The sequence below is a fragment of the Amblyomma mixtum genome, chromosome 9 (genome assembly GCF_055824585.1).
Source record: "Amblyomma mixtum isolate Tamu chromosome 9, ASM5582458v1, whole genome shotgun sequence".
Classification (NCBI taxonomy): domain Eukaryota; kingdom Metazoa; phylum Arthropoda; class Arachnida; order Ixodida; family Ixodidae; genus Amblyomma; species Amblyomma mixtum.
In genome coordinates this window covers 62,041,882-62,186,060 of record NC_143020.1, presented here as the reverse complement: position 1 = coordinate 62,186,060, position 144,179 = coordinate 62,041,882, and the positions used below count along the sequence as shown (strand labels likewise).

At 45.6% G+C, this 144,179-nt stretch overlaps 3 protein-coding genes and 1 pseudogene across 6 annotated transcripts; 2 read left to right on the top strand and 2 right to left on the bottom strand.

Annotated features, from left to right (window-relative positions):
- Positions 1 to 30,897: 30,897 nt before the first annotated feature.
- On the bottom strand, positions 30,898 to 83,051 carry LOC149329297 (uncharacterized). The gene is made up of 13 exons (XM_089559223.1): positions 82,767 to 83,051; positions 81,758 to 81,783; positions 60,605 to 60,699; positions 54,852 to 54,884; positions 53,236 to 53,268; positions 51,708 to 51,773; positions 49,439 to 49,664; positions 45,871 to 46,027; positions 44,212 to 44,324; positions 43,544 to 43,670; positions 40,396 to 40,596; positions 36,576 to 36,695; positions 30,898 to 31,181 (listed from the first exon to the last, which is right to left on the bottom strand). Exons 1-13 carry the CDS (start codon positions 83,049 to 83,051, stop codon positions 30,978 to 30,980), a joined length of 1,686 nt encoding a protein of 561 aa, XP_089415349.1. The 3' UTR covers positions 30,898 to 30,977.
- Positions 83,052 to 85,050: 1,999 nt separating this feature from the next.
- LOC149329296 (uncharacterized) lies at positions 85,051 to 94,026 on the top strand. Its single transcript, XM_089559222.1, has 7 exons — positions 85,051 to 85,058; positions 86,193 to 86,349; positions 87,676 to 87,788; positions 88,865 to 88,991; positions 89,583 to 89,774; positions 93,420 to 93,548; positions 94,021 to 94,026. The coding sequence occupies exons 1-7, from the start codon at positions 85,051 to 85,053 to the stop codon at positions 94,024 to 94,026; spliced, it is 732 nt and encodes a 243-aa protein (XP_089415348.1).
- A 1,600-nt stretch (positions 94,027 to 95,626) lies between these two features.
- On the bottom strand, positions 95,627 to 124,683 carry LOC149329295 (TNF receptor-associated factor 6-like). 3 transcript variants are annotated; one of them, XM_089561864.1, is made up of 5 exons: positions 124,572 to 124,683; positions 118,933 to 119,189; positions 112,412 to 112,494; positions 102,323 to 102,626; positions 95,627 to 99,878 (listed from the first exon to the last, which is right to left on the bottom strand). In XM_089561864.1, the coding sequence occupies exons 3-5, from the start codon at positions 112,427 to 112,429 to the stop codon at positions 99,763 to 99,765; spliced, it is 438 nt and encodes a 145-aa protein (XP_089417990.1). In that variant the 5' UTR covers positions 112,430 to 112,494; positions 118,933 to 119,189; positions 124,572 to 124,683; the 3' UTR covers positions 95,627 to 99,762. The 3 variants fall into 3 exon arrangements, with proteins under 3 accessions (XP_089417990.1, XP_089417993.1, XP_089417989.1); XM_089561867.1 differs by lacking the exon at positions 118,933 to 119,189 and having other exon boundaries at positions 124,572 to 124,663; XM_089561863.1 differs by lacking the exon at positions 124,572 to 124,683 and having other exon boundaries at positions 118,933 to 122,201.
- Positions 124,684 to 124,840: 157 nt separating this feature from the next.
- LOC149329294 (tenascin-N-like) lies at positions 124,841 to 142,387 on the top strand (annotated as a pseudogene). The gene is made up of 7 exons (XR_016285560.1): positions 124,841 to 125,025; positions 127,002 to 127,084; positions 129,995 to 130,221; positions 132,880 to 133,185; positions 135,727 to 137,014; positions 139,298 to 140,338; positions 141,240 to 142,387. The product of XR_016285560.1 is annotated as a tenascin-N-like (transcript).
- The last annotated feature ends 1,792 nt before the right edge of the window (positions 142,388 to 144,179 follow it).

The window sequence follows — 144,179 nt, the reverse complement described above, 5'->3', positions numbered from 1 at the left end:
GCTGTCCCATATCTTCGACCAAAGACCTTGATGCCAGCTACTCCACTCTAGTGGCAATCAATTGCAACAGTTATAGCTAGAAAAGCCTTGCATTCCCGCTAAACGACGATCCGAACACATGCACAGGCAATTTATAGGAGAGTCTGCGGCCATAGCCGTAGCCTCTCCGTAGTGGAGAGGGTACGGCTATGGCCAATAGGCCGAAGGCAACGAAAGGCAAGCTGATATAAAGAATCACTGTTGACGCCCACATCGCTGTTTGTTCTGAGCAAAAGCCAATGAGCTCATCAGAATTTTTGAATCAAACTAACAAAAATGAAAAAGTACCGCCAGAAACGTTTTCTCGCACTCCAGGCAAAAATGACACTGAGATATTTATATATTTACTACTTACACATACTGCAGACCCTCCTGGGACGTATGCTGGAAGAGATACATAGGTTGGTAATGCAAATTGTGCGCTCAACAAGGGTAGCAGGTTGAGGCATATATATTGTTACGTGATAGCTGTAGGCAGCAGAGGTAATCTGCCAGGCAAAGGATGGACGGCTTGGAACAGTCGCACAGCATAGCAGCACGCACCTCAGCGTCGTCTTCGTCCCCAAAAACACTTCGTCGTCTTCCCAGCGTCCGTGGCATGACCCCTCTCCCCTTGGGGCTTGGGTGGGCCACCAAGAGAACAGGACGTCCTTCTTGAGGAGTGTGGAAAGAGGGAGGGCTATTTCCGCAAAGTTCGGGATGATCCGGCGGAAAGGCTTTGGAATGTGGACGAGTCACATCATCCAAGTAACATAGGCAGGTCGTCCATTTAAAGCCTCGCAGGAGGGAGTCCATCTTACACTCGAAGGTCGCAGGGGCATTGCAGAGGAGGAAAGGCATTACTTTAAATTGATACAGGCCGTCCTGGGTGACAAATGCGGCTTTCTCACGATCCCTTTCATCGGCAGCGATCTGCCAGTATCCTGAGCGAAGATGCATGGAGGAAAAATAGGTGGCGCCGTGCAAGCAATCGAGCGCGTCGCCAGGTCGAGGCAGAGGCTAGACATCTTTCTTTGTCACGGTATTCAGATGGCGGTAATCGACGCAGAATCGCCAGGTTTGATCTTTCTTTTTAACAAGCATGACAGGGGACGCCCAAGGACTCGATGATGTTGGAGGCCCACATCTTGTCCACCTCCGCTTGAATGACACGGCGCTCAGAGAGAGAGACCCTGTAGGGCCTTCTGTGAATAGGACGGGCCTGGCCAGTGTCAATGCGGTGGGCAAAAACTGAGGTTTGACGCAAGGGACGGTCTCGTAAGTCAAAAATATCGCTGTAGGAGGACAAGAGGCTGTGAAGAGCTGCAGAATCAGCAGGGCGCAGATCGGTCGCGATCATCCTGTATATAGGATCCGTACGTGAAGGCTGCGATGCAGGGACGTTGGAGATGGCTGTCGTTGGGCCAGGAGCGAGATCAGGAACTGTGCAATCGGTCAATGGGGACAGGTCAGCAAGTGAAATGCCGGCGGGCAGTACCTGACGAGTTAGGCTGAAGTTGACAGGGAGGCTGGTGCAGTTGTTGGTGATGTGGACCACGGTGTGGGGAAAGACCACCTGACGATGCAGAATCAAAGCGGTGATAGGGCAAGCGACATAGCTTCCATCAGGGACGGGAGTGTAGACGGGGGGCAGGGAGCATATACATGGTCTGTTCTGAAAGTAGTAGGACTCATTTTTTGAAACAAAATTTATTCGACAGAATAGTACAAACGATTACAATTTTTCAAGGTAGCACACTTCCGCACCTGCACGCTGCTGCCAATGAGTTTTACAGTTTTCGTACGCCTCCAGGAGCGCTTGGACCGGAATGCTGTTTGGCTCCCTCGTCACGGCCTGTTGAACCACCTCTACCGATCCGTGATGTTTCCCCTCGAGCGTCGATTTTATTCTCGGGGATAGAAAAAAGTCTGGCGGGGCCAAGTCGAGGCTGTAGGGGTGCTGAGGCAGCATTGCCGCCTTGTTCTGGGCAAAAAATCGGGGTCCTCATTCACATGACGAAGAAGATCCTACCGGTTGGCCTTTTCCTCCTCTGACAACACTCCCGGCACCAACTTCGCGCAGGCTTTCCTCATGGATAAGTTTTCTGTCACGATCTCAAAAACTTGGTTTGGAGGAATGCTCAAGTCATCAGAAATCATTCTGATACTCATTCTACGATCACTGTTAAGTAAATGTTTTACTCGCTACACATTTTCGTTGGTCTTGCTAGTCGAAGGGCGTCTGGAGCGGTTGTCTTACTCCACTCTTTCCTTACCTTCTCGGAAAAGCTTGTGCCTCTCAAAAAACACCTGATCTACCCATGGAACTGTCACCGTAGGCCTCCTTAATCATGTTGTGAGTCTCTTTGCCCGTTTTACCAAGATTTACACAAAATTTGATCGCGTATCGCTGATCCAGTAAACGCTCGATGATTCTGCGTGTCGAGACGTTTCGACAGGGGTTCACAGTACAAGCGACCTCCTCTCTTCAACGGCCGAGAGCCTACTGCCGATTTTCCCCAGCATTCCCAATATCCCCCTTCAACGATCCTGCACGCGCAGACAGCTTCTCGTCCGCCCGTTCGCCTAGGAAAAAACCAGTCCTACTATTTTCAGAACAGACCCCGTATATTACGCCGAAGAAATTGGGAAAAAATGAGCACGTTCCCGGAGCTTGCAAAGCCTCGTGAATAGATATGTTCAGAAATGTTCTGTCGCAAATCGCGTGAAGTGGCGCGAGTGCGCTTTGCATGATTCGTATTTAGGGCTTTAAGTCAGACTCGAATAAGAAGCTCATCAGCCGTTATTGTACTCTAGATCCGCAAGTTTTTCTGTAGTTCATCCCCGTTTGCGTCGCGTAAGGAGATGCATGAAGTTAGGATAAAACCACTTTTCGGTTTTTAATCGTTTTACGGCCGAGTAAAAAGGGCTATGCTGTGCGGCAAATTTTAATCCTGCGAATGTTTTAGAGCTTTCTATTTAAACTGTTGAGTTTGCCCTCTGGATAAGGCACTGTGTTCTTCTGTCTGCCATCATGGAATCGTAACCTGGCCTAGGGAGCTGTTTTTTGCCGGAAGCGAAATGAGAGGGCAATCTTCGACCGCATGAGTGAAATGCTTAATTAAAATTTGATACGGTCTAAAATAACGTCCATTCTCAAAAATGCAATGTATTTCAAAGCCCAGGCACATTTTCAACCATGTTTATTACACAAGCTCCCAACCAAGTAGCCTCATTCGCTACATCGTTGTTCTCTCGTGTATTTCACGGAAGTTCATTTCACGTCCCTCTCTTCGCAATCTGCGCTTCTGCAACGTTTTATGAGAACACTGTGTTTAATGCATAATGTAAGTTGCATATATTCAATCGCGCTTGCAGTGCTCCGTGGAGAAGAACAACAGTCCAGCGTGTGGCACTCCTGTTGCATCCGCCTGCTGATCACATTGCTCCTATTGCTGTTCGTGCTGTTCGTGATCGGCACGATGGCTGCGCGGGCCGCCCTGGCGGCAAGACTCGCAGGGAACGGCACCAGCTTTTCGACGGTCACAGTGTCGAGGCCACCAGAGAGCACCCAATCCGAATATCCCACTCTTTCTACTACAACCAGTGCCGGCACAACCAGTCCAACTACGACATCTACTACTCCCACTACGACTGCAACCAGTACAACTACCACATCTACTACACCCACTACGACTGCAACCACGACAACTACCACATCTACTACACCCACTACGACTGCAACCACGACAACTACCACACCTGCTACACCCACTACTACAACCAGCACAACTACCACCACTACCACTACATCTACAACTACCACAACAACCACCACTACCACAACATCTACAACTACCACAACTACTACAACCACTACCAGAAAAACAAGCACAACTACAAGCAAACCAAAAAGGCCGGTGAGTAAAGCGAAACGTGTGTTACGTGCGTGGCTGATAATAGCGATTGTGTTAAGCAGTCCAGATATTATATATATATATATATATATATATATGTTGCGAAAGCGTGAAGTACTAGACTGCTTATAAGAATATATAGCGAAGTATAAGAAGATCGGTCTTCCGATCGAAACGTCGAGTTTAATAAATATGTTTCCTTTAACGAAGCGTATACTTCGATATATATATATATATATATATATATATATATATATATATATATATATATATATAAAGAGAGAGAGAGAGAGAGAGAGCAATTTTTGGCATATTAATCCTTAGTGAAAATAGGTTTCGAATATACAGCTGGGATATTTATTTTGTTTTATACATCTTTTGTATTCGTCAAAGCACTAAAGATATGCCGAAAATAGGGTCTTGAAATTTCGTGCTTGGTATCTTAAATTCTTAAAATTTGTCAAACACCTATTCTAAAGCATTCTTCGAGCCCATTTCAAATACATGAAAAAATATATACGTGATTTAGCATCTTAATAATGTACTCAGGGTACTCTCCTAATAATCCTAAAATTGTAAAAAATTGGCTGTCCTCTAATCTTATTTGCAATTCTGGCTGCTGTAAAACACTCTAACATTGAAAAACGTATTTCGAGATATCGCATTTGCATATTGGAGATGTATTAAAGTGTACTTTTGTAAATATGAAATTAATTCAACAAAAAACTTAGTTCTAACAATCGGACAGTCCTCTAAAATATATGGAGCACACTGCAAGCCACCTTGTAAAAATTTACTTGCAAAAATCATTAACGCTGTAAAAAATTGCTGCGCTGATACCGTGGGTAAACGGTTTTCACTGCTCGAAACAAAATATAAGAAAGGGGTACAAGTATATTTTGTTGATATTTTGATCAGGACATTAAAATAACATTACCGGTACATTTGATTCCTATCCATTTGCTTGTGTGTCAGGACCTTTCGTTAAATACGAGAACTTTGCAGTTAAACATGCTCTCCTTTGAAAGATGAACCAGTGAGTTATATATACCAGATGTTTCAGGAAGGATTTCAAGCAGTTTTCAAGATTAGGTGCTTGGGGTAAACATTTTGCTTTTTAGCATAGTATTATCAGTGTTGCCTGAGACTAGAAAATCGCTGAATCCCTTTGAGTATTAAGCTGGTTGACTATTTTTAATATTCAACATTTTATTTATTATACCGTATTGTGCGTTTTTATTGTAAAGACTTTCAAAATTTTTCTTACCTCAACCGCTGGCTCGTTCGCGGTGAAACTGCACACAGAGCTTGCGTATTATGGTAACTTTTGTATCGTAGCAAGTTTTACAACGGTACTTACTTAGTTCAGCCGTGCATGATGCAAAAGCGCAATCGTGTGCATCGAGATCGGCGTACCGAAGCCCAAAACGCCGTTTTTTTGCTGAAGGGCGGCAGTAGCGCCATCTGTCGTCTGCAGTGAAAAGCGTCACAAGGCGAGCGTTGCAAAGAGCGCTGGGGCCTTTTCAACTGCTTCAACTGAAGCGCTTCGAACATTTTCGGCCAACTGAGCGGAAAAAATGCCAGAATCAACTATTTTAACGATGCTTTGCCATTAAAAGAATATTGTTTGACGTCTTTTTTTCGTCCAATGATTTTATTCAATTCAGCTTATATCCTCTGCTTTCGTGGCTCTCCTAAAGCGTCGGAGGACGACGTCGCGTAGTCCTGAGCTGTGTTCTCCTTGTTTAATTTCGTTGTGGAAGACAGATGGCGCTACTGCCGCCCTTCAGCAAAAACTCGGTGTTTTGGGCTTCGGTACGCCGATCTCGACGCACACGATTGCGCTTTTGCATCATGCACGGCTCAACTAAGTAAGTACCGTTGTAAAACTTGCTACGATACAAACGTTACCATAATACGCAAGCTCTGTGTGCAGTTTCACCGCAAAGGAGCCAGCGGTTGAGGTAAGAAAAATTTTGAAAGTCTTTACGATAAAAACGCACAATACGGTAGTTCGGGACACAGATGCAGTTAAAGATTTGTAGCCAATCGTTAGTAGTAGCCATATCAATTTTCAGAATTCCGAAAACGCGTTTATTCTCGGCGCGGTATGTCGACAAAATTTGGCTAAATTGTGCCAAAATTAATGCGCTTTCGAAAACCATGCACGCAAAGCAACTTTTAAGTGCATGTAACTAGCCAAAAAAAGTCAAATTTTGTCTAGCCACAGCGCTGAAAGTAATCGCTTTTGCTACATTCTAAAAATTGATGTGGCTATTTATAACGACCGGCAACAAATCTTTGAATCCAACTAGGTGCCTAAGTCTAACGGTCAAAAAGTTAATTAAGTATTAAGAATTAGGTTTGCTTTATGCACGTTAAGGATCCCCAGGTGGTCGAAATTATTCCGGAGACCTCCACTAGGGCATCTCTTTCTCTTTTGTTTCACTCCCACCTTCCTCCCGTCCCTTACGGCGCGGTTCAGGTGTCCGCCGAGATAATTGAGGCCGATACTGCGCCATTTCTTTCCTCAATAAACCAATTTATCATTGTATGAGAGACCCATTATTAAGATTTAGTTAGCCAGCTTACGAATTAAAACGATTGACGGGCTTTCAAGTGTCCACCAACACTGGTACTACTATGCTTAAAACCATATTTTTGCCTCATAAATCCTATTTTTGAGAATTTAAGTCTTCTCTGAAACATCTGGTATTTGTTGGGCTCTAAGGTAGCGTGCGTCATCCTTTCGCGTCTTGCACATCGCAGAGTGCCCATTGAAGTTGTGGCGGATCGCATGTGGCATATCTACTCTTGCGTCATTGCTATAAAACTTTATCGCTAGCTCCATACAGTCTCTGTAAATTGACCATTGGGGCGGGGAGAGATTATCGAAAAAACAAAATGGCAACGTCGAAATAAATGACACTAGGAAGTACGCAAAATAAACAGCCCCTATCTGCAAGCAGAGCCTCTCAATTTCTTCATGTCTATAACATAACCATTTCAAGAATGCAAACAAGCATATGCTAAACAGAGCGACACTTTGCTTTGAACCGGTGTTCCAACAATATCGGCGACAAGCCAGATTTTTTTTTCCATTTCAGCGAACTCGCCTTCAGCGTGTTCCGATATTAAGTATGATCACATTTAGCGTATTAAACAAGCATTGTACCTACAAAGTTGCTGCTGGATTCGGCGCAGCAAGAAAAGTGTATTTTGGCTCCCATCGTCTACGCTCTAGTTGCAGCTACCAAGAATGCTCGCTTGCTTCCCCGCAGTGCCGGCCTGTGGACGAGCCCTTCCACTACTGCGAGAAGAGCAACGTCGGGTACATCTACCACCTCACGAAAATGAAGTGTGTCTCGACGCACGAGGACGAGCACTTCGTGTGCTACGCCAACGGCAATCGGTTCCCCAGCCTCGACCAGTGCCAGCTACACTGTGCACCTATTCCACGGCATCAGCACATATGCACAGTGAATCGACTATTTGCGCCCTGCAAGAGTACTTTCTTCTTCAAGAAGTGGTGGTTCGTCAACAGGGAGACGTAAGTAGTCGCCCTAAAAGGTGATTTCTCGCGTGAAGGTGGTTCCAGGTGGTTGTTCTCAAGGAAGGAGCATCAAAACACAGGATAAGGATACAAAGACTGGAATCACTTTTTCGGGCTTTTCCTTTCCTTATGTCCTGCTTTTGTTGACTTTTCGCTTGTAGTCCTGCCAATTTGCTCATTTCCCATTCCAACGAGATGGCACTGGAGGTGGTGAACTTATTTACATGCTTCACGCTTCATTTTGTTCAGTGCCATATTTGGTATACACTGCGCATTAGAACCTTGTCAGAACAAGAACTGGAATATATCATAACAGCTTCTGTTGAACTCTGTTGGCACGCAACGTTTCGGTACCCCATACCGTTATGAATAGGGATGAGTGTACAGCTCCATCAAGAGGCATGCCAGTTTCCTGGTTTCATTACGGGCAGGCTTGAATTTTGTCTTTCGGAGCAGAAATTCTAGCGACATAAAGTATCCGAGCATGGCAGCGTGTTAATGTTCACTCTTCCTTCGTTTCTTGGCGTTCCAGCACCAAATGCGAGGAGTGGGACTTCAGGAACAGCACATGCCCCAGCAACCCGGGCGGGCATCACCAGAACCGGGATGAGAACGAGTGCATCGCAAATTGCGTGAACCGCCCCACACCCTTGCCGGGATGCTTTCCAGAAGGGCCCGGCGAAGTCTGTCCTCACGATATCTTCAACGAACCCTACTTCGTGCACCTCCATTCTGACGGAGTGAGGCGGTGCCACAAGTCGGAGTTCCAGCATCTCAAGGAGCACCGTTGCGTCAACGAAAGCAAAAGGCAAGTTCATATCGCGGCTACACAGAGAGCTGCTGTACGCCAAAAAGGATATCTATTCTTTAAAGCGCATAAACGCATTTTTGATATCTATTTATTTATTTATTACAGATACCTGCAGCGCCCAAGGGCATTATTGCAGGGAGGGAAACACAATAACGTCTGCTCATTTGGCCGAAAGATACACGTAATAACAGAAATATAATCACACAACTAATAGATGAGGAAAAACATGCACTGAAGGAAGACAACCACGCTCCAGAAATAAAATAACACTAATGAAATGAAAAAGACACGCGCAAGACAACTGCGCGCCACGTCACACATCAGATAAAAATGCGCGGAATTGACCTTCCGTGCAGCACTCAGTGACGCCGGCTGGTAGCGTGTTCCACTCATTGATCGTTCGTGGAGAGAACGAGGTTTTATAAACATCTGTGCGACACTTAATCTCTCGGATCTTCCACTGATGATCAACTCGTCTAGAAAAAAAAATGAGGTTGAAGAATATACCGGTCTTTGTCAATGCTCAGCTTTCCAAAATAGATGCGATGCATGATTTGTAATCTCAAATGTTTCCTACGGTTAGATAAAGATCCCCAGCCAAGGTGGTTTTTAAGAGACGTGACACTAGTTGAGAAGCTGTAATTATTGGACACAAATCTCGCAGCATTATTTTGGACGCGCTCGAGCATATCACATAAGTAAGCAAACTGGGGGTCCCATACAGGACAGGCGTATTCAAGAATTGGTCGCAGTGAACGGAGGAGTATTACGCAATAGCGTATACAGGTCGTTAGGTCGAAACGCCGTCGGCGCAGTTGTAGTCGGCACCGCGGTCCGGAAACAACCAAGAACTGCGTGAAAAAAATTTCACCGTGGCAATTTGTGGTCCTAATGATTGATGACCGATTGCTGTGTGATAGAGAATGAGGAGTTAATGAAATATTTGTAACTGAATAATTAAAGAAAGAAACAAGAAAAATGGAAACAGGGGGTTCAAAGATCTCAGAATGCTTACAACTGATGATGCTAATGAGAAAAATTTGGAGGGTGTAATTGAGCAATTAGTTATTTGAATCAAATTAAACAGAAAAAAAGATGCCCAGGCTTAGCTTGGTTAAGCCAAGATTGCGTTGCATATTGCGCTGTCTTTTTGCGCGAGGTATTGCTAGGCGGCACTCGATTTTCTCAGCAGCTTTTCCTCCGTGACGTATGGATGGATGGATAGGAGCGCCCCCTTTGGAACGGGGCGGTGGCAACCGCCACCATGCTCAGCCGTTCTTTTTTTTTTCCTTTCTTTCTTTTTTATTTTTTAGAGTAGTTTGGTGACATCACGTCACCAAACCACGTGACGTCACGTCATGTGGTTTGGTGGCTGCCCGGCCGCGCCCAAGGGCTGAACTGATTTATTGCAATATGCCACGCATAAAAATAGCTTCAAAGATGTCAAACTGCTAGGAATGGAAAGCCTAACCCATTACGCTATCGAGTCATGCCCTTAAGGCGGAGCTCAAGTGTCCTATCCAATCTTTTATTCAGTTTATCTGGAAACTTGGTGTTTCTAAATCAGGCCAAACGAAATTCGAGTTAACATTTCCTTTCCGTTCGCCACGAGTTTCTCTGAATTTCAAAAATGAGCACGCAAGTTGGGGAAATTTTTACGCCCAAAATCATTTCCCGCTGTCGATTATCATCATCCGGGGCAAGGTGCTGAGGAAGCAACAAGTGGAGGAAATGGGGACAATGCCGGTATTGACGGCAGCTCAGACACGACTTCCTTACTGTCGACTTCGCGCCTTCCCAGAGCGCGACGGCCAGAGCCAGTGGCATCTAGGTATTGTTTACCGCGCCGATTATTTTTTCGAGAGCCGCTAAAAAGATTTCAAAGATCGGACTGATGAGGCGAACTGCGCTCAGCTCCACTGTGCTCCTACGGCGTCGATAGCGCGTTAGCGCTATAAATGCTCAGGTATTCGACTTTGCAGCCGTTAGTTTGCAGCGTTTACAGCACCATTGACGCTGAGGATATTAAGGTTGTCCGCCGAACTTTATTACAATGAAAAGAAGATATAGAAAGACGGTGTCTTGTTCGTTTTTTTCGTGTGATCCTAAAATCTTTTGGTTTGCGCGCACTTGGGCTCGACGCTTCTTCATCGCTGTCTACCAGGACCTGTATATACCACTGTCCCAGCATAGCTATGCCCAATACGCTGCGGGATAAGATTTTGGAAGCTCATACTTTCCTTGTCCGCCCCATATAACATTCGAGCCTGTAATGATTGCAAGCCTCGCTGGTTGGTTAGCATGTTTGAGTGGTTTACAGCGTCAGGAGAACAAATAAAAATGGAGGGAACACAGGACGAGTGATGCTTGATGTATTTTGCTCATAAAGTAAGGGTGTCTGCGTAAAGACTCATGGACTAATTAAGTTGGAAACACGGCAGCCGTTTCGAGCGGACACTAGAATTACTGACTGAGCTAGAATTGCTGACTGAGCTAGAATTACTGACGCGTCAAGAGTAGTACTTCGTCGTGACGAACATGCAACCTCTGGGTATGCTTGCAAAACTTCAGCAGCACAAATCTATAATGGCTTTTTTCGCAGTTTCTCTCAAGCAGATATCGTCCACATAAACGTGGCTTATAGTAGACCGATAGCCATATAACAGCTCAAGTCGTTAAGAGCGGTTAGTGAAACATAACAATTACTTCTGGTTTGCATGTTGGGTTCACTGTTCTCGCGAAACGTCAAACATTGCACATCATCGGGCAAAGTGCATTTCTATCCATGCGTTTTTTTTCCTGATTCCGTCACCCTCGAGATCACCTTTAATCTTTTCACCACCCCTTTCCTCACTCAAGAAATCACCTCCCACTATTCCTCCACCGTTGCCTATCACCCACTTTCACCGTCCAGCAGTTGCCTGCCACCACAAACCAACCTGTTCCCATTCAGCGGAAGCGTTATCACCTATGATCACCTACCTCCACTCACCAGAAGCACCTATCCACCCACCATCTACCCACTTTTACCCGGCAGACACACCCACGTACGAGAAAACCCCACAATACTAGGACGTAGAAGCATCGGCGAAGTTAAATTTAAAGCCGCAACGGCAAACGCAGTGGCTGTATATTTCTGACGCCATTTTATCTGAAGCTGACACGCCCTCATCTTATCCTGGCTTGACAGAGTAGGGAACGAGTGGCGTGATGTTGCTTAAGATCGTTGCAAACAATAAAATAGAAAAAAAAACGCGTTACAGAATGATGGTATTTTGATTCTGTGCCCGGAAATACTCACTACCTGCGGGCTTTATTTGCACGTGTGTATTTTTAGACTTTCGCGCAGCACTCACTGTAGCGCCTGCTGTTGGTGTTGCACGCATTAAATGCAGATTCGACACTATGGAAGAGTGCGTGGACGTCTGCGAGAGCAAGGTGAAGCATCGACGTCGCCTGACTGAGCAGCCAATGAGGCTGCATTACAACATCACAGAAACGCCAACTGACTTCAAGAAGGACGCAGCAGCTCTCCAAACAGAGACAGCTGAACACCAGACTAGGTGGCACTTGGTGAACGCCACGAGAAGCTGGACTGACTTCACCAGTGCCTCCCAAACTCCCAGGGCTGAGGCTTCTAAGAACCCGCGTAGCCGGACTTACGCGAACGCCACCTCAAGTCAGACCAATTTCAAGTCGACCGCGAGAGATGAATATTGATGTGGGGGTTTTTTTATGCGGCGCGGCGTTCCCTTTCCTTGCGTATGTATCAATTAAGACTATCAAGCAGGAAAGAGGAGGGGGGGGGGGGGGGGGGGGGGGTGGAGGGTTTGCAGCGCACTCTGAATTTTGGCGTCGGGTATTTTTTAGGTGCTACTGATTGAACTCCATCGATGCGCAATGACCCAACACAAGAAGACAGCGCCCACAGGCAACAATTTTATACAATCGGTGTAAACAGACTATCAGTACGTTCGCAAGGAAAACATTTCACATGAAACCGAGCTAAAGGGCAGCTATTGTCGCATTACATTGACAATGTTAATCAACGACGTTATTCATTAACGAATATTATAGTGTTGAATATTTCTTAGATAGCTAGATAGAAACAACAATTAAAGTGCGTATTAGGAAAGGGTTCTAATCTTTATCGCCTATAGACTAGCGCCCGTGCATTGATATGCTGCACATTGGCCTTTGAACGGGGCCCTAATTACGCCTGCAAGAATTCTGTCTTAGAGGAGCTAGCCTGAAAGTTCTGGCGCTTTATTTATCATTGTCAAATGATGCTGTTTTCACCACATTTTTGCTATTTTTTACCGTAACGTATTAAAATGGATCCGCCCCATCCCTAGGAAGAAGAATTGCCATAAGTTTTAGCAGTGATGCTGTTTAAGCCGGAGGTTGTTTCGTTGTGCGCAGCGGTGGCTGTGTTCGCAGCAGCTAGGTCACCCACGGACGCCTGACGCCCCCTGTGGGAGCGGACGACAAATATTGTATTGTCGTCTGCTCCGACAGAGGGCGACAGGCATCCGTGAGTGGTACTGAAATAAAAACTTGTATGTGCTGATGACTGAGCGTTCGTTGATCTTAACCCCCCCCCCCCCCCCCCCCATATTAAGGACCATAAGAGGTTTAAACGATGAGTATAATGACGGTTAACTTAGGTGAACCAAACTCAGACAGCATCGCTGTTTCGTCACTCTCACACGAGAGAGTTATCTGCGCTGAAATTTTTTTTACAAAAATGTGTGTATCGGTCTGTCTGCTTTGAGAGGTTGATACCAATTGAAGGATACCCTCGCCTCGCGGTCTAAAAGTCCTATTTCAGTTCACGGCACCATCGGAAGAAATTCTATTTTTCTTTGTTGCCACGTTGGCGCCAAATGGAAATTTGGAACCTGTGTTCCTGGTCAACGCCAACGCCGGGTTTCGTAGTCGTTGAGCCATATAAGGCTTCTGCGTTAAAATTAATACCATTTTATAGTGGCTGGGAGCACACATGCTGTATCAGTGCACTATGTATAATCCGCATAAGTGCATGTACTATCTGACCGAAAGTAAGTGACCCACCCTTTCTAAGTTCTGCACCATGCCGCATGAGGCGCCACGTGACGATGGCCTCCTGGTACATGGTTAACTTTGGTGTCGAGACAGGAGCAGTGCACCGTTCTCAAAAAAATTAAAGAAGCAAAATGGAATCTGCTCTGCCGGCAGGCTTTTACTCTGGTAAAGCTTGATTTGTCTGGATTATGGGTGATTTGTACAGGGCGAATATCTATAATAACGTTTCCGCAACCTTATTTTGTAGTGTTGGATGAAATGGAGTAAACACCGTTAATTTGATATCGGTCTTGGTACGTCCTCCTCTGGGCCCTATTCACTTTTGGTGCATCGCTCTGCAGCTCATATTTGTTACACCATGCACATGCAGCTCGTTTGCAGTGAGCTTCCGTAATGATAGCGCGTGAGATATTTGGTTTCCCGTGAATTTATGTTTTGGAAGGGTTACATATTATTTCCGCATTTTACACCCATCCACTGGGGTATTCTGATGAGAACGTTCACAGCATTATGAATCAGCCATCAAATGAAGGCGGTCCAAAATCACCGCAGCTGCCCTTTAGGGCCTACACCTTAGTTTATACTAATTATCTTTAACCGCCAGATTCTTTGCGCAACTCTCATTTATCCCGCTTTTCTTGACCTGCGATCATCTGGTTAGAATTGTTTTTCTTCTTTCTCATCGAGTGCCCCTGTGGTCGTGGCATGCCACGAGCCAAGGATAAGAAGAAAGAAGAACGCGCTGCCCGCAGGCGCCATTGTCAGTCTTGTCAGTCGCCGCCCGTCTCTTGGCGAATCCCCGGCACTGAGTACGCGGCATCATCTTCTCGAGGACACCAACCATCCATTGTACCCCGCTGCTCTACGCTTCCTTCCTAGCGTTGTCGACGTCTCCAGCGGAGCTTCAAGATGAGCAACCGGCGCCTATCCTACGGGGACGGAGACGACCCCCATCTCCGCCGCCCTTCCGACGTGGACGGGGCCGGGCAGTTCCTGGCCAGCCACGCTGGACCCGCCAGAGGGGGCGGACAGAGGCGGCAAAGCATGGGGCACAGCGCGGAGTACGAGGAGAGCGACTCAGTTGCTGATTCTAGCGGACTCCCTACGGCAGCGGGTCTCAGCCAGTCGTCCCCCTACATATATGGTGAGCGTTCGCTTAGACCTTCTATAGAGCCTTTTATTTCCACGGCTGGAGCCATCGTGTCCAGTCTGCGCGCCGCCTGTGCTCGTACAGCCCCTTTAGACCAAAAGTAATTTCAGGTCTGCGGGCTGAGGCGCAATTCACTTTTTTTTTTATTCGAGCTGTTTGCCATCAGGCATGATGAAAAAGGGAAAGAAAGTTATAAAAAGGAGTGTAAACAAGCCGCGCTTAAAAAGCGGCAAAAGTTCGCGATAAAGCGATTATCATGAGTCCACTTGCGATAGTCGCCTGCAACGTCCGATCGCAGACCAACCTTTCTTAGGAAGCGTCGTCTCACGGAAGCTGTAGCCGGGAAAGTCCACAGCAAGTGTTTTTCGTCACACTGTTCGGGCGCAGCGCCACAATGGGGACACTTGTCAGTCACCTCGAAACGTTTGTCACGCCACCGATGACGCACGGAAGGAGTCAGAGCCGCTCCTGCCCGAATCCGGCGCACAGATACCTCCTCCTCCCGAGTGAGACTCCGGAGGAGAGGGTACGAACGCAAAGACTGTTTCTGAGAAACATGGAACAGGAACGGATCTGGGGGAAGAGGGGAAGGTGGCGGGATATCGGATGTATCAAAGTGTGTCATTGCATTCACAAGAATATTATGCGGATCCTGGGCATGCCCGCGAATCCAATGTATACGCACAGGACAGGGGTATTTTGTGCAAAGTTGGTGAATGGATTGTGTAACTTGGAATGTGCGCCGGACAGCCTTAAGCTGCTTAAGGGCGGCAAGGGAGTCGGTGTAAATTTGAACAATATCGAAAGTGGGTACGAGTGGAAGGGAAGCAATGGCACTGTGTATCGCCTGAAGCTCCAAGGCAAGGGGGGAGCAAGTATCCGCGCTCTATGTAGCGCGGGAGTTAAGATGAGGTGTGCAGCTATTCAGAGACCTAGGCGCCGATGTTTGCAGCCTGTTCAGATTTACTTCAACCCCAAAATATGTCCATCATCATACAGCCAGCGCAAATTACTCTTCGCGCCGCGACTATGTCCAAAGGGTGAGGGGCCACATTTCGTAAGTTTTCTTTTTTTTCTATTCTTTCTCTACTACCTTTGGTCAAGTCCAGCTTTCATACTTAGCCGGTGAGTGACATTGATGCAAACTATTACCTGTGACTTCACTGGCGGCTGAATTAGTGTATTTAAGTAACAGAAGGAAAGAAACAAAGTAGAATTCTCGCAAAACAGAGCCTAACGATATTTCATTAGGCACTCTGTACGTTCTGCTGGAAGAGGTTTAATCGCTAAACGAAGCTCTTTTCGACACATGCTCAAAGTACGTAAAATGGAAGTAGTTTCTTTTGTGTCAGTCCTACTGAAAGGTTTAATGTGAATTTAGTGCGCATGGCTCGACTAAGCCTCGAGCAGCAAGGAAGAGACCGGTACCTGTCAAGCAGATTACGTAAACAATTCATTTCTACGAGCGTTCGCTATTTCTCGAATTCTGCGGCGGAACGTTGTTATACATCGTTTTTCGCCCTGCGTGGCGATGTTCCGCAGTACCGATTATAAGTGTTTTACTTATTGGCGCATGCCGCTGGCCTAAACATTCTTATGCCAATGTTTGCCCTGTCTTTTTGCTCTCGTGTTGAAAAGTATAGCGCTGCTAAGGGAGGCTTTTGAGAAATTAAAGACGGGGCGGCCATGTCCGTAAACCCTTCGTTTTTTAAAATGAGAAATAAGTCGACGCAAGAAAAGAGTAGGAAGTGCAGCAATATAATGTTTTATTGCATACGGATGGCCCTTGAATGTCACGTGCATGCATAAAATCTCTGAATATTTTGTTCTTTATATGATGTTAATTTCTAGCTGTCCCATATCTTCGACCAAAGACCTTGATGCCAGCTACTCCACTATAGTGGCAATCAATTACAACAGTTATAGCTAGAAAAGCCTTGCATTCCCGCTAAACGACGATCCGAACACATGCACAGGCAATTTATAGGAGAGTCTACGGCCATAGCCGTAGCCTCTCCGTAGTGGAGAGGGTACGGCTATGGCCAATAGGCCGAAGGCAACGAAAGGCAAGCTGATATAAAGAATCACGGTTGACGCCCACATCGCTGTTTGTTGTGAGCAAAAGCCAATGAGCTCATCAGAATTTTTGAATCAAACTAACAAAAATGAAAAAGTACCGCCAGAAACGTTTTCTCGCACTCCAGGCAAAAATGAGACTGAGATATTTATATATTTACTACTTACACATACTGCAGACCCTCCTGGGACGTATGCTGGAAGAGATACATAGGTTGGTAATGAAAATTGCGCGCTCAACACGGGTAGCAGGTTGAGGCATATATATTGTTGCGTGATAGCTGTAGGCAGCAGAGGTAATCTGCTAGGCAAAGGATAGACGGCTTGGAACAGTCGCACAGCATAGAAGCACGCACCTCAGCGTCGTCTTCGTTCCCAAAAACACTTCGTCGTCTTCCCAGCGTCCGTAGTATGACCCCCCCCCCCCCCTTCCCCTTGGGGCTTGGGTGGGCCACCAAGAGAACAGGACGTCCTTCTTGAGGAGTGTGGAAAGAGGGAGGGCTATTTCCGCAAAGTTCGGGATGATCCGGCGGAAAGGCGGTGCAGGTGGCTTTGGAATGTGGACGAGAAAATTATCACGTCATCCAAGTAACATAGGCAGGTCGTCTATTTAAAGGCTCGCAGGAGGGAGTCCATCCCACACTCGAAGGTCGCAGGGGCATTGCAGAGGAGGAAAGGCATTACTTTAAATTGATACAGGGCATCCTGGGTGATAAATGCGGTTTTCTCACGACCGCTTTCAACGGCAGCGATCTGCCAGTATCCTGAGCGAAGATGAATGGAGGAAAAATAGGTGGCGCCGTTGCAAGCAATCGAGCGCGTCGTCAGGTCGAGGCAGAGGGTAGACATCTTTATTTGTCACGGTATTCAGATGGCGGTAATCGACGCAGAATCTCCAGGTTTGATCTTTCTTTTTAACAAGCATGACAGGGGACGCCCAAGGACTCGATGATGTTGGAGGACCACATCATGCCCACCTCCACTTGAATGACACGGCGCTCAGAGAGAGAGACCCTGTAGGGCCTTCTGTGAATAGGACGGGCCTGGCCAGTGTCAATGCGGTGGGCAAAAACCGAGGTTTGACGCAAGGGACGGTCGTCAAAAATATCGCTGTAGGAGGACAAGAGGCTGTGAAGAGCTGCAGAATCTGCAGGGCGCAGATCGGTCGCGATCATCCTGTATATAGGATCCGTACGTGAGGGCTGCGATGCAGGGACGTTGGAGATGGCTGTCGTTGGGCCAGGAGCGAGATCAGAAACTGTGCAATCGGTCAATGGGGACAGGTCAGCAAGTGAAATGCCGGCGGGCAGTACCTGAGGAGTTAGGCTGAAGCTGACAGGGAGGCTGGTGCAGTTGTTGGTGATGTGGACCACGGTGTGGGGAAAGACCACCTGACGATGCAGAATCAAAGCGGTGATAGGGCAAGCGACATAGTCTCCATCAGGGACGGGAGTGTAGACGGGGGGCAGGGAGCATATATACTACGCCAAAGAAATTGGGAAAAAATGAGCACGTTCCCGGAGCTTGCAAAGCCTCGTGAATAGATATGTTCAGGAATGTTCTGTCGCAAATCGCGTGAAAAAGTGGCGCGAGTGCGCTTTGCATGATTCTTATTTAGGGCTTTAAGTCAGACTCGAATAAGAAGGTTATCAGCCATTATTCTATTCTAGATCCGCAAGTTTTTCTGTAGTTCATACCCGTTTGCTTCGCGTAAAGAGATGCATGAAGTTAGGATAAAACCACTTTTCGGTTTTTAATCGTATTACGGCCGAGTAAAAAGGGCTATGCTGTGCGGCAAATTTTAATCCTGCGAATTTTTTAGAGCTTTCTATTTAAACTGTTGAGTTTTCCCTCTGGAGACGGCACTGTGTTCTTCTGTCTGGCATCATGGAATCGTAACCTGGCCTCGGGAGCTGTTTATTGCCGGAAGCGAAATGAAAGGGCAATCTTCGACCGCATGAGTGAAATGCTTAATTAAAATTTGATACGGTCTAAAATAACGTCCATTCTCAAAAATGCAATGTATTTCAAAGCCCAGGCACATTTTCAACCATGTTTATTACACAAGCTCCCAACCAAGTAGCCTCATTCGCTACATCGTTGTTCTCTCGTGTATTTCACGGAAGTTCATTTCACGTCTCTCTCTTCGCAATCTTCGCTTCTGCAACTTTTTATGAGAACACTGTGTTTAATGCATCATATAAGTTGCATATATTCAATCGCGCTTGTAGTGCTCCGTGGAGAACAACAACAGTCCAGCGTCTGGCAGTCCTGTTGCATCCGCCTGCTGATCACACTGCTCCTATTGCTGTTCGTGCTGTTCGTGATCGGCACGATGGCTGCACGGGCCGCCCTGGCGGCAAGACTCGCAGGGAACGGCACTACCTTTTCGACGGTCACAGTGTCCAGGCCACCAGAGAGCACCCAATCCGAATATCCCACTCTTGCTACTACAACCAGTGCCGGCACAACCAGTCCAACTACGACATCTACTACTCCCACTACGACTGCAACCAGTACAACTACCACATCTACTACACCCACTACGACTGCAACCACGACAACTACCACATCTACTACACCCACTACGACTGCAACCACGACAACTACCACACCTACTACACCCACTACTACAACCAGCACAACTACCACCACTACCACTACATCTACAACTACCACAACAACCACTACTACCACTACGTCTACAACTACCACAACTACTACAACCACTACCAGAAAAACAAGCACAACTACAAGCAAACCAAAAAGGCCGGTGAGTAAAGCGAAACGTGTGTTATTGCGTGGCTGATAATAGCGATTGTGTTAAGCAGTGCAGATATTATATATATATATATATATATATATATATATATATATATATATATATATAGAGAGAGAGAGAGAGAGAGAGCAATTTTTGGCATATTTATCCTTAGCGAAAATAGGTTTCGAATATACAGCTGGGATATTTATTTTGTTTTATACATCTTTTGTATTCGTCAAAGCACTAAAGATATGCCGAAAATAGGGTCTTGAAATTTCGTGCTTGGTATCTTATATTCTTAAAATTTGTCAAACACCTATTCTAAAGCATTCTTCGAGACCATTTCAAATACATGAAAAAATATATACGTGATTTAGCATCTTAATAATGTACTGAGGGTACTCTCCTAATAATCCTAAAATTGTAAAAAACTGGCTGCTGGCTGCTGTAAAACACTCTAACATTGAAAAACGTATTTCGAGATATCGCATTTGCATATTGGAGATGTATTAAAGTGTACTTTTGTAAATATGAAATTAATTCAACAAAAAACTTAGTTCTAACAATCGGACAGTCCTCTAAAATATATGGAGCACACTGCAAGCCACCTTGTAAAAATTTACTTGCAAAAATCATTAACGCTGTAAAAAATTGCTGCGCTGATACCGTGCGTAAACGGTTTTCACTGCTCGAAACAAAATATAAGAAAGGGGTACAAGTATATTTTGTTGATATTTTGATCAGGACATTAAAATAACATTACCGGTACATTTGATTCCTATCCATTTGCTTGTGTGTCAGGACCTTTCGTTAAATACGAGAACTTTGCAGTTAAACATGCTCTCCTTTGAAAGATGAACCAGTGAGTTATATATACCAGATGTTTCAGGAAGGATTTCAAGCAGTTTTCAAGATTAGGTGCTTGGGGTAAACATTTTGCTTTTTAGCATAGTATTATCAGTGTTGGCTGAGACTAGAAAATTGCTGAATCCCTTTGAGTATTAAGCTGGTTGACTATTTTTAATATTCAACATTTTATTTATTATAGTTCGGCACACAGATGCAGTTAAAGATTTGTAGCCAATCGTTAGTAGTAGCCATATCAATTTTCAGAATTCCGAAAACGCGTTTATTCTCGGCGCGGTATGTCGACAAAATTTGGCTAAATTGTGCCAAAATTAATGCGCTTTCGAAAACCATGCACGCAAAGCAACTTTTAAGTGCATGTAACTAGCCAAAAAAAGTCAAATTTTGTCTAGCCACAGCGCTGAAAGTAATCGCTTTTGCTACATTCTAAAAATTGATGTGGCTATTTATAACGACCGGCAACAAATCTTTGAATCCAACTAGGTGCCTAAGTCTAACGGTCAAAAAGTTAATTAAGTATCAAGAATTAGGTTTGCTTTATGCACGTTAAGGATCCCCAGGTGGTCGAAATTATTCCGGAGACCTCCACTAGGGCATCTCTTCCTCTTTTGTTTCACTCCCACCTTCCTCCCGTCCCTTACGGCGCGGTTCAGGTGTCCGCCGAGATAATTGAGGCCGATACTGCGCCATTTCTTTCCTCAATAAACCAATTTATCAATGTATGAGAGACCCATTATTAAAAATTAGTTAGCCAGCTTAAGAATTAAAACGATTGACGGGCTTTCAAGTGTCCACCAACACTGGTACTACTATGCTTAAAACCATATTTTTTGCCTCATAAATCCTATTTTTGAGAATTTAAGTCTTCTCTGAAACATCTGGTATTTGTTGGGCTCTAAGGTAGCGTGCGTCATCCTTTCGCGTCTTGCACATCGCAGAGTGCCCATTGAAGTTGTGGCGGATCGCATGTGGCATATCTACTCTTGCGTCATTGCTATAAAACTTTATCGCTAGCTCCATACAGTCTCTGTAAATTGACCATTGGGGCGGGGAGAGATTATCGAAAAAACAAAATGGCAACGTCGAAATAAATGACACTAGGAAGTACGCAAAATAAACAGCCCCTATCTGCAAGCAGAGCCTCTCAATTTCTTCATGTCTATAACATAACCATTTCAAGAATGCAAACAAGCATATGCTAAACAGAGCGACACTTTGCTTTGAACCGGTGTTACAACAATATGGGCGACAAGCCAGATTTTTTTTTCCATTTCAGCGAACTCGCCTTCAGCGTGTTCCGATATTAAGTATGTTCATATTTCGCGTATTAAGCAAGCATTGTACCTACAATGTCGCCGCTGGATTCGGCGCAGTGGGAAAAGTGTATTTTGGCTCCCACCTTCTACGCTCTAGTTGCAGCTACCAAGAATGTTCGCTTGCTTCTCCGCAGTGCCGGCCTGTGGACGAGCCCTTCCACTACTGCGAGAAGAGCAACGTCGGGTACATCTACCACCTCACGAAAATGAAGTGTGTCTCGTCGCACGAGGACGAGCACTTCGTGTGCTACGCCAACGGCAATCGGTTCCCCAGCCTCGACCAGTGCCAGCTACACTGTGCACCTATTCCACGGCATCAGCACATATGCACAGTGAATCGACTATTTGCGCCCTGCAAGAGTACTTTCTTCTTCAAGAAGTGGTGGTTCGTCAACAGGGAGACGTAAGTAGTCGCCCTAAAAGGTGATTTCTCGCGTGAAGGTGGTTCCAGATGGTTGTTCTCAAGGAAGGAGCATCAAAACACAGGATAAGGATACAAAGACTGGAATCACTTTTTCGGGCTTTTCCTTTCCTTATGTCCTGCTTTTGTTGACTTTTCGCTTGTAGTCCTGCCAATTTGCTCATTTCCCATTCCAACGAGATGGCACTGGAGGTGGTGTACTTATTTACATGCTTCACGCTTCATTTTGTCCAGTGCCATATTTGGTATACACTGCGCATTAGAACCTTGTCAGAACAAGAACTGGAATATATCATAACAGCTTCTGTAGAACTCTGTTGGCACGCAACGTTTCGGTACCCCATACCGTTATGAATAGGGATGAGTTTACAGTTCCATCAAGAGGCATGCCAGTTTCCCGGTTTCATTACGGGCAGGCTTGAATTTTGTCTTTCGGAGCAGAAATTCTAGCGACCTAAAGTATCCGAGTTTTTTAGCGTGTTAATGTTCACTCTTCCTTCGTTTCTCGGCGTTCCAGTACCAAATGCGAGGAGTGGGACTTCAGGAACAGCACATGCCCCAGCAACCCGAGCGGGCATCATCAGAACCGGGATGAGGACGAGTGCATCGCAAATTGCGTGAACCGCCCCACACCCTTGCCGGGCTGCTTTCCAGAAGGGCCCGGCGAAGTCTGTCCTCACGACATCTTCAACGACCCTTACTTCGTGCACCTCCATTCTGACGGAGTGAGGCGGTGCCACAAATCGGAGTTCCAGCATCTCAAAGAGCACCGTTGCGTCAACGAAAGCAAAAGGCAAGTTCATACCTCGGCTACACACAGAGCTGCATGGTCTATGCCAAAAAGGACATTCATTCTTTAAAGCGCATAAACGCATTTTTGACATCCACTTCGCAGTGAAAGGAGGAGTATTACGGAAAAGCGTATACAGCTCGTTGGATCGAAACACCGTCGGTGCAGTTGTGATCGGCGCCGCGGTCCGGAAACATCCAGGAACTGCGTGAAAAAAATTGCACCGTGGCAATTTGTGGTTCTAGTTATTCATAATTGATTGTGTGTGATAGGCAATGAGAAGTTAATGAAATCTTCGTAACTGAATAATTAAAGAAAGAAACAAGAAAAATGGAAACAGGGGGTTCAAAGATCTCAGAATGCTTACAACTGATGATGCTAATGAGAAAAATTTGGAGGGTGTCATTGAGCAATCAGTTATTTGAAACAAATTAAACAGCAAAACAATAGCTTCAAAGGTGTCAAACTGCTAGGAATGGAAAGCCTAACTCATTACACTGTCGAGCCATACCCTTAAGGCGGAGCTTAAGTGTCCGCTCCAATCTTTTATTCAATTTATCTGGAAACTTGGTGTTTCTAAATCAGGCCAAGCGAAATTCGAGTTAACATTTCCTTTCCGGTTGCCACGAGTTTCTCTGAATTTCAAAAATGAACACGCAAGTTAGGGAAATTTTTACGCCCGAAAGCATTTCCGGCCGTCGATTATTATCATCCAGGGCGAGGTGCTGAGGTAAGAACAAGTCGAGGAAAGGGGACAATGCCGGTATTGACGGCAGCTCAGACACGACTTCCTCACTGTCGACTTCGCGCCTTCCCAGAGCGCGACAGCCAGAGCCGGTAGCATCTAGCCATTGTTTACCGCGCCGATTATTTTGTCGAGAGGCGCTAAAAAGATTCAAAGATCGGACTGATGAGGCGAACTGCGCTCAGCTCCACTGTGCTCCTATGGCGTCGTAGCGCGTTAGCGCTATAAATTCTCAGGTATTCGACTTTGCAGCCGTTAGTTTGCAGCGTTTACAGCACCCTTGACGCTGAGGATGTTTAGGCTGTCTGCCGAACTTTATTACAACGAAAAGAAGGTATAAGACGGTGTCTTGTTCGTTTTTTTGTGTGTGATCCTAAAATCTTTTGATTTGCGCGCACTTGGGCTCGACGCTTCTTCATCGCTGTCTACCAGGACCTGTATATACCACTGTCGCAGCATAGCTATGCCCAATACGCTGCGGGATAAGATTTCGGAAGCCCATGATTTCGTTGTCCGCCCCGTATAAAATTCGAGCCTTTAATAATTGCGAGCCACGCTGGTTGGTTAGCATGTTTGAGTGGTTGACAGCGTCAGCAAAACAAATAAAATGGAGACAACAAAGGACAAGCGATGCTTCATGTATTTTGCTCATAAAGTAAGGGTGTCTGCGTAAAAAACTCATGGACTAATTAAGTTGGAAACACGGCAGCCGTTTCGGGCTGACACTAGAATTACTGAGATAGAATTACTGACGCGTGAAGAGTAGTACTTCGCCGTGACGAACATCCAACCTCTAGGTGTGCTTGCAAAACGTCAGCAGCACAAACCTATAATGGCTTTTTCCACAGTTTCTCTCAAGCAGATATCGTCCACATAAACGTGGCTTATAGTAGACCGACAGCCATATAACAGCTCAAGTCTTTAAGCGCGGTCAACGAAACATAACAGTTACTTCTGGTATGCATGTTGGGTTCACTGTTCTCGCGAAACGTCAAAGATTGCACATCATCCGGGCACAGTGCATTTCTATCCATGTCTTTTTTTCCCTGATTCCGTCACCCTCGAGATCACCCTTAACGCTTTCACCACCCCTTTCCTCACTCAAGAGATCACCTCCCACTTTTCACCCACCCTTGCCCATCACCCACTTTCACCGCCCAGCAGTTGCCTGCCACCGCCAACCAACTAGCTATCCACCACTCAGCAGAAGTGCGGCCACCAATGACCACCTACCTCCACTCACCGGAAATTCCTACCCACCCACCATCCTCCCACTTTTACCCGGCAGACACCACCACCTACGAGAAAACCCCACAATACTAGGACGTAGAAGCATCGGCGAAGTTCAATTTAAAGCCGCAACGGCTAACATAGTGGCTGTATATATCTGTCGCCATTTTATCTGAAGCTGACACGCCCCCATCTTATCCTGGCTTGACAGAGTAGCGAACGAGTGGCGTGATGTTACTTAAGATCGTTGCAAACAATGAAATAGAAAAAAAAACGCGTTACAGAATGATGGTATTTTGATTCTGTGCCCGGAAATACTTACATCTTGAGGGCTTATTTGCACGTGCGCATTTTTAGACTTTCGCGCAGCACTCACTGTAGCGCCTGTTGTTGGTGTTGCACGAATGAAATGCAGATTCGACACTATGGAAGAGTGCGTGGACGTCTGCGAAAGCAAGGTGAAGCATCGACGTCGCCTGACTGAGCAGCCAATGAGGCTGTATTACAACGGCACCGAAACGCCAACTGACTTCAAGAAGGACGTAGCAGTTCTCCAAACAGGGACAGCTGAAAACCAGACTAGGTGGCACTTGGTGAACACCACGAAACACTGGACTGACTTCACCAGTGCCTCCCAAGCTCTCAGGGCTGAGGCTTCCAAGAACCCGCGTAGCCGGACTTACGCGAACGCCACCTCAAGTCAGACCAATTTCAAGTCGACCGCGAGAGATGAATATTGATGTGGGGATTTTTTTATGCGGCGCTGCGTTCCCTTTCCCTGCGCATGTATCAATTAAGACTATCAAGCAGGAAAGAGGAGTAGGGGGGGGGGGGATTGCAGCGCACTCTGAATTTTGGTGTCGGGTATTTTTTAAGCGCTATGTATGGAACTATGCTATGAAGAATGCGCAATGACCCAACCCAGGAAGACAGCGCCCGCATTCAAGAACAGGCAACAATTTTGCAAAATGTGTGTAAACAGACTGCCAGTAGGTTCCGAAGGGAAACATTTCGCATGAAACCGAGCTAAAGGGCAGCTATTGTCGCATTTGATTGAGCATATTTAGTAACCAAATCCCAATCTTAGTGTTGAATGAATATTTCTTAGAGAACTCCATAGAAACACTAATTAAAGTGTGTAACTGGACTGCGTTTGAATCTATGCCGCCTATAGACTAGCGGCCATGGATTGATATGCCGCGCATTAGTCTTTGAATGGGGCCCTAATTACGCCTGCAGGAATTCTGTTTTAAAGAATCTACCCAGCAGGTTCTGACGCTCTATTTATTATTGTCAAATGATGCTGCTTTCACGACATTGTTGCTTTATTATGCCGTTCAGAATTTCGAGCACTATAATCATAGCTATGCTGCCAAACTGCGATAGACTTAGAATTCAGTTTTTGCCGTAAAGTTCTAGAATCGATCCGCCTCATCCGTGGGAAAAAGAATCGCCACATGTTCTTACAGAAATTTGCGTATTGATCTGATTTCAGTAGTTGATACAGATTGGAGGATGAACGAAATAAATGTCGCTGCAACGTCATTAAACCTGTTCAGCTCTGGTATCCCGCTGAGGTGTCAGCTTCAGTGACAGTAGCTTCGTTAAAATTTGGGGCACGATCAGCTTCACAGGTGTCGGAAGCTTCCATGGATGCGTACTCAGATAGTAATGGAGTCCGTGGTAAGAAACACTTCGGGCGAAGTTTGCACATACCCTACAGGAGAAGCACACAGACGTGAAAAATCTAAGTGCTTGCGACGAGTAGGGCTTGTTGCGTTTTTTTTTTTACTTTTCTGGGCACTATTTTCTACGTTTCGTCTTGTGCAACTTTGGCCCGTGGTTATGAATGCGAGGAAATTGCGGATTCCGAATCTGTCCCATCACTTTGGAGGCGACAACATGTGCATTATGTTCAGGGATTTTTGTGCCGGACTCAAACTAGAACCTCTCATGGTCAAAAGCCAGAGAATCTGTTGCAGAAGTGACTGTTCCAGAGAAGTGCATATTGGTGCATGGCGGGTTCCATTCAGAGGATCTCGCAGAGGAAGGAAGCAATTAGTGCGAAAGCACCACTTCACTACCTACGCCACGGTGGCTCAGCGGTTATGGCACTCGGCTGCCGACCCGAAAGACGCGGGTTCAATCCTAGCCGCTGCGGTTGAATTTCGATGGAGGCGGAATTTTATGAGCACGTTTACTGGGCGATGTCAGCTCACGTTAAGGAACCCCAGGTGGTCGAAATTTCCGGAGCCCTCCACTGCGGCGTCTATCAGCCTCAGTCGCTTTGGGAAGTTAAACCCCGTAAACCGATAAGCGCGTAAACATCACCACTAGCAGTTCTGGAAAAGCCTATATCTTCCTAAAGCATCTCATATGCCTACAGAAATAAAATAAATATTGTTAGTGGCTATTCATAAATAAAAATAAAAATGGAAGAAAAGATGTTGCTAGCCGCGGCATCTGCCCTCGAATTCTGAAGCACCTGAGCTGCCGCTAGAGAGAATAATACGATGGCGAAGACAGGCAGAGGGAAAGAAAGGGGGGAGCGATAGAAGACTGGTTTATGGAGGGTTTGACGTCCCAAAGCGACTAAGGCTATGAGGGGCGCCGTAGTGGAGGGCTCCGGAAATTTCGACCACCTGGGGTTCTTTAACGTGCACTGACATTGCGCCCAGAGAGGGACACTAAACCACATAATCTGGCAATGCCCCTACTCATCTGGGGCTGCTGTAAACATTAGTAATGAGGAAGCTTGGGAGTCTCTCCTTCGAAGCTCGAAACTCGAAGACCAACTTGAAGCCATCCGCCTGGTGACTGAGACCTCGAAGAACCAAGCGGTTCGCCACACAGGCCTCTATAGTCGGATACAACGTAAGAAGGCAGCGGCTTTTCCTCGTCAAAGGACCCCCTTCCAGCCAATGGCGTCGGCCGATTCACATGAACCTGCTAGTCTGACAATGCAGGGAGTGGTGCCACAGTGGAGAGAGGGGTCTATCCCCCACTATGGAGGGGGGGACTATCCCCTTTCATTTGCCACTCCTTGCATTGTCACCCTAGCAGGACAATGAGTTGTATACGACTATAGGTGCGGAGCCCCCTACTCTAGGGTGCCTCGATGCGCGCGCGCCCTACTCCCTCCCGGATCTCTGTACCTGAGGATGGATGGATGGATGGATAGGAGCGCCCCCTTTGAAACGGGGTGGTGGCAATTGCCGCCATGCTCAGCTTTTATTTCTTTACTATTTTTTTAATGTTTACTGTTTTGGCAATTGTCATTAAGATTCGCCATCATCTTCACCTACGGTTTCCTACAATTCTAACCTTATGCCACATCTCTGCTTTTCAGCCACCAACCCTCCAATCGCTTTTTGCTAACTTCCACTGGAGATTTATTTACATGACCATTGTTATCTTTAAACCCTAGGGCCTCAGGAAGAGTGACTGTTGGCAAGTAGGGGTGCCTCCTATATCGGTGGACAATAAAGTTTCTCTCTCTCTCTCTCTCTCTCGAATTTCACCTCCATCGAAATGCCGCAGCGGTCGCATTTCGACAGAGGCGCACATGTATTTCCATTGTAATATCCTGTATTAGTACATAGCGTACATTGCCACCCTACCCCTGTCCTTTCTTCCCTTCTACTATCGCTGCCCGTTTCTGTCCCTCTCCTTGTCCCGCCAGCAATTTTTTACACGCTGAGGTAGCAGAGCCTCAAGGATGGCGGATATCGAAATAGCATGAAAATAACGCACCCTGTGGCAAGGCGTGCTAAGATCTCGACTGGGATCCGAAAGGTTCGAAACGCACCGCACGCAGATCCCAACTACACTTCACTTTCATTTTCTGAAAGACCTTCTTCAGTTGGTATTACGCGATTACGCAAATAAATTCGAGACAGAACAGCGCGGAAAGAAGAAAATGAGACGCGTAAAATATGCGATTCGTCGCGATCCACTGCGAGCAACTCCAAAGGAATAGCTAGCGCACAGGTTGAATTAGTGCAGTAGCACTACTACCTGGAGGCGTATTCGCCAACTGCAGCCTGTACAGCCACAAGGCTTGAAACAACGGTGAATTGATCACGGTGACTGAAGATTGTCACAACGGCTTACCTAAAAGGGATAATTATTGCCTAAATAATGCTTAAACGGCGTTATATGCCACTAAGCATCACGATTTGCGACCTAAAAGCGAAAAAAATTAAGAAATGAAATAAAAAAAAACAATAAAATTTCAGTAAGGAGAGCGCCGACCTTCCATACGCAACACGTGTCTCTAATCCACTGCGCCATAGCGGAGATGACAAGCCCTCGTTCCGAATGAATATTTATAACGAGCCTTAATGGTGGCTGCTACCTGCCGATGGGCGGCGCTGTCATCGCTGGCTGTACCGGCTGCATTTGGCGAACACGCTACCTGGAGTCACTGGATGCTTCTCTAAAAAGCCATATGTCAGAAGCTTACTTTGTAGCATGCTGCCACGTGCCCATCGGGGGTGGGCAACCTGCCAAGTGTGGGCGCTCATACATAAAACCACACGCACATACCTACATTGCCCTCTCTGGGTGGTGGCTGTTCAGTTACTGATCGGCCGCGAAATGTTTCTCGGGAGTAGCAAGCTGTCTCACAAACCGCACCGATGGCATCACCTGCCATCGCTGAGCAGTGGCGCATCGCTGATCCGCTGAACCAGTAAATAATCAATTTCACCTATATGGGCATTAACCCATTATCGCTACCCGAACAGCTTCAATCCGTGAACAGTAAACCCGAAAACCGGAAACGGAGCGCTAAGGCACCTAATTCGTATGTGGCCTAAATACACAATTCGACTGTTAATTTTTTTCCTGTCTCTCTTCCTCTGCTTTCCTTGGACGCAATGCGGCCAAACCTCAATTAGTTTTTCATGCCGCTCATTTTTTTTCCGCCCTGTGCTTTTGTTCATCACCGCGATCCTTTGCGACGAATATAAAGACAAACGTATTTGATTACATTGATACCGAAACCGTAAAGTTTTTCAGAGCAGAAGCAAGAGGCCCCGTGCTATAAAGTGCCGCTACTTTCTTGAACATGCTTGTACATAGATAAAAGCGTTGCACATTTATAATGGCCGCGACAGCTTGTGCTCTGTATTTAAAAGGACTAAAATGTTTGTCAATATCATCATCATCATCATCATCATCATCATCATCAGGCTGACTACACCCACTGCAGGGCAAAGGCCTCTGCCATATCTCTCCAATTAACCCAGTCCTTTGTCAGTTGCCGCCACTGTATCCCCCCAAACTTCTTAATCTCATCCGCCCACCTAACTTTCTGCCGTCCCCTGCTACGTTTGCTTTCTCTTGGAATCCACTCCGTTACCCTTAAGGACCAGCGGTTATCTTGCCTTCGCATTACATGCCCTGCCCAAGCCCATTTCTTCCTCTTGATTTCAATTAAGATGTCATTAACCCGCGTTTGTTCCCTCACCCACTCCGCCCTCTTCCGATCTCTTAACGTCAATATAGATCTCTCTTTAAACACTAACCGAGGAGTCGATTTGCAGAAATAGGTGTGTGAATGAGTTGCTTAGGCGCGAATATGAGTTTGAATTGGTCGCAAATCTTGGATCACCTGCTGGTATAATATGTTATGTACGGCGGGAGCTGCAGTCACTATCAAGGACCACATTTCTCCCGCATATTGTAACGAACGACAACTGCTTGCGTATTTCACTGCCCCAGAGCATCAGAAATTTCATGCATGACACAATGCAGCGACACGGGGCATGACACAAAAGTGAACAAAAAAAAAACGCCAGTACGTCGCTATTATTTTCGCAACAGCCACGAGCTGGGCCATTTGGTTTTCACTAGAAGGCGCAGTTCTAGTGCAAACGGAGAATACAGGAAGCATTCCACAGCACAGAACACCCCCCCCCCCCCCCCCCTCTCTTTCTACTTTATTTACAGAACTCAGCTTTCCTCCATAAACCTATCGGATCGTGTCCTCTTGAAACACAAAGATATAATTTAGTGGGCCGCATCCGGGCTGCGGGTGATGTGGGGGCGACGGCTTCTCTTCTACCAAGACTGAGGCCTAGGAAACAATATGAAATGAGATCAAGATGAAACGAGAAAAGAACCAAAGCGTAACGAAATAATCTTCCTTTGTGGACAACAATATCAATAATGTATCTAGGGCGGTCTTGGGAAGCGCGTTCGCTCTGAAGTATTCTCCTTTACTTAGTGATGCTGGCAGCTGAGTAAAATTTATCTATGGTATTCATGACATGGTCGAGAGTAATCTAAATTTTCGCAGCATTCTGTCATATCCGGCGTGGTGTAGGTGTTTTGGAAACAAAAGGTCAGATTGCTCAGCAGGTAGAGTTTGTCGAAACGTTGGTCCGAGTAGTCGATATCCATAGCGGCTATGGTGTACTTCAGCCGCGTGTAATTCTTCTTGGCTTCACATAGCTGTTGAGAGAGAAAAAAATATATATCAACAATCGCACTACTTTTCGTAAAATGCGAAGACAGAACTCACTATTGCAAAAAACTCAGTGAGGCATAGCCGGCGATATCACCGTAGTCATGTTAGTGATCGTGAACTGGATGAACAAAAAAGGGGTGCTTGTGACTGTTGTACAAAGATATTGCTGGAGAGGCGTTCCTGAGTCAGAAGTGTCAGAGGGAGCTTAATTGTGGCGGACTTGCTGAATTAACACTTGTTTTTGTATGGTGTGCAAAATGACGCGTAGCATGTGATAGAAGAGGAATACGTTGCAACGAATGCATTGCATGTTATCTCCGTCAGCGGGCTGCAAGATTTTGGATATCCTTAGGAAATACTTACTTCCAGCAGAAAAAAAGGCGACCGGATCTCTACTTTTGTTCTCAAGCAGTATTAGCGTGGCACACTGACATATTAGAAAATTAAATGGCTCCTTTCTCCAACAAACAATTTTCAGCTATGATTTAAGAGATCCGTGCCATATAGAGAGAAACCCTGATATGACTGCAACCCCTTTTATGTTTGTTTGTATGTTTGTTCTTTTTATTGTTATGCATGTTCCCATCATCGCCGTTGGAAACCAATATGCCCCCCCCCCCCTTATGTAATGCCTTCGGGCCTTTAAGTGATCAATAAATGAAATGAAATGAAATGAAATAACCGCCTGACTATCCAAACTGTTCCCACAGGAGAAATTTCTTGCAATAACCACGTCTTGCATCTCGTGCCGCATTACTAAGTGGGTTCATTAGAATTAACTGCCGAGGAGATATTTCGCTCGTGTGGTGAAATAAGAGGACCGCCTCTCGTTTGATATTCCCGCTATCGATAAGCAGGGAACAATATGTATCAGGAGACGTTTCGGCAACAGAACCTGTAAAAACAGAATCCTCCGCTACTTTACACGAGTCTAAAGTCGTTTACTTTCACGCTTGGGCAGGAGTGGCATGTCGTGTTTTCATGAACGTACACGTCTTATCGGATGTGCCTGAGATAAAAATGCAGCAGGTGGTCTTTTATTCCAACCAGAACGGGTTGATATCTGTACCCCGAATCTAAGGTTTGTACCTTATATTCCAGTTATGCGGCGGAGGCTTTTAATTCACTTTTGGTTCTATTTCTTGTATGCGTATATCGCGTTCATTTTTGACGGTTATTTAGAAATGAGTGAAACCGAGCAGTGCAAAACGAGTAGGCCTTTCTTTTTGGCTTTTGCTATTAGATGTTCCTGCATCTTTTGTGCCAAAGAAGATCCGCATGCATGATTCCTCACCTTCTGCAAATTGTAAAAGAGTTGAGTCGAGTTTGCCAAATCGAGCAGTCTCTTCATAGCTGCTGAACGCCTAAATGCTGTCTCAGCGAAGGTGTACAAAACAGTTCAATCAGCTGAATGGAAAGCATTAGGCTACTTTTTGGAATCCTGGAATCACAGCTAGGCTATCCGTCAATACAGTTTACGATGTCAAGCATGCAACAGACACTTTACTTCTACCGATACATGGCCTCGGGTGTCAAAGGTATTCTATGGTGACAGCCCGACAAACAGGACATCAAAGAAAGTAACACGCAGGGACAAAACACAGCGCTGTGCTGTGTCCCTGCGTTTTCCTTTCCTCTGTTTTTCATTCGTCGCGCTTTAGTAGAGGAATACCGTAACCAACTCACCCAAAATTTTACCCTGTCAATAGCATAAAAGTAGTTTTGGGTGAAAGATTTCAGAAGTTTTGAGTAAAGTAGGTAAACCAGGTAGCTTCTTGCGCAGCAAAGTAGGCCCAAAAATATGGAACGTTCGACGGGCGCCGTGTTTACATGTGCTCAGGCGTGTAGTTATATAGCCCTATAAGTACACGGTCTTTCTATTCGTACGATGTTAGCACTTTCACCGCCGTTCCACTTAGATTCTGTTGTCTCTAAAGAAGGTTGCATGCAATAAGTTCTGTCTATTCATTTAGAATAAATGACCTGGCACTGCTCCAGCACCTAAAGCATGCGGAGATCGCGCCAATGAGGCCGGCACCTGACCTCTTCTGGGCATTGCGGGGAAGGAGAAATATCGAAGCTTCAGCGCCAATAAAAGGCATTCAAAGACTTAGTTTTAGCAGCGTAGGGTTCATCCTGAATACTCGAATACACTGACAGCATTTTCCTCTTCCCGGCATCAGTTTTCTCGTATTGCTTTTAACGTAGTTTAGGTGGTTTTAGTAAAGGATAGTCCACAATAGCGCACATTCACACTACCAATCAGTTGATAGTAAAATTCGCAAAATATAAACAACTCCGATATGCACCCCTCGTAGATCACGAGAAAGCATTTGACTCACTCTAAACCGAAGTGGTCATGCATGCATCACGGAATCAGGGTGTGCAAGAACCTTGTGTAAAAATACAAGAAGATGTCTATTAAGGCTGCACAGCTGTCATAGACCTCCATAAAGTCAGCAATAAAATCCCAGTAAGGAAGGGTGTAAGGCACGAAGACTCGATCTCTCCAATGCTATTCACCGCCTGTTTACATGAGATATTCAAGGGCTTCAGTTGGGAATAGTTGTGGATAAGTAATCTGTGATTCGCTTATGACATTGGCATCTTAAGTAATTCGCGAGGTGAAGTGCAAAGCATAGTCAATGGGCAATTTCCTCGCTGGCGTCCCAGAACCCTCCTCGCAGCGCCGCCCTTCCTCTTCCGCTCCCCTCCTCCTGTTCTCTTTCTTCCTTCTCCTCTTTTTTTCTTTCACGGCTGTTGCGCTCTTCGGTCTATTCCTCCGGCGAGTCTGCCTCCGCGCACCGCCGCCGCGAATCTGCGCGTCTTCTGGACCGCGGCCTGGTCAGCGCGCCTCTCAATGTGCTGACGCATGAACACGTAGGTGGTGTGAACACGTAGGTGGTGGTGGAAACGTTTATTGCCAATGATGTAAATAGTAGGGGCGCCCGGTTTGCCGCAAAAGTTTGCATGATGACGAGAATTGGTCTGGGTATCGGGCATGCAGCAGTATTGGGTATTGAGCAGTCCGGGTTTGTAGTTGTCGCCAATGTGCAGCCTGCGCTATGGTGAGGGACGGAGCAGGGGGTGCGCATTCCCTTCGTTCGTCTCGGTAATAGGAGAGAATGTCACGGAAGGAGAGTGCGCGGGCCGCGGGCGAACGGACCATCGTGTGAATCGCCCTTTAACGCCAGTTTAAGTACGTGCGCAGTCGCCTTCTTTGCGCGAGGAACGTGCCGGCCACACAAATGGCTCGAAGGGCGACGCGAAAATCGCGAGCCGGCCGCCCTAGAAGCTCGCCAGGAGCAGAACAGCTGTGAAAGAAAATACGAGCAGAATCGCTTTATTAAGGCGAAATCCTTTAATGCCGCATACTGCCGTGAGCAGGGAATGCTAGCAAGTGTGTTCGAGTTCCGGCGAAGAAAAAAAAACTTTATTGAGACTGGGAATCGAACCAGCTGGGGCGTTTGGCACTTCAAGCGTAGTCGCTGCCATTCCGCCACGAACACGGTTTGAGCAAGAATAAAGGCACATCTAGTGAACGCGCGGGTTTCGTGAGTGAAATAAAACAAATAAAAAATGCAAATATGAAAAGAAACAAAATATTAAAGAAATTAAACTATAAAACATGAAAAATATTAAAGAACACAGACCGCGTGGTCCAGAAGACGCGCAGATTCGCGGCGGCGGTGCGCGGAGGCAGACTCGCCTGAGGAATAGAGTCAATAGTAGGGTCCCTAGAAATACTATCAATAGACCGAAGAGCGCAACAGCCGTGAAAGAAAAAAAGAGAAGGGAGAAAAAAAGGAGGAGGAGGGGCGGCACTGCGAGGAGGGTTCTGGGACGCCAGCGAGGAAATTGCCTAGTCAATGAAGCAGGCAAGCAGAGGAGAACAGTGAATCACAAATTAATATGCCGAAAACCAAATTAATCCTTAACTTTCTCGCAAGGAAGCAGCATTTTACAATTGGTAGTGAGGCTCTGGAAGGGGTTAAGGAATACGTCTACTTAGGGCGGGTAGTCATCGCAGATCTGGATCACCAAAGGGAAATAACTAAGAATGGGCCGGAGCGGATTCGGCCGGTTCTTTCAGACCATGAATGGCAGTTTACATGTACCCCTTAAGAGATAAGTATATAACTGCTGTATTCCACCGGTACTCGCATATGGGGCAGGAATGTGGAAACTAACAAAAGTGGTTCAACATAATTAGAAGACAACGTAGCGAGCTATGGAAAGGAAAATGATACCCGTAACGTAAAAGGGACACGAAGTGGGCAAAGTGGGTCACAGAATAAACGCAAGTTAATGGCATTCCTAACAGTAGTTAGGTGTGGGCTGGCTGGTAACAGTTCTTCGAAAACATAGCGCAAAAAAGACACGGACGACACAAAACTGGTCAGGACAGCTCCTGTCCCGTCCAGTTCTGTGTCGTCCGTGTCCTTTTTGCGCTATAGTTTCGAATAATGGCGTCCTAGACAAAATTAACAAGAATAAATGGGCTACAGTCCGGCATATAATGCGAAGGTAGTATAACCTGTGGTCGTTAAGGGTAACGGACTGAATACGAAGAGAAGGCGAGCGTAGCAGCGGGCGGCAGAAAGTTAGGTTAGGATAGTTAGAAGTATGCGGGGATAATGTCGCCGCAGTTGGCACACGACAGGGTTGATTGGAGAGACAATGGAAACGCCTCTGTCCTGCAGTGGACGTACTCAAGCTGATGATGAAGATGAAGTGCGCAGACTGACTATTGGTGTACTATGGGCCCGGAGTATGGATTTTTGGGGCCTTCATGCACACATTCCATGACAAGAAACCGAGGACGTACAAACATGCACGCAAGCTTCATTTTGTTTGTTTCGCACATAGTTCTACCTCGTGCGAAGTCTGGCTGGATGTCAATAAGTAATTACTCCCTTATTGCAAGGTTCTACGTATAGCGCCGTCCTTGAAGGCTGACGATTGTGTAAAAATTACGGATAGTGCTCAAGACAACTTACGTTCATTTGAAGCCGAATGCATTAAAATTTAATTTATATTTATTTCTTCCTTTGTAAAGACACACCTGCTCACTAGCATACAGTCGTAATGCAAAGCACACACTAAGTTCACCTGTGCTCGCTAAGAAGCAATTCGGTTTTGTGGCCTATGAGATGCGTGCTCCACTCACAATCTGAAGTTACTTGGTTCAATTCCCTGCAGCTTTAGAAATTTTTTCGTTGCTGATGACATAATTGGGGGTTTTCTAGAAGAGTTTTCCTGAGCGCTGACAACCAAAAGAACGCGTGATAGATGTGCCTAGCCTGTAGCAGCAGTTGGGAAGACCGCGCCCTCATTGTAAGCAGTAGAAGGCAATATGACGAGCAAGCCAACCTCACCTTGTATCGAAGCGACCGCGTTCCGTCGTTAGTGAAAAGCCAGTTTTCATTCTTGTCGAATATGAATTCGCTCATGGCTGCAGCGTCCCACTTGAAATTCCATTCCGAATGCTGGCAGACCTGCGCAGCGAACACGCGAATTTCTTTGGTGCGGGCAATATGTGGCAATAAGCGGCGCTTTATCGAAAGCCTCCCAACGGGTAAGATGTACGCGAGGATGGGAGGCCAGTGGAACAGCGATCCCAGATGTGTGGTGCACCGTCGCCATTGAAGCCAGCTAAGGTTTACCCCCCAAAATTAAATCGCACACCGGTGACTAAATATGCGACCGTACGCATGTTCAAAGGACAAAGGAAACAAACATTGCACACGTAGTAGTTCTGAAAGCGAGCAAGACCATATCAATAAACACCCGCTTGTTGATAAGCGCAGAGCATTTGTTCTCGTACTCACATCAGCATTTTTATAAAGATGGTTGTAATCCTGAGATTTCGCCCAATGTGCTCCAATCAGGATAATTAGTGTCATGCAGCCGGTCAAAAGCAACTCCTCCTGACAGTTAAAGCAATTTCATTTTCAACTTCTCTAGTTCAGTTTTATTCCACAAAGTCAGAAACTTGCAACTGCTGCCGCGCCTGTGACGTTTCTTGGATTGCCGGTCATGAATGGGCATGCGGGCGAACACGCCAAACCGTACTACAGCGCAAGGGGTCACGAAGGGGCCAGTAAGGAATGCAGCCGTCTTTAAAAGTGCTTTCACTCGCTGATACTGTGACATACCAACGCCTACCTCCTGCATTTAATTAATTACGTGTTACAAGAAACGCTTTACGATACCGCGGTGACAAATGACGAAGTTAGTGGCGTACCACGCTACCATGTTTGCCCTAGAGCTGGCAAAAATGGGTGGTTTTAATCTCACGTAAGCGCTGCCAACAATGCCACAATGCTGTAATAGGCTGCAGCATGGTTTCGAGTCATTGCCTTTTTTTAGTCTCTACAGGGTGTTCCGTATTTATCTCTCTGGGTTGCAAAAAAATTATCCTACGCAAACTACTTGCCTGTTAGTGCTCAAGCATGGACCGTAGGGTAGCTTATGAAGATCATGGCTGATTGTAACATCTAATCAGTGTTGTTGGCGTCGATCATGCGTGCTCCTGGTTGTTTGCAGAGTATATTTTTTCGTGTTCCGTGCAATAAACCTTCAGTTGCTAGTCAGCGCCTGTCCCGTCTTCTTTTCTTGTGTCCCTGTTCTTGCGCTGTTTTTTTCTCAAGTAGCTTATGATATTCTGCGTTTTTCGGTAAACAATTTAAACGTCGGAACTTACCCGAATTGTCTGAAATCAGCGAAAAACTGCAGTCGTCTGCACGCAGAATTTTCGTCTAGGCGAGCGCAGCAGCAGATTTGACAGGCTGCGCCATCTGGGGTATCGCAAGACCTACCCAAGCTCCGAGCAAGAATATAGATTGTCTCGCTGTTCGCCAGATGGCGCAAGCTCTCAAATCGGCTACTCAACTCACCTCGATGAAAATTCTGCGCGCAGACGACCGTCCAGTTTTTCGCTGATTCCGGGCAGTCCAGGCAAGTTTCGTTGTTAAATTATTTATCGAATAACGCAGACTGTCACGAGCTACTCTATGGTCAGTTCTTGAGCAGAAAAAGACCAGTTGTTTGCGCGGGATAATTTTTTACAACCAGGACAGATAAATACAGAACGCCCTGTATATAAAAGACAACCAAAAAAACACTTTCAGCTGTGCGATATCAATAGTGGCATCCTATTTGTCGTTACGTCACAAGGTGTTAGCAGGTGAAGCTCGATCACCGCTTCTGGAATACAGGACGGACGGACTATGCTGCAATAACACACTCGGAGTGCTAGCTGCGTGCCGAAGTACAAATTGACATCGCGACGGCTCACGCGGCCGCATTCCCGAACACGCCTTACAGCTGTCATGTGATCACCACACAGCGGAAAACTGAGCTGGTTCAATGCGCGTACCCCTCCAAACAAGTTACTTACACGATGGCAAGTAAAGAATGGCAAGCGCACTTGCGTGCCTCTTTTCCTGCTTGCTTATTACAGTATTAGGATTCCCTCATTAGCACATGATCAGCGTGTGGGTGAGTTGTTGTTATTGTAGTCACAGTATAGCAATGAGTACTAACATAATTGCAGGAGCAGTGCGCCAAACAAAGCAGGCAGCCTGAACACCGGTACCAGCACTGCAAATGAAGCTCTCATTACACCACAACATGAAAGCGCACACCCGAAATGTTCGCCGCTATCTCTGTTGCTTGAAGATTTCGAGGACAGGAGCAAACGTCAGTTTTTGTTCTTAATATTTCAACGTATCTTAAGAGACCTTATGAGCTTAAATAAGTGATGCATTCGTGTTTAAGAGCGTCGAAAACAACACCCAGAATACATGGGCGTTAATGTGTACTAAGTAGCTGCTTGGCAGTAAAGAAAGGCTGAATGGCGACTTGTTCTACAAAAATATTTCATCTTTCTTTTGTTCTTTCCTTTGTGCTTTTGTCCGGATTTTGGAGCCTTCTAATTTTTTTCCTGGGCGGCCAGGACTCTCTTTGAAGTGGCGGTAAATTCGACCTTTTTAATTAAAAATGCAGCTCTCATTATCTGGCTATCATACATTTAGGCACAGATGGATTTTAGCTCATATTGAGAGCAAGTCGATGCCAACAGCCTCCCTTCAATTTTCGCACTCGCATGAGCTGGGATACGAACACAGCCATGATAGAAATTGCAACAAATATACCTGAAAGAGATTGTATGGAAACGTATTACATTAGGATTGCCGGAAAAGAAAAGTTCGTCATCAGGCTTTATCATTTGGGTAGCTATATGAATGACTTGGAATTTTGTACTGATGAGAGGAGGGGAATCACTTTTGTTTTTTTATTTGTAAGGTTTGTTTCCGGCTGCAAACTAATGTTTTGTTACAGCATGTAGCTTTTCGGTGTGATAAATTCTTTTCGGGGCGATAAATCAAGTTGTGAGTACGCTCTTGGTCTTCCTATTCGTTATTTCATGTGTGTTTACGTCTAGATGTAAAGAGTAAAACGTGCTTTCCTACAAAATGAAAAACTTGCTAATGCGTCTTTTTCTAGGTCTAAATGGTTGTGTATAATTTGTTTCCGCTACAATCTCTAGATCGAAGGCGACCGAGAAATAATATTCTTTATTTATAAACGCCTGCCGTAGTCATGTAAAGGCGGATATGGTGGTACTTGTCGCGCACGTTCTTCTTAATCCAGTGTGGCACATTTCAATTTCAGAACTGTTTTGGATGATTCTGGAAGTAAATTTATATTAATGGCTTTATTAAAGTTAATCGACTCCCTCTCAGGATTCCTTGTTTACGTGTTTTTCGGTCAATGGCTACATTACCATCTATATCCTCAGGAAACTGTACTGCTTGCAACACACAGTGGTGAATGTGTGTGTGTGTGTTGGGGGGGGGGGGGGGGTGAATAACATCCATGCCCTGAATAATTTTAAAGCTCTCTATCTCCCACGTACTTGCGCTCGTGTGTGTGTAGGTAGTCTTTGTCAAAAGTAACCAGGCTGCATGGTTTGCTTGTAGTGGAGCCCTTGTGACTTTCCTGAAGACCAAAAGTTGTTGGAAGGTAAGAAGACCCCCAGTCCTTACCTTTAACGACCATTTCAGCTTCGAGGTAGCTGTAAGGGCTCCACTGTATGAGCTAGAAGCAAACCATGCAGCCTGGTTACTTTTGACAAAGACTGTACGTTTACGCCAGGGTACATGTGGAAATTTTTCTTTCTCCGGGTCTTACCTCTAGAACGTCCACCAGTTGAGGTTCATCGAAGCGCGTGCACTGATGCATGATCGAGTAGTTCCGCGGCTCGCTGTCGCCCTCAACGTATGGATCCGGGTAGCGGGGTCTGTACCGACGAAGCGCAATCCCCACAGACAAAGCCAGCGTAGTGGGAAGCCGAGCCTCAGCAATAGTCTCGAACATCTTGTGCCAGAGGCGCTGTGCCGTTATTCAGGACGGGCGAAAGATAAAAAACAAGCGGTAAGCACCGGCGATTTCTTAGGTCTGTTTCTGCCTCTGTTCCTGACATTCTTGCCAACATATTCTAGCCTGACACTACACATAGGCCCTCTTGACGTTCAGCGCGCGTGTAACACCACAGGCCTTTAATTTTAGCTTTGTTGGTGATGAAAATTCATAGCATGCCTATGGCAGTAATTCGTGCCATCCTGCTGCGCCTGCGGTTGCCGTACCGCAGCCCGTAGATGCCAGGGAATGTGTTAAGTCATTAGCAGTAACCTGAAGCACTGATCTCTGAGAGGATGGATGATCAGTTCCTTCTAGCCATTTTGCGCTTGCAGCGTGGAATGTTAGCCATTGAAACATTAAAATTAGTGATTTCTTGCGGTTTCTCTCCGCGCAGTCAAAGTGAAAACACATTTAATTGCACGTGTCCGATAGAAAAGCAAATCTTGCTTCTGTTCAAAAAGCTCTTTCACATTAAGCTGATCACTCAAAGGATATAGCCGGGATTCTAAGGAGCACTTGGGATTGCTCCGGCTATGAAGCATTTACTTCTCTCACGCGCAACAGAACCTGCAAAGTCGTCGTCTCCGTTCGACGTGAACTTACAGATGTGCTCCACTGGGTTCCCCCACACAACGACAACCAGTATCATCTCTTGTGTGAGTGACCTGTCTTCGTTAATGAAAGACGTAAGCTGTGTTGCGCTCTGGACCACCTTGATCCTCGCCCTTTCACAGAGGCCAAGACCATCGGTCCGTGGCCACAACACTCGACTACCATCAAGGCTCACAAGGCGCTGTTTTGTTTTTTCCGAGAGACTGCCTTGAACGATGGACTGTGACTGTCTCTCGTTCCTTCTCTCTTCCCTTTTAATCCCTCATTCTCTTCCCCAGTGCAGGGTAGCCAACCGGAAATCTTCCTGGTTAACATCCCTGCCTTTCCCTCTCTGTATCTCTCTCTGGGAATGCTGTCTTTGAACATAGCCAGTGCCGCTTCAGAACACAGTTTTGCGATTTTTGCTCTATGGTAGAGACCTCCCAAGAGCTGGCAGCGATGAGTTTGCGTGACAGCATGAAGCATCGTTGGAGAAAGTATATGTCGCGTGTCGTCGGTGCGTGAAATAAACTGCTGGTGGTTTAGCACTGCTAAACGTGAAATACTGAGCGAAAGCGACGTTTTTCACAGGTGGACACCTCCACCTCGTACCTGAAAGCGCGATGGAGTTTTCTACGTCCCAGGTAGGCAGTTATGCGCTTCTTCTGCAACAGCGCAACGGCACAAGGCCAGAGGACAAGAAGGGACGATACAGCGCTGTGTATCGTCCCTTCTTGTCCTCCGGCCTTGTACCGTTGCGCTGTTGGACAAGAAATCATGCCTGACCAATGTGCCCATCAGTTATTGTTGTAGAGTTATGTGCGTCTTCAACTTTTTCATCGTCAGCGCCAATTCACCTTATGTACGCCGGTGGGCAGACACATGATCAGTGATTCATTTTGCTCTCCTTTTTTTAACAGACATGCTAACGACCATTTGGTCGGGTCAGGACCTACGGATTCATCATCATCATCAGCCTGACTACACCCACTGCCGGGCAAAGGCCTCTCCCCTGTCTCTCCAATTAACCCTGTCCTTTGCCAGTTGCGGCCATTGTATCTCCGCAAATTTCTTAATCTCATCCACCCACCTAACTTTCTGCCGTCCCCTGCTACGTTTGCCTTCTCTTGGAATCCACTCCGTTACCCTTAAGGACCAGCGGTCAACATGCCTTCGCATTACATGCTCTGCCCAAGCCCATTTCTTCCTCTTGATTTCAACTAGGATATAATTAACCCGCGTTTGTTCCCTCACCAACTCCGCCCTCTTCCGATCTCTTAACGTTACACCTATCATTTTTCTTTCCATAGCTGACTGCGTTGCCCTTAACTTAAGCTGAACCCTCTTTGTTAGCCTCCACGTTTGTGCCCCATAGGTGAGTACCGGTAAGATACAGCTGTTGTATACTTTTCTCTTGAGGGATATTGGCAAACTGCCATTCATGATCCGAGAGAACCTGCCATATGCGCTCCACCCCATTCTTATTCTTCTAGTTATTTCCCTCTCATGATCCGGATCTGCGGTCACTACCTGCCCTAAGTAGACATATTCTCTTGCTACTTCCAGCACCTTGCTAACAATTGCGAACTGCTGTTCCCTTGCTAGGCTGTTGAACATTACTTTGGTTTTCTGCATGTTAATTCTTAGCCCCACCGTTCTGCTGTGCCTGTCTAACTCATTGATCATGCTTTGTAGTTCTTGTCCTGAGTGGCTTAGCAAGGCAATGTCATCAGCGAGTCGCAAATTACTCAGGTATTCTCCATTAACTCTTATCCCCAACTCTTCCCATTTCAGGCCCCGGAATACCTCCTGTGAGCAGGCAGTGAACAGCATTGGCGTGATCGTGTCTCCCTGCCTGACACCTTTCCGTATTGGAATTTTATTGCGGACTTTACGGAGGACTATGGTAGCTGTGCAGTCGTTATTGATACCTTCAACACAACACTCTTCTACACCCTGATTCCGCAATTCCTGCATGACAGCTGAGGTTTCCACTGAGTCAAATGCTTCCTCGTAATCAATGAAGTCTATATATAGGGGTGCGGATTAGTGCAGCGTAAAGAGGCCGATTAGCAGGCAGTATCGCAGTATAGGCACATACTCAGTGCATACGCGCAAGAGACGATACTCCTAGCCTCTGAGCGTCCGGATTTCTTCTTTCTCACTCATAAACCCTGTTAACACTTGTCGCGCTACGCTGAATGTCGTTTCCTGCTCAGGAGAAAGTGGCGCGATCCCAGTAGCCCCGCGTGTCATTCCAAATGTCCGTTGAAGATTCTAAAACTAAATAGAAAAGAAAGCATATCCCCAACGTTCGAGCACATACCAGTGAGAATGGGTAATCACTGCTGGGGCTATATATAAATGATGGAGGCATCATAAGACAGTTCGGATTCATCTTATCCTCGGCCGCCTGGTGTGCCAAGCCAATCAGGATGTCCACCACGGCATTCCTGAAGGGAGACAACATTTTAGAAGTGATTTTGTTATGACACCATCGCCTGCATTCGCTCTCTACCTTTTCTTATCCTTCTCTTCCCATCTCCCCGTGCTGAATGGAAGGCATGGTAATGTTACCACTTATCGACCTCCTTTCCTTTCTTCTCATTAGTCTATATGGTCTCCCTCTCAAACACAAGGCATAGATCACAGGAGACCTGCTTAACAGCAACTAATTTCACGAACTTTAACACCCTTGTTCATCTAAAGCACTGAATACTAAATGATAAATGACTGAGAGAGAGAGAGAGAGAGAGAGTATTAAGTGTATCTCAGGTTACGTGGTCCATTTTGATGGAAAATCCATACAGAAGCGCATTTAAATTGCGCTTAATTCTTCACCAAGCAAGCGACTGTGCAGACCTCGCACACTTACGTGTATGTGAATAAAAAAGGGTGTTCGAAAGTGAAGGACAACTACAAAAGATTTCTTTTCCCTCAGACACAGCGAGGTTGCGTAGTTTGATCGCGATCATTCTTCCTATTCGCTCTCACCTCAACTGCTCCACGATGAACTCTGCAACTGGTACGTCGAGAACTGGCAGCACGACTGCTGTGTACACCGGTCTCTCGTTGGTGTCCTTGTCACGCATCAAGGATGCAATAGTCTGCGCAAAAAATACGGTGAAACAACAAGGATAAGTGACGTGCCCCTCTCGCTCAAACTGCTCATTAATTTTGTTTCCTCAACTGTGCCTCAGTATGCGCTATGTTGTGTAATCTCACAGGTCATATACTTAAGGGAGTAATTACTTATTGACATCCACCTGAGCGCAGCCATACGGCCACTACGTTTGTTACGTATGGCTAAATTTTACTCCACCTTAGGGGATTCCCCTAAACATTTGACCAACACAGTTCCCACTTCGAGTTATTGATCAATTCGCTCTCGCCCTACCATAAGCTTGCCGTCCCGGTTAGCTCAATTGGCAGAGCGACCGCTCCGGTGAAGCGGTGGTCCCGGGTTCGAACCCCGGACCAGGACGAATTTTTCTTTAACTACAAAGTTTCTGAGAAAGCTGTATAGCTTTCCGTAGTAGCCGTATGGCTTCGCTCGGGTGGATGTCAATGAGTAATTACTCCCTTATTACAAATCTACTCCACGTTGGGGGATTCCCCTAAACATTTGACCAGATCATATACTTTGGTGAGCTGCGATTAGCCGTTTAATGTGTCGACAATGATTGAATATCACTTTAGTTGCCTCAGTAGTGCTCTACAATAATGTACAACAGCAACGCTTTAGAGTGTGAGGCCTGCGCTGTTCCAGAGCAGGGTGAAAATATACAACCCCGGATTTATTGACATGCACCGAAAGGTCAGAAAACCACCCTCTGTACATTCGAGGCATAAAAGCCGCTGTCTCTTTGGCCGGTATAGAAAACGCCAATTGTCAGAAGGCGAAAGCCATATCTAGTTAATAAACGAAGACTTTGGAAAAAATCGAAGTTTACCTGTATCGAGGGGGTGCCACGTTCCAATCACAAAGGTAGCACTCTAACAACAAATAGCCGGAGTGAAAAATGCTGTACGACGACGTAACCTCGAAGAGGTTTGTTGTACAAATGTCATGCAATTATCATAAAAATGTTCCTCAAACGTCGCATATTGTTGGAAAATTATTCGCTTGAAATAAAGATGTCAAAAAGACTCATATATACAGTTTGAGATTTGCATGAGGAAGCCTGGGTTAGGTTATCAATTCATACAACATATTTAATAGGATGAGCTGTTATAAGCCGAAGTAAAACGGCTAGTAGATCTAGTTCGTACTAGGCTGCAGGCGGTAAAGCGCAAAGCTGACAAAAGACAGTGAAGACCACACAGACAAGCCCTTAAGCGCTCGTCGGTGTAGTCTTCCCTTCGTCTTTTGTCAGTATTGCACTGTAGCACCTGCTACAAGCCAGAATACATCAAAACACTTAATGCAGAAGCCACCATCTAAGACAGATTGCACGAACAAAATGAACGCGTCGACACCGATTTTTAGGCAGCACATCTCAAAGGCTACGCCACACAGTCCTTCACTTCTAAATGGTAGCTTGCAATTATTTTATATCAACAGTGCCCCATGACATTCAGTTCTGAAAGAGGCGAAACTTTGCAGCGCAATGAAATAGGAAGGAAAAAAATCATGCAAACCGCGAAACTTACCCGTATGCTTTGAATCAATTCCGCTATATCGCTGAGGCCGACACCAAAAGCTGGAGTATTGACGTGGCCGTAATGATAAATGCGTTCCTGCCAAAGGCTGTCAAGTTGCAGCTTGGTAGCTGGATAAGTGACGAGAACCGTAGTATTTTTGCGCAGTCTGGTCGAATAAAATGACAGAAACAACGATGTAATAATCATAAGCAGGACAAGCCGCAAAAAGAACAAAGTTGGCGCATAAAATGGGAAGGTCCCCGTCGTTTACAGTGCCCTTCGGTATTCGGACACGGATGAAAACCCCGAGGCTCTAGTTCATACCGACGCAATCAGCGTGGGCCTAGGCGCCGTGCTCGTTCAGAAAAACGACGCTCTAGATATCTGCCGATCGAAACGTCGAGTCGAATAAATATGTTTAAAGTATTCCCGTCAGCTGGCGTAAGAACCTGAAAGAAAGATGGCGTAAGAACTTGCCATCGCCGGGCTGTAGCGCATCGCTTATTCGCAGGCACACTACGCCAGGACGCGTACGAGAACTCCCGGGGATCTACGAATGTAAAGTAAAGAATGGCCTTCTGCATATATCGTAATTTACCTCCTATGCTACCGCGTGATACCCCTATGGTGCAGCTTAAGTGCTCCCGCTAAGTGTTTTGTTGTAAATCATCGAGCCGATGCTTCTTTGAGAGGCCAGTAATGTCACGAGTATTTGTGCTGTTCGCGCTTATGACGCTTTATACTCCCATACTTATCTCGAATGATTGCAGCTACACGCAACTGCTTCCAATTTACTGTCGTTGATTTGGCAGGTTATCTCCATGTTCCCGCCAGCTTTAAACTTAGCGCAACCAAGAATAGCGATCATACCGTTCGAAGACCGCCGAGCACTCTTGTTACAGTCACCGGCGCCGAGTAAATCAGTTTGCTCTATACTACACGACAATATGTGTGACATGTGCTGCACAGCCTTAAGTTCCGGCACTTTCATTATGTTTCTTGCTTACTATTGTATTGCCTTCTCTTTCTTTTTACTGTTGCGCGTGAGTATTCTTCTACCATATATATTACTTCATGAAGGCATGCATGATTTCAAGGGGATGATTTACTACCACCAACTTTATTCACTACCCGCAAGCCACCTGTTGGCTTCAGGACCTTTTGGAGGTCTGTACTGGGGATGAGGGCTGCTCAAGCTCCTTACTGCGATTGCTCTCACTCTCTTTCACAATAATGGATAATGTATGGGGGGCTTGGCTCAGTTGAGTCCGGGTCACTTGCGGCGTCCGACAGCAGTCCGGGCCAAGCGTTCGGTCAGCAAGCGAGCTTTAGACCTCAGGGTCGTCGTCTGCCACCACCGAAACTGAGCGCGGCTGCCAAACTACAATTACCTCTGGGTGAAAAAGGCGGCATCCTGCCAATTTAAGGAACACGCACGATAGACGGAGCATAGAACGGTTTGAGGCGGTCGACGTGCACTGTTTCACGGCTACGTTGGCGTGCATTCTGGGGCGGCGAAAGCGATTCAGTAACGTAGTTCACCCTGAAATGCCTGGTGAATAACATGGTACGGGCGTTAATACTTTGCAGGCAGTTTCGTGGAGAGGCCGGGACCGCTTGACGGAACCCGAAGCCGCACGAGTGAGCCCGGGGTATATGGCAGAAGAGAACTGCAAGGTGCTTCTGGCTATTCTGGTCCTCGGTGGTAAGACAGCGGGGAAACTGGCACCATTCTTCAGCATATCTGGCTGCTTGAGAAAGGGTCTTGAACTCGGTCACATCAGGGCGATACGGGAGCACGGTATCTACTGTGCAGGCTGGTTCGCTGCCATAAAGAAGGAAGAACAGAAAGAAGCCAGTTGTGCTCTGTGTGGCCGTATTGTAAGCGTATGTGACAAAGGGGCGAATGCGGTTCCAATTTGAGTGGTGAGATGCAACATACATGGCCAGCATATCGCTCAATGCGATTTCAGAACGCTGAGTCATGCCATTTGTTTGAGGATGGCAGGCCGTTGCAGAGTGGTGAACGATGCGGCATTGTAAAGGGAGTGTTTCGACGGTGTCTGAGAGGAAGACGCGACCCCGGTCGCTCAGAATTTCTTTAGGAGAACCATGGCGCAGAACGAGATGATGCAAAATGGAAGACGCAACGTGTTGCGCAGATGCGGATGGCAAGGAGAAATTTCTACGTAGCGGGTGAGGTTATCTAACGCCACAATGATGCAGGGGTGACCAGCCAGAGTGATGGGAAGAGGACCATAGAGATCGATGCCGATGCGGTCGAATGGAGGCGCGGGGCAGGACAAGGGCTGCAGTGGAGCGGAGGAATGACGAGAAGGGGTTTTGTGACGTTGGAATTCTGGGCTGGAGGGCTTTTGCAGGGCTTTTCCACAGTTTGTAGCAGCCCAGTTTCTGCCTCCATGCCAGCGGAAAGCTTGGCACGTCCGAACATAGTAGCGAGCAGCTTCCGACTGCCGCCTCGCCTGCTGCGAGTGTCCACTGCTAACATGGCGCGTGACGTCAGGTCCGTCTCGGCAAATGAAAATTAGGTGATGAAAGACAGCCACACTTATTTTCCGATGAAAAATTAATTGCTGTTCTTAAAATGATATCAATTTTCATTCGTTAAGACTGCCATCCTTCCAGACACGTTGAGTCGTCACTGCTCGTAAATACGCACACTTGTTCATACATGTTGAAAACAAAGAACTAGCAACAAAGTTTTGAGGCACGCCTGGCAGTTCCTCGCATGTGAACCACTTACATGATATGGTGTCGTAGCCCTAATAATACTGTGTTAATCTGCAAGGTATCAACGTTTCCTCAGTGAATATTTTTTATTATATCATCCCTTACAACTAGGAGCGGTTTTCTCAAGTCCTCCTCACGGTCACCTCTGAAAGCATATCTGAATGTCATCATCCAACAGCGCTTATCTTAATCAACGCCAGCACAGTGGCCAAGGTGCACACTGTACACAGCAGGGGCTAGGTGTCTGCCCTCACTCACAGCACACTTGGTCGGATCGTTCTCAGCAATTTTCTATTTTGCTACGCTGGGCCCATTCACCTTCACTTATCTCTGCACTCCATGTATTTTGTAGCGAAAGCTACGTTGGCCACGAACTTGCGGTTTCGCTGTGGCGGTGCTCTGAGGAGGCACAGAGACCGACCTTGAGGCGTTGCCTAGCAACCGCCGCAGCTGGCGGACGCAGCGCCATCTGGCATGACGTCACACCGCGCGCCTCGCCGCTGCGCTCAACTCCGCTCGCTTCGCCAGCTTTGTCGCAGACTAACCTGGACTTGCAATCAAGATTAACCAAGGCAAACCAAGCTATGCGTTAGCTTTCGCTACATATATCTTTGCATAGCCGAGCTAAGCCACTGCCAATTTTTTAATAAGACTCAAGCCTTTTATTAGCACGCTCATCTACTGCACCTTTCTTAATCTGTTCTTTCTAAAGTGGCACTTTATTCACGTTATCATAACAGGAAGGTACTAAGTGTTTCAACACTGGAAAGTGTTGCATTGTTCGTGGGCACAAGTTGAAAGGTAGTGCGCCAGCGACGGAACTCACTCGTAGTCGAAACCGATCCCAAATTCAGTGAGACTGTGGGCGTCAGTGGTGTTAAGGAAGCGCTCGAAGTTTTCCTCGTAAGGCGCACTAAGTGTGCTGCCGTCGGGTTTGTAAAGTGAGTCGTAGAAAAGAATGGTGCAGAGTCCGTCTGGTGGCAGCTTCATGTTTTCCGTGCTGAGGTGATCGCCCATCGTGCAGATGAGTGAATTGTTCGGGACACGAGAACCTGCCGAATAAAAGAGTTCAAATAGAGAGCCCTTTAGCAGGAATCGGACATCGCTGATGAGTTTATAAAAATGCCAGTAATAAGTTATAATTTATTGCGCTTCAAAGCCTCTTAAAAGCTAAGGCTCTCAGTAAACACATCAGGTGCCCTGGCAACGCCCTCTTTTAAGAGAGAGAAATGCGTGGACCCAAGTCCCAAATGCGTGGACCCGAGCGCTACATGATTCGTCAGTGTCGAGTTCGAAGGCGTGGGCTCCTCCGTCGAGAGTGTGATGGACTTCAGCATGAGATCAATGATTGATCGGAGCTGCGTCGAGAAGTCCGTGCGTAGAATCACGTCTCGGGAAAAGCCGCTGCCTCCCCCTCACCCGATCAGGAACCCGATTTTAATCCGGTCTGTACGTTCAAAGATATTATAACTTATTATCAAGATAGTCATCGCCTTTACCCTAGCCCATGTAAAGGCCTGAAGAAGGCGGATGAGCGGCTCCTTCTCCGCCTTCTCACCAATACATTTCTGTGCCCGGCAGCACTAAAACATTTTGACCCCTTCTTTAGCGGCCGTTGCCCGCACTGTAGTGCGGTGTCTTCGGACACCTATCACATGGTGTGGGGCTGCCCCTCCAACCCGGCCATTCCCCCCATCCTCAACCCAACCCGGGAGGACTGGTAGGCGACCCTGCTCGGCTGCCACGACTTGCATGCCCAACAAGCCTTAGTCGGGCGCCCCCGGGCGGCGGCCACCGCCACTGGGGTCCCATACTAGGGACCTTCACCTAGTCTTTGTAAGGATCGGTCCCTTACGGGTTGATCCAAACATACCGCCTGTCCCTTCTAAATAAATGTTTTCACAAACCACCCAGGCGGCGTCCCTTCCAAGGTCTCCTAGATCGTGTACAGTTTGGTGCGAAGTCCAAAAGTGTTCGAGGGGTTTCGTACCAGCCTGGCGAAAAGGTGTTCTTAAATGCCTCTCATGACCAAGATGACCTTCTTCTCTTCCGTCATGGCGGGGTCGGATCAGCTGAAAAGGCGCGCCATTTTTTCGACTTACATATTCTCATAGTCTCGTTAGCATGTTCAATACCGGAACTGCAGCAGAAGTTCTGTTTCTTCATAGCGCAAGGCGCTTCTGAACATTCAAAGTGGTCGGTCCTTGAAGTTCCCGGGTAGTCAGAGAATTTTCTGCGGTTTTCAAACCACTGTCTTGCTGGGCCGTCTGATGTGTAGAAGACGTTCTGGAGATTGGCGTCGTCTCTCCAGGCATCGAGCCATTGTTTTACGTCCTCATGAGGTTGGCCACGGAATATCGGCGGCTCCCGAGGGGTTTGCACCAGGGACCATGTTGGTTTGGTTTGGTTTATGGGGCTTCACGTCCCAAGGCGACTCAGGCTATGAGAGACGCCGTAGTGAAGGGCTCCCGAAATTTCCACCACCTGGGCTTCTTTAACGTGCACTGACATCGCACAGTGCACGGGCCTCTAGAATTTCGCCTCCATCGAAATTCGGCAACGCGAAATTCAGGGGTGCATCAGAAGACATCAGGTGTCATGGGGTAGTGGCGGCAGTTCGGCAGCCAAGAAGGCACCTAAAACTTTCCAAAAACCATCTTTACTCTGACCGAGTGCGCCCACAAAAAAAAAAGACTGAAATAAGCGGCGGCCATATCAAGAGCGCGCTAGGCGGTTGTCGACGTATAGATTCGCCGCCGCACTCGACTGCGTTCATTTAAATCAGGCAAATTCCTTTCTAGCTAAGTTGCGAATAGCTTCAACAATAATCTCTTGCAACCATGAAGCAGTTCCGCGTGTTGAGATCATTGCAGACAAATTCGGTCACATCTCGTCCCAGACACAAAGTTATAAAGCCGCATGCTGCCGACTTTCAGTATAAACAATTAAACACTACAAAGCTTCGCACCAGTACGTAAACTCTACTAATGAACACTGATATATAGACTGAGCCTCCATTATTGGGCTAAAAACATTGTTGACAGTATCAGCTCTCGCACTGACAATTCTGTGAAGAAGTGACGCCAAAACCTCACCGGTGATAGTCGGTGTAGTCGCAGCAGGTGTAGTAAGCGTAGTCGTAGTAGTCTGCTTTGGAGATTCTAGAAAGAAGGTGAAAATGTCTTATGATTGTTACAATGAAAGCTTAAAAGATATGAAAAAATTGCTTTCATGAATTTTTTCCGAGCAAAAATGCTTTTGTCAAGCGTTTGTTGAGTATGTGGTGCGTAATGCCACTTTTTAAAAGGGCAGCAACTTTCACACTAGGAAGAGGACACATCTCGCATACGTCACCCTTCTCTGAGGTAAACATTCAGAGCCTTTTCTACCTGTGTCGCATGGAAACGGCCGTTTTAAAGTGTTTGCGAATACTGTAGAGTTTGGGAAAGTGGTTTGGAATTTTTGGCTATTCCCTGAAAATCTTCAGTGCTTTTGAGAAGAGATAATTAGACGTCAATGCTTGACAATATCAACAACATCCTGATGAAAAAACCAAGACTAAGGGGGGGGGGGGGGGGGGGGCGCTTACTGTGTAGCGGCTGTTCTTTCAAGACCAAATAAATTATGTAGAACGTTGATTTTTAACGCTGTCGTTCGCGCAAACTTGCTGAGAGGCGTGATTCAGCACTGTGCGCCGATACCGCTAATCTTCTTTCCGATATGCAAGGACGAATCAGAGAATTCTCTGCCTTAAATGAAAAAAAAACATACTCCACTTATCTGTTAGCAAAATTCATACTAATGGTAAAATTTTCTCGCAATGAAGTGGCCTGCGCACTAAGGTACTCAGCCACCGCCATAGCGCTCTTTGAAGCACGAAACAATCTACTACGGTGATATTTTCTTTGACAAGGGAGTAAAATACCGACGCTACTGTTGAGCATGTTTTATCACCATATTTGTGGGTTTAAAAGAAAATGACGGGGAATGCTTTTTTTTTTTGGTGAAAAGCCTGTTCGGCTACCTTACGCAAATTTTCTTTGAAAAGGGTTTAAAGTACCGACACTACTGTTTTCAGTGCATTATCATCATTACTGCGTGTTTAAAAGAAAAAGAGGGGAAATTTTGGGGGGTGAAAAGGCTGTTCGGCTACCTTCGGCTACCTTAGGCATCCCCAGAAGTCAATACTTCTCAGTTTCATGGATTCCATGCTTTTATTACTGGCGGATGTCTACCGCTGTTTTTCGTCTAAAGCCCGAAAATACACGGTCTAGCCACTGTGTTGCTGCGAAAAACCATCGCGCAAGTTTCTCATCAATAGACGTGTATTTACGCGCACGTGTTTTATAATCTATGCATGTGCACCGCCTGTAAGGATTTGCTGTGATTATGTCTTATGAATTCAAAATCATTTATTTGCGATGAGTTTAAAGGACCTCGCCAAAGCGACTGAAGGTCCTCGTTGAGAAAAAATGTAAGGTGAATTCTTCTAAACCACACGCGAATGTTGTTCAAGCGCACAAATCATATCTACCTTGCTCTAGAGTGCTTTTTAAAGCTTTGAGGTGATTTAAACACGAACGATAGTCATAAAGAGTTCAGGAAATGATCATGAAACCTTACCTGTTGTAGTCGCCGCCTTTGTCCACACACCCCCTGAAAAGACAGAACGGAAATGTCAGTACGTCAGCTGGTTGTGGGTTCTGAAAGGCTTGCTCTTTTTTTACGCGAGTAATCAAATTATAGATACTCTCGACGGGGAGCACTCTAGAGGTAAAATATTTCGAGAAGGTTGTGTGGCTTACAGCACCTTGCCTAATCACGCGACACGCCATCTTTCCACAGCAATATATGCAGAATGCACTTGGTGTTCCTCTTCTTTGCGATACTTTGAAATGTGGAAAACTAAGCCAGATTCATGGACTCGCAGTATCCGCATATCTAAAAGAATACTGTCGAAATACAGGTAGAAAAGACCTGACCACTATAGGAAAATATTTTTTTTATTATTATTCAAACAGAACTGGCATTGCAACATCATTGAATTCGTGGCCCGTCAAAGTCACCCTTTCGCACAGTTTTAATCAAATCTGAAATATTCTTTGAGAGGATGAAATTCTTTCAGATATCATACCATTTGCCTAAGAAAGCAATTGCGTGAAAGCAAGAGTAGAAGAAATACACCGTCAGTAATGAGAGTCCAACGTCAATCGTCACTTCTTGATTCCTGACACATTTTACAAAAATTGGCGACGTAAATGTGAGACATGAATGATGTAAATGTAATACATGAGTTATTAATAAAATTTCGACAGAAACAATGGAGCTCTAAATAGTGTTGGTTTTTCACCGAGGTGCTCCAAGGATGCTGGTCATTTCTCGTTGCATTGTGCTTTGTTTTTCGGGAAAGTACATCTGCCGAAAAATTTGTCACATTTCGAGCCGAATTCCAGCCGGCACATAGCAGGATCCCGTTACTTCTGCAACAGCGTCGACTTCACGAACTACTTTCAAGAGCAGGCGAGCTTTGAGCGAACGCACGAAGCTCGTGGACGGAAGTGGCGGCAAGTTGATGCGACAATTGTGGCCGCGCTATTGGCTGGGAGACGCCCTATTACCGCCATAGACCCCTTCCTTCTCGCTTTATATCCGACTCTAGGTCTCTCGAAGCGCAGACATCATTTTCTTTTGTACTGAAAAAATGTTGTAGCTTTTTGCTAATAACGTTGAGGCTACGTACCTCGCAATTAAGGTAATAATTCTAGCAAACTCAACGACGTTTGGATCTATCTACTCAAAATCAAAGTTGTAGCATCAAATGTGAAAAACAGCCTTCTTCTTAGTTAATGACGCTGTTCAGTTCTTGGAAGCGAATTTTTATATTTTCATGAAAACTTCGACAATGCTCAACTGTTTGCAAAGAGGAATGTATATCACCGTTTATATGTGTGCCAAAACATACAGGTTTGTTTATATATAGACGGGGCTACGGAAATTCCGAATCTTCTGCTGCGGGCACTCGGATACAGTAGGGAAGTGTTTTATGAAGTCGTAGAAAAATAATGAATTGTTCCTTTTGAAAGAGCCACCACGAGGAACAAATGAGCTGCGCCATAGGACTCCTCCTGATGCAAAACATATATCCGCTAAGCAGTTGGGAATGTAGTGCAACACTTTGCGGGAATTGAGACGCCCACCTTTATAATAACGCTTTGAGGTAAACGGTTATTAAACAATACCGGATGTAGTCGATGTCTTCAGCCTTTGGGGTTCTGGAAAGAGGCATATAAAGAAGACTTCAATACAACGCGTAGTCCCGGTTTCTGAAAACACGCTACTTTTTTTTTTTTGCTCGTAACCAGTTTCCAACAAATACGACTGTCTGGGAGAGACCTCCGCATTAGGGGACACTAGGGCAAAGGATTTCTCGCAATGCAAAGCACCGGCTTCTGGCCGTGCGAATGGTAACATAAGATTCTCAGAATGAAATTCAAAAGCTTATGTGCAAGAATAACATTTTATAATTGCACAATGAATGTATAAGTCGTCGAGAAAAAAAACCTTCGCCGATACCACATTAAAGGCCAGGCGGCTGCCGACTGCAACAGCCACAAAATTAAGGGCGGGGATTTCCACTGTGAACGACAGAAGTCAACTACAAAGGAGAAATAAAGCAAGTAATATATTTCAGTTATTTACATCAACTAAACTTGTTATTAATATCATCCATAAAACAGGGTCATTCCAGTGCCGCTCTCCTGGGTTACATAACTTCCAGACCGCGTCAAAAAAAAACATTTTCCAAGGGATAAAGTCGAGGAAGAGCAGTCGACAGAAGTTAGAGGTAAATAGAAAAACAGCCGTATACGAGTATTGGTTGGTTGGTTGGTTTATGGGGTTTAAAATCCTAAAGCGACTAAGGCTATGAGAGCCGCCGTAGTGGAGGGCTCCGGAAATTTCGAGCACCTGGGGTTTTTTAACATGCACTGACATCGCACAGTACACGAGTACTGGTGGTGGGAAGTAAAAAGCTAAAAGACATGCTAGGGCCGTTGTTTTTATACCTCCAAAAGACCGCGCTCGCCGTGCTTAGTTCTTTGGAAGATAGGCTCTCGGTGAGGGCGTTATTTTTTACAGATGAGGTTTTGAAAGTTGCAACCCCTCCACGTTTCATTCCTAGTTCACTCTGTGTTAAGCCTAGGTTATTGAAAAGATAAAAGATAAGACATGCACTGCAATAATGATAGATAATTATTGTAATTCTTATTCCGGCTATGTCGGAGGAAACACATTATCGCATTCCGATGGAGGCGAAATACCAGAGGCCCTTGTACTACGCGATGTCAGTGTATGCTAAAGAACCCCAGGTGGTCGAAATTTCCGGAGTCCTTCACTACGGCGTTCCTCATAGCCTGAGTCACTTTGGGACGTTAAACCACTAACAGCAAACCACCATTTCTTTTGTAGCAATCCAAGTAGTAGACATTAGGGGGTAGTAACGGGACGGCAGGTGTGGTCACATGGGTTCAAAGCGAAACTAAGAATTCGAACGCAAAAGTACAAATTGAAAAAAGAAGTGCGAAATAATACTGGATTCTTTGAAATTTAACGGAACTGCCTTTTTAGAGAGAGCATTAGGCTCATAAGTGTGTGCGATTTTGTATGTGATTTTTATTAAATACTCACGTCGTTTTAAGACATTGATTTGAACAAGAACGTAGTATATGTAAAACTTGAAAGCGCCTCACACTGGTCTCGGTTGGTTTGGTTTGGTTTATGGGGTTTAACGTCCCAAAGGGACTAAGGCTATGAGAGACGCCGTAGTGAAGGGCTCCGGAAATTTCGACCACCTGGGGTTCTTTAACGTGCACTGACATCGCACAGTACACGGGCCTCGAATTTCTCCTCTAAAGAAATTCAGCCGCTGCGGCCGGGATCGAACCCGCGTCTTTCGGGCCAGCAGCCGAGCACCATAGCCACTGAGCCACGGCGGCGGCACACTGGTCTCGGGTGAACAGATCTGCGTACGTCACATGCACGGGACTACTTTTAGCCGTGAACTGTCGTTTCAACCACAAAAGTATATTAGAGAATGGCAACTTAAGTGCCTTCAGGGTGTGTTCAATTTTCAGGATTTAAAACTTTAACCTAAGAAAATACACGTTAACCCTATAAAAGCTCGGGCAACGGTAGAGTTGGAACTTCTTCGCGTTAATGCGCTAATTGTGAGGAGAAGGTATTTAAAGCTAAATCAAATTGTTATCGATGTCCTTTCGATGAAAATGCAAAATAATCCTGCTCAGTCGCACCAATACATTTCCTTCCCACTCGAAAAACCGTTGGAGCACACAGCACGAATCGCAAGCACCCTGCACATCCTACCGCATATTAGAACAAGCTTTCAACACTCACCGGGTGTAGCCGCTGCATTTAGCTTCAGGAACGCTTAAAAAAAAAAAAAGAGTAAAAAGTTATCGCCGATTTGCGTAGTTACCCCAAATGCGAATAGGTGCGCTAGCGTGTCCGTTTTCACTCAGCTTCTGGTGTTCAGATCCAGTATTAAGGCGAAAGCCTTTAATGCGTCATGCTGTCGTTAGCAATTCGTGTCGGCAGCCGTGTCTGCGTCCGTGTCGGCAGCTGTGTCGACAGATGTGTCCGCGTTTTGACGGATGTCCACCGAGATATGTGACACAGTTACTGCGTAATTTCCTTTCCTCAAATACAATTTTCAGTTTCTTCATTACGGCCCCTCTTGCTTCTTTCACTGCCACTTCCTTCCTTCCTGTACGGTGCGGTTAAGGTGTCCACCGAGATGACTGAGAATTACAGCGCCATTTCCTTTCCCCAAAAAGCGTTGCGTTCAAAGGGCAAGGCATCGCGCCGAACGGGTGGTGGCGTTCGTGGACTCCCTGGCAGCGCTACAACACGCTGTCGCGTTCCACTCCTAAAGGCGAAGCTTAAGCGTCATTAATTACCAGTGCTGAGTGATTAATCAGTAATTAGTCATTGATTAGTTATTTGTCATTACTTCGTCATCAATTATGTGTGACGTCATCCAGTGGTGACGTCACCAGTGCCACATAGGCAAAGTGGTGTGGAAACCGCTTTCGCCTCTACGCACTTTAGACAGTCGAAGTGCCCCCTGAATTTTTTTAAGTGTAGCAGTTGCTCGGATGGCGATAATGCGTTAATAGCCATATATGAGGAACTGGTCCTTCTTTACAATCACACGTTCCTGGGAGTCCTTATACAACTCCTGGAGCAGTGGTGCAGCGGTTATATGAAGCGTCACTGCCCTTCTATGGGAGGTGCTGCCATCTGTAGGACTTTAGATGCGAGCAGCCTCTCACAATTAATTGAGGTTGCCACCTGCCATGGTAGGCAGGTTACAAGGCTTACATACATATATAAATACGCCGGGCTGTGGGGCCGTTTACCAGCAACCCTGTAGAAAGGTCGCAGGCTGCCCACCACCCGGTTGGAACGTAAGCAGCCTACCCCAAAGCACGCTTTAGACAAACAAACCGACAGACACCGGCTAAATGCGGGAAAGCCCACTACAAGGTCTAATTCACGAAAACACATTTTTCGGTGTACATCTGTTCGTAAAGGGTGGAAGCAGGTTAGTTGCTGAAGCTTGCCATTAGTTTCCAGTAGAGGTGAGGGCCCGAAGAAGAGCACTTCTTTAATTTAGAATACATCCCCTTTCTCGCAATTCATTCTTTAGGCTACTGGCATTCTTCAAGTGGGGATGGTAGAACAAGAGTAGTTGACAAAAAGTTCATGCGTGCACACGTAACCGCTTGGCACCTTTTATGCGAGCAGCCAAATCCAGCGCCCTCATAGAAAGTGAAAAGGGCCTTCAGCGCATCGCTGAAGTCGGACAGCTACAAAAGCAAGGGCTACAACTTCTAGCGTGCTTAGAATTTCAGAAGCTACAAAAGGCCGACAACTACAGAGTAGATGCGTGAGTATTTTACAAATAGCACATTATTTTTTTGTAGCCCTTAAAGCTTCGTCCCTGCTGCACCGCAAGGACAATTCTGTAAGTGAAAGTTTTCATTGCAAACTTAGAAACAAAACGGTTAACAAATTGGATGGCAATTTGTGTTTGCCTCAGAATGTTCTGTTTCTTCAACATAAGCAATATCAAACGCAACAGCGATGCAGGAGTGGCCCTTGGTACTTTAGCTTCTTTGCAGTAAATCAGTAACCATCTTTAAACGCAGATAATTAGCGCGGGGAAATCGACTTCAGAAAGATTGCTCAGTGCCGCCTCAAGAGGTCATTCCAAGCCGTCACAGAAAGATTCTAAAGACTGCAGACGCCTTCTTGCAGGTCGAAATGCACCGAAAGCCAGTTTGAGCATTGCTCTCAAATCATGCGCCTGAAGTTGAGGCGCTGCTGCCGTTCCCGTGCACCGGAAGCAGCCATCAAGAGCGACCTGAGGTGCACAATTGCATTGTTAAGCATGTACAGTATGGTCCACTGTTAAAGGGAACATGCGATCGCGTGGCCTCGGTGCTTGACAAATCCCTGCTGCTTAGATGCGGCGAGAATGGGCGCCAGGAGGCGCATGCTCGGAAAGACCAGCCGCCATACTTACTGCGCATGCGTCTTGTGCCGATAATTCGCACAGGTTGTCGGCGGCAGCACTCCGCGAAGCGCGGAGGCCAGGGGATCGCATGTTCCCTTTAACACTGGAGTGTGCTGCACAGCCGGCATCACCGTTGTGTAGAGCGCTGGTAAGGTGCACTTCTATGCCCAAAAATCGACACCTCAACCTGGTTTCTAGCTTTTGCAGCCTACGATTGCGCAGAGCTACAGCCACATAGACGTGCAAATGGGCGTGAATGCTTTGCGCGGAAACTATGGACAGTTTATAATTTCAGTTTTGATTTCGTGGTGCACACTGTTCGAGCACTCTACACGAGGGTGGAGCAGACAGTACTGCGTGTGAAATATATAAACAGAACAATGTACTTTCATATCTACCATGACATTTTTGACGCGCACCGCTTGGCCTGCTCTGTTTGTATATTTCACGGGCCCGAACATACCTAGAAACTGTAGACATGTATTCTCACGGGAAGTACTTTATCAATGCATTTTTCATGCATTTCAAAGAACTGAACCACACCGACCAATTTATCGGAAGAACCCTTCTCGGGAACGTCTAGCTTTCTACCATGTTTAGTGAAGAAAGCGCCCTACTCGTTTTTTGGAGAAATTTTAACTACTCAATGTGACAGCAGGACAAACTTTAAATGCGCAATTTTACTACGCATAGGAAGATTGGATCCTTCAAATCAGTATGTTCAATGCCGTATCGTAGAATATTCCGCACCTGCCTCGAAATTAAAGGTGGTGTCTAAGAAAGCTGCATTGCTTCGCCTGAAAAAACAGTTAAGGTTCAGCTACTCTGCAGCCGCTCATTATGGGACTCAGTCGCCCTATTGGCGATGAAGTCGTCACCACGGTGTGAGATCCAGGCGAGTGCTCGAAAGTGTAGTTTTTTGCATTTGAAGGAATACTGTTCTATAATGTTAATGGGAGGTCCCCTGGAGCAGCACTATTAGAAAATACTGGACGGTAGGTGCTACCTTGAGTGGTTGCGTCACAAATGCCAAGCGATGGCTGATTTGAAAGAGAACAGACATTTTGATGGCGATCACAATGGGGCATCTATACGCGCAAAAGCTATATCCACTAAGTATTGTTTTTTTTTATTTTCTTAGCGCGTAAACAAAGTTGAATCGCTTTTGTGTCCAGGATGTGAAAAGGAAAAGCAAGGTTATTGGAACACCGCTCGTTCTCTGTCACTGTTGCTGGTATAATAAACCTTCATTCTCATGTATGTCAGTCAAAATTTAGAGCAAGGATGTTTGGAGTTAACTGAGCAAAGGGGATTAAGTTATCTCGTTCACAGGTTTCCTAAGTTGTATAACACCATTTCTTGCACAAGGCTGTCAGGTGAAGGAGGTTGACTCACCTCGAGCAATGGCGAACATCGTCGCACCAAAGGAGACAAAGACAATTACGCTGATGCAACCTAGGAGGATCCACGCTTGTGGCGGAGCGTCCACACTGTTGAAAGACAAGTGGAGATGTAAAGCTTTAACGTTGTTTATCACGGCGAATACAAATTTATTTCAAGGAAATTGTACATGATTTTGCTGTAACAACTAAAAATAAATATTTTTAAAAAATGAACGCATGAAGCTGTACACAGTAAGAACTGTTTTGTCGTCTCGTACTTCAGCCGCTTTGAGGCCAAAGAACCGTCTCGCTTTGTCGATTCTCATCCCGGACATTCCTACTAACGTACACTGATAGCTATTCTGACGGCGTCACATCCGATACCTTTACGCTGGTTCGGGCCGAAAGAAATGAAGGAGCGAAAAATGGCCTCGAAATGCCACCTGAAGCCTTCGACTTTAATCCGACTTTAATCCGGGAAGCTAACACTGAACGGCAGACAAGAAGAGTTGTAGCCTACAGCAATCTTTGCTTAAGATGCTTTGATTGTCGTTTTATAAATTGAAGAAATAACCCATGAAAAGCAGCGTGTTCGAGGTGGGCTACCATTCCTTTTTTGAAAACTGTTAGCGGGCTCCATTTGTACCATTCAGCTGCAGCGCTCTTCTTCTTAGCCTAGTTTACTGAATGAGCATACATGTGAAGGGACATGAGGGACACCATATGACATATTTGAAAGACGCGAACACTCACAAACAACAAACGTCCGGTCTGGTGACTTCAATTCATGTCTGGTTACATCACGAACCTTCCGTCAATGGTATTTATTCGCTCTGGTGACGTCACTAATGAAGGCACTGCCTGGCAGCTAATCAGAACTTTTCTGAAAAACGCCGGACGGCGCTGGGTTCTTTGTGCCGGTGTGGGATCTAGGCTACCGCATAATTAGCGCATGCCGATGGTGGGATCAAGCCCACGCTCTCCGTATGATGAGTACGGTGCTGTATCAACTGAGCCATGTCGGCAGTTGTCCAAATATTTACTGGGTGGTGCTGAACAAGACATTGAAGCTCACGTTACATGCAACACGACTGCCCTCTAAATTAAAGACCCAGATGCCGGTGCCATAGCTCTGTTGGTAGAGTACAGTAAGCGGCATACGGAAATTGTGAGTTTGAATGCCAATTGAGGAAGCAGTTATTTTTCTGTTTTCATCACATATCCTTGAGAGAAAAAATGGTTACACAACAAGTTTGGCATTGATCAGCACCACACATAAAAAAACACAGTACTCTAAACTTCTCTTCGTTCGATGTCTAGAGGCTCCATTTATATACAATCCACTAAATGAAAATTAATAAATAGCCCTGCTCATCTGCGACTCCTTGACCACAATACCTTAAGAGGTGAGAATATTACGGTGCAGTCACAAGCAAGAATTATCCGAATTACGGGATTTACAAAAAGATATGTATTTTCAATTTACAGGTAGCATCTCAGGCTACTGGGCTCCCCGTTACAGTAGCGTTGCAGAAGATCTGCAGCCTAGGTACAACCGACGAAATATTTTTTGCCGAGAAGCATTCGCCCTTCTAAACAACACTTATTTCAATAAGAGCGCGTGGAATTTCTTCAGCTTGTTTTCGTGAAATTAAGGCGACTTCTCAGTTTTAATTTTGTGTTTAATATTTCACGATATTGTAATATTGTAATCTATGTTTTTCGCCAATTATTTATTCTGTTCAACTATTCAAAAACCTGAGGCTCCATTTTGTAACGATTCTTAGCGGTTCATGCTTACTTGGCCGTACCATGAGTCACGGCAAAACAACAACAGGTGGGAAAACAAACCTCCAATCATGACCGCCTTATAGCCAAATGAGTTAGTGAAGGGTTCAGATATCATTATTTTAACCGATTTTACTAGTGATCACTTACAGAGTTTTGCGTAGGAAGACACACTTGGTGAATAACTTTTCAAAACTCTTCTAAAATACGAGGACATGGGCTGCCATTTTTATGCAGAACACTTGTATAAAATCTAAACTTGCTCGCATAAACCTAAGCAGCGAACATGTTTCATCTTGTACAAATCTGCTGAGGTTTTGTCCCAGAACAAATAGTTCCAATTTTGCTTCCACTCACGAACACGTGGAGCTGTAACTCGCATTGAGCTTTGTTTTGTGGATGTACACTTCCTAGATTTGTAGAATCCAGTTCCGGTGATCACTCTGTTACTTGCTTCACTGCATTCGTATTTTAGTACTGTAAGCAAGTGTTTTGAACTCTTGACTATATTAGCACCAGCTCATAGCATAACACATTCGGCGCCCGCTTTCATCTTGACCGACCCGGCACCTGCCAAGGGGCTGAGTAAGGCGGAGGAGCGAACTCTGCGGCGCCTGCAGACAGGAACTCTTCTCTGTCCAGCCATAGCAAAACACTTCAATCCGAACACAGATGGGCGCTGCCCGCACTGTGGAGAGATCTGCGATATCTTTCACATGGTGTGGGCATGTACTCAGAACCCTCACCTTCCCCCTTCCCCCACCCCCACCCGAGAGGCATGGGAGACTGCCCTCCTCAACTGCTCCACACTGGAGTCTCAAAGGGCTCTAGTAAAGCGGGCGCGAGACGGGGCCTCGTCGTGCGGTGTCCCGGACTAAGGATACCGACAATGCAGCAGGTTTTTTTTTTTACCCTCAAACTCTCTTTGAGGGTAAAACCACCACCTCGGTCGCAAGGTCCAGGATGGATCATTCGGAGTACGCACAATGTCGCACCATGTTACTCGCACTACACTGGTACACACGGAATAGAGTATCCTTTCCCACCACCTGCCCACCAAATAACTCGGCTGCGATTTACGGCGACGGCCCACATCAGCCGTATAAAGGTCTTTGCAGACTTCACGGCATCAATTTTAGTCCCCTCTAGAATCCAAAATGCAGAAGTGGCCAGCCGTTTATGCCAGTTGCATGGATGTACACTTCTCGCCATTTCGGAAAGATCCATTTCAAGGTGAGTATCTCTCGCCAAAGATGCAAATATTCTGTTGCACTTCTTTGCCATGACCGGACACTGCAAAAAGCCAGGGGCGTTTTGCTCTACAAATACGGCAGGACTAGAAATACAATGAAATGGTTCTTTTTTTGGGATCAGGTAAAGAAGAACAGTACTTACTGGCCTACTTCCTCGTCTGTAAAAAAAAAAAAAGCTTACTTTTGGACAGATATCTTGTTTTTGATGTCCGCGTATATACAAGAATTCTCGCTTTGCATGCAAAGGCCACGAAAAAATACTTTGAAATTTTCATGTACTATCGGGGACAAAAGTGGCGTAATCTACTCGGCGGAAGCCGGAGCAACGGAAAACTGCGTTGCAACACCATCTACAGGCGGCACCTGGGATCGAGACAGCCAATGCATGACCTTTATTATCAGCAGTCACGTCGCTTGGCTCGTTTCAATGTTTCGTGCTTTATCTCGCCAAAATGCTGCAGTTTTCCGTTGCTCCGGCTCCCGCCGCGTGGAGTATACCACTTTTGTCCCCCATAGAATGTTATCCTAGTAGTTATTTCGTTATGAGCACTCTTGGCATAGGTTCAGGTTTATGGGGGTTTAACGTCCCAAAGCGACCCAGGCTATGAGGAACGCCGTAGTGAAGGGCTCCGGAAATTTCGACCACCCGGGGTTCTTTAATGTACACTGACATCGCAGAGTACATGGCCATCTAGCATTCCGCTTCCATCGAAATGCGACTACCATGGCCGGTTCGAACCCACGTCATTCAGGTGAGCCAGCTGAGCACTATAAACCCTAAGCCACCGTGGCGGCCCCGGCTTGGCTATAGAGGAAAACACTCCAAAAACAGCCAAAATCACGCCTCCGTCCCAGCATAACTACAAACATTCACCGGTGATATTAGTCACGAGAAAATACCTTGCAGTGCCCAGCAACTTAGCGTTAAAACGGTGTTCAATAAAATGGGCTGTCTATGGGGCTCAGGTCATTTCATGTCATGTAGCAATAGAGCCAGATCCAAACGGGCCCAAGGTGCTCATTCCTGTGAATGGTAGACATTCTGGCGGCCGATTGTTTGCATCCATTCCTTCAAGAAAAAATTTTATTTCCTCCAATTAGGAACCTATATTTTCTTTCTCACTCTTCTCTGCCATTATTCATTAGGTAACTTGTTTCAGGAGGAGCCTCTGCTTTCTACCCTATTTATTAGACGATTTCGCTCGAGCTTCTTCATCCTTACAGTGTTTTTCCACAACTTCCCGCTACCTATTACTGGGGTCGTCCTTTAGGCATCTTATCTGAAGTTTAAATTCTGACCCGCTTTTAAACGTTGTCTTCATCCCACCCTAATACATGACGATACCATCGAAGTCGGTCGACTTCAGTTCTTAGTTAAGATTCCATGAATTTGACAGACTCTCACAGGACACCTTTTCTGAGTCTGTGCGTAAAGAGCGCTACAAAATCCATCTTCATTGTAGATTTCACGCAGTTACCTTGACGTGAAGCAATTGCATAATCACTCAACAAGCGCTGAAGTCATATTTGGTTCCTGAATAACGCCACATTCAAAGTTCTCTGTTGCACAAAAATATGCAGGCCGAAACCCTACTAGCAACATGCTGCCACTAACTAGAGTCATGATAGCGGTGAATTGAGCCGGTCATAGCTCACTGTGTTTCAGTAAGGATTACATATTCAGCGACACATGCCAATGCAAGACAGGCACCCTATTTCACGAGTAAACCCTAAACATCTGAATTTTATTCCACTTGGGAGGAGGGACAATTTTGTAAAATTATAAAGAATAAGCCAAGCTCAAAACCCCTGAACAAAAGTAAAATTGCCAGTGCTAAGGATAAAGAAATCACCTGGGCGTGAACGCCTTATGAAGACAGTGTTTAATGGGTGAAATATATATATTTTTTGACACTGAGATCTTTATATCAACCATCATCGAAAAACTGGCCTAGGCCGAAGCGAATGTCTGTACTCACTGACTTCTTTCTGGTTCTGGCACACTAGGACGACCCCGCTTAAGACAATAATGATTTATTTAAACTTATGAGCCGAGACACACTAGCGGAGAAAGCAAAAAGGCGTTCTCTCCTTCGGCACCCAAAGCAATGCATGCAAGCGACTAAGATTAATGGCTAAAACATGGCGTGGTATAAAAAGCATTGAGGAACGCGCTAGCACGTACCAGAGAGATGCAGTGCATCGAGGCTGAGCCTGCACTGTTAAGGTCTTGAACTACTATACTGCACGGCTGCTAGTTAACTCAAGGCTCGAGTGGTAAGATCTGTATCTCACTTTTTTTTTACCTCGCATCTCATGTCCGTGGAGGAAAATAGCCTAATTAGAAATTCTTGGTGAGGAATTTCATACCGTTTAGACTGGGTTTTCCCAGCGGCTATCAAGCCTCTTTACTACGATGCTTTATCTTTTAACTCTGCGGTGCGCAGTTGTCTTGTTCACGAAAATGACAGGATGTCAGTCTTTGATGTGAATATTAGAAGTATAAAAAATAAGCACTTTGAAATGCAATCAGCTTTGGATTCCCTGAATCACAGATTTGATATACTAGCGTACACCGAAACATGGTTCACAAATCAAAATGATGTTATCTTCTTTCGTGGCTACAAGTTTGAAGGCGTGTTCAGAGAAAACCGTAGAGGAGGTGGCGTCGCATTGTATGTTAAAGAAAACCTTGACTATGAAGTTTTATCAGATTTTTCTCTTGTCGATACCCACTACGAATCGGTTGCTATAAAATGTCATGGAACACTGATCGCTTGCATTTATCGGCCCCCATCTAGTGAAAGTGCCGAATTTATCAAGTTTGTGCGTGATCTTCTTGAATATGCTTGTATCGTAAATATCCCTGTTGTTTTGGTTGGAGACTTTAACATTGATCTTTTGACAAACAGCTCCCCGCGACGTCTTTTTTGTGAAGCCATTGATGCATTTCTCTGCACCAATGTTATTCAGTCACCAACAAGAATAACCTTAGAGAGGGACTCATTATTAGATTTATGTGTTACAAATCATGAGTTATCAAGAGTGCTATCAGGTGTGCTTACATTTGATTTGAGCGACCATCTGCCTATATTCTGTTTTTTTCCTCGGGCGATAAAAAAAAGGAAGCAAGTACCAACTCCCCAGATAGTATATCGCAGTTTCAATCAAGAAAACTTAGCTAGGTTTAGATCCATGATGGAAAGCACTGCCTGGAGCGAAGTTTACAATGAGTTAAATCCTAGTATAGCATACAATATCTTTCTTCAGTTAGTAAAAAGCAAATATGATACCGCATTTCCTTTGACAGTGGGAAAAACTCACAAAAAGTCTCGAAAGCCGTGGGTTACGAGAGAGTTATATCGACGAATTCAAACCCGTGACAGGCTTTTTGACAAATTCATCCAATCAAAAGATCCAGTCATACTTAAGGAATACAAAAAACTTAGAAATAAGTTAGGCTCTGATATTAAAAAAGCTAAGAAACAGTATTATCAGAATAAATTTTCAGCAGTCTCCAATTGCCCTAAGAAAATATGGGATTGTTTGAGCGACCTCATGGGAAGGGCGACAACCCATATTCCCAGCACATTAACATTCAATGGTGTTGAGTACGGTGGCGCTGATTTGGGAGACAAGTTTAATGCTCATTTCCTATCCTCTGGCGAATCATCTCAGAAGCAGGATAGAAATTATGAAATTGCTCAGTATATTGCCTCTCCGATTGGTAGTTCCATATTCTTGAATCCTTGCAGCGAACATGAAGTATTCACATTCCTTAGAAACCTAGACAAATCCACTGCGGCAGGCGCAGATGAAATTAAGGCCGAGCCTATTATTGCTGTTGCCGATCTAATTAGCTTGCCCTTGCAGCATATATGTAACAACGCGTTAGTTCAAGGTATTTTTCTAGATGGTATGAAAATTGCCAGAGTGGTTGTTTTACACAAAGGTGGCCCTTATGACAATATAAACAACTACAGACCTATATCTGTACTCCCTTTGTTTTCTAAACTGCTGGAATATTTGATCAAAATCAGACTGTGCAAGTTCTTTGACGACAGACAAATTTTCGTTAACGAACAGTTCGGATTTCGTGAGAAGTCAACAGAAATGGCATTGCTTAGTATAAAGGAAAAAATATTTTCTAATATGGATGACAAACAATTTACAGTTGGACTTTTTTTAGATTTCAGGAAGGCATTTGATTCAGTTAAACATGATATTTTATTTTATAAGCTACCGTTTTATGGCATTCGAGGAGTTGCCTTAAATCTGATCCGTACTTATCTTTCCGGTCGCGTTCAGTATACATGTTTGAATGGTCATCAATCACAACCTGGTCAATTAATATACGGTGTTCCACAAGGGTCTATTTTGGGTCCAGTATTTTTCATTCTTTATATCAACGATATTATAGCCATCCCTCGAACTCCCACAATAATTTTATATGCAGATGATACCAGTGTATTTTTTTCTGGCATGCATCTTAGTAATATTCAGGCTGAGGCAAATGCATGGTTACAAGAATTGTCTTTATGGTTGAATATAAATAAACGAGTTAAATGTTAATAAAACAAAGCTTATTGTATTTAAGGCACGTAACAAGCCTGATAACAGTGAAATTAATCTTACATTCAAAAATAACGTAATTGAGCGTGTTTCTTCCTACAAATTTTTAGGCATAATCTTTGAAGAACACTTGAGTTGGACCCTGCATATTAATAAGATTCATGCCAGCATATCAAGATCATTATGTGTATTATATAAACTTCGAGACCTTGTTCCGAAATGGCTGAAGTGGCAGTTATATTATACCCTAATTCAATCACATCTTCATTATTGTATACTTGTTTGGGGATCTACAACGAAAACTAACCTCACGAGGCTGATAACATTACAGAAAAAAGCAATACGATATGTCGAAAACCTTGCATACAATGATCATACAGGTTTGTACTTCTCTAAGCATTCTATTCTAAAATTCAATGAATTATTTGAGTTGAAACTGCTTTATTATGTGTTTAACGATTTCAAACATCATCCCACTAAATATGTTCAATTAAACTCTAGTAGTGACGCGCCTTATAAATTAAGACACGTCAGTTACAGAGTACCATTCGTAAGAACTAACTATGGAACCGAAATTCTTTCATATTTAATTCCCAGTCTTCTAAATAAACATACACAGGCCATAGAAATTATTCAGAAATCTGTTTCCCAAAAGTCCTTCAATAGAAATGCTAAAGTTTACCTCCTTTCTCGCCCGAATGATTAAAGGGTTGTTCACTCAGAAATTCTTGATGTCCCTGTTTTTCCGTCAACTCTTTGAATTCTCGTGTTTTTCTTGTTGTGATGTGCCTTGTAAATATTTACTTTAATTATGTCATTGCAAAAGTATGCACCTTCCTCCTACTTTTACCTTGTATAATTATGTGCTGTTTTTTGTAATGAGAGTGTATGAAGCTCTTGCTTCTTTTGCCGCTTGTTCTGAGCATTGTGTCGGGTGCTTGGGCCCCGTCAGGCAGAGTGCATCTGCCTTTTGCCCCTGTATCCGAGACCTTGTTGTCTAAATAAAGATCTATCTACCTATCTATGTCAGCGTGATCATGGTGTAAAGTGCTGAGCTTCTTGCGCCTGCTTCCGTACACAATTTAGCATCGCGCACAATCGCATGAGTTCGTACAAAGCGTCTACTCAAGGTATGGAATCATGCTCGTGTAAAAAGAAAACAAATACGAGCAAAATAGTAGGCCACAAAGACCAGCTGCATTCCGGGAACCCATGCTTATGTTTTAGCTGAAATTTTACAACAACTGAAATGTCCCCTATATAATGGCTTTCATAGTAGTATTATAGTCCTTCAGTGCTTTTTCTGGTCACGAAACTCCTCCGTAACTCTATGGGAGAGGTTCATATACCACCCGCGCCTGCCGCGCCGCGGCGCCACGAGGCACTGAAGGGCATCATTCGGCGAGCTCAGCGCTGTCGCGACCGGTCAGGAAGCGTCGCCGCTGGTTATCAGAGTGCGAATTTCACCGCCCTGCTGCTGTGTTGTGCGTTGACATCATGTAACTCGTGTGCGTGACACCATGCCGAACACTTGTTGCGTACCAGGGCGCCGGTCCGGCTACAAAGGCATGACAGGTCTCGTTGTTTCGCTTCCCTGCTGACAAGGAGCTGTCGGAAAAGTGGAAGCGTGCTATACCTCGGGAGGAGACTGGTGACTTCAGTTTTGATTCGAAATATGCGCTTGTTTGCGAAAAGCACTTTCACGCTGCGGACATCATTCGTGTCGAGGAATTCGCTGCGAACGGCGACGCGGTATCATTGCAGAGGGGGAGGCCGGTGCTCCACCCTGACGCTATCCCAAGTATTTTTGACGGCCTCCCAGGCTATTTGACAAACTGTAAACGACGTAGGCGGTCGCCACTAGCTCGGAAGCGAGCTCGTCTGTGGCTGATCCTGCACCCGCGGTTGACTGCATTGACGGAAAGCATTGCTTGTAGCCTTGTTTTTTGTTTGCTCATTGTGTCTGAAAATCCGTGGCTTCCTGTCACGAGTTCGGGAGGATTAGTTTTAAGCAGTGTTTTAATCTTTTTGCAGCGGTAGCACTTTCGACGAGCGACAGCGGCCGGGACCGGACCTCGGACGCGGCCTGCCAAACAGATCAAGTCGTCGGCAGTATAACTTGCGTTGAAGTGCAATTATTGAAGCGCCAGCTTCGTGCCGCAAAGCAGCAGCTCTGAAAAGGCTGCAGCTCTCATGTTTCTCCTAATGACAAGGCTCCTAATGACAAGCTGACAACAGTGTCAGCTGTAATCAGTTCAGGAAGAATTAAGTTTAAAAAAATTGTCGTGAATTAAAAAAACAAATGCGCTGGAACTCATTGCCTCGCATGCTTGCAACGACCACGAATGCTGATTTAGTGCATTAATACACTACAGCCAAAAATGATAGAGCCCTTACATATCCGTAAGCTGAATTAAAGCAAAAATCACACGATGAAACATGGCCCGCGTTCCTTATGTGTCACATATATGCAGCCGCGACCACAGAGTCTTTCGTTGACCAAGCCATCACGGTCATGCTTGCTACTCTTAAAACTGCGACAAGAAGGGGCAAAATAAGAAGCCCGTTGAGCAAGCCATCATATGCTTATTTTCGAGCCCGGACGGGCATCGTGCTGCCCAGTTCTCACAAGAAAGCTGCCTTATAAATTCAAAAGCACCGGCTATATATACGCGTCTTGAAAGCGGACTCACGCTTGAGCTGTCAGACCAGAGTTGGGAGGTGTTGAATGGGGACTGCGGTCATTTTTCTGCTCGTATTTCGCCAACTGCAAGCTGGCGGTTACGCGCTTCAAGATTTGAGATCGAAAACAACGATGCGAAGGCAGGAGACAAGCAACTGTTCTTGTAGCGCGTATCGCTTTCTTCTGGCAATATCGCTAGCTTTTTATCGCGTCTACAAGCCGTTAGTGCGCTGGATCACGTTCAAAAAGCTGCGCAGTTCTACACAAATCGTCTGCTTCAGAGAAGTATCTGTACGTCGCTGCGCCATCATTTCCTTCCCACTTCGCGTTTCTTTCCGATTAGATGCGTTAACACGTTTTGGCGGGCTAGTTGGTTAAGCATCTTGAATAAACAGCGCGAACGAAGACGAGCACAAAAGACAAGAAAAGCGCTGTGTCGTCCATTTTCTTGTCTTTTGTGCTCGTCTTCGTTCGCGCTGTTTATTCAAGATTCCGATTAGAGTTCGTCATATTTTCGTTAGACTAGATTGGAAGGAAAGCTAAACCGACTGTCGCTGAAATTTTCGAGTAATCGGGTGAAAATACCTCGCGTGATGCAAAGCCGGCTGGGGTGGGCAGGCGGCTCCGCCGCAGCTCGGTGCCCTCCAGTGCCCAGCGGCGCCTCTAGCGGCCAGCGCTGACCATATATGAAAATGAGGCGGGAGTTTCGTGACCAGAAAAAAGAATTGAAGGACTATGGTAGTATGTACAGCCCTTGTCAAAAGTAGCCAGGCTCCATGGTTTGCTTCTCATTCGTATAACAGAGCCCTCACAGCTTCCTTAAAGATCAAAAAGTTCTTTGAAGGTGAGAACAGAGGTTCTTCTTACCACATAGACATTTAGAGCTTGAGGGCTGACATAATGGCTTTAATATACAAAGAGAAGAAAAAAACGTGCAGCCTGGTTACTTTTGACAAAGACTGTACATTGAAGTAGAGTGTTTCTTAATCAAATGAAAATGCATTCTTACAAATGACCATGCTCTGAAAAGCGGCACTAAAGTTGTGATTGGGACATCGTCTAATGATCACTATATTTAGTTCTCTGGTGAGAGATGCACCATAGTAACGAACAGCTCAAACATACCTTACACAGCACAGCACTCGGGTGCCTACCATAGTTCCAAGAAACAGTACCAGCAACAGCAAACCTAAGCTCGAGCGTAACCCTAGCACAGCGTTCAGCGACGGGCGCACACGAATGCACAAGCTTACTCCTGTTCTCGTCTTCAGAGTTTGCTTCGGCCGGAGAGTAAAGCTGTTGCTCTGGAAGAGTGTGAGATACTGTTTTTAGGTGTCCAAGCTCGTTCACTGTCGCAAAATATTTTCTTTGTAGGAAGCGTTTGCATACAGAATGCGTGATGCAGAGTCTCAGTTAGGAACAGAGGCTTAGGCAGACGCAGAAAAGAGCATAAACATGAGCTTCACAAAACCTCACAAAGCTGGTTTCAATCACTGTTCGGCATTACACAAGTAGTTAGATTTTAACGACAGACCATAGTAAATTTTTTGGACAGAAAACATTTGGGGCCTATTGCTCAAAATACAGTCAATAAAACAAAAATACCAAACTACGGTGGGGTAATCTGCGGATATACTGATTATCATAGTGAAATCTTATATTGTCTAAAAAAGTTAGCGTTAATAAACAGCTTACCGATTAAAAATGCCTTTGTCCAGAGTTTTTGGGTATGTATACATGATTGCCTCTCGTGACCAATGAAATTAAACACTTTGCTCTTTCGAAAATAGATCGGCATTAAGCGCTGAAATTATTTCTACTGTTCTCACATCTCCGAGTAAAACGCACAAAATGATGTCCAGGTCATCAGCTTACGAACAAATCCCGTAATGGAATTGGACAAGCGTAAGCTCTATAGCGATCCTTTCGTTCAAAAAGTGCATTTAATGAACTTGCTTTTTGCTATATTGAAAAATTAGTATTGAGTAGATAGGAAATACGTTTTAGTCACCCCTGCCGCAGGAAACGGTCAACATTATGCACTTTTTAATGATTTCTTTAAACAACAAATTGGCCAGCTGAACTTTTCTGGTCAAGGAAGTTAAGTTCGTCTTCTGCCCCATGCATGCCCTAAAGGTGCAGAGAAAAATTGTTATTATGCAATAAAATAGCGCAAAGAAGGAAATGCTAGTTACGGTTAAAAATGAGAGCATGAATATTACTACTGTAACGTTTTCTGCGCAAGTTAACTTTACAGGATGAAAATGCAATCAGCTGGCATTTGCGTGGAATGATTTCGTCAAGAAAAGAGAACAAAAGTTATTTTCATATAAGTTATGCCATGGAAACCACCGTTATGAGCAATATTTACGTGCCCAAGACCAACCGAAGGGACGGCCTACGATTTTTTGCACAGCAGTATCAACGCTACAATTTGTATGGCGTTTTGTAGCCACTACAGTTTCGCATGCCAAACAACGCCCAGTGTTCGCTGAATCAACGGCAGGCTAACTCAACCGAATTTCGTTGCGCTTCAGATCTGCGTGGTTAATCCGCGCGCTTCAGCAATGAAAGAAACCAAGCTTCAGGTTGTATTTCTTCTAAAGTTATCCTTAGACTACCGTTTTCCAAAATTTCTTTACTACATGCTTCCGCTTTGCCGCACTTTTCGGTAGCAGCATAGCTCTCGATGTCAACTCCCGCGACGGCCTCTTTAACAAGACTGCAGTCTTTCGACTGTTCAAGTAAACTGCGAAGCAGAGCATTCGAATCCTGTTAAGTATCAGCGGGTAAAACACAGCACATAAAAACAGTTAAGCTACCGCTTTATGTGCAATGGTCGAAGCACCACACTCCAAACCATTTGATAGCCATCACGAGTGTGTGGATTCTGAGGTTCACCTGGAGCGTTTGAAATACACACGGTAAGTTCTCTAGTCTGGCCCTTACACTCCTAATACGTCAAGCACACCCGGGCGGAGTTGTCTTCGAAAATGAGGTGACAGCGGGATTGTTCAGTTGGTGCCCATTACAACCCCGGCGCAGTGTCAGTTGATAATGTGATAGGTACGCGAAATGAGAGCATGCAATGAACGGCACACTGGGCAATCGTCTGATCCTATATTTGGCATGGTGCACTCCGGCTTGCAATGTGACTGTTTCTTGAAATCACTTGTAGAGGAATGAAGACATTCCCAACTCACCCATAGCAGCAGGCCCTGACATCTAAAAGCAGGCCGGAGAGCGAAACACTCTTTTCCACAGCTTCTCGGCACTTCTTCTTCTTCTCTCCCAGGCAGCCGAATACGCGTGCACCTGTGTTCCCACGCGGTTCCTTGCCAATTGCTTTGTGTGCAAATAAGTATTAATAATACATTTCATTTTTGGAACACGGGCAAGGTTAACGCTTGGGTAGTAAAAAATGTCGCGAGAAAATGGAATTTGCTTATCCTCCTGCATGTCCTAGAGGTAATACAATGTAAACCTGCGCCGCCATTATTTTTCACTATTAGCGCCCTTACTGCGACGTTCACCGTGAGATCATTTTAATATTCCCGAACCACACATCGGAGCGGCAATTCATCAAATCAAATCGTCTTTATTTTCTCTCTCAAGGAGAAAAGGGGGTGACGGGTAAAAGCCGTCTATTCCATTTATTCTTTCCAGCATATGTTGTAGTTCAAACAGACCTGGTGTTTTTTTTTTTGTTTTTTTTTCCTTCACAAATTCTGCTGTTTAAGGGCATGACAGAATGTGTGCACCAGTGTTTTCCTGCCATTTTTAACAACTTCCTCGTGTTTTTTTTGTTTGCGTGGTATGCTTACTTTTATCCTTTGCTCATAATTTCGTGTTAAATGACTGTTAATTTGTTTGATTGTATTTGCTGTAACCCACTGATTTGCGCGAGCCATATTTTTGTTCATTTTGTGTTACTTGTAACTGCTGTTCTTTTGTCATTTTGCCTATTGTACCCCACTCCCCTCTGTAATGCCCTCGGGCCCTGAGGGTACTGAAATAAATAAATAAATAAACTGCGGCTTGACAAAGTCCGGCCACCTCTGTGTACAGTTCGGCAGTAGTGCTCGTACAGATTATACATGTTAGCATCTCGTAAGCAATTTGCAACAACGCCTTCTATTGCTTCGCTTTCTTGGTACATTTATCAATGAAAGCCTAAACCTGAGATAACAAGACCAATAAAAACAATACTTCTTGTCAGTTTCATTGTCAAAGCAAAGCCCGGACCAGTTGCAAAAGGGGTAACATAGAGGAAAGAAAACGGAAAACCAATAATATTGGCCCCTCGTGTTTTGTGCAGTCATTATAGAGCCACAATTTTCCGACTGCCTGGAATGCCACGTAGGGTTGTCCCGTAATAATTTTATTCTCATAGTCTCTATTTTCTTCGTCGACGTCTCGGTTCTCGTGGTTCAAAACCAGTACAAAATACTTCCGTTCGGCAGAAAGGAATCTGTGAAGATGGGGAGGATAGACATGTAGCTAACGTGAGCTGTCAATGCTGTCTTTTTGCACATGGGAAGCTGAGACAGGTGGCATGATATGACAGGTTGGACTGACCTGGAAAGAATAAGAAAAAGCAATTGATTGAGCTGCTAGATACAACAAAACAAGGGAAAGCGACAAAAAAATAGGAATCGGAGAAATAGCGAAGGGCAGGCAGATAGGCAAATGAGTGCAAAAGCCAAGGGTTCGTCAGAAACTGTAACAAGAGGTGCTGAGCCCAATTTAATGTTGGTAACAATAAATGATAATAAAAAAAAGATTGAGTAATGCTGTAGCAATGAATCCTATGTTTTGGTTTGGTTTAGTTTGGTTTGCAGGGGTTTAACGTCCCAAAGCGATTCAGGCTATGAGGGACGCCGTAGTGAAGAGCTCCGGAAATTTCGACCACCTGGGGTTCTTTAACGTGCACTGACATCGCAGAGTACACGGGCCCCTAGCATTTCGCCTCCATCGAAATTCAACCGCCGCGAATCCTAGGTTTTGGAGAAGCGCAGCACGACAGTCCCATAGATGAAGAACGTTTGACTTCGTTAGCGTGATCTACACCGCTTGAATGGACTCTTAACGTTTACAAATTCTGAAAAGTAACGCATTTGTCACAAAATACACCGTGACCACTGAGACATACAGTGAAGGTTGGAGGACTACGTTCTGATTTTAAAGATATGTATTTATTTGTCTTTACAGAGAATCAAGGCAGTGTAAAAATTTCTCCTTTAGCTTCAGTGGAGTACGGTAGCCGCGGCTAGGAACCAGCTCGTGACCTGGAACTCAGTAGCACAACACCGTATACTTACCGAACCACCACAAAGCACTATCGAAAATCGAAAATCCGACCATTTAAAAGCAGTAGAGATTTTATTACCTACACCATTGAGAAAATAGCCCGGCCTGTAATGCAATACAAAATCTATAGCGGGCGCTTCTTTTTGAAGAACGTGACATTAATGAATATTTAGCTCAAAGTATTGTGGAGAAAGTTGCTTCCTTTACTGAACTTTTGAATACAAGAATAATTTTTCTTGCAACTCGCGCGACCAGGCTCTACGACCAATGAAGAAACATATAGGTCTGCAGCACCCAAGAAATGATTTAAGTCAACAAACACCGAAACCAAGGAGTATAGAGCAAAATTTGTATGCATAATTGTTATTTAATTTATGCTGTTCATTAATTTGAGATTAATAGGGTGAGTATTTTATCCCGTAAAGATAATGGATTAGAAAGAAGAAGAAGCAACCCCCATATGCCACCTGTCGGATCCGAACTCACGACCTCCCAATTTCTCTTCCTCTGCTCTACCAACTAAGCTAAAAAGACAGCTGTCAAATCTTCTGCTTTAAGGAGTATTTAGGCGGTGTGCAACCTAGCCGTGAGAATGTTCACCAGTATCACATTCTTTGCAAAGCCACGGACGCAGTACGTCTTGTTTTACTGCGAGGGGGACTTGGAACGTCATCGAACTGAGGGCAGAAGCTGGGCGAGAATCCCCTCATGCTACCCACGGCATCGAGACTGCCAGAACAGAGGCCCTCGTTAAGCTATTTGACCAAACAAGGGAAGGAAATTGAGGTGCTCGTTATGACGTACATAAAGGAAGCCAACAGTCAATGAAACCGAACTTCTTTATTTGTTTGTGTGCTTGTTTGTTTTATTTCTTAGTTTATTTGCTATTTCATTCATTTATTCGTAAGCGTAATAAATGTGTCCACGCTTAGTGTTCACAAAGTAACTCGAGTAAGCTCGAGTAAGTGCGCAGAAGCGCCTCGAAGCTGTAGCCAATGGGAGGAAGCACGGGTAAGCTCAGCTGGTAACTCAAGTAAGCTCGGGACAGTTCGGAGGAGCGTCACACCAGCTGCGCGAGGAGTTGTTCGGGAAGAGCAACATGGGTTGTGCACTCCATGCTGGTGGCTGCGACAGGAACAGGCACCTGCCAATGCAGTGGCGCATCGCTTAACCGCTGCGTCACTGCGCTGGTAGTGGTATATGAGGACTCTCCGCCATCTTTGAATGTTAAGTAGGGAATGGTCAATTCTGTATATATGGACATTAACCGTCGGAACTCCGACTGACGCGCTTTGATGGCCAACGCGATGTTAGTTACCCAAAGGCGCAGATTACGAGAGACATAATCAACCACAAAAACACCAACGGGAACAGCAGTAGTGTACAATGCTTTTGCATTCGTAGCACGTCAAGAAACTTAAATGCCCCGGCAGTTTTTTTTTTACATTTCCTGCTGCGCCGTGAAGGCATAACTTCAGGGGGGATACATACATACATACACAAGTCGAAAATAAGGCATGCTCTAAACATCTATACAAGATAAAATGATCGGCGGGAAATAAAAAGAGAATCAACTGTGCATTCACACCCGTCAGAGTTCCGACAAAAAGAAAATAAACGAAAGAAGAAAAAGCCGGGAAGAGCAACTCGTCACTGAGCATGTCACAAATCCGACAGCAGAGCTAGGAATACTGCCTTGAACTGGCAATCCACAACACGGCGGGCAGCTTGTTCCAGTCACTCCGGAAGTACCAAATAGGCCCCTTTGAATTTTAAAGCGCTCACAACATATAGGCTTCCGGGAAAATTTTCCGAATCTAGCATCCGTGAGAGCTATTGTTCTCCAATGTTATTTCACAGCTGCAAAATTTCTTATAATTTCCGAAAGGAAAATAAAACGCTTACTGTGTGGGCAAAACCCCCCGGGAAAGGCCGAAACAATCTAACTCCCCAGGCCGTTAAAATCTGAAGAATAGATGCACCATAAAATTTAGGGGGTAACCGTGGAGTGCCAATTCGGTAGATGCTAGTATGAATCCTAGAAGCTCAGATTAGGAGAAGGCGGGGGCTATTAAAAGAAGGTACCGAATTGGTTAATAAAGGAACGGAGCAGTTTTTGCAGCATATTTTATTCACGGTGTTAGAGCACGTCGCGTCACAGAACATCACACCTATAGGAATAAACATACTTTTGACAATATGCGGCACACAGAAAAATACTAAAACCTGACGTCCGCATACGCGACTGCAAGGTAAGAATGATTCGAAAACAAAGCCAGTATAACACACAGCCCTGAATTACTTGTCAAGAATAAAAACCCCATAAAACCTGGCTTTCTTCATGTGCTGGTTATGGGAGCAGCTCATACTTTATCCGAAGCTTATTATCCTCCACGTAGCCATGGTTGTTAAGATCTGCTAGATCGAGTGACTGTTTACTCCGGCAAGCTGTCGGCCTGACTGCTTCAGCGGGTCTACGGAAATACTCATGAGAACGGGTAGTTTTCTCTTGAAACACCCGTTCTTCCCCTTGTTTGGGATGAATCACGGTCAGCTTGATTTTTTTCTCGAATGGCCAGTCCACCGCACCGTCCATCTCACCCCTGTGCAAACGTAACGTCGCGTGAAGTTTCACAGCTTCATCCTCTTTCCTGAACTCGACGCCAGGCGCCACAAAGTAGCCGCACAGGTATACCTTCTTGCTCTCATATATAGCGCTGCCATACCTCATCGCGGTTCGGTGAAGTGATTGTACATTTTTCACAAAAAACACGCACTTCGCTATTCCTAGTTCTATTAGTCGCTGTATAGTCTTCATGCGATCCAGAGCTTCTCCGCTGTTTCTCTCCGCAGCGGCTTTTACTTCTTTGACGGCAGATGCTATCTGTCTGAAGCTGTCTCGATTTTGGCTAGCTGCATTAGTCAATTGATCTCTCAGCGTTTGCTGCAACCTGGTTATGCTTTCAGAAAGGTTTTGAACTGTGTGCACGGCTGAGGACAAACACTCGTTGACACTCTCGATATGTGCAGTCATTTCGCGCTCACTTGGCATCACAGTGCTACGAATACGCCTGCCCCCAACGGACAACTCTTGTCTAACGGTTTCCCTTAAACTGTTCAGGCTATGACAGATTTCGTTTAGTTGATCACCGTAAGCCTCAATATCCGCGACTATTCGCCCAAGGAATTCCTTCACCTCGTCTACCTTCCTTTCGAAAATTGCGCTGAACGAAGCAAGGAAATCATTCTCGCAGTCGCGCTCCGATTGCCTATCGTTATCAGGTGTGGGAGATAACGCAGGGTTGCACAGTCCGGATTTCGCATGCGCGATCACGCCGGAGCAAGGAACTTCGTCAGTGCACATGGGACACGATATGCTGTGGTGTCCGCATTCAAGGCGGAAGTGGCGGGCGATCATCGAAGCCTTCGTCAGGTGCTGGCAGCCATTTTCCGCGTTCCAGCACTGCACCTGCAATCACAAAGCAGCTATCATTTGCAGAGCAATGACAATTATATCTGTAGAACATAGTGAAGCGGTTGCCACTTCTTGGAAGAGCATTCGAGGCTACGAATTGATGTTTTAGGGGGTTCAACGTCCGAAATCGACTCAGGCTATGAGGGAGGCAATAGTGGAGGGCTCCTGAAAATTAGACCAATTGGCGTTCTTTAAAGTGCACACGCATCGTGTTCTACACAAGCATGTAGCATTTTGCCTCCGTCGAAATGCGGCCACCCCGGAGGGATCGAAGCGGCGTCCTTTGGGATAGCAGCCGAGAGGCATATAGCCACTGAGCCCCCGCGACTCACGTCAAGTATCATGGTTTTTAATAAGGTTCAGGAAAGCTACTTTATGGCGACGGTGCCTTCATCAGGTGGTTTAAGAATCACTGACACGAAACGCGAACTACGGCAGGCGCGCGAGCACCCTTTCCGAAATTGGTCGCTTTCTTCACAAAGCAAAGAGTGCTTCTTAATCCTATAACGACAGGATACATAGTAGCGACAAATCTTTCCATGAAGAATTAAAAGCACCCCTGAACACACTAATGAAACATGCCGGGCCTTGCCAGTTTCGACAACAATGGAACATCAAAACTACATATTCAAGGAACCTTTGCGCAGTATGACACAAGACTGAGGGAGAAACACATACACACACACGAACGCAAACTTGCAGCTGTATTTTCGGAAACGATACATCGCCTTAAGAAGCAGAAAGGGCGCAAGCGTATGATAGCCTGTGCAACACGTGTGGGAGCACATTGGTACAGCAAATATAGCCTCAGTGATAGGCACAAGACAGTTCAAACTCAGCGGAACCTGGTTTTCTTCGCGGCCGATAACCCGCTCTTGTGTTCCTGATTTCTGGGCAGTTCCGCTGAGTTTGAATTGTCTTGTGCCTATCACTGACGCTATATTTGCTGCACCAATGAGCTCCCACACGTGTGGCACTGGCTATCATACGCTTGCGGCCTTTCTGCTTATTAAGGCGATGTATCGTTTCCGAAAATACAGTTGCAAGTTTGCGCTCGTGTGTGTCTACGTGTTTCTCCCTCCGTACTGTGTCATTCTGCGCAAAGTTAGCTTGAATATGTCGCTACACCAACTGGCACAAAATTCTGCTCTACTAAGTAACAAAACTACACCACGCATCCGCCAGGCTCTCTCTCTCTCTCTACATCCATTCCAGCTGCTGCTGCGCGCCAAGAAACAAATGATTCACTGCTCGCGTACTTTGTTTTGCTATTTATAGGGCACCTACCTGGCCTAGTAAGGAAGGCACTTTTTGTATGAAATAAATTTATTTGGTGCCGGCTTGTTACAGCAGCGAGCCGCAATGTATACGTACAGTCATTTCACTTCGGTACTTACGGCTGCTCACGTTTTATCAGCGTTAATTTCTAGGGCTTTGTTGCTTTTTGCCCTCGTGCTGCATCCCCCTATGCAAAGTGTGGACGCACATTTTTTTTCAATACCGGTCACAATTAATGTCCTGAGTTCTGGCACTGCAGGCCTAAAAAAAAAGAGTGGATGGAGGAGAAGAGAGCACAGCTTGCGAAGAAGGGTTGCTGCGTACGAGAGTGCCAGAAATGAGACCTGTTGCGCTGCCACCATCCTGTGACGGTGGGGTAAAGCAGACGTTTCGATACTGTGATATGCCGCTGTCACTGGGTGCCAATAGAAGCCGGAAATGTGTCAGATGCGAGTTTCGAATAAACTAAGGGTAGTTTGTACAGAAGCGCGTGTTCCATTGCGATTTTTGTTCTTTGCATGGCACCTTAAATCCGATTTGAGTGCTATGCGTTTCGATGATTTTGCTGAGTGAAGTAGTGCACCGCAAAATCTGCATTTATGTTGCAGCAACGCCATCATCGACGTGTGTTTTTTAGAGCTTCACGTCAGAAGTGTTTTTCTGACATCTTGCGTGACACGGCATTCTATTTAAAGTACGCATAATGCGTATATCTGACTAAATGCTGGGGAAGCCTTCAAAGAAATCTACAGCCCTATTTCTTGCAAACGCAAAGTGAACCCAGTCATTATCGTTTACGCTCCTTACCTGCTACTGAGCCCTGGAATCTGCGACTAAAATGGTTTTGCACCCAGTGAGATTAGCAGACATATTTTAAAGCGAAAGCCTTATTACTGGCTCATACTGTCGTCCATTAGCAGAGGGTGTGACATCACACCATTGACAGCGTTTAACTCGTTAACTCGGGGACTAAAATAGATACAAGAAAAAGAATGGTTATTTCAGATAGAGGAAGAAAGTATAAGCCTAGAATCCACGTTTGATGACTGTAGAGTGATTGGTTAATTATAGTCAGAAATGTCAAAATTGCGTCGAAATAGAGCAGACGTCGATGTAGCCACTGGAACGGTGGGACGTCACATCCACCAGAAGTCGTCGCGGCATACTGAAAATTATCACAAAATGGTCGGAAAAACACCGAATTTGTTTGAATTAAGATGGAAAAATGTGTAATTAAGCGTGATTAACATTTAATATCCCAGAAAGATGTATAATTTGGGTATCGACATAGCCACGGGAACGGTGGGACGTCACATCCACCGGAAGTCGTCACGGCATAGTTAGTGTCCTCGGCTCTCGCCTCTCAGCACTTTAGTTCCCAAAGTGTCCTCGCAATTTTTAGTCGCTACCCTTTAAAATTGCCTTACTACCGCAATTCACAGAAAAGTTCCCAGTGTATTAGTCTGGTTGCTTGAAGAATCTCGGTGCTCAAATGTCATTTCTATTTGGGCATCAAACACAGCATTCAGGTTAGTTGGCAGCTGCGATTACTTGCAGATAACGGTTGGTCTACGGAGGGGACGAAATGAATTTCATGTAAAGGCAAAATTAAAGACAGCGAAAGAGTGACGTCAGAAGATTAGGTTGAGCAGTTTGCTGAAGCGGAGTGGCATCAGAGTGAAATCAAAAGGGTTATTGAAGACCAGTGTGCGAGGCTTTGTCTTCCAGTGCCCCTGGTTGGTCTGCTGATGATTAACGCAATTCTTGTAATGTCGCTGCTAAAACGAGTAGGCCGTTTCATTACGTTCTAGCTCACCTTTCTGCTGAGCAGCCATTGGACAGGGAGGTCGCTCCAGCCCACGTCTTCGTCCTGGCACTCGCAGCCGTCGTGTGGACAGACGCGCACTCCGTCCACGGCGCACTGCTCGTAGCAACATTCGCACAGGGTGTGTCCGCACGGAAGCAGAGCGTTGATGGGTCGCACCAGTCCGCAGGTGTCGCACACACTGTTCTGTGGAAGAAGCTCGACAAACCGCACGGGCCTCCAGTCGAGTTCCGGGCAGAACCCGACCAGCGTGTACTGATGACTTCGGAGCGGCATCGCTCGACACACAAGCAGGCTGCACACAGGAGTGAATGCGGTCGTGTTAACGCACATAAACACTGTCCGCCTATCATATTTTTTCGTCGCGTTCCTATCGCGTTCCTATCCCGTGCGCGGCTAGTCATGCGCGACTAGCCAGTTGTGGCTATTCAATCAGGTGGTGTGAACCGCAGGGCTGACGTCACTTTTTTGACAACGACCCATAGCCAAACTTCAAGCTTATTGATTATCTGAGAAGGAAAACTTCATAGATAAAAAAAAACGTCGGGCGCTTTCTGGCTGATTCTTAGCATCTAATTACGATTATAAAACTAAGTGTAAGTTTCCAGAGCTAGGCGCAGAATGAGGTATTCAGAAGAATAGGGTTTAATTTGTCTGATGCCTCGCATTAAATGCTAATAGGGATATTCCTCATAACGTTGACTTCATTTAAATCGGCCACAAACAAAAATCTTATTGATTCCACATATTTTATAAACTCAAAGAAACATTTTAGGGGAACAACGCAAGCGTGCGGAGGGCAGAAAAATAATAAGGAATACAGAAAATACAGTTCCACCTAAAATGCACCTTTACCAACTAGCGTAATTTTCAACGCCTACCACTGAAAAAAAAAACGTGTTTGTGGAATAGGAGAAATGCCTCACTCCAGACGCCACGGTGGCTCAGTGGTTATGGCGCTAGGCTGCTGACCTAGAATATGCGGGTTCAATCCTGGGCGCGGTGGCAGAATTTGGATGGAGGCAAAATTCTAGCGATTTCGTGTACTGTGCGATGTCAGCGGGCGTTAAAGAACCCCAGGTGGTCGAAACTATTCGGAGCCCTCCACTACGGCGTCTCTCATAGCCTCAGTCGCTTTGGGACGTTATGCCCCGTAAATCATAAACCAAACCATAAAAAGACATGGTGGGCAGAGATAAGTGAAGGCGAATAGGCTCAGCGTATCAAGCAGAAAATTGCTGAGGGTAATCTGCCGAAGTGTGCTGTGAATGGGGGGTTCCGGAAAAAACATTCCCAGAAAAAACGTCCCCAGAAAAAATGTCCCCGGAGAAAACGTCCCCGGAAAAAAATGCCCCCATTTTCCAACTAGGAGAAGATGTCCCAAAACGGGTGCCATGAAACGTCTCGTAACACGCAGTAATTTGAGCATCGGCCTAGCATGTGGGCGACGCCACTAGTGGGCTCTTACCTCATGAGGGGGTTTAAGTCGTTTAATGGTGGAACTAATCACTGTCCCTCAAACGCAGTGGTAGGGTCAACACAACGCAAGTGTTGGTGTGATTTATTGCTCAAGGCTTGGAAAAACCCTAGGTGATTGGTTGGTTCATGGGGTTTAACGTCCCAAAGCGACTAAGGCTATGAGAGACGCCGTAGTGGAGGGCTCCGGAAATTTCGACCACCTGGGGTTCTTTAACGTGCACTGACATCGCGCAGTACACGGGCCTCTAGAATTTCTCCTCCAAAGAAATTCAACCGCCGCGGCCGGGATCGAACCCGCGTCTTTCGGGCCAGCAGCCGAGCACCATAGCCACTGAGCCACCGCGGCGGCAAAAAAAACCCTAGGTGAGAAGGGCGTCTTGATATACAAAAAGATATAAGATAAACACGTCTAATGCTTTATCAAAACTTCTGTTTGGGCTAGATGGTGCATAGCTTATATTGAAATGAATTTAAGCGCACAAGAACGCGCACACAAGAAGAGGAAACACACAAGACAGGCGCTGCACGTCTCATTTATAGCTTAATGATAGCGTGGAACAAGCACTGCGCATGACCTGTACGAAATCATCGCGCTATCACATGCGCCCAATCCAATATTTAGGAGGCGGTAGCTCAGTGCCTACACACTGCACCAGCAGAAAGCAGCTTCCCGATTGCAGCAGCGATTGCAAGGCAAGTGCACGGTTTAGCAGATGTGGTGTAATGGCATGCAGAGCGCTAAAAGTGCGCTAAATTTAAACGCTGCGTATTCATTTTCTGGACAGACTGCATGACCATGGTGGGGTCTGATACTGCAAAATACTTCATGCTTACATATATTTTCAAATTCAAATAACAGTACGCTATAGAGGGCAATTTGTTGTCAAGTCGGTATCGGAAGAAATTATTCTTTCCGTATGTTTTCACTTGGGAACACTTTTTCCCAGATGGCGCTTCCTAGGAGGACATCTCCAGCCACTTTTTTTCGGGGACGTATCTTCCATGGACGTTTTACCGGGCACGTATCTTACGTGGACGTTTTACCGGGGACGTATCTTCCATGGACGTTTTACCGGGGACGTATCTTACGTGGACGTTTTACCGGGGACGTATCTTACGTGGACGTTTTACCGGGGACGTATCTTCCATGGACGTTTTACCGGGGACGTATCTTACGTGGACGTTTTACCGGGGACGTATCTTACGTGGACGTTTTACCGGGGACGTATCTTCCATGGACGTTTTACCGGGGACGTATCTTACGTGGACGTTTTACCGGGGACGTATCTTACGTGGACGTTTTACCGGGGACGTATCTTCCATGGACGTTTTACCGGGGACGTATCTTAGGTGGACGTTTTTCAGGGGACATTTTTTCCTACACCCACGAATGAGAGCTGCCGCTTGGCCCTTGCTTTATTCACGTTGGTTTGTTCCCCGCACCTGCGTATACCTAGGAAACTGTGCTCTCTTTGAATAATACAAATACTGTTGGAAGATGACGCTTCTTAATAAACGCTCTCTAAGTAGTGATAAATGGATTTATTAAACATGGTAAATGGAAGGAAAAAGATCAACATGAACAACAAGAAACAGCACTATAGATGTAGTAAGTCAAATTTGTTGGCTTTCTGTCGAGATTTCAAGAACTACGTCAATACCGTTGCCGTCTTAAGCACACTTCGGAGTGGCGCGTGGTCGACTTAGGATCCGTACTGAATACGCTGTTTCATTGCCATCTATGTCCTACTTATGACAGGAGCAAGCTGGACGACGTTTTGGTGGCTGTAGCTGATGGCGCAGAGAGAAGGCGCAGAAATATCTTCAGTTTTAGATAGCCTTGTACCTCTTCAGAATTTATGCGTCGTCTTCTTTCGTTTTGCGGTTTTCCCGGCTTATTAACATATGGTTATTTTTTTTTATTTTTTCTTCGGCCAGGCTGCGGAGAACTACAACGGTTCTCGCGTCTGATCCCGCTACGAAGACGCAGTTGGAAAACCTTTGGAAGCGGCGCATTTGTCATTACGGCCACGTCAACAGACCAGCCTTTAGTGTCATCGTTACCGATATAGCGGACCCGATCAAGAGCGCATGGGTACGTTTCGCGTCTGGCACGCTCTTTCTTCCTTCTGAACTCATTGCCCAACCTTTCGCCTTCTTCGAAAGTACATCTTAAAGGGAGTCGGAGGAGCTTTTGACTCAATAAATATCAGCTAAGATTTACTATTTTGGCTGTTCTAACTACGTCGAAGTGTGTTCGGGATGAAAAACACATTTGTCGCCAAGAAAATTAATTTGAAAAAATCTTCCCGCCAATCAAGTGAAACTCGTGACGTCCTCATTGTTTTGCACTGAATGGGGCTGTTGCGTAGCCTCTGGGATATGTGCCCAAGAATTCGGCATCGATGCACGAATTGTACTCGCGAAATCCGCCGGTGAGGACATCTCTCTTTAGTTTTTTATCTTTTGTTCCCTATAAAGACTCCGATCTGTGTGAGAGAGGTTTCCTAGTATTATAACGCGATACCCGATGGACAGAGGCCAATTCTATTAATGTGAAAGCATTGCTTGTCTCGTGAGTGGCATATAAAGGATATGTTTTCAGAGCGTGTCCCCCCGAACTGACAGTCATGCACTATAGGGGTAATTAATAGAATAGTTCATCAAATAACTACCTATTTAGCATGAGGGAATAATGAACTCACCAAGTTGATTGATTGATTAATTAATTACACATCTTTATTGCCAATTTATATTGTATCGATGAATTACTTACTTAATAAACATAAAGACATAACTAATTAGTACATTGGTGTGCTTAATAGACAGTCTGGGAACCGAACCCACGTTCTTGGATGTGATAGAACCGAGGATAGACAGAAAACGCGACTTAGAAACGGCACAGACAAAAAGGAACGACCACGCAGCAACATAATCGGCAACATTAAGGGAAATGTTTTCAGATTACTCTAAGCAGACGTAATTGCACCCCTGGGATTTTTTTTCTTCCACAGTGTTTATTTGTTTCTTTATTCAGTGGATAAGGTTGTCGGCGACTGAGCGCTAATAGGTGCGTTCGATCCGGGCCGCGGGAGCCACCACTTCTAGGAGCCATTGCAAGAATGGCTATTTTCGGAGATCTGCAGGCGCTTCAATAAATCCGACGGCGCATATTTGTTTGGAGCCCTCGAACAGCGGACACCTCATAGACCGCACCGCTGCTTTCGGCTTTAATTGCGCACAACTAATCAATGAACGAAACTGGCCTTCATCTACCGTCGAGAGGCTAACAGGCTAATTGGTTTCATCTTCAACAATACTGCGTATTCTGGGGCAAGGTTGAGACAACAGAATAAATGAGGCTGTTACAGCAAAGGGACCACATGACTACTCTCAATGTTTCCGTGTATTTATTCCGCAAACTATTGCCTCCTTGATGCTCGACAAGGACGTCAACGAGAGGCCCGTGTACACAGCAGTGGCGCTGCCAATCATCAACGTAAAAGTTGCCGAGTTCGTCGTCGAGCGTTTGAGGTGAGAGCGAATGGGAATGATCTCGAGCAAATTACGCAAACTTGTTGCTTCGGAGACGCGGGAAATCTTTCGGTTATTGCTTGCAGCTGCGAGCACCTTTCTTTACTTAAGCGACATTGTGCTAGCTCTGCCTATGCTTTTGCTGCGTACAGAATTCACTGGCTGTGCAGCATACTTTTTTTTTGCAAAAATGTTACCGTTCTAGTAAAGGCATGAAAGTTTATAAAACCAGGTACTGCTAAGCAAATTTAGGGTGCGTTCCAATACTCCCGAGTAGACGTCTACTTAGACGTCTTGCCTGACAGCCGTCACTTTGAGACGCGTTCCATTTTTCACGAAGCCGTCCAAGAAGACTGCTTCACCGACGTCAAAATCGATGCAGGCTAACTTCCTGTCCAAAGATGGCGGAGCAGATGTTGCAGTTGGAGCTGAGTGAGCCGTGCTCTTTGCGGGCACTGGAGCCCGGAGACGCACCATCTTTAAAGTGTGAGAAGTGGCGGCAAATAAAGCAGTCTTTGTGGACCTACGATTGCTATAGCAGCTTATATGTGTCAATCGCGCGGGAGGAAATCGTGCGGGTGCGATCGTCTGCTATGCTGGTGAGATCGTCTCCTAAAGCGGTAACAATGAACGCACCATTATTGCAGCAAAACGAAAAACAAGCAAACTACTAACATAGCTTTTTGAACTTGTTTTATTAACAATTTTTAAGAACATAGGCGTGCAACTATTCGTAATTTTCAGTTCACTTTATATGCTGTAAGGCGGCGCGTGCAGTAGACACGTTCCAATATGTAGACATGTAGACGGCTTCCTAGACGTCACACTAGACGTCTTGTCGGACGTCTGGAGAATTGGAACCCACCCTTAGTGTGATCGACGTAATGTGTGTGTGAGAGAGAAAATAGACTAATGAGAGGAAAATTGAAGAAGTCGGCCAGCGGCAACATCAACCTGGACTGCTATCCAGCAGTGGGAGAGAGGGGGGGAGCTATAAGGAAGAAGTAGAGCAGAGAGCGAACATAAAGTGGTGATGCGATAATCAATTGAAATCTTGAAATGGTATGTTGGTGCAGGGCTACACTGATGGATATCGTGATTGGCTTGGCACATCAGGTGGGCGGTGACAAGGATAACCGCAACTGCCTGATCATGTCTCCATCGTACATGGACAGTCCCAGCCCGGATTACCCATTCTCTCTGGTATGCGCTCGAATTTCTGGGATATGCTTTTTTTTTTCCATTTTACTGAAAAGCTGGGTTGCCAATTTTAATGGCGTACGGAGCTCTTGGGATTGTGTCACTTGCTCCTGACCCGAAACCGGGACGGACTGGTTCTTTTAAATACGCTCTTGCGAACCAAACAAACGAAGTTTGAATTAACCAGGTTTTAATGCCTAACGTGCTACGCTTCGCACACGAAATCAGTGGCAGAAACTAAACGTCCATATTACCCGATATCAAGCCTCAAGATAACTGCCAATAGCGGCCACCTTACCAGGCATCTACTCAGTGAAGTACGGGGACCACGAACGCTGTTGGATGTTCCCCTCTGCCAGCGTACGAATCCCTGCCTTTGACCTATGAGCAATGTTCATCCGTAAGAAGGCTTTGCTCAAGGATGGTGGCGTGATTAGCGCGGAGAATGTTAACAGATCCTATGCATCGTGCGCAGGTTTAAATATTAAGTCAGTAAACAATTAAAAGAATAGAGCCACACACTTATGCCTTAAGCAACTGTCGGTGCTTATTACTTGCTTTTCTCTCTTTCGCACGTACTGAACAACGGCACAGCGTCTCTGGCACGAGGTGTTCCAGTCTATTGGTGATGCTGAGCTGCCCACGACGCTGGCTATGTCTGTGGGGATTCCATTTCGCCGCTACAAACCCCGTCAATGTTCACAGTTTGACAGCGATACGAGTAAACAGTTGATCGTGGCCCCGTGCAAGCCGTTCCCTGGACCTCAATTGGCTGGCATCCTGGAGGTAAGACCGGGGCAATGGAAATTTCCGCAAGTACGCTCGAATAAACATACGTGTACGCAATGTATACGCGATGGCAACGTTAGAAGTCGCAAAGGTGGTCTTCTAGCGAGAGAAAAACAGTCGCTTTAAACACAATTTCTGTCGATTTAGATCTTCGCAATATTTTGCCAGCAGTATAACTTTTGCTTAAAACTTTTGAGTGCCTGTTACCCTCTCTGCGATAGCAGTTACAGGTCATTACTGAGGTAGGTATAAGTATTACAATGACATTTTAGTTATGCTCTGATTGCACCATATATCTCATCGCGGATTTCAATTATTCATTGGTCAATTAGCCTCCGTTATTACCTTGAAACATTTGCACAAAATAGCCAAAATTTACATCTCGTTACAACCCTTTTAAGTCGTAATTCTGCCAAATAAAATATTATGATATTACAACTGATGCTTACAAAAGTATTCATGCCCAGGACTGTTGGACATGGACAACCCTTAACACCTTTTGATGGCTTCCTCTGGGTCGCATTTTATGTCTAACCGCGGCCTTTCATTTAAACACTGAATCGCATTTCCTTACTACAAAATTAATTTTGAGGACGCATGTAGTGTTCGCCTTTCAGGTTACATAATGACGAAATCACTTCGTTCTTTTAGGAGCAAGGCGAAATTTTGTAGCATTTTTCTGTGCTTTGAAGCATTCTTGCAAATTCAGATGAGGTGCCCATAAAAGCTGTCTCATAGAGTATACCTAGCATACCGAGGGAGGTCGTAAGAATTTTATCATGTTCTTCAGAATAAATTGGCTAACTAAGCAATTATAAAAGGTCATAGAGTTGACCACTTTGTGACTGGGAAGAGGTGCGCGACAAGACGCAATTTATGTGCCTTTAAAACACATCTGCAGGCGTTTATGTGAAAACAAAAAGATTGGCGGACGTCTTCATCCTAAAATCGCCTCTGGAAAAATGAAGTTCCATATCCTACGCAGCCACAGCCATGATAGCCAAGTAAAGAGGGAAGAACCGATTCTAGTTGGTTTGTTGGGGCTGGGCTATACTGGTCACCAGGAGACGAAAACACACACAAAATAACAATTAGACATACGAAGCGCGGACTCACACCTTGTTTGATTGCACGGAAAAGCCCTCGTTTCCCTACAGAAAAGCATAAACGTAGATTTTATAACCAGACATAATGTTGGGAAACGAACCGAAACTTCGATAGAAAGAATAAATGTGCGCCTTTCTGTTCTGATCAGCACACGGTCTCCCGGCATTCAGATTCACCATCCTAAAAAAAGAATTCAGGGCTGACACAATCACCTTTTCCAGAAAAACTAATCTCGTACGCTTGGACAAGTTTCGCCTTTGGGTGTGCTATGATGGCTGCGGCTGCATGGAAGCTGCGTAGCATGGCATTTCTGAATTTAAAAAAATGAAAACTGACCTGACGCTGTTCTTCTGGGTTTCCCTTAAATCTGATATAAAACCACTGGGAATCTGAAAAATAGGTTAAGCGGAAACGGAGAGCAGCTGTTAAAATGAGATCGAGTTTGTCTTCCTGTAAAGATGTTCGCGGTTAACCAGACAGAAAATTAAAAGTCTACAAAACACTGAAAAAAGTGCGGAATGAAGAAAAAATTTGACGAAAAAAATGTATTGGGTATCAGTCGCTGATTTCCCTTTCCTGACAGGCCAGTAGATTCGTCTTAGTGCACAAAAAAATTACGCCATTTTATACCGGTATAAAGGTACAAAGTAAGAGAATATGTCTACTTAGGGCAGGTAGTGGCCGCTGATCCAGATCACGAGAGGGAAATAACTAGAAGAATAAGAATGGGGTGGAGCGCATATGGCAGGTTCTCTCAGATCATGAATGTTAGTTTGCCAATATTGCTCAAGAGAAAAGTCTACAACAGCTGTGTCTTACCGGTACTCACCTATGGGGCAGAAGAGTGGAGGCTAACAAAGAGGGTTCAGCTTAAGTTGAGGACAGCACAGCGAGCAATGGAGAGCAAAATGATAGGTGTAATGTTAAAATACCGGAAGATGCAGAGAAGATGAGGGAACTAACGCGGGTTAATGACATCCTAGTCGAAATCAATAGGAAAGAATGCGCTTGGGCAGGACACGTAATGCGAAACCAAGATAAGCGCTGGTCCTGAACGGCGACGGAGTGGATTCAAAGAGAAGGCAAGCGTAGCAGGGGGCGGCAGAAAGTTAGGTGGGCGGATGAGATTAGGAAGTCTGCGGGGATACGGTGGCCGCAACTAGCAAAGGACAGGGTTAACTGGAGAGACATGGGAGAGGCCTTTGCCCTGCAGTGGGAGTAGTAACGCCGATGATGATGATGATGATAACACTGGAGGCGGCTTTCGCCGCACGGGAACGCCACTGGATCATTTATTCTCAGCGCATAAAGTGGCCTAAGATATGAAGTTAATAAGAAATAACGAAACCTGGCAGTATTGGTTTAGGCTGGGACAGTTGCAGTGACCGGGATACCGGTGCTCGTTTTGCGCGTTCGCTTTCGTGCCTTGGTGTTATGAAGAGTTTCACTTCCCAGATCTGATGTCGATGTTTCGGTTGCGTGTTCCGTTTCGCACAGCACGGCTGCATATTTGGTCGTACTCAACTCTCTGCCACCAGAACAATAAAGGCCGATTCACACGACGGTCCGTTCGCCCGCGGCCCGCGCATCACGTGTTCATGTGTCACCACTTTGAGAGGCGCACTGTCGGCCCGCGGACTGCTCAAGCAAGGATGCTCAGGTGCTTTTCCACTCGCAGGAATTAGCGGCAGCCGACGAAGATGCGTGCGCTAGCTTGCAACTGGGCTAGCAAGACGGCCCAGGCCATTACGAATTGGACAAAGGGCCGCACCCGCTCCGCAGGACATCCTCTACAGCTCAATAAAGTGTTTCTTCCATTAGATCGCACAGTCATGGGTCGGGAGGAAAATCCACTTCGACCAGCGTTTTCAAGCATTGTAAAATAATCTGACCACTGTGGTACACCGACAGCGTCGTCTGCTCTTTTGGTCCGTCGCATCCTCTTGACGTCATCGGGTCGCAGGACAGTTTTAATGGTGTATGAGCAGGTAGCGCGCGAGCCGCGGGTGAAAGGACCGTCGTGTGAATCGGCCTTAACAAGAGCTCAACCACACGCACTCACGTGCTAATCACGGCATACCATTATAAAATGAGGTATCGTGTTACAAAGCCGGCACGTGCTCCTCTTGTGCTTTTGTTTGCAACAGGGCACATAACTTGTTTCGTTCGAGAGGTTCGAGCACCGAATCGGCTCATTTTATCGATTTGCGGTTTTCAAATGACCACTCTTTGGTATTTTCCCCGGGATCGCTGCTGAATGAGCTGTCTAGATCCAAATTTAGAGGTCAATATACGCGCAGGTAGACCTCGAATTGTGTTATCACAGCTGTTTTTCACTGTTATTCTCTGTGTTATTCACTCTTGAAGTAAACGTTACTTGGGTGCAACGGCAACGACGCACTGCACACCTGTGCTTGATGAACCGGTTACCGCGCATCCTTTAGCACATTGGGGCCGTTGGTAGTGCTTTGCACATGGCTCTGCTTATTACCACACGAACCCTACCCCAAAGAAATGCGGGTGATCTCTGCGCAGGTGTGCCAGGCGCGTACGCCTTGGGAAGGACATTTCACGTGGGACGCTGACACCTCGACCGAATTCTATTTCGACAAGAGCGGGTGCTGGCTGTACACAAACGACGGATCGGGTTCGCTCAGACAGAAGGTGAGGTTGGCTTGATCCTAACGTTGGTTTCCTCCACTTCCGACGAGTACAGCCATTAAGCTCGGTCTGTCCTCCCAAACAGCGCAGGTAATCCTACAAACATTGGACATGTATTGGTGAAGGCTGGTCAAACAAAGGATCAAGAGTGAAGCCATCCATTTACAATATTAGCCCGATTACCTGTCCCTTCTTGGGCTACTACTCGTTTTTATGAAGCGCAAACAACAGTGCAAAAGTGAAGAAATATGCAGGAAAGTGCACAAAACAGGCGTCGTTGCCCTCTATTTTTTTTTAAGCACTTACCTCTCGCTTGGTAGGAACTTTTATTCTTTTTATTCTTTTCCCACGGCTGCCTATTTTTTCTGATCGGTGCACACAGATAGCAAGGGTATGCTCGCGACTTCGTAAGCTTCGCATGCAGGCTGCAATGCAGCTAGCTGAGCGTGTTTTGGCTGTAACCACTGTGTTACAGTCCTGATACGCATTATTTGTGGGCTCCTAGCGAAAGCCTACGTTAGTGTATTCACTCTTTTGTCATATGCTGATATGAAGCGCAACGCTCCGTCGAACACACGGGCTAAACAACGAGAGACTCGCCCATGCAGACGCACAAAAGCAAAAAAAAAATTGTATTTCTATTCAGGTTGGAAGGGAGTCCGAGCGCATCACGGCTTTCATGCCCAATGTTTTTCTTTACCCATATCTTGCCTCCCAGTTTCCGGACTGTGGAATATTCTCAGTATGATTAAGTCACGGGGTTAAGGAATGGTAAAAGACCGGGGGGCGGGGGTAGTGGAGGGAAGACAAAGACACGTTGGTGCCAGTGAACTTAGTCCAACTGCATGGTGGCGCAAGTGTCCAGCAGTGTGACAGTATATGCATAGAAATGACGGAAGAGTCAATTCGAAGCCCCGACCAAATCACTGGCTTCACCTAGTCTGCTTAGGCTGGCTACGGGTATATACCCATCCGTCTTGATATAAAAGACCGTTTCTTTATTGGTGCCCAAGGTACCTCCGAATTGACATATGGGTACAAAAAATCATGAAGTGCCATTTTAGGCCCTTCAAAAAGCGACCCAGGCTATGAGGGACGCCGTAGTGAAGGGCTCCGGAAATTTGGATCACCTAGGGTCAGTTGCACATTAAAGCCCAAATTTCTGGAGCACTTCAATACGGCGCCCCTCATAGCCTCAGTCGCTTTGGGACGTTAAACATGTATAATCCAAACCAATCTATCCCATCTTTGAAAGTAAATGCTTTGTGTAAATGCATGCAGACTGATGCGAATGCATTGTTAAAAACATCTGCACAGTCGTTATCAGCAACAGATTCATGCAAGTCATTCGTTAACGTAATATGGGAATGGTGCGTAGGATTTAGGACCTGCCAAAATTGCTTTGGGTTCCTTATTAGTAGGTTTGGTAAGTCGTGGTGATAAAATGAGTGCTTGGCATCACGAACGGGATGTAAGTATAATTTTTCGATTTCGTAATATTTTTTCCATGCGGCAGGCGTGTCGATGCGTTTGGCGAAGCGAAAAAATCGTTTCTTTTTGTTTTCTAGGCGTTTTGAGGGCCGAGTAAACCAGGGTTTATTGCGGTTGGTGTGAAATGTAATCGTCGGGACAAACGTATCAGTGAGACTGTTTATTTGTTCTTGAAGATTGCCAGTTTTCATGAATTGAGCGAGTGTGAAATGCGGACTCATATTCGGGAAAAAAAGTGCTAAGATCTTCAGTTATTGCGTTGTAGTTCCCTTTATCGTATAGACGTATTGTTTTTTCAGATGTCTGTTTTTTAGTAGAGTGAAATGAAAATAGAGCATGTATGACTTGTGGTCACTGATTTCCGCAAGAAAACTGATAGATGTTAGTTTTTCGGGGCTATTGGTTAATATCAGGTCGAGTGTGTTTCTTCTTGCTTCTTGGTGCTTGCGTTGTCAAAGCAAAGCCCGGACCAGTTGTAAAATGGGCAAAATTAAGCAAAGAAAACGGAAAGCCTATAATCTCGGCACCACGTGTTTTGTGTCGTCGTTATAGGAGCCGCAACTTTCCGACTGCCTTGAATGCCACGTAGGGTCGTCTTGTAATAATTTTATTCTCTAGTCTCTCTTTTCTTCGTCGGCGTCTCCGTTCTCGTGGTTACACAGCACTATGAAATGCCTGCCTTCAGCAGAAAGGAATCTGTCGAGATGGGGAGGGTAGACATGCGGCGAATGTGAGCTCTAAATGCTGTCTTTCCGTGCTTGGGAAGCCGAGACAGGTGGCATGATATGAAAGGTTGAACTGGCCTGGAGAGAATAAGAAAAAACAATTGATTGAGCTGTTAGGTACAAAAAGCAAGGGAAAGCGACAAGAAAAAAAAAGGGTTCGGAGAAACAGCGAAAGGCAGGCAGAGAGACAAAAGAGTGCGAAAGCCAAGGGTGCGTCAGAAACTGAAACAAGAGGTGCTGAGCACAATTCAATGTAAGTAAGAATAAACGATAATGAAATAAGAGATTGAGCAATGCTCTAGTAATGGATCCTATGTTTTGGACAAGCGCAGCACGACAGGCTCATGGATGAAGAACATTTGACGTCGTTAGCGTGCTCTACTCCGCTTGAATGGATTCTTAATGTTTAAAAATTCTGAAGAGTAACGAATGTATTTTCTTACCACAAAATGCCCCGTGGCCACTGAGACATGCAGTGAAGGTTGGAGGACTGCGTTCTGATTTTAAAGATATCTATTTCTTTCTCTTTAATGAGAATCAACGCCGTGTGAAAATTTCTCCCTTACCTTCAGTGGAGTAGGATCGCCGCGGCTAGGAACCAGCTCGTGACCTGGAACTCAGTAGCACAACACCATATATGTACCGAACCACCACAGAGCACTATCTAAAATCGAAGATCCGACAATTTCAAAGCCGTAGGGAGTTTATTACCTACATCATTGAGAAAACAGCCCGGCCTGTAGTATAATACAAAACTATAGCGGACACTTCTTTTTGAAGAATGTGACATTAATGAATCTTTAGCTCAAAGTATTGTGGACAAAGTTGCTTCCTTTACTGAACTTTTGAATACAAGAATAATTTTTTTTGCAACTCGCGCGACCAGGCTCTACGACCAATGAAGAAACATATAGGTCTGCAGCACCCAAGAAATGATTTAAGTCAACAAACACCGAAACCAAGGAGTATAGAGCAAAATTTGTATGCATAATTGTTATTTAATTTATGCTGTTCATTAATTTGATATTAATAGGGTGAGTATTTTATCCCGTAAAGATAATGGATTAGAAAGAAGAAGAAGCAACCGCCATATGCCACGTGTCGGATCCGAACTCACGACCTCCCAATTTCTCTTCCTGTGCTCTACCAACTAAGCTAAAAAGACAGCTGTCAAATCTTCTGCTTTAAGGAGTATTTAGGCGGTGTGCAACCTAGCCGTGAGAATGTTCACCAGTATAACATTCTTTGCAAAGCCACGGACGCAGTACGTCTTGTTTTACCGCGAGGAGGACTTGGAACGTCATCGAACGGAGGGCGGAAGCTCGGCTAGAATCCCCTTATGCTACCCACGGCATCGAGACTGCCAGAACAGAGGCCCTCGTTAAGCTATTTGACAAAACAAGGGAAGGAAATTGAGGGGCTCGTTATGACGTACATAAAGGAAGCCAACAGTCAATGAAACCGAACTTCGTTATTTATTTATTTGTTTGTGCGTTTGTTTTATTTATTAGTTTATTTATTTGCTGTTTCATTCATTTATTCGTAAGCGTAATAAAAGTGTCCACACGTAGTGTTCACAAAGTAACTCGGGTAAGCTGGAGTAAGTGCGCAGAAGCGCCTCGAAGCTGCATCCAATGGGATGAAGCACGGGTAAGCTCAGCTGGTAACTCAAGTAAGCTCGGGTCAGTTCGGAGGAGCGTCACACCAGCTGCGCGAGAAGTTGTTCGGGAAGAGCAACACGGGTTGTAAACTCCATTGTGGTGGCTGCGACAGGAACAGGCACCTTCCAATGCAGTGGCGCATCGCTTAACCGGTGCGTCACTGCGCTGGTAGTGGTATATGAGGACTCTCCGCCATCTTTGAATGTTAAGTAGGGAATGGTCAATTCTGTATATATGGACATTAAGCGTCGGAACTCCGAATGACGCGCTTTGATGGCCAACGCGATGTTAGTTACCCAAAGGCGCAGATTACGACAGACATAATCAACCACAAGAACAACAACGGGAACAGCAGTAGTGTACAATGCTTTTGCATTCGTAGCACGTCAAGAAACTTAAATGCCCCGGTAGTTTTTTTTTACATTTCCTGCTGCGCCGTGAAGTCATAACTTCAGGGGGGTGCCATACTTCAAAAATTCGAAAATAAGGCATGCTCTAAACATTTGTACAAGATAAAATGAACGGCGGGGGAAAAAAAAAGAGAATCAACTGTGCATTCACACCCCTCAGAGTTCTAAAGAAAAATAAGCGAAAGAAGAAAAAGCCGGGAAGAGCCACCCGTCACTGAGCATGTCACAAATCCGACATCAGAGCTGGGAATACTGCCTTGAACTGGCAATCCACAACACGGCGGGCAGCTTGTTCCAGTCACTCCGGAAGTACCAAATAGGCCCCTTTGAATTTTAAAGCGCTCACAACATATAGGCTTCCGGGAAAATGTTCTGAATCTAGCATCCGTGAGAGCTATTGTTCTCCAATGTTATTTCACAGCTGAAAAATTGCTTATAATTTCCGAAAGGAAAATAAAAAGCTTACTGTGTGTGCGAAACCGCCTGCGAAAGGCGGAAACAACCTTTAACTCCCCAGGCCCCCAGGCCGCTAAAATCTGAAGAATGGATGTACCATAACATTTAGGCAGCTAACCGTACAATGAATAAGCTGGAAATGCTAGTATGAATCCTAGAAGCTCAAGTTAGGAGAAGCTGGGGGCTTTTAAAAGAAGGTACCGAATTGGGTAATCAAGGAACGGGGCGGTTTTTGCAGCACATTTATTCATGGTATTAGAGCACGTCGCGTTACAGAACTTCACACCTATAGGAATAAACATATTTTTGACAATATGTGGCACACAGAAAAACACTAAAACCAGACGTCCTCAAAAGCGGCTGAATGCTAAGAACGATTCCCAAACAGAGGCACTGTAACACACAACCCTGAAATACTTCTGTCAAGAATAAATTTAAACCCCATAATACCTGGCTTTGTTCATGCGCTCGTTATGGAAGCAGCTCATACTTTATGCGGAGCTTATCATCCGCCACGTAGCCTTGGTTGTAAAGATCTGCTACGTCGAGCGACTGTTTACTCCGGCAAGCTGTCGACCATTTTGCTTCAGCGGGTCTATCGTAAAACTGAAGAGAACGGGTAGTTTTCTCTTGAAACGCCCATTCTTCCCCTTGTTTCGGATGTATCACGGCCAGCTTGATTGTTTTCTCGAATGGCCAGTCCACCGTACCGTCCATATCACCGCTGTGCAAACGCAACGTCGCGTGAAGTTTCACAGCTTCATCCTCTTTCCTGAACTCGACACCAGGCGCCACAGAGTAGCCACACAGGTATACCTTCTCGCTCTCATACACAGCACTGCCGTTCGCCATCGCGGTTCGGTGAAGCCATTGTACATGTCTAACAAAAAACACGCACTTCGATATTAATAGTTCTATTAGTCGCTGGATAGTCTTCATGCGATCCAGAGCTTCGCCGCTGTTTCTCTCCGCAGCGGCTTTTACTGCTTTGACGGCAGATGCTATCTGTCTGAAGCTGTCTCGATTTTGGCTAGCTGCATGAGCCACTTCATCCTTCAGCGTTTGCTGCAACCTGGTTATGCTTTCAGAAAGGTTTTGAACTGTGTGCACGGCTGAGGACAAACACTCGCTGGCATTCTCGATATGTGCAGTGATTTCGCGCTCACTTGGCATCACAGAGCTATGAATACGCCTGCCCCCAACGGACAACTCTTGTCTAACGGTTTCCCTTAAACTATTCACGCTATGACAGATTTCGTTTAGTCGATCCCCGTAAGCCTGAATATTCGCAGCTATTCGCCCAAGGAATTCCTTCACCTCGTCTGCCTTCCTTTCGAAAATTGCGCTGAACGAAGCAAGGAAACCATTCTCGCAGTCGCTCTCAGATTGCCCATCGTTATCAGGTGTGGGAGATAACGCAGGGCTGCACATTCCGGATTTCGCATGCGCAATCACGCCGGAGCAAGGAACTGCCTCAGTGCACATGGGACACGATATGCTGTGGTGTCCACATTCCAGGAGGAAGTGACGGGTGATCATCGAAGCCTCCGTCAGGTGCTGGCAGCCATTTTCCGCGTTCCAGCACTGCACCTGTAATCACAAAGCAACTATCATTTGTAGAGCAATGATAATTAGATTTTTAGAACACGGTCAAGCGGTTGCCGCTTCCTGGAACAGTATTCGAGGCTACGAATTGATGGTTTAGGGGGGTTTAACGTCCCAAAGCGACTCAGACTATGAGGAAGGCAGTAGTGGAGGGCTCCGGATAATTTCCGCCAACGGGGGTTCTTTAAAGTGCACACGCATTGTACTGTGCACATGCATATAACATTTACCCTCCATCGAAATGCGACCACCCCGCAGGGATTGAACCGGCCTCTTTTGGGACAGCAGCTGAGAGCCGTAACCACTAAGCCACCGCGGCGTCACATCTAGTATCACGGTTTTAATAAGGTTCAGGAAAGCTACTTGATGGCAACGGTGCCTCCATCAGGTGGTTTAAGAATCAATGCCATGAAACGCGAACAGCGCCAGGGACGTGAGCACCCACTTCGAAATTGGTCGCTTCCTTCACAAAGCAATGAGTGCTTCTTAATCCTATAACGACAGGATACATAGTAGCGACAAATCTTTCCATGAAGAATTAAAAGCAACCCTGACACACACTAATGAAGCATGCCGGGCCTTGCCAGTTTCGGCAATAATACGAACATCAAAACTACACCACGCATCCGCCAGGCTCTCTCTCTCTCTCTACACCCATTCCAGCTGCTGCTGCGCGCCCAGAAACAAACGATTCACTGCTCGCGTACTTTGTTTTACTATTTAGGGCACCTGCCTTGCCTCGTAAGGAAGGCTCTTTTAGTATGAAATAAATTTATTTGGTGCCGGCTTGTTACAGCAGCGAGCCGCAATGTATACGTACAGGGTCCTTCAAAATATGTGCGAACACGGCGAAGCGTGCCCGCGCTCCGCGGAGCGTCAGCGCATCCGGCGTGGTCGCGCATCGAAACAATGTGGCGCATGCGCACAGCAGACTGGAGGCGGTGCTTCGTGTCGTCTGCTACAGCACGGCGCGCTTCCGTGTAAAGCAGACGTTTCGATGCTGTGATATGCCGCTGTCACTGGGTGCCTATAGCAGCCGGAAATGTGTCAGATGCGAGTTTCGAATGACCTGAGGTTAGTTTGTACAGAAGCGCGTGTTCCATTGCGGTCTTTGTTCTTTGCATGGCACCTTCAATCCTATTTGAGTGCTATGCGTTGCGCTGATTTTGCTGGGTGAATTAATGCACCGCAAAATTTGAATTTATATTTCCAGCAACGCCATCCTCGACGTGTGCTTTTTACAGCTTCACGTCAGAAGTGTTTTTCACAGATCTTGCGTGGCACGGGATATTATTTGCGTAATCGCATTATGCGTAAAGTACTCATAATGCGTATATCTGACTAAATGCTGGGGAAGCCTTTAAAGAAATCTACAGCCCTATTTCTTGCAAACGAAGAGTGAACCCAGTCATTATCGTTTACGCTCCGTACGTGCTACTGAGCCCTGGAATCTGCGACTAAAATGGTTTTGCACCCAGTGAGATTAGCAGACATATTTTAAGGCTATAGCCTTTACTGGCTCATACTGTCGTCCATTAGCAGAGGGTGTCACATCTTTGGAAGCTTTTAACTCGTCTTAACTCGGGAACCAAAAAAGATACAAGAAAAAGAACGGTTGCTTCAGATAGAGGAGGAAAATATAAACCTAAAAGCCAGGTTTGATGACTAGAGTAATCAGTTAATTATATTAAAAAATGTTAAAATGGCGTCGAAATAGCGCAGACGTCTATATAACCACGGAAACGGTGTGACGTCACATCCACGAGAAGACGTCATGGCATAGTGAAAATTATCACAGATCGGTCGGAAAAACATCGAATTTGTGTGAATTAAAATGAAAAAATGAGTAATTAAGCGTAATTCACACTTAAGATCCCGAAAGATATATAATTTGGGTATCGATACAGCCACGGGAACGGTGTGACGTCACATCCACCGGAAGTCGTCACGGCATAGTGTCCTCGGCTTCCGCCTCTCAGCACTTTAGTTGCCGAAGTGTCCTCGCAATTTTTAGTCGCAACCCTTTAAAATTGCCTTACTACCGCAATTCACAGAAAAGTTCCCGGTGTTTTAGTCTGGTTGCTTGCAGAATCTCGGTGCTGAAATGTTATATCTATTTGCGCTTCAAACACAGCATTCAGGTTAGTTGGTAGTGGAGATTATTTGCGGATAACGGTTGGTCTACGCAGGTGACGAAATGGATTTCATGGAAGGAAAAAAGTGGAAGACAGCGAAAGAGTGACGTCAGCAGATTAGGTTGTGCAGGTTGCGGAAGCGGAGTGGCATCAGAGTGAAATCAAAAGGGTTATTGAAGACCAGTGTGCGAGGCTTTGTCCTCCAGTGCGTCTGGTTAGTCTGGTGATGATTAATGCAATTCTTGTAATGTCGCTGCTAAAACGAGTAGGCCCTTTCATTACGTTCTAGCTCACCTTTCTGCTGAGCAGCTCTTGGACAGGGAGGTCGCTCCAGCCCACGTCTTCGTCCTGGCACTCGCAGCCGTCGTGTGGACAGACGCGCACTCCGTCCACGGCGCACTGCTCGCAGCAACATTCGCACAGGGTGTGTCCGCAAGGAAGCACAGCTGTCTTCGGTCGCACCAGTCCGCAGGTGTCGCACACGCTGTTCTGTGGAAGAAGCTCGACAAACCGCAGGGGCCTCCAGTCGAGTTCCGTGCAGAACCCGACCAGCGTGTACTGATGACTTCGAAGTGGCATCGCTCGACACACAAGCAGGCTGCACACAGGAGTGAATGCGGTCGTGTTAACGCACATTAACACTGCCCGCCTATCATCTTTATTTCGTCGCGTTCCTATCGCGCTCTATCGCGTTCCTATCTCGTGCACGGCCAGTCATGCGAGGCTAGCCAGTTGTGGCTAATCAATGAGGTGGTGTCAACCGCAGGGCTGACGTCACTTTTTTGACATCGACCCATAGCCAAACTTCAAGCTTATTGACTATCTGAGAAGGAAAACTTTTTAGATAAAAAAAAGTCGGCGCGCTATCTGGCTGATTATTAGCATCCAAGTACGTTTATAAAACTAAGTGTAACTTTCTAGAGCTATGCGCAGAATGAGGTATTCAGAAGAATAGGATTTAATTTGTCTGATGCCTCACATTAAATGCTAATAGATATTCCTCATAACGTTGGCTTCATTTAAGTCGGCCACAAACAAAAATCTTATTGATTCCGCATATTTTATAAATATGCGTGCGCGCGTGCGTGCGTGCGTGCGTGTGTGCGTGCGTGCGTGCGTGCGTGCGTGTGTGTGTGTGTGTGTGCGCGCGTGTGTGTGTGCGCGTGTGTGTGCGCGTGTGCGCGTGTGTGTGCGCGTGTGTGTGCGTGTGCGTGCGTGTGCGTGCGTGCGTGCGCGCGTGCGTGTGCGTGCGTGTGCGTGTGTGCGTGCGCGCGTGCGCGCGCGTGTGTGTGCGTGCGCGTGTGCGTGCGCGTGCGTGTGCGTGTGCGTGCGCGTGTGCGTGTGCGTGCGTGCGTGTGCGTGCGTGTGTGTGCGTGTGTGTGCGTGTGTGTGTGTGTGTGTGTGTGTGTGTGTGTGCGTGTGTGTGCGTGCGTGCGTGCGTGCGTGTGTGTGTGTGTGTGTGTCATAAATACCGGTTTGGTCGGTTTGGTTTGGTTTGGTTTATGGGGTTTAAGGTCCCAAAGCGACTAAGGCTATGAGAGACGCCGTAGTGGAGGGCTCTGGAAATTTCGACCACCTGGGGTTCTTTAACGTGCACTGACATCGCACCGTACACGGGCCTCTAGAATTTCTCCTCCAAAGAAATTCAACCGCCGCGGCCGGGATCGAACCCGCGTCTTTCGGGTCAGCAGCCGAGCACCATTAACAGTGAGCCACCGCGGCGGCGTAATGCAATGCTCGGTAAGCAGGCAAAGAATAGAGGACATGATTTTCGGTGATTCTCTGGAAACTGTGCATTTCTACTAGAGCACGCAGCGCTGCCCGTCCAGGGAGGGTGGCCTCTCGGCCTTTAAATTGCTACGAAAAAAAATAGTTACGTAGCTCAACAGGAGCTATGTCGTAAGCTTCAGCGATGTGAAGTGAAAATGTTAACAGCTCCCGTGAAAGCATTCAACTACTGCAACTAGTTGGGAGAAGCTGCTGCAAAGTATGTATACTTTGTTTTGTGCTGGAAAGTCACAAGACTGGCGCCTGGGAAATAGATTTTTTAGTGATCCTTGGAACGCATGTAAGCGAAAAAGAGAGCGACGCGACAAGCGGCGCGACGAAGGCGAACATGGTTCGCTCTGTCGCGTACAGGGGGAAGACGCATGCACGCAACAGCGCGAAACCGACGGCAACGCGAAACTTCGACAGTGTTGCTGGCATAGCACACCGCAAAGGTATTCGCAAATGCAACAGCAGTAAAAAAAATTGCAAGAATGTAAACCGGCCGCTCTAAACCCGCCACAAGATAAAAGCCTGTACCGTATTTCTGTGAAATAGTATAATTCTAATTCTGCATGCAATGCTTTCCTTGTCAGGCAAGTCTGCTACGCGCAGCGCGCATTTTCTAGCGAATGATAACGATCGCTCGACGACAGCTAAGACCACATGCATGAAACATAAATGAGCGCATTCACTTCCTAAATGTCCAGTCTGCCTACGGAAGCATTTAGCAGTCAATGAATCCAACTCAATGAAATTGTTTACAAAACTGGTGCGCCTAGTGCACCGACGGCTTCTGCAACTCGGTGCCAAGCCGCATGAGAATGGCCGGATGTTTATAGTACCTGTGCTGCAGGTCCCAAAAGACCTGCTCGCACTCGACGGCGTCAATAAGGCGCTCATTGAAGTTTTGGTTGGCCGTCGTTTTGTAGGAAGAGCGAATACGCGGCGATCGCAATGCAACGCTTCAAAAATAAAAAAAAGCACGCGAAGTGACCGGCAGTGACGTACGCTGAGCGTTCATGCTATTGGCTGATCGCGCATGCACTTCCGGGCGAATGGGCGAAATTTTCTATTTCGGCAGATCCGAGCGACGAGCCAAGCGACACATACAGTTCCGTTCGCGCGAAGCTTCGCGCGAAGCTTCGCGCGACGCGTGCCGCCGTCGCGTTCGCGTTCGCGTGAGTTTTCGCGTGCATGCAACTCAGCCTTAACACGGGCTGCACCGTGAACTTTCGTTTTCCAATTCACATTTTCTTAACAGTTCACAAAATCCATAATTCGCAATCCGCATACAGTTGAACTGTGTTTAAAAAAAGTTTCGAAATCTCAAATACAAAAAGAAATATCTCTTTCAAGGAGCCTGAATTTTCAGATTTCCTCGGAAATGTAACATTTCCCTTTAAATATATATGAAATAGGCGAACTTTCACACGTCATTGCCATCGGGATTTCGTCTTTCGTATCTCTAGCACTAAAGTTCCTTTAGGTGCCTGTATTTTCGCACGTGCCGTACAGTGCAGTCTAATGCTCAGGCAATGACGAATGACTCTGTCAATGGCCTGTTGCAGTGCATGTGCTTTGTTTCGAGAAATACCGCAACAACTGGCATGCATCCCAATTTTCCCACTTCCTCTCTTTTGCTGCTTCATCGTGTTTGGAGAACAGCTGCTCTACGCTTCTTTCAGTATACCTTGACACGTGTCGCAGGTAGTTCTCACATATGTTGCAAATGAAGCGAATAGCAAAAAAAGAGTCATGAGTTTACATTTCATACTGTTTTCTCCGTACCTGGTTTTCCCACATGCCAGGCAATGCCCCCCCCCCCCCCCTCCCTCTCGCATGCGTTCAGCTTAAACATCTATTCGTTCGCAGTGTTACTGTCTATAAAAACTGCCATCTCTGTCCACTCAGCTTCTCTGTAGTGCTCCGTATCGACTAGCAGAATGACAGCGGTAGCCTTCGTCCTGGTACTCTTCCTTGCAGTCTTACGGGCTACAGTTGCCGGGAGTGGTAAGCGTTCCGAAATATAATTCTGCTTTTCTTTTAAAGAAACAGCGTTAAGGGTCCCATTCAGTGGGAAACCTTACGCAGTCGTTGACGTTGGCGTGTCCAGAAAATTCGGTATTCGACAAGAGCGTCGACACAAGAGGAGCTGCGGAACTTAGAAGTGATTCAAATAATACATAAATTGTGAGTATATGTTCTTAAAATGGTTCAAATGACATTGTTACGTGAGGATGTAAATTAAATTAATTGGTAGAGAAGAAAACTGCGGTGTTAAGATTAGAATCGAACACACGACCTTTGGATCGCGAGTCAAAGAAGCTACCCGGAGCCATAGAGGCGCGGACGTTCGATTCGGTTCAAGGGAGCCCTTAACGCCATAGTGTGAAATTCAGTGTCATCGTGTCACTTAATTCGAACCGAGCTAAGGCCTAAGCTTAGCTCAGCAGGTCTTTTCGGTGCTCTCCGCCGATATCATAGAGTCGAGGCCTTTTACTCTCTAGGTTTTCTGAAATTATTGCAAACAGTTCTACAAGCAAATTCAGTGAATGAATATGGCGAGCACAGGTAAACAAAATTCAGTACAATCTCAAATGTCATCACGGTAGCGCCACAAACACTTAACATAATTTTGGTTAATCTACATGAAATTAGTCTGTTGCGCCGAGGATCCCTGAACCACCGTGGTAAATGAAGGCTACAAATACAACTTTTAACGCCATGGTGACAAATTTTTTCTCAAATGGCTGCATTGAAAATTGTTTGTATCCAGTAAAAACAAGTTAAAGGCAGCCATTTTTTTTTCAAATTAAGGCAAGTATTGTTGCAGTGAATATTTTCTATTCAACCTGGTATTAATCGACGTACTGCTCTAAAAAATTCTCAGTTTCCAGAGAAATATAATACAAAATTAAAACTTTCAATATTATTCAAATAGAGACGTCCATGCAGCTTCTAAACCATCTAAGCAACTTCAGAGTGAAATTGTTTTACTCCCAGACAGTTCTGCTTTAATAGTATGAGCATTTATTCTTAATGATAGCAAACCTTGCTGGCATACCATCGAGTACGGTGGCATATTGTGTGAATTGCACTCTGCAAATGACCGCGGTCACGCATGCCTAAATCAGTTCCTTAGCATGTTAATATTCCCTGAGATTGCTCTTCGGAAAGCGGTACGACGAAGTGCTTCGAGCCGTTTAGCTTTTCTTACTGCTGGCAAGCACTTCTTGTGAAATAAGCCTCCTGCATTTAGGCATACCAAAAATAGTCGTGTCTAATTGGGCTTCACTAAGCAAAACAATGCTTGTACGCGACTACTTGTCAACCTTAATTTATACTGAGATCGACCCGAACAAAGACAGATGTTGGAATTTCATTGGCTCAACATTATTTCAGATGCTTGTTTTCACATTGTGATCATTTATGTTTTTTTTTGTAGCTCCTTGCATAACCATCAATCTGCCTGACTTTCTAACGACCAACAAGGTATGATCTTTGACGTACCTCCCATCTTCAAGGGCCTTTCTTTTTTCCTATGCCTTTCCCTTTTAGCCCGTGCGTCAGGAACTGCAGCTTATGTCGCCTTTATGCGCAACTGATTTATGTGTGCAAGCCGTCTAAAAACCTCGGAGTGCTCTTTTAGCAAAACTACTTCAGCACTCTTCAGAAGCCTTCTAGATGCGTCATTCCTAGCAAATAATTATATCAAAATATGTACTCGGACTACTCGTCAGCATCGGAGTGTACTATTAAAAGAGAAGGGGCCTCAAAAGTAAATTTGAATATTGTTGGGCGAAACCGGTAGATTTACAAAAGTTTTTCATCCTTTTAAAAATTTGAAACGTATACTAAGTTTCACTGAAGGCTAAAGTTCAGACAAACTTGTGTTCTTCCGTGCAAGAAAGAACCACGAAGTTGCAGCAAAGTGCGTCGACGGAATTTCTTTATTCCATCTAACAAAGTTACTGGCGAGCGCCAGCAGAGCTGGGCCGCCGTCAGTGACAAGCTAGGACGAAGTGCCGCCATAGCGCTCGGTGCCGCGGTATATAAGCCCTTATCAAAGTGGCGTGTCCCAGTAGCGCGCGTGTTGCTATCAGTATGCGCGCAGCCACTACACTCCCCCGTTCTTATTTTCATTCGGGTACATGAAAATGAAACACAAAAACATCGTAGCTCATGGCACATAGCGGTCCGGAAGACGTCGGTGCCTCTCAGGGTAATGGCGCTCTGTTGTGGCTGGCAGAGGAGATGAATTTTGCTGCACCGCCGTCGTCGCAGAATGCGGCTACACGGAGTCATGCTGTTCAGGCGCAGAACTCGAGTCCATGCTCACAGCCTGAACTATGTGGTTCTGGTGACGGTTCCAAACAAACACACCCTGAGTGGTTTCCACTCACTGTCTGTACGAAACAGGTGCAGTTCGCGCCAACACAACCGCAGGTAACCACTTTACACCGTGTCGGAAGTTTCGCACCAGAACACTATCACCAAGTGCAGATACACGTGTACTACGCTGCTTGCGACGCACTGTCTGGACGAACTGTCTTGTCGAAACATTCCGCTGCAGCGATGGCTTGACTGCGTCCAGTCGAGTGCGCAGCCGCTGCCGTAGCAAAAGAGTGGCCGACGCCTCGCCCGTGGTCGCGTCTGGAGTGGTCCTGTAAGACGACAAAAACTCCCCCAACGTTGCGCTTAACTATGCGGCGGTACTTTACCGTAATGCCGCTTTCAAGGTTTGGACAAATCGTTCAGTTTGTCCATTACTGCTGGGATGGTAGGCTGATGTGCGCACATGCCGCGTGCCAATGCTTTTAAGATAGTTTGAAAAAGCAGCCGAAATGAATGGCGGGCCATTGTCGGACGCCACCACTTCAGGGTAACCAAACTTGCGGAAGATTTCGTGTAGCCGGCTTATAGTGCTTTTTGCGGACGTGTCACGCATCTGGCACACCTCGGGCTACTTGGAGTGAGCGTCGACCTCAACCAAGAACATGGCACCGTTGAAAGATCCTGCGGAATCGATGCGCAGACGTTCCCATGGTCTGGTTGGCCACGCCCACGGGTGCAAAGTAGCAGGGCAAGGCATTGTGCTCTGAGTTAGAAAAGGATTGCACGAACGCAAATGAGCTTCAATGTCGCGATCGATGCGCGCATACTGCGCGCAGCCACTACAAAACTAATCTCGATATTGAAGATTTATGGGGGCGTTTGCAATTTCGACGGGCAACAACAGCGACGTCGACACCAGCAACAGGTATCGCTCTGATATGGGCAGCACCTTTTCATACTGGTGCTTGCCGTTGATTTGTGTTCAAAAGACACTTTAAGCACAAAATATATGTGCGAAGCGGTTTTTTCGGAACAACTTTGCACAAGTGTCTTCCTGCTCAGATTTGTCTCAAACGTACGAAAACAACAATTTCAAATTTTCTCCGGGTTTGGCAAATTTGTAAAATTAAACCAATAATTACGAAATCCTAAACAATGAATTGAAAGATAAATGTTAGGGTTGACTACTGGACTGTAGCGACCATTTGAACGTGCACTTTATCTACCCCTTCTCTATGTACCATAGTGCACGACTGTACAGCAAGTCCTGTGCCTGATTGATACAATATTCTTTTCTACCAGACAAAGTGCTCGGATGTGAAACCCGCCGACATCTGTGCCCCTTTCAACGTGAGTGGCCACCTTCTCCTGGCCGAATCTTCCTATGATTTGCTGCCACTGGTTCCGCACTACACTATAGATGTCTCAGAGAAGTTGCGAAAACTCGAACTTAGTGTTTTCATTCGTTGTCACAAAGACTATTTGCAATAAAAATCTCACTCTACAAATACGGTAGCCCAAATCAGGCAGGTTTCTCTAGAGAACGTTAAGGTGTGTGTCTTATTCCTAAAAATACAGTCAGTTGAAAAGCACTTTGTTTCACTGTGCAAGTTATACACTCGCATCCTCTTTGGCGCACGGAAACAGTATTCCCAGCGATAACAAGTCTTCAAATCAGCTCTTTTTGCTTCTTTAAAAGATTAGAGTCACTTCTGGGCAATCGCCGAACAGGAACAAAGGAATAATAAATTGCCAACGCCACCTGCCTATCTTCTTTTTTCAGGAAAACGACACGGAGAGAGTGCGTGACGTGATAAACGTAAGTGCTGAGGAACAATACACTGAAGGCCTCGATTCGCAGTGTGATTAGAACCTCTCCTGATGTGCTCGTGTATATTTGCATCTCTTCTTTGTCCACATCTTCACTCACCATTACTGTTTTCATTATCTTCATAGTTACAATGGACTTAAGGAAAGAAAATGCATACACCTTCGCTGTCTCACAACAGGCTACTTTATGGAGAAAACCACAAATATATGGCATGAAAAATAAACATTAAAAACAGAACAATGCGCAAAATATGTGCCAAAAAGGTTGCAACTAGAAAACTAACTACAGTGCTCCCAGAAAGATTATTTCAAAAAGGTTTCGAGCCGCCGCGGTGGCTCAGCGGTTATGGTGCTCGGTTGCTGACCCAAAAGACGCGGGTTCGATCCCGGCCTCGCGGCGGCTAGAATTTCTTTGGAGGAGAAATTTTAGAGGCCCGTGTACTCTGCGATGTCAGTGCACGTTAAAGAACCCCAGGTGGTCGAAATTTCCGGAGCCCTCCACTACGGCGTCTCTCATAGCCTTAGTCGCGTTGGGACGTTAAACCCCATAAACCAAACCAAACAAAGGTTTTGATATACGCAAGCTCTAATTCGTGAAAGCGATATAATGGTTACTCACGCAGATATCACCTGTTTCTATGAAGTAAACTTTTGCATACCCAGTTGCTTTTAGCTGCGTGAGTGATCCTTCTGTCCCTTTTGCAAAAAACAGGCTTGCGGTTTTGAAAATAGCAGTAAAACAATCTATTCCGAAATCATTTCTGCGTTTGTCTTCGTTATAACCTTTTTTTACACTTCTGTGTTGTACCCTACCTTTTGTGGTTTTTTTTCATGATCTTTCATTGTATATATTTCTTGCCTTCGAAATATAAAAAGATACTGTTGTGAGACAGCGCACGGGAGTGCATTTTTCTTCTTTTGGTCCCTCTCTGTTCGAATTCTAAGAAGCCACTCCAACTCATCCAGTTCAGCCTCCGCTATTTTCACTGCTTCTTCCGCGGAGCACAGTAGGAGGCAATATGAGATCCATTTAGTCGACCTACTTGCCTTTCTATATAAACTGCTCTTGCTTCATTGAGTGCATTATGAAGATTTAAGCAGTTAATCTTTACAACATGGAAATGCGGGTCAAACGATGCAGTATGGTGAGTCAACATTATTTACTTATTTTCAGTGCACTACATACGACGCTGAGTACAAGGTGATCTACCTGACAGCTGTGATGGTGGACGCTGTGGCAGCGACGCTTCCTGAAGAGTTACGCAACATGAGTTGGAGTACGTACACTAGGCAAAAAATTTCCAAACTCTTCCTTGGTCCGTATTGTAGCACTCCGCGAAGACTCCAATAAGCTCGAGAATAAAACGAGCGCATTACGAACGAAACACAGCAAAACATTGCGCCTTAATGAATGACACGCTGAAAGGCTTTCCTATTTATATGGGAATTTTAAAAGTTTTTTTTTCAATTTTGAACTCTTGCCGAAGGGTTCTCTTAGTGCTTTGAGCATCCGCTTCAAAAGCAGAAGGTGCTCGATCTGTGGCCCTGCGCCGTCAAAACCCGGCGGTTTCCACAATGTACAAACTTTAAACTGCCAAGGTGCCGAGCACATGGCAAGTAAAATTGTTGTGAAAGTTTCTTTGGCCACTCCCTGCCCCCGTTTCTTGCAACGGATCCGTTAGCCTCGAAATACATAAATTTGCCTTGTGTGGTCGAAATCATTTATGCCTTTTTTTTTTTGCCGACGCAGTAGTTATTGACCAGCGACTCGAATTTGGATAGGTCGTGACCACCGTCGCCTGCTGTCTTTCCCAGTTTTTCAGACCACCGCTATTTATATCTGAGCTGAATGGGAAGGCGTTTAGCTGAACTATGAAGAGTCTGAGACTAAAAAATGTCTCATTTCTAGACAGCACTTGTTTTGCCGCGAAAGCAATGAGGCGTTGAAAAGGAAACATGCGCCGCGCCGCGTACTCGCACAAACTTCTAGATTTCAGCATTGCTAGAAGTTTACGTGGGACAATGCTAGCAAAAATTTAAATATCTTTTAGTTGGTAGATGCCTGCAATAAGCGCTTGCCTTGAGGCCATCGTGCAGTGTGAGACGAAGCCAGAGGCATGTTGGCCCTTGCAGTTGTTCGTTTACCAGAGACATAACCTCTGTATTGTTCTAGCTTACAGTGTTTCTGCTATTTTTTAACTGGTAATTAAAAGGAGCAAGCTTTTGACAGCAATGAAAAGTAGTTTTTCGGTTTTTCGACCAAAGCTTTTTATACAAGTTATTTGGTAACGACAAAGAATAAGGACAAATAGAACAAGAAAGAAGTGGACAATGATATTCGAAAGTGAATAAAGCTTAGCTTTCTTTCACCGACTACAAGAACACGGTAGTTAAATCTGCAGAAAAGGGGTACAGGCCAGGTAAAAGGCGTCCTTGCGGCATAGTCACCATCTGTGACGCAATCATGGCGCCGTCAGGAAACCGGTGCAGTTCCAGTCATGCCGTCAGGGTTGACAACGAATGTGACCATCCTGTAATGATTTTGTACTGCGTCAGTAGGCGAACATTCCCGTCGTCTAGAGCACAGCCAATCTAAGTACAGGGCGCATAAAATAGATGTTTCTATGAGCTAAATATCTGCAACTTTTACTGGGGGCATCAGAGAAAAACGGACGAATTACTGACCAATAAAGAATGACATCACAAAAGTAACACGGAACTATAAATGCAGGGAGTTTACACTTTTACCAACATATCACCAGTGAAGGCCATCTACAGTATTATTAAATATGATCACACATGTAAAAGTGGCAGTGAAACTTTCTGTTGTAGTTTTGCTTCTGCTACTGAAGGCAAATATTACAAGCATATTACACGCGAAAAGAATAAATTTCTTAAAAGGGCTGTGTGACCAATTTATAAATATGCCCAATGTTACGAAAATGAAACTAGCATCATTACGGTGTTCATAATTTTTTCCTTTTTCAGCTGAGACAGAGTTCATTGTGCGATGGTGTTCCAATGGATACTCCCTTCCGAAATCTCAGTATGGTCGGACGTGTGAAGAATATCTTTCCTTGGTTAATGTCACTTGCGAAGAACCAATACCTCTCATCGTTCCCGATGTTAACGGGCTCGGAGAGGTGAGGGAAATCTCCGCCTTTGATCTGTAGCCTTGACCTTTAATTTGCTTCAAAACTGATGCATTCATAATCTTCCACGATGTGGGCACTACCGTAAGGCCACCGCATGCTACTTGATCATGCTCAAAATTGATGCGGACCAGTAATAAGCAGATTGTTCGGGCATGATTCCCAGTGCGTGTAATATTGTTCTCGCCGAGGCAAAGGAGTATTGCTTTGTTCAGCCTGTATTTTATTTCACTTGGGTCTTGCGGCAATATTACTAATTACAAGAGCTGGTTAATGCTTCTGGTAGAGCACGCCTTTGCAATGATGTGCTTGAGAACGCTGACTCATACATAAGCGCTTTCGACAATGTATGATTTTTCACGAAGGTACTTATGCTTGCCACTATTGAAGCCTTTAAGGTGCATGATAACAAAAAGCTACAACCCAATACAGGGTAGCCCTGGATATGCGGATTATTAATACCTGCGACTGCCATTAAATATTGTATTCGAAGTACAACTCAAATACATTTGTTGTACTTTGTACTTTAAATTGTACTCTGAACAATTTAATGTACAATTGTACATTGACGTGTACATTGAATACAATATTCTGAGGCAGTTACCGAAATTATTAATCCGCATATTCATGGCCACCATGTATTGGGTTGTAGCTTTCTGTTATCATCCACCTGAAAGACTTCAATATCGCCAAGCATGCACTTTTATGAAAAATCATAAAACGTTGAAAGCGCTTACATATGAGTCAGCGTTTCCTAGCAGATCAATAAAAACGCGTGCGCTGCCAGTAGCATTAACCAAGCCTTTCTTACATTAGATTGTTTAAATTCTTGCTGTGCTTGTTCAAATTACAATCATTTGCTTTGATAGAAAATTCAAACCGACAATAAGCGTTTCGCAAGTCATGCGAATCAGCAGGCGTTGAGCACTTGTTAACATGGACATCGTTTGTACAATACATTTTGTTAAATAGTGATTGATGCAGGGACGTCTACATGCATATCATATGTCCCCGTGATTTTTGTGCTAATAAGCCTGCGATGTTGCCCTTTCTTTTTCTCTGTCGCTTTCAAGTGCGCTCAAAAGAACACAATCCCAGACTTGTGCACCCGAGGAGACACGCTTACTGTAAGTGTTCCTTACCGAGCATCGCAGGCTTTCGTTTGAGTTCCCTTTCGACTGCAAATGGTATTGTTCTGGACTCAGCTTTGTACATGCAGCCCAACTTTCGCATAGCAAATCAGGATCGTCATTTTCACGTTGCTCGCTTAGAAGTCCATTTATCTGACGTCACGGCTTTGCGAGCTATAATTTTTCCTGGAATGGGATATAACGAACCTCCCATGAATCCCACTGATTATTTCGGGAATGTTTGCGAATTGGTAGTGAGGTGCTGAAAGTGGCAAGGGAATAAGCCTTCTAAGACAGGGAGTGACCGCAGATCCGGCTCATGAAAGGGAAATAACTAGAAGAATCAGAATGGGGTGGAGTGCATCTGGCAGGTTCTTACAAATCATGAATGGCAGTTTACCAATATTCCTGAAGGGAAAATAAATAACATCTATATCTTACCCGTACTCACCTATGCTGCAGAAACGTGGAGGCTAACGAAAAGGGTTCACTTTGAGTTAAGGACAACGCAGCGCGCTATGGAAAGAAAAATGGTGTAATGTTAAAAGACAGAAAGAAAGAAGGCAAGTAGGTCAAGGATGAAACACGGGTTCACCACATCCTAGTCGAAATCAAGACGGAGAAGGGTTTGGTCGGGGGCATGTAATGCGAAGGCAGGATAACCGATGTTCCTTAAGGGTAACGGAGTGGATTCCAAAGGAAGGCAAGCGTAGCAGGGGGTGGCAAAAAGTTAGGTGGGCGGTAGAGAATAAAAAGTTTGCGAGGATAGGGTGGCCACAACTGGCACAGGATGGGGTTAAATGGAGAGACATGGGAGAGGCTTTTGTCCTTCACTGGGCATAGTCACGCCCACGATGATGATGAGCAAAATCGCACAATACATGAAAAAAAATTGTTTCATAAAATATATTCCCGCTGAAAAAATACTTTTGTTCAGAATTGCTTGGTATATATTCGCTGCCAATGTGCTCTAATCATACACTTATCGCCTCTTATATTTCAGTGGCCAGCATTCATTGAGCTAATAGCTCTAATAAGGGTAAGCAAACTTCCTAGTCCTGCATCCCAAAATACGGAAGAAGCCCCGCGCTGAAAACAGATTCTGCAAGACATACATCGCAATAATGCTCTGATTTATTCCCTGGACGAAACTGTCCATTCAATATATAGAACACTCCTTGCTTCTCTCACCTGCCGCCTTGTGGGCACAGCTAGTGTTAATACGTTCGACATATTCCGTTCAATGATATGAGCTAATGCATCCAGCCTATTCCGAAATTGCGAAAGAAGTGATCCCGTGCTGCAATAAACGTGTGCTGCAATCAACATTGCATCCGCCACTGATGCAGGCAGTTTATGATTGCGATTCATGGGCTCTATACATGGCTTAGAAAAATTCGACCGGACATTGAGAAGTTAAGCGCTGCCAACAAAAACGAAAAACTAACGTTACAGCTTTTGTTACCCTTTTTTGAGTCTTTCTTCTACCCCTTAACCGAAAGGTTCTTAACATTTTGGACTGAAAGCTTATTTTGCTTAGAGTTAGTATATTTTATATGTCCCACTTTCATTTGGATATCAGTGATAACATTGTTAGTTTTTGTGACTTTTAAGCTTTTCGTGTTCATGCGTTGGCACAAATAACCGCGCATACAGAATTGGTATGAAGTCTTCGGGTCAAAGGGTCAAAGTTTTTGAGCTGTATTGTAGAGTACTAACCACGCCTGTAAAGCTCAAACAGTTCAGAATAACGACGGCAAGCATCACCTTTACCTTCTGGAGATTTCTAAATTATGTTACTACGTAGTTAGTGCTAAACGCACCCAAAGCAAACCCTGTGACCTCAGCGTTTCCCTGTTGTTGTGGCACAATAAAGAAAGAAAACCTTCGTCTGTGTTCGTATAGCAGCAGTCGCCGGCTTCTCGTCTGTTCATGCAGGGAGAAATTCTTGAAAGGAATAATAACGCCATCTCCCAATCCGCATATCTGAACTACATTATCTGAACTTGAGGAAAAACAGAGCGCACTCCTCAAACACGGACAAAGAAAGGCAAGACGTGTCTCAGGAGTGCGCTGTGTTTTTCCTCAAGATGAACTACCAACTAGCCCGCTCTTCCACCCTTGCAATATCTGAACATCGCCACTCTTACCGCTACCGAAACGCTAGTAAATTACACCCTCAGAAAGAAGACCAAAAACCTTGCGGGGTGATCGGTGCTTAAAATTCCAGAAGTCAGCTCCAGCGATTGGCAAGATTACTTAGGAGCACAAAACGTGAGCCAGGTCTAGAATCAATCTAGCTAAGTAGGACGCGTTGTTGGGCTAGTTCGCTTATATCGAATTCAGAAAAATGCTTTGCGCAAGTGAAAGGTTCACGTGAGATCTACGACGGAAGAGTGCCCGTCCCATCTTCTCTCTCTTGTGAACGTATAATATGCGTAACGCATTTCCATGTACTCGATAGAAGTTCTTAGTTTGATGCTGAAGTTCTTAGTGGCAGTGCCACATTTAGTATTACAAGATACGACAAAACGTGAACTGCAGACCATTCATGTAACCCGTCTTGGAGCTATCATGCAAAACAATATATCTCTAGCCGACTAATGCAAAACTTTACTTGCTGAAATGTATGCCTTCTTTTTTTCAGTGCGTCTATTTCGCCATTATACCGCTTCTGCCACCGGAGCAGTACTGAAGGTGCTTTGTCCGCTGCCCGACGACCAGAAGAATGTCGCGTCTTGTGCTCTTAGGACTACCAAATAGAATCTAACCCAATGTGGTAAGAATCATCTCGGAAGCTGTCAGCCAAAAATATTAAAAAATATGAGGCAGCCAGCTCATAGATATGAATTTAATAAAATAGGGGAAAGCAAAGCTTCTTCGTTCATTTTTGTTTGCGTTTATTTTTTACTCAATATTATATTGTCATAGCTATGGCCAAGCTATAAAAGTTTTCTTCTCTTGCTTTGACGGCTTGTTATTTATTAAACGCAAAAAAACATCAAAAGGACCGGAATCACATCCCTGAAATACTTTTACCAAACTCTCTAAACGCACCAATGTGATTTTTACATCCTACAAGAGGAGGCGAAAAAAATTACCGAAATTCAATTCCAATTCTATTCTAATTCTGTTCAAATTCTATATCAATCTTTTTCTAAACTTTGTTCTGATTCTATTCTATTACTTTCTAGGTGAGCGCAGTTGTAAGTTGCTACTACTGACTATTACTATCCCATGCCTCCTATAAAGGACTCCCTTTAGGAATGGAAGAGCAGGACCACTTTAAAAATAGCAGACTGCCAACAGTCCGCAAGTAAACGTGGCAATCCGTCATTCTGTTTATTTACGGTATGATAACCTTGCTCCGACTTTTGTTGGTTGTGTACAGCAGCCTTGGCCAATCCCTTCAAATGTACTACGTTCGAAGGCGCTTGAGAAGTGCTTAACCTACAATGCAGGTATATACGACCTGAGAAAATACTCCGGTCTTGCACCTAACATGCACACACTGCAAACTCCATCAGTGGCACGGCTGCTTCCTAGCAATTGCCAAAACATTGCTCGTGGACATTGCTAGAGATTTTTGCCATTGAATAGTGTCACATTAACATTGAATCAAATGAAAGAGCGGCGCGTTTGAGCAAGCGAGGTGAATGAAGTCGAGGGAGAGCGTCGTACTTGGGACGAATGCTCTCGGGATGCTGACCGTAAACGTGCTGCGAGATGAGATACTCAACCCTGTGCCATTGGCTAGTCATACCATTAAAGGGACACGAACAACTAAAGTGGGCCTGCAGCAGTATATTACCGCGTCCTAACGACGAAGTCACTACTTCCAGTGAAAACGGAGCTTTCAAACGCTAAAAAGAAACTGTTGCATGTAGTGAAATCGTCCCGACGACGTGGACGGCTCCGGCCGACTCGCTTCGTCCTTAGCGAGAACTGCAATGCGAATGCACGCGAGATCGGAGCCGGCTCATTTTTCCAGCAAACGGTGAGACACGTGGTTGGTCACGTGGTCAGAGCTGCCAAGGCGGTGGTCGGCACATCGGTCGGCACGGCAGCGGCTCGCGTTTGCAGCTGCGGCGAGTGACGTAGGTATGTCACGTGGCTGCACCCACCTGAAGGTGAAATTGCGGCGCCGATGACCTTGGCTTGACTAGGCAAGTAAAACTTTCGCTTTAAAACGGTTAAGAAAGAAGACCAGTTTTCGCCACCACCCGTGTATTTCGCAAGTTAACTGCCGTGCGTCGAAACACTTTTTGTGGATGCGGTTTCCAGAAGCAGGAAACATTGCCATTCACTTCAAGACACTGATCGAGGGTCTTTTTTTGGTGTAGTGAAGAGCTTGAAGCGACTGGCGGGAAATTTTTGGCACGCTTGCTCTAAGACCCCCCTCATCAATTTTGCCACCGTCTCTCTGGATAAGCTTCTCCTAGGTGGCCCCCCGTAGGTGGCAGGGGGTCCGAAAGGTCACGCGCTCGACGTCATCACAGCCTGCCCAAGGGATTGTGGGCAAACTGCTCACCGTGGCATGTAAGCATACAAGTGAAGGGAAAAGACGTGCTCGTTATGGCATGCGTGCCGGAAGCCAACAGCCACCAAAGCCAAGGAGCATAGAGGATGCCTTTTTTTAATTTGGAGTTTTTCATTAATGGGAGTTAATAAAAGCAGAAAAACCAACCACATGTTGTCGATGGGATCAGAACCCACGGCCTCCGAATTTTGTGTCCTCTGTGCTCCTTGGTTTCGGTGGTTGTTTTCTTCCGTCAAGTACACCGTGGAACGTGGCAGTTGCAATATTGATTGCTCGAGGGAGGTTGCTCGAGAAGAGCAACTTAGGTCCTACAAGTCCCAGGGCTTGCAGCGTGCGCCATCTCACGGCAGTGGCGCATCGTTTAACCGCTACGCCACTGCGCCGGGAGTAGTGAAGCAAGCGATCTGTAAAGGAAAAGCATGGAATGAAAAATACGTATGTATGGGCGTTAACCTATTAACGCTGTCACCTGATACCTCTAGGCAGAGCCTCAATGTACGTACCCTCCAGTTTAAGTGCGCCAGCGCTAAGGAAAAAATTGAAAATTGGTTGTGAGGAAAGCAAATGATGCAGTAACTGCGTCACATATCTCGGTGGACGCCCGAACCACGCCGTAATGGAAGGAATAAAGGAGGAAGTGAAAGAAGAAAGGAAGAAAGAAGTGGCGTAGTGGAGGGCTCCGGAATAACTTCGACCACATGGGGATCTTTAACGTTCACTGACATCGCACAGCACACGGGCGTGTTTTTAAGAGTGTTAGCACTTACTCATCACTTTTCGAGATTTCGTGGGGTCTGCTACCACCCTGAGATCACAGCGCCATTTGTGGCAGCAACTAGAAAATAGCACAACTCGTATTGAGACTTGTAGCGCCATCTACTATGATATACCTCTGTTTAATCTCAATTCTAGTAAACCAAACAGGTAACGCTCGTTACTTCAACGTCTTCCAGACGGTGGCAACCTTTTTTTTTCGTTTCGACTCCATTGAAACGCAGCAGCCGCGATCGGGTTCGAACCCGGGTACTAAAGCCCCCATTCACCGATTTCGCCGATCTTTGGCTGAAGCCTGCTTGACAATAAAAACTGAGCCTCAAACCGAAACCGAAGGGAAAACCGAAGTGCTGGTGCACCTAATGCGTATTTGGCCTAATCTCACTAAGATGTCAGCGTTTTTCTATTGAAATTTTGGCCATAATAAATGCGTGTTTTGTAAATGAAAAAAAGCGACCATGCCCAGAAAGAGTCCTAGGATTAGCTTTCAATAGCAGTAAAAATCAGGAAGTTGTCAACAATATCCGTTTGTACTGAAACGTTCCATATGAGTCGCTTGTATGGAATTCTGCGAATACGGCGTCCATATGATGTAGAAAAACATGTGCACATCCATACATTTTGTAAGGAATCTATAAACTCCCTGTAAAAAGTTTCATACAACTTCTATAAACTTGCATTACGTCATATGGAGTCCGTAGTGTTCCATACGTGCTTTCCAAAATGCCCATATCGTCTCCGTACTCTCCATACAATCCACATGGCAATGTATGGAATTTGGGGGCTCGCCTTATGGAAACTTTTACTAGGAATACCTTGCAACCCAGCCAGAACCAACGCTTAGCTCTCGCCCACTTATACTTGGCCGCAGTATGCATAGAAAAGGCAAACCACTGTAAAAACACAGTGCCAACAAGCTAGAGCTGGTCGTCGACATTCCAACGTCTATAATCGCCGCAGAAGTTTTTCGTTCTCTCGACGTGTTTGCTTATCACGTTTATCACATGCGTCTCTGGATTTCCCCTCCAACGCAATAGAGCTTGAATGCATCCGCCTCTACCACACGTCTCTGCTATCACTTGTGTTTTGTGGATATGTGGACATTCCAGGTCTAATCACAGTAAGTTTGCTCATCCAAAAAACTACGATAAGCTCCGGCGGCTCGATACAAATCCATCGAAGACCGTAGCTTTTTTGGGCGCTGGGAGGTAAGGGAAATGTGAGCGCATTTCGGAGTGCTCGCTTGTAGCAATTCGCATATATTACGTCACCCTGCTTTTTTTTCGCATTCTTCGGGAAAACCCTAGTTGGTTGTTTGCCCACCGCGTCATACGGCACGCTGTGCGTGCAGCGCCATTGTCTCTCGCGCATAGAGATAAGGTGTCGCAAAAACAAACCATATATAAAGAAAGCTGGCTAGATAATGCCGCTTTTCTCCAGCTCACTCGACAATTATCGCATGCAGCATAGGCGGACATTTTTTTCTAATCCTACACCAGCAGTCTATTAAAGCTGAAAAACTGCATGGAAGAACCGCGTGGTTGCCTGTGGTGGTAATTGGATTCATTCTCTATTAAAACGTAAGAACGTCAGTTAGCCACACTTGAGCCTGTTGTGCGAATATGGTCCAGAAAAGAGAAATCCTTAATGGCAGAGCTTACACAGTGCGATGCTAGCCTGAATCTTCCGCTAAGCTCCTGCTTTAAGTTACTTATATACTTTTACATATTATACAAGCTTAACTCCTCCCGCCTTTGCAGCAAAAATGGCCAGAGAAGGTTGCACCAAACATTTACCTTAGAACCTGAAGCATGAACACTTTCAAAAACATACGATTTATAGACTGACACATAAGTCCATTAGCACGGGCATTCATTTGAAGTATTTAAGTTTTCGATCGGTGTGTAGCAACCTTCCCTGGAAGCTCGAATATCGGGCGCGAGACTTCAGTTCTGAGAATATGGGGTCCATAGATGAAAAGTTTAGAGTCTCAGCGCTTTTCATACGTTTACTGCGCGATTTTCACGAACGTCCTTCAGTTGATCCAGACAGTAGTATATATTCCGCAATGTGTGCTACACAATCCTTATATATTTGTCCTAATTCTGTTATTGAAGACTCTTCTGTGGCCTTAGCCCTCCCCATTATACAGTACAATGTCAGATCTATTTCAACGCCAGTTATCTTATGTACTTTTCTGTTATGAGCCACTCTCCATCTTTCGGTTTTTCCTTCAGCATTCCCCTACTACAATCTGTACGTTCTAAGTAATCTTCTTGAAGGAAAAAAAAACTTAGAATTACAAGAATTTTCAATGGAACATTCTACAAGGAAGCGCATACTGACTTCCCGGAGATCGTACCGCTGCATGTTTATATATTTAGTTGTGGCTTAAAATTGACTACAGATTTTATTTCACAGCAGTATAAGGAACGCCCTCTATGATAAATTGCCGCATGATGGCTATCGTGATATAAGTGTTACGTAGCTAAAAAGTCCCTCTTTAAGCTTTTGACCACTTACTATGTGATCCTGGCTCGCCGGATAGTGTAGCCACGGTCTGGCCTCTCCAGGGATGATGCTATGCTTTGGTCGCTCAAGCAAGGTTTGCGGGGGCATTGCGCGCGCTTTCTTTTAGTGTTAAAATATTAACGTTCCCTGTTATGCAAAGTAGCACTAGCAGTCACCGTTACTATGCCGCGGGCACTAGATGGTCTCGACGTTCACGACCACTCATGGGCACATATTCACGTGACCATCTTTGGACTCATATCTCGCGCTAACTTCGTAGTGTTATCTGATGATGAAGAGGGATCACTTCACGCAAAAGAGGCCTCCGAGCTAAAAGAAAAAGGAGTATTTTTAAAAAGACGAAAAGTCACGGGCTTGCGAACTCAGATGGTTATTTCTGAGAGTTGTGTGGCTTTGGTTTAGTGTACAGCATTTTTTCGTACTGTGAATTTTGCTGTTTGTGAAGACTAATGATGTGTTTTTTTTTTTCATATTGGCTTCGGGAAAAGCGTTTCAAATGGGAAGCTTCAGATCATGTTCAAAACAGCAGTCTCAGCTCTTTACAAAATGATACTATTTGCGTAAATTTTTTTCCAGCCTGAAACTAAAGCCAGCGAAACACAAAAACTGCCACGTGATAGCCGCGCTACTTCAACGCTCTAGTACGCTCTGTCTGTAAAGAAAATTCGGCCCCTCTGCAGTGCTCTTTCCAACGGCGCTTTGCGCTTCTGGGGGCCGTAAGGTGCGCGCCAGGAATTGCCTATCCTTTTTGGCAAAACAAAGCGCAGGATAACTAGACGCGGACGAGAAGACACAAACACAGCGCTGTTTTCCCACAATCATGCAAGAATTGGCCCGGCTAGTTTCAGTATTACTTACCGGTTGCCAGGCTTTCGTTCTAAGGCCTTAAATGATCTACGTAAGTTGTAGCCTGTTTAAAAGATTTCAGTAGGCTGCTTTTGAACGTGATGGACAACTCCTAAATTGGCACTATTTTCCCGAAATTGATGTTTAAAAAGCTCACTAATCTGTATTTACTAATTGACTTCGCAGGCCGAAGAAATTACTGCTCATTAGGCCACTCGACTCTTCACAACACTCATTCTGTTTGAGTCGTCTAGGACACTCTTTTTTTTCACAGCTTGGTAGAATTTGACTGAGACACCTGGTATATACGAGAGGCCAGAGCCAACGACGTGCCGGTTTTTCGTCCGAAGGGATCCAGGGCACAGATGGGGGTCTGGCTTTTGCAGGAGCCACCGACGTCAGGCAATTCATTTCTCATCAGTTGCTGTTTGGAACACTATACCGATAGAACTAAACAATGCTCATTCAATTTTCAACTTTAAAGCACACTTTAAACGATCAATCCTTAGCAATGAGCCCTAATTCTGATTAATTTGCTTTCATTTCTTCCTACATGCATTTTGCACTCCTTCATGATCTTCATTATAATTCAGTATGCCATCAGCTTGCATAGTTATGTACAACTTTATATATTTCGGTGGTCCTTGTTAATAGCTTTTATTTCTCTCCCATGTGTCTGCTTTAATTGTATTCCATACGTGTATATTCAGTTTTGTATATTTATCGGATCAGTCGTATGCTGTTAAATGTTTCACTAGATGTATTTAATTAGGAAGTCCCATTACAGTCTCTGATTTCGGGACCTCCTTCTGCATAATATTCTGTACTCTCAAAATGTATCAACAAATAAAGACTGATTCTGATTCTGTGCACGTCTGTTCTCTCTTTCTCCTGTATCTAGTTTCTCTAAAGTCTCCCCCATCCGCACGAGGCGGCGAGAGTGCACCGTCGAGTGTCAGTCAACAGCCACGTGCACTTTTCTTTTCTTCCCAGGAATGTGGCAATATGTAGGCTACTCACACATAAACTACGAACGTGCACCTGGTGGAACCTAGGACGGCTACTCTTCAGTTTCCCGGGAGTAGCCGTCCTTCGTTCCACCCTTTTATGAAAGGGTGTGCGCTAACAACTTTTACTGCTTTTTACTGCTTTCTGTTTAGAGTGAGCCCGTGCACGCGCTGCTTCAAAAGATGCCGATGTCCGTGCCAACAGATTTGTCCCACGTTGGAGCATTCGTTGTAACGCTAACAAAACGGTAACTCAACAAATCGCTCTCCCATGCGATGCAGCATCATTCTGAGCAAATGTACAAAAAGCTGCATATAAAAGGATATCGGCCAGCTTGTGCTGCTCATACACGTTACCAGGGGCCTAACTGCCGTTTAGTTTTAGAGGAGGCGTTAAGTCTATACACAGCTGTGACTTTTTGGCCGCGGAATAGCTGTAACTGGAAGGCTGCCCAACGTTTCACCATTGCAGACATATATCTTCCCTGGGCCTTCTGCCGCGACTGAGCTTATGCTACATTTCCTGTGCTCACAAGGCCCTTCGTCCTTTCCACAAACTAGCTTTCTCGCTCTTTGTCTTCAGCTGAATTTGGCTGTACAATTGTAATGGCAGAGCACGTGGCTTACCTTCTGTTCTCTTTGCTGTGGCTTGCACGCGCCGCTTCAGTAGAATATGTCACGCACTCAGATACCTTTCGGTCATTTCCTATCTTTGCATGCCGATTACCGAGAAAACGAGTCAACATCGCTGATCGGCAAATGCCACTTCCGAACAAAGAGCAATGGACTTGAGACATTTATCTCGAAAGGGTGTTGCAATTCGAGATAAACCATTGACGTGTCAGCTCGCGGATAAGTATATATACGTGTACAAAATCGCGGTCTTTCAACGTGTAGTCCCCCATTCGTTTTGTGCTTAACGGGGCAGTGCAGTAACTTTTTGGCGTGGTGGCTGTCCACTATTCCTTCTGGGGAAGAGAGCCACGAACGCATCATGGCGTCAAACTCGGTGCCCAAGAGAAGGAGCTTCGTTTTTGTATTCTCTGTCCTCTGCTTTGTAGTTGCAAGCGCCCAAGGACAGGTAAATACTGATCTTCATTTCTTTTGTGTGTTTTACAGCAAGAGCTGTTAAACCTCCGTTCTCTTGGTTTCTCGCCGTCGTCGTCGTTGGAGTAGTAGTAATCGGCGTAACTGGAGGGAGGTTTCCATAGAGAAGCTGAACGGTTACTGCAGAGGGAGAAGGGTAAAGAGAGAGCGGCGGAATGCGCTGCCAGAGGTTGTTTTACACAAGAACTACCCTCAGTTGCGATTACTGTTGATGAAGGAGAGCACGGGATTAGCAGAGGGATGACCAATCGAAGGGCGGCTGCCACTTGGTATAGTTATGTTTCTGAGGAAATAAAATGGCCTAGTGACTGTCCCCCTTTTCGGAGGGCACCTCAACCACGCAGTGAAGGAAGAGATGAGAAGCAGGTGAAAGAGGAAAGAGATGTAGAGGTGACGTAGTCGATGGCTTCGAAATAAATTCGACCACCTCAGGGTAATTAACGTACCCCAACATCGCAAAGAGCAAAAGTGTCTTTTGCGTTGAATCTGAATCTAAACGCCGCCGCCATAGCTGGGTTTGAACTCGGGTCCTCCGATTGTACCCCAGAAATCACCCAGAGGGAGCTTACCATGGAAGAAGAAGGGTTTAGCGAAAGCGGAAGAGCAAGTGATTGGAAGATAGTAACCGTGAAACGAGGAGAGAATGGTGAGAGCCGGCGAATGCACGACCGCAGAGTGATTGTCAGGGTAACCAACTGGAGGGGGGCTTTCGTGGAAGAAGGCGGAAGACAGTTATTGCGGAAATAATGTCTGGCAAGACTGGAGGATTGCTTAACTGGAAGATGGCCGTCATGTGAACCGCTGGGAGGGGCCTTATCGTGGAGAAGTCAATAGGCTTGAGCGTGTTGGTAATACATCGTAACTAAAGGAGCATATATACCCTTCTGTATCAGCGGATACAGAAGGACTATATTCTCCTTTCCGCAATTAACGCTGTGTTGAAAGTTCGGGCTTGTCCTTTCTTGTCGTCCTTCGTCTTTTCGTTCCTGCGCTATGCTTCCTTAGTTATCGTGGAGAGAGGAGGGTGTAGCGTGAATGAACAAGCAGGTAACCGGAAGTGACGTAGGTATCGTAGAAGGATGTGAAGGAGGGATACAGCGGGACGAAAATGGTATGACGAGAGTGGGCCAACACGCAAGCGGGGGGTGGTGGCTTTTCGAACCGCCTGGAAGGGGTTTACTGTCGAATAAGAACCAGAAGCACTTCATTTTACTGACTACAAGGGGTTGATATGATAGCTGTTTAAGTGAGTCTGCCTGAGAAGGTGGGGGCAATTCGTGGAGAGCACAGCTACTAGACCCTTACTGCCAGCGCACTCGTGTGGTTGCCGTGAAATAAGCTGCGCCCAAATAGCAGGTGGGAGTACGGAGATCGGAGTACACAAAAGTCAGAAACAAAACGCCAGCCGCTGCCTGACTAGCGATCCTCTGGAAATCGGAGCCGCCTCTCCAGCTGCAAGCATGGCGTCGGCTCGTGTGGGATCGCTCTTTTCCCGATAACAGTGCTTTTGTCAGTAGCGGCGCGTCTGTGGAGTTCATATCGACGGCGATGTCATCGAAAAAAAACGCATCGTCCACGCAGTACCAAGGCCTTTGTGTTTTTTTTTTCTCTTTGACTGCCCCTCAGCTCGCGCCTGTTTGGAAACGTGTTTATCGCGCTGAGATTATTGTGCCCCGAACTCAGCTCAATCGAAGGGTTTTCTACCTCTTTGAAGTCACGTAAAAAGAATGCTTCGCAAGGGTGACAAACAGAGATAGAGAGCGAGAATTTAATTTTTCAAATTAATTTCTTCGGTAAAGGTAGTAGACCACGCCAGTGGAGTTCGCGAATGGCATTCTAGGGGCATGCCTAAGCCTACTGTTTTTCCCCATTAGTATCCTTCATTTGCACCGGTCTGTGGCCGGTGAATATGTTTTTCAATGTGCGCTGCTTTTTTTTTCTGGTCTCCAGGTTCACTTCTGTCCGCCGCCTTTAGATCTTGAGGCGATTAGTATCACGCACGACTCGGCCACGCTAACATGGAAAGGCACACCGTGAGTATTCTTATCTTACCAATCAGATGAAATGCACACAAAAAAGAAAGAAATGTATAGGTAGGAAGGAATAAAATACTATTGCTTTCCAAACCACAAGGTTTCATGTTATGGCATCAAATGAATCTCTGACAAAAAAACAGAGGTGATGTAGTCACTTCGAGTATCCTAGCTCTGATGCTCAATAGCAATGCTGCAGTACAGACGGCCAAGTTCTTATCCTGAGGCATGAAACAACTACTCTCAACCACACCCGCATGATAGCATCCGAGTAAGGTGCATGGATAGCCCTAAACGGCTGACGTGCATAGAGACCAATGGTGTTCTTATGTTTCCAGTTTGCATTATACAGCACTGTAATCTTAACTCTCCGATTTGTTTTACGGGGAAGGTGCAGGAGAAGCATTCTGTTGCTGTCGTAACTGTGAAATTGGGGTCTGGACTAAAAATCTGAAAATGTGCGCATTGCTAACTAGAAATGAATTGCAATAAAGTGTCGCAGAACTGAGATACATTGCCGAGAACGAAACAATCGTGAAACGATGAGGAACTGGTTTTCAAAGGCGCATGCTTTCTGAAAAAAATAGAATAAACAACAATCAAGAAGTAAGGTGTACTTAGCAAAAAATTTACCTTCTTTTTTGTTTTTCATTTAAATTCTCATGCATTTGAAGTATGAAAAAGATTTGCTTGCACTACGAAGCAGCCCCCATCAAGCTGTGCTAGATGGTATTGGTCTTAAGGTATCTCTAATATTTGGCGGCGACAGCATAAGGTGAGTGAAATTCTTCTTAATGTTGGGATGTGCATTAAAACCTCACGCATGCTGCAGCTCACCTGATCTACCGGGCGCAATCCATACGCGTAGCAAGACATGATTTACCAATATCAAATAGTTTACCTCGTGGTGCGTCATGTGGTTCTGCATGCAACGGCACAATTCCAACTAATACTCAAAGACGCATTGTTCGCACAAAAAAAGCAAAATAAATGAATCAAGGCGCCGAAAAAATCTGTGGGGGAGACAGTATCTTGAATATTTTTTTCTCGTTTGCTTCGTGCAGTGTGTGATTTGAAAATATTCTGTGCTTTAGGATTCATAGAGGCAATGGCCGCTTTCGATAAGCCTCTGCCAGGAATCTCGAGTGCGCACTCGAGATCGAATAGCATTTTCCAAAACGATAACCGCCACTGCGGACTCCAAGCAAGCGTTTATGTTTCCGACGAGACATACTCAACCGCACACCCGCAAGTGTATTCCGTCGCACACTACCTACCTCCGGCCTGCTGCTACTGCATCTTCACGTTATCAGAGCACAAAGCTGCCTCTTTGAATACGCGCACACGAGCGCCTACCTGCTAGCAACCAAACTGATTGCTTTGAAGATGGTTAGAACCCGAAATGTGAGGCAAAGGGCCGAGTGCTGACTTAGCGCGCCGTGTCCAACATTCTTGGGCGAAAAATTTGAATGTTAGAAAATATTAAGCCACTGGTACAGAAATATAGAAGGTAATAATAGTTCATTATTCCGATATGTAGCAGAATCTTTCTTTATAGCGCTTCAATCGCTCGTATCGAGCAGTTAGAACTGCCGTGAAAACCAAGGGGGAACGCTTTTGAGGGGAGCAAAAACGTCAATAGCAAACGAATTCAAGCCTGCCGACGGGAGATCTGCAGACATAGGGACTGTTAGAGTGAAATCTTACAAACTATGAAAAAAATTGGGCTTATAAACTTTTTCCCGTCCAAAAATGCTTTTGGTATTGTTTATGGGGTTTTAGCGTCCCAAAGCGACTCAAGCTATGAGGGATGCCGTATTGAAGGGCTCCGAAAATTTCTACCACCTGGGATTCTTTGACGTGCACTGACATCGCACAGTACACGGGCCTCTAGAATTTCACCTCCATCGAAATTCATCCGCCGCGGCTAGGAGCGAACCCGCGTCTTTCGGGTCAGCAGCCGAGCGGGAATAGATTAAAAAGGGGTCAGTACACATTTAACAACATTCCCACTACGAGTTGTTCAGTAATTCAGGCTTCGTCCTGCCCTCTCCTGATAGTTAATATGTAGAGTGACTCATCCTAATTGACGATGTTCCTGAGATACCCCAGTCCCGAAAAACGTTTTTTCAACTACAGTGTTTTTGTGCAAGCATTCAAAACAGCTGTGCTGCGGAGCTTTGGAAGAAGTTAGTGCTGATTTAGTCGTTCGCCTAATTTTACATTTATTTGCTCTTTCGTCCTTCATTAAGAAACAAAATGGCTGAGGCTTAACTTGGTTAAGCCTGGAGAATGCGAAGCATCATCGTGTCGCGTAATTTGGAGGCGCACAACCACAGCGACGGCGCGAGGTGGGCCCCCGTTTCTCCACTGTCGTGACGTCATCGTGTCACGTGGTGTGGCGTCATGTATCACGTGATTTGGAGGCGCACAACCACAGCGACGGCGCGAGGTGGGCCCCCGTTTCTCCACTGTCGTGACGTCATCGTGTCACGTGGTGTGACGTCATGTATCACGTGATTTGGAGGCGCATAACCACGGTGAAGGGCTGAAGTGGTAGCTAAAGTAGTGTGCTTCGCATAAAAATTGACTTATTTCTCCAAGCCGCCCCGGCGGCTCAGTGGTTATGGCACTCGGGTGCTGACTCAAAAGACGTGGGTTCGATCCCGGCCGCGGCAGTTGTATTTCGATGGAGGCGAAATTCTAGGGGCGCGTTTACTGTGCGATGTCAGTGCACGCTAAAGAACTCCAGGTGGTCGAAATTTCCGGAGTCCTTCACTACGGCGTCCCTGATAGCCTGAGTCACTTTGGGACGTTAAGCCCTCATAAACCAAACCTAGACTTATTTCTTCAGTGTGAAGAGAGCGTCTATGAGAGTTCTTGCAAATGTGCTTGGACGTTTCGATGCAGGCTCGAGCTCAGTCCGCTGCACTGCGTGTGCTTGTCACCGGGAAGCAATGGCAAGGTTTGCTGGGTGGGAAACATGCCTCCAGACTGCCGCGCAAATGTGACGGGACGCGTCGCAGTGCAGCCGAACCTGAACACCGACACCAGCTACACCGTGTGCGTGCAGACGCAGTGCTCTGGTGTCTCCTTCTCTGGTCCTCTCTGCCGGACCTTCAGGACGTCACTGAAAGGTATGCTCTGCACCACTGTGGAAACAATATAAGGCGAAAGCCTTTAATGCCTCATGCTGTCGTTAGCAATCGGTGTCAGCAGCCGTGTCGACAGATGTGCCCGCGTTTTGACGGGTTTCCACCGAGATATGTGAGACAGTTACTGCGTAATTTCCTTTCCTCAAATACAATTTTCAGTTTCTTCATTGCGGTTTCTCTTTCTTCTTTCACTGCCACTTCCTCCCTTCCTGGAGGGTGCGGTTAAGGTGTACAAGGAGATGACTGAGAATTACAGCGCCATTTCCTCTCCTCAAAAAAGCGTCGCCGAACGGATGGTGGCGTTCCGTGGACTCCCTGGCAGCGCTACAACACGCTGTCGCGTTCCACTCCTAAAGGCGAAGCATAATTAGCAATTAATTTGCAGTCAATTAGTATTCAGTCATTAATCAGTAATTACCCACTAAATAGTAATTTATCATTACTTCGTCATCAATTATGTGTGACGTCATCCAGTGGTGACGTCACCAGTGTCACAAAGGCAAAGTGGTGCGGAAAACGCTTTCGCCTCTACGCACTTTAGACAGTCAAAGTGCCCCCTGAATTTTTTATGTAAAACATTCTGCACAAAACTTACTGACTTTGACATAGAGGGCGTAGATACGGCCCGCTGGTGTGGGAACCGTGTATACGATTCCCGCATTTAAATCAGTGTTTCATACGCGACAAATCAAACAGCGCTGCTAGACGCGAGAACCGTTAGTCTCATGCCAGTACACCCGTGCTTATTCCTCAAGGATCGCTCTGACTAGAACCCAATAGCACATCAAAAATTAGGATTCGAACACTAAGGTCATTGCCAAGTGAACTTTAATGTTAATAGTTGAAATATTTATTGGAATTTCAAATGACAAAGAGCACAATCTTGACGTCTAATCAAGTAAACAAGACAAAAAATTACGAGAAAGCTTAAGTTTCGACTGAAGAGAGGACTCGAGGGCACCTTCTCCACCTTGTTTTCTCTTTTTATTGCTTTTCTTTGTCATTTCTCACCGATTACCAAATCCGAGTCACATAAACGATCACGGTCGTCGATTACAATTGCACTTAAGGATTACCAATCATTAGTCACTGTGTAAGTTGCACTGCACGATACACTATGCCACTACATAATCATGCGCATACACAGCATTTGTTTCAAGATAATGAAGCATCATAACACCGCCTTTTCATTCCGCGCAATTTCTGACGCCTAATTAGCATATTTACATTTGTTTTTTAATTGCTTTAGCACGACTACACATCCCAATCACGTGATACTAAGTCATACACACCACAAAGCGTTCACTAGGGGTCCCTGCGGCACCCTTCAACAAATGACCCTTCGGGGCCTTTGCGTGGTGTGCCCACTTGGTAGTCAGCGGGCCTGAGTTCGAACCACAATGCCGGCTATTTTATTTTTCTATAGTCTGATTTCAAGGATTCGGAGACTTTTTTCCAACTGATGCAGGGCAACGACTGACGCCGAGTTTTCAGCAGAACTAACTCCTTACGTTATCCCGTAAAACTCATGGGAGAAGAAGCGAAAATCTGAATTTCACTTTTCTGCTCAAAAGCGCTAAAAATAAATTAGGGTCAGGTTGCAAGTTTTCCTTCCTGTGCACTACCTGCGCAGCTAAATAAAGATTGCTTGATGGCATGAAAAGAAATCGCAAAAAATTGTGACGTCTATTCATGACTTCCTTATTTTAAAGCAAGGAAGGCACTTCTAATGGGGAAAGCTTTCCAGCAAGAACGCAGAATGCACCTAAACGAGTGTTAGCTTACGCCCGTATGAGGGGTGCGTTAAATGTCGTTTGGCTGCCGACATTTCTGCGTCGGCTGTTCTAAAGCTTTCTAATATCATTTCTCCCAACATTCTCTCGAATTATCAGCGTAACTCTAGTGTCAGTGCCATGAAATCAAGCTTATCACTCCCACTACTTTCGCAACGTAGAAATATATCCTGCCTTTGTCTATTCCATAAGATTTACTATGATAACCCCATCCTTAAGAGAAAATTTATAACGCCACCTTGCTGCGTTTCAGCTCGGATCGATCATTGTCATAAAGTTAGTATTCTTTCATGCCAAACAAACCACTTTTACAACTCATTCATCCCCAGCACATCGGCACAATGGAATCACCTTCCCCGATCGCTCGTCGAAATATGTGAACATTCTGTGTTTCAGTCAGATTTAACTAACCTGATGGTAACATAGTACATGTAATTCTTGCGCACTGCCGTTTATTCTTTTCAACTCATGTGGTACTTCAAACAGATCTTGTCTTTCTTTTTTTCCTTCACAAATTCTGCTGTTTAAGGGCATGACAGCATATGTGCACCAGTGTTTTCCTGCCTTTCTCAACAACTTGCTCCTTCCGTTTTTTTTTTTTTTGCATGGGATGCTTTACTTTTATTCTTTGGTCATAACTTCGTGTTAATGACTGTTAATTTGTTTGATTGTATTTGCTGTAACCTACTCATTTGCGAGAGCCATATTTTTGTTCACATTTTGTGTTACTAGTGACTGCTGTTCTTTTCTTATTTTGTCTATTGTACCCCACTTCCCTCTGTAATGCCCTCGGGCCCTGAGGGTACTGAAATAAATAAATAAAATAATATCTCTTGTCGTCTACCAGATCCCAGCGCGCAAAACTCTGTGGTTGACGCCAAGCGCACCTCATCGTCGCTTGGTATCAGCTGGCGGGTGCCGAGGCCGCCGAAGGGGCGACTGGCCGGGTACCGTCTCCGTTGGTGCCAGTCTTCCAGGTGCATCACAACCGAAAAGCTGCTACAAGGGCCCAGTGATCTGGCCCTCAGCCCGGAGGACCTGCAGCCCTATCGGCAGTACACGTTGTACGCGAGTGCGTTCAGTGTGGATCCTTCCGGCGGACAGAAGTTGTACGGAGACGAGAATTCGCTCGTCGTGTACACTTTGGAGACCTGTGAGTTTCTCTTCATTTGTTTTTGCTTCGAATATGGGGCGAAAACGTGCAACTTGGCGAGCAGAAACAGGAAGCTTAATACAGAGATCGAGTGACCATACAGACATATTGCACGCAGAGAACAAAGAATACAGCAGAAACTGAAGCGATACGAATGTGACTAAAGGTGTGTAGGCGAAATAGGACGCATTTTGCGTGACACTCTCTCCATTCTCGGTAGCAGTTATGGTTCGCGAGCAAGCAATCACAAGCAACGAAACAAGCTACCACTGTCAAAGCTCTTCAAAACGAATAGAAGCGCGATGCCGCTTAACAGAGTGTGTGTGTTTGTGTGCGTGTGTGTATATATATATAGTACACTGGTGTTTAATGATGTGTTACTGAGGCCTTAACCTCATTTAGTGGTGACTAAATGATAACTCTGACAACTCATATCGGTGGTCGTGTGTACCCAAAAACAGAAACCACCACTGAGGTAATCGTGCATAAAACATTTTGCAATTACAACAGCTGAATTCAGTCGCTTATTAGCAGCACATTGTTGTTGTCAGTCAAATGTGAAGAAATGTTTTATTGACCTAATTCAGTTACAAGTACAACGGAAGAACGTACTACGTATCTAAAATGAATTCTCAATCCCCAAAATTTTTTATAGAAGTAAAGTTTTTTACGCTTTCATAAATTTCTCTCTTTGAGAGGGAGTACCATGCACAAACGAGAAGCGATTCCAAAATTGTGCGAGCACTACATCTAAAACATCAACAATGCGCTTAGCGCATTTTGGCTTCACTTGCAGTTTGGAACAGCTTCACAGTTATAGAAGAACACAGAAACAGGAGAGTATTTTTAATACCTGAAAAACATTTTGGCTTCTGGGTGCAACGACGGCCGCTGGTAGCAACAGTGCTCAGAAGGCATTAACGCGCCTTGCTTTTGCTTTTTCTTGCTTTTTCTTTTATCATGCTACTGTTCATCCGCTTCCCGGTGGCGTAGCTTAGGTGTCTAAGGAGATTTGAGATTGTTGAGGCGGTTTTTTTTTTTACCGATAACCAATTATTACTATGTTGTGCTGCTCGCAAATGAATATTAGTCGGATGCTTACGTACCTTTGTTACGTACGTAACACCTGACGGTGCATTTATATTCAGAAGTGCATTTTTGACCCGCAGCTTTCGTGATGCCGTCAAAACCACCCAAAGGACATCATATGCGCACTTTAAGGAAGAGGACCGCTCCTTTTGTTGCCTAGTTGTGGGGAGTGCGGTGTTCGTTGTTCGGGCTATGGGTTTAGAAGTGTGAAGGGGGAGCTTTGAGAGAAGGTACAGGGTAGCTAGTGCTGAGGAGCCCACGCCCAACGGCATGACGACAAAGGAGTGTCTCCTGTTCTTTTCTGCCAAACATCTGCTGGGCTGCAACCGCGACGTCAAGGGAACCGGTCGACTGCATGGGCTGCAGGGCAGCCTTTAAGACCCTGCAGCCTCAAAGCCTCATAAATATAGCGTAAAAGCAGCCTGCGCCGAGCGTAGTGCGGCGGCTAGTCAAGCGTGTTACTCCACGATTTGCACTTCATCGAAGACTCGCAGACCGACTTAGTCATATGACGTACAACTTAAGCAGTACCTTATCCATCGACCCCACTCTTGTGCATTAGTTACCACAATAAGCACTCATCTCAGAAATACGGAAAAAGTAGATGCGCTGCGACAACAGTGCTAGCATAGCCGGATGACAGGGCTTTACGCCGAATGCGCCGGAAAATTCCTCTGTAATTGAACAAGCGTTCCCTAAAGGCCGAGGAGGAAGTTTGTGGCGAGAAGTACGTAAAATTCAAGGCACGTTGCCCGTTCACAGGCTAAAATACAACAACATTCATACGATGATAGCATGCAGCCTGACATTGCAACAATATGGTAAAATATTTTGACCACTTGCCCTGATGTTGGGTAGGGTCTTCGTCTATTACCAGCTACCTCTCAAAGGTCAGCTATTGGACACCCGCACTGTCTAGTTTCTTAGGTTTTTTCCTTCTATGTTGCTTTTCTTCTTTTTTCTGCCCTGCTCTCAGTTTTGTAACCTCCCCCTTCACCTCCCCACCCCCCCCCCCCCCCCAAAAAAAAAAGAAAGCCCGCCCAACCGATCCATTTTTTTTCTTCGCTCCGTGTAGTTAGAGGTAAGGTTAGGTAAATCAAGGACTGCAAGCGTCATGGCAGCGGCAGTGCATTCGCCGCCGTCTGCCGAACAGCTGCACCCGTTTTTTTGCTAGGGCTTCCGGTACCATGTTACTAGATACAAAATGCTAAAAGTCGTTTCATTTGCGTTACTATGGCGGCAGTTCATGCGCAGTCAGGCTTCCGGAAGTCCGGTGACGTTATCATCGTAAACGATATGCTGAAGGCCTCCATTATCTAGGTGGCCTTTTTTTTTCAGGGCTATGTAATATTTTCTGAATTCGGGGCATTCCTGCAGTGTTTTTATATTTGTGCTTTAATAACTTTTCTCTTCGTGATTGCTGACTCAGTATTCTTCCTTCTTTTCTTTTAGATGGAGAGAAAGAATCCATTCACCTCGAAATCAAGGCCGTAAACAGTTCCACTCTACTTGTCAGTTGGCCTGAACCCAGCGAGGATCCAACACATTTGCAGGATCATCTTGTAACCTGGTGGAAAGCTAACCAAATCGGCAGCCGCCCGGCCACCACTCAAAACAAGACCATACCAGCAACCTCAACACGCTTTTTTATTTACGACTTGGAACCCAGCGCCACCTACCATATCGTTCTATCGAGGGCCCATAAAAATAACGGTTCTAAATCACCTGACGCTAACATAGATGCAGACGTGTACCGCAAACCGGATGCCGTTCACGCCGAGGTAAGAAGCTTCCTAAGTGACTCAGCGGTTTTGGTGACGTGGGACACCTCTCGTTTCGCCAACAAGGACTCAGCGGCGCAGCGCTACGCCGTGAAAATATGTCCCACCTGCAACATCGAAGCCGATGCACAGCCTGCTGAGTGCGAGAGCATCGCGGTGGCGGCAAGCGCAGGCAAGGCTATCTTTAGGAGTCTCAGGGACGCCTGCCAGTACAAAGTTGAAGTCCGCGCCCTCGTAGAGAAGCCGGACAGTAGAACCGAGTTAGGAGAGCCGGCGGTTGCCTTCTTCACCACTTTGGCAGCTTTGCAGCAAGACGAGCCAGACCCGTATCAGAAGCCAGAAGGCCTTCGTACTGCACTCATGAGGTTCATGAACAAGACTATGGTCACCGTGACGTGGAATGTGCCACAGCAGTTGGATGAAAACGATTCTCCAGTGGCTCGGTACGCAGTAAGGCTTTGTCCTACATTTGAGGAGCAACAGGAAGAAACGGAGTCTGGGTGCAGTAACATCGCGGCATCGGCGAGTGTGGCCAAGGCGGTTTTCCATGGTCTCAAGGACCTCTGCGAATACAGGGTGGAAGTAAGAGCCCTCGTGGAAAGTGTAGGTGGCGGAATCGACGAGGGAGAACCGGCAGTCACCCTGTTCACGACTCCACCGCCAAACTTACCTCAGCTGAAAGGCTCATTGCACGCGGATTTGCAAGGTAGTCGCGTGACAGTTCATTGGAAGACCCCTCAAGAGGGACTGGCTGAATTCGAAGTGTTCTACAGCGTGAGGCTTCTCGGGCCGCCTCCGAATTCAGTCGTCGAGGCGATCGTCAACGCATCTGAGCATACATTCACGGGTCTCGAACCGGGAGCGAATTACTCCCTGGACGTCGCCGTGTGCGTTGCGCGGTCAAGGAGACAACATTGCGGAGCCAATACGACACTGGAGTTTGAAAACTCTGCCAAGTGGTAAGTTTTTTATATCCTAATTACTCCCTTAAAACGCTTTCAAGCTATGACAGCTTCTCGGTGAGCTTGCAGCAGCCACAGAAACATATATCAAATTTTTCTGAATTAGGCGCCTTGTGTGCAAATTTGCGGAAGCCCATTTCGGCTGACATGATACAGAAAAAATGTTGTAGGTCCTGGTCTCAGTGGTATAAGCTGTACTTTTATGAAGGTGGAGTATAAAACCAGCTATCTATTCAGTTTTAGCCTACGTTAAGAAATCCCAAACAATACAACAAATCACAGCCCTACGCTATGGCATGTAGCATGCAAGCTCCTCGGCTTCCGTAAGTAAAAATATGTAACTAAAAAATGCTTGCCTGCACAGCCCGACACACCCTCTAATCGCCTTGTAGGAATTCATGAATATGGGGAAGTAGATGCTTAATAATTAATCTTTAAATGGCGTAAAATTTCACGTACTAAGTACCCTACTATAAAATCATATATCCAGTCGAGCCAACCTGCCGCAGTGGCTCAGTGGTTAGAACGCTCGAATATTGAGCCTGAAATCCCGGGTTCGAACCCGACCGCTGAGGCCGCGTTTCGATGTAGGCGTTGTTGTTGTTGTTGTTTAAGACTTTATTTATGCGCAAATTTAAAAGGGAAGGGTGATGAGATCAGGCAGACGGGAGCCCTTGAGCCTCGGCGGCCTCCGCAGCCCACTTGCATGCCGCCACTTGGACGGCTGGATCTCAGCTGAGCATCAGTGCCTCCCACTGCTCCATATTTTCAATGTTGCTATGTCGTTTGGGAAGATTTGAGCAACCCCACATCATATGCGAGAGGTTGGCTGGCTGAGCGCAGAATGAGCGCACTTTTCTGGGTAAATGTTAAAACTCCCAATATGGTCGAAATTATTCCGGACCCCTCCTTTACGACACCTCCTTGCGTCTTTCTTCTTTTACTCCGGCCTTCCTCCCTTCCCTTGCGGTTCAGGTTGAGGTGTGAATGAGACGGTTACCACGCCTTTCATTTCCTGATAACCAATCTGTAGCGGTTAAGCAACAGGATTCTGATGTAACACGTCTAACAAAGACAACTGTTTTTAGGAATCGCTAGCGGCTTCTGAGATATAACATACTTTAGTGGAAGATCTCTTCGAGTCCTCACGATTATATTTATCTGTTACCTAACACTGCCGATTTTTAAAAGTGTGTAATCAGGGGACCGAAAATACATCCTATAATGGGATTCCCTGAGTGGTAAAAGTTTTCGCATGGCTTGACGGCCGAACACAGTTTAAAACATATAGGAGTTTCACACGTCTCTACTCAGCTGCGCCTTGTTATTTACTTCGTACTGATCAGTTAGACTAGTGAAGCCCGTTTACCCCGTACAGTTCTGCTTTAATCCGGTACGATGAAACACAGTTCCCCTTCACAGAAAAGCGAAACTGCGGGGTTTTTCGTCCAATTTTACCTGATACATTTGGGCAATGTACTTCTGTGCAAAAATCAAAATTTCATTGTCATCACGTGGCCTGCATAAAAAGTGTCAGTTTTTGTTTTTGTCAAAGTCACTCTTGATAAAATTTCAACAGAGGGCGTGGGTCATAGTTTCATTGCATTCTATTCATTTATAAGTGGACAATGCTTTTTTATTCATTGGAGTCACCTTCTTTCTATGCAAGAGGCCACTTTGAATGAAAATTAATCATCAATAAACCAGTAAGCACCACAAAATAAAAGCTCAAGCATGCTCAGTGGCCGGAGAAAGGGCTTTTAATTAGCCCGCAATGACGTCCTCAATATTATATTCAAAACAATCGTGCGTGCTTTGAGTTGCGAAAGCAGTTTCTATAAACGCCTACTCCGTGCCTAATATAGCTAAACGGACTGAAAATAAATCTGGAATGTTCAATAATAAGGTCAAAGCCTGGAATGCCATCAACCACCATAAGATGGCGTACAGGCCAACTTTAATTAGTGTGCATGAACATTGAAAATATCAGTGGTCAACCCTGTGGCGGTTGGCTGGTGTCTTTACAAATAACGTCCCTAATGTAAACGAGTGGTTTGAGCGTCCACACAATATGCAAGGTGTGCGTGGTCGGTTTGGCAGAGTACAGTCTTTCGTCTTGCTCCCTGCTCGGCTTTCTCAGAGGTGAAATGTTTCCACAGAACACAAAATTTTGAATGCGGATGTTAGAACTCACACCAATGCCCTGAAACTTCATCTTCCTTGTTTGTATAAGTCGAACTGCGTACAAGACTTGAAAAGCGAACTCTTTTTCATTTTTAGGTTTATCAGGAAATGTTGGCAACCTCACTGTCACCGCTGCTGGTTCTACGGACCTACAAGTTTCTTGGAGCAGTCCTATTCCAGGCGACGACATATCAAGTTACCAAGTGGCTTTGTGGCGAGACGAAGCAGAAGGGGCTAGTGGATCTGAAGTTAGAAACTTTACTGCACCACGGAACGAAACCACCATGGTCATAGATGGACTCGAGGCTTATACCTCTTACAATGTGGAAGTGGTTGCTCTATACGAAAGGAGAAACGTCAAGTGGCGTGGCTCACCGCAGAACGCATCAGCTACAACGCATCCAGAGAGGCCTCCGCGTGTAACGAACATCTCAATCTCAACGATTAACGGGACACAGTTTTCATCAGACGTACTTATTTCTTGGACCGCGGTAAACGCTAGTGCGAAGTCACTCGTTCATACTGAATTCTACGTCATGACTTGCATCGGTGCGGATGATGTCCCTGAAAACTGCCGTAACCAAACCGTTCCAGGAGAAAAATCGACTCTTGTAGTTTCTGGACTTAAAAACTACGCGGCTCTGTTTGTCACCGTACAGCCCTTCTTCAAGACTGCAGGTAGGCTTATCGAAGGTCAGGTAAGCGAGGCAAGGGGAGCAACCTGGACGCCTCCTATACCGAGCATTCGTGACCTAATTGTCGACGACATAACGGGAAACTCGGCCCGTGTTTCGTGGTCCGAGGTGAAGGAGCTGAGTCGAATTGACGGTGCTTATTACGGCGTAGTTCTCAGCATGCATCCCGAAGAAATCGTTGAAGGCATTGCGCGTGGTGAGCGAGTTGTGCGGCCGACCGTAGCGTCTCCAGAGAAGAGAGACCAGCTGGACCCACTCGTCCTCCCTATTGAATCAGAGAAACTCATCGTGTTAAATGTGACTACAACAGTCCCCGAAACTGAACTACGTGATTTGAAGCCGTGGAAGAATTACACCGTAGTAGTGTACCCAGCAGTTGCCGGGAGCGGCTTGGTCATCGTGGGAAATGCCAGCAGGGAAGTTTTCGAAACACCAGCCGAGGGTAAGTTTCGCATTTGTTTCGTCCTGAACTATACAAGATGCTTTTTACCTAAGACTCTACAAAATATTTAAAAATCGCATTTCTGAGTTAGAAGACTGCTTTTTTCGGCATAGCATTGTCAGAGGTGTAGTGCATCGAAATGCAGCTAAGGTGTGCTAACTAGCAGGCTTTTCAACTCTTTCCAAGTTTTTACATCGCTCGAATTGAGCAATTAGGTCTGCCGCAGAAAACCAATAGGGTAACGTTTTTGACGATAAATCAAACGTTGATACAGAAATATCAGTTTGCCAAGGTTATCTTAATTTTTGAGTGGAATCATATGATATACGATGAAATTGCGTTAATAAACCACTTTCCACTGAAAAATGTGCTTTTCCAGATTTTCATGTTGCTGAAGGAGGACGATGATTCCACATTATAGATGTACTAAGTGCGAATGATTCAGAAAAAAAGATTTATTGTTATACTCATTCATGCCAAATCTGGGCGTCTGATCCAGGCGTGAAGATATATATATATATATATATATATATATATATATATATATATATATATATATATATATATATATATATATATATATATATATATATATATATATATATATATATATATATATATATTGGTGTTATCTGTGTTACGGTGTTCTCGAGACATCTTAATCGCTGAATGTATCCCTCATTCAGCCGAATACGTAAAAACAGTCGGTTCCTGATACAAGTGTTCGCTCCCGCCGAGATCGTGAATGCGGAAGGCACACAACATGCGGCATTGTGTTTGCTTCCGAGAAGTTGCTGCTGATACTAACTCAGATAGACTCGAAATTGGTGCAGAAACGTGAGAGAAAGCCAAAACATTAATGCAGTACTAAGTGGCGTTCCCTGTGTTCCCGCACTTACAGCGCCCGGCAAACCCCGGAACGTGTCCGTGGTAGAGCGGCGAGGCGGCCACTATCTCACCTGGCTTCCCCCGGAATCGTGGAATGGTCCCCGCTCTGGTTACGAAGTGAGCATCACCTGCATGAACGGCAACGTGAGGGCAAACAGCACCAGCGTCGCCATCAACGCCGACAAGGTGGAGCTGAGGATTCCGCGCCTCAGCCCCGGAGTGCCTTGCTCCATGGGCATCTACGCATACAACGTGTACCGAGGGGAGCCTATGGACGGGGCCAAGGTCCGAGTCAGGTTCACACCACCAAAGAGGGAAGGGGTCGTAGGCACAGAACGGACTCCTACTTTATGAGCTCATCGGTTTATAGGTATTGTTTTAAAATAAAACGTGTTGTGTAAATAGAAGAAATATACCCGCATCTTTTTTTTTTCATTATCCGATTATCTTTTAAACTTGGCGCCGCACCACTACGAGGCAGTTTGCTGCTCGAACCTCACTTAGGTAGGGGCACTCGATGGGATCGTTTCCCCGGCAGCGGTCACTGCATGCCTCGTTAGGCGTTTGTCACTTTTGGGCGCCCGGTGGCAAGGCAGCGTGAATAAGTAGAGTCATGAAAGAACTGCTCCGGAAATTCACATTTCCCCGCCAATTAATATATTTGAAAGGCTGAGATTGCGATTACTCACAACCCTGCAATTGTAAAAAGAAACAGCTTTTCTCCGGTAATTAGGAATACAGATGTATTGTTACTGGCGTAGCACGCTCACATTCTTTTCTGCTTCCTTAGCGAGGCACTCGCCTTATCTGGCTGTCCTGTCAACTCCCTGAGCGGCCGCATAGCTGTGGCATTCTTCACACAGTGCAGCGGTCGTCTTTTCTGGCGTATAACTCGCAACGCGATCCTTTATGCAAGAGGCTTGCTACCTCTTCTGCAATCCGCTCTATTTCTTGGCTTAGGTAGCTCTGTCTGCGAGCTTATTGCAATAAAGAACTATGCAGCCCAAGCTTCTGTGTAGCTTTTGAACACTAAATATATGGAATGCTAAGTGTAGGCAGTTGAGGTATATTACCTTCTTTCCTGGCGTATAGCTCGCAACGCGATCCCTTTATGCAAGAGGCTTGCGACCTCTTCTGCAATCCGGCTCTATTTCTCGGCTTAGGTAGCTCTGTCTGCGAGCTTATTGCAATAAAGAACTATGCAGCCCAAGCTTCTGTGTAGCTTTTGAACACTAAATATATGGAATGCTAAGTGTAGGCAGTTGAGGTATATTACCTTCTTTCCTGGCGTATAGCTCGCAACGCGATCCCTTTATGCAAGAGGCTTGCCACCTCTTCTGCAATCCGGCTCTATTTCTCGGCTTAGGTAGCTCTGTGTGCGAGCTTATTGCAATAAAGAACTATGCAGCACAAGCATCTGTGTAGATTTTGAACACTAAATATATGGAATTCTCACTGTTGGCAGTGGAGGTATATTGCTACTAGAAAGCATTGTATCTTGATGCAGTTAACAATGGGAGGATTCTTTTAAACGCGGAACCGGACATCTCGAAGCGAACAAATAGAGAAGAATGAAACCTGCTTTAAAATCTTGGTAACTAGAACTTGAATCTTTTGAAGAGAGGATTTGTATTCCGTATTTCTAGTGATGGAAATCTATCCCAGGGCATGGAGAGCATACCCTGCCTCTTAAAGGGCGTGCGATAAAGAAGAGCTTACTCCCATTTTGCAAACTCCTTTCGTGCTTAGAGTTTAAACACTCATGACTCGACACAGGCCCGAAGGCTTATACTGACCGAGACAAAACCTGATTTCACTCACTGTCCACAGCTAGAGACCTGCCCCACAGCCCAGCATACAAATTAGAGCTGCCTGCTGTCCGTGCTCGTGGATGGCAAAACAGGGTCTTTCCTTTAGGCGCCTATGGGGATCTCAATTTGTTGCTCGTCAGAGCGTGCATTCGTCCCGCGGCGCTGTCGCCTCGTTCATCAGGTGCAACCAGGCCTTCGCCCACCACGAGACTACGAAGACGGTGTTGCTAACGCATGCAAAGCTGACGCAGGAAAGTTTCGGCAATGTTCGTTGAGATCTCAGTTCAGTGTTCTCCCGTCATTCTGGCGATAACGCCACCCGCAGCCCTCCGGCAACGAAAGCTAAAAAATATATTTTCTTTAAAAAGTACAGAAAACTGCTTGAAATTCAACTTCCCTTGGTAATAGCAGAATCCGACCTGTCTGCTCGCTCAACTGCAACCGTGGTCTTGGAAAAAAAAAAAAGAGTCCGCTCAGAACCAATAGGCCGGCTCGAATTCGAGTGCGTGGTTTTTCCAACTCATCGCTGCGCCATCTTTCATTACGGCGCCTTCTAGGTTACGTAGTGTTATTAGTGTTCAGCGTGCTTGCTTCGACAACGCAGTGCGACTGCAGTGCTAGCTTCGACCTTCAAATAACAAGGTATCAAATCTTGCAGCACTGCGAGCGTACAAGGCCATAATTATTGCGCTGTCTTTTACAAACGTGACCAGGCAGCTCTCGTCGCTTCTAAAGCCCTCTGCAGACCAAATAACCATAAGAAAACCACAATGGCGCTTCCTCGCGTCGCACAAGATGTCCTCGAAGCCGGCAAGGGTTGTTGAAAACAGCGTCCCCGCTCCCTCCCCGCTCACGCCAGCCGGGTTGTTTCCAAAGCGATAACTTTAAGGGTGCCGTTCTCCGGGAAATCCGGCGGCGACCGCTGTGGTTGTGATCGAAAATCCGGATTTGTCGAAAGGATGGGTACGTCACACTTGAAGCGGCCGTTTTTATAAGTCACTATAATAATAGAAAACTGGGGATTAGATGGCTGTAGCATGACTGAAATGTCACTAGGACACTTAAGTATATTAAGTAAATGAATGGCGTTGGAAAGAAAATCGGGTTAATAAGCATGTAATCGAACCTCTGACCGTTAGGTT

Excerpts from the sequence above, each read along its gene's own strand:
- LOC149329297 (XM_089559223.1), bottom strand. The coding sequence starts at position 83,051 with ATGCCGCTCCGAAGTCATCAGTACACGCTGGTCGGGTTCTGCCCGGAA. Across the intron at positions 44,325-45,870 it reads AATTGATTCAAAGCATACGG|ACTATTGCATCCTTGATGCG; the intron begins GTAAGTTTCGCG and ends TTTTTTGCGCAG. Across the intron at positions 31,182-36,575 it reads CGCGGTCGCTTCGATACAAG|CTATGTGAAGCCAAGAAGAA; the intron begins GTGAGGTTGGCT and ends CTCTCTCAACAG.
- LOC149329296 (XM_089559222.1), top strand. Across the intron at positions 86,350-87,675 it reads ACCCGATCAAGAGCGCATGG|ACTATTGCCTCCTTGATGCT; the intron begins GTACGTTTCGCG and ends TTTATTCCGCAA. Across the intron at positions 87,789-88,864 it reads TTCGTCGTCGAGCGTTTGAG|GGCTACACTGATGGATATCG; the intron begins GTGAGAGCGAAT and ends ATGTTGGTGCAG.
- LOC149329295 (XM_089561863.1), bottom strand. The coding sequence starts at position 102,607 with ATGCCACTTCGAAGTCATCAGTACACGCTGGTCGGGTTCTGCACGGAA. Across the intron at positions 99,879-102,322 it reads AAGAGCTGCTCAGCAGAAAG|GTGCAGTGCTGGAACGCGGA; the intron begins GTGAGCTAGAAC and ends TTGTGATTACAG.